We start from the raw sequence: 120,499 nt of genomic DNA on the forward strand, positions 1-120,499 counted from the left end.
GTCTATATTAACAGAAATGCAAGATATAATGGTAGTATTGAAGTTTTAGCATTTCTAAACTGTAAGCAAACTTTATCCTTTAAGAACACCTTATATAAATGGTTTACTGGCTTTGACAGATTACAATAGAACCAAAGCAAGCTTCATGCGGTTAAGTTGAAGGTACAAGAATGTCGTCAATTATAACAGTTATAAATTGTCATCAACTGTTCTAGCAAAACAAACAGAAATACTATATAACAATAAAGATATGTAGTATGATTTTTGATTAAGACAACTTTTTACCAATGACAAAAGTATAGGAATAAACGACCCTGGTTTACATTTTGGCCTTCATTATATTGATTGTCAAATTAGCCAGGTTGTTGGCAACACACAAAGTGGTGTCTGTGTTTTATAATTTGATTTTGCCATTGATGAGGGACTTCCCGATTTGAATTTTCCTCGGAGTTCAGTTTTTTTGTGATTTGAGTTTTTACTTTATTGACATGCATAAAATGAAAATAATATACTTTTAGGATTTGCTTTGACGACTCTTTTTGCCATAAAATGCATTGGGTGGTTGGATGAAGGACTAGAAGAGGAAAGAGACCATGATCGAGATTCCAGGAACAATAACCCACTGATGTACGAATATTGGATGATACAGCCATACACGGACAGTTATGGAGACAAGCAGTATTTCAAGACTTCCTTACTGAAAGCAGGTTTGTACTTTCCTCTTCATTGGCGCATATTTCTCACACTTGTGAATTTGGTCTACACTTTTGATACATTAAATGAAAAAAAAAAATAGGAATACTATATGTTGCACAATACAAAATGTCTTGTTATTGCAAACTCTCGTTTTCTTCAACAAGAGTTGTATAAAATTAATGTACTTTTGGTTTTTATTTGTTTCTCAATCTCATCATTATTTCCTTATCATTATATTATTAAATCTTGATACTGTTATGTCCAAGTTCAAACTTCACCTTGACTTGTAATCAATTTGAGGAACACATAATTCAAATTATCGTGTTTTAGATAAAACAAAGTTTTTGATTGAAAAAAATAAAATTATAAACACTTTTACAACCAAGGTGAAATGACAGCAACAGAACTAAGACTTCCAGCAGGCAGCCCAGAATACAATTACTTTACAGAGCTTTCTGTCAGAGTTTGTGACAGATTTGGTGATTGCATGGAATACAAGATGAATGTAACTGTATGTATATCTTATTAAAATTCCCTTTATAGATATAAGAAATTTCAGCATTTTTAGTAAGTCTTAAAGCGAAATCCAGAGCCACCATCTTCTATATCTAGTTTCCCTGGATGGGATGTTACTACGTACAAGGGAGCTATTAAGCAAGAGTTAAAACTGGTCGTATCGTCGAAGAAAAAAATTGCGGACGACACCATGAGTTGGTAAACAGTCATTGGATAGGTGTTTCACAGACGACGATAATTATATTCCAATTGTCTTAAGCGCTATCCCGTTCTTTATTCTTTGAATGTGAACACTGGGTTTAGATTTATCATATATATACTAAATTAGTTAGTCTTTTGTGGTAAGGAGAAGTTTATAACAGTTTACTGTATATGTGTCATTATAGTCACTGTTGATTTACAGGACATCGTGTTCAAAGTAGAACGTCAAATTAAAAACAATGCTAGCGTCTTTTTGTCCTTTTATGGTATGCTCCTGTGTGTTAATAAAAAAAAAAGAAGAAGTGGTATGATTAACAATAAGACAACTCTTCACAAAAGACCAAATGACACAGAAACTAACAACTATAGTTCATCGTACAATATTCAACAATAAGCGAATCCCTTACCGCATAGTCACCTATAAAACGCCCCTAATAATAAATGTAAAACAATATTCAAATGAGAAACCTAACGACCCAATCCATGAGAAAAATAATGAACGAAAATAAGAAATGTAACACACACAGCTACGACATACAAACGCTGAATGACAGGCTCCGGACTTGGGACAGACACATACAGAATGCAGTGCTAAACATGTTAGCGGGCGTCCAACCTTCCTCCTAACCTGGGACAGTGTAGTAACAGTAAAACATAGTCCGGCTTACACTGAGCAAGAAATGAGTAGGAAAAGCACAGTGTTATTATATTAGAAAACCCATGTTCACTGACAGTAGTAAGTACGTTTTAAGATTTAAATATATGCAAGCATCTTGATGATACTAATTTCAATAAATGGTTAAAATCAGAAATGGTTTATTTCAAATGTGGTTCTTTTTTTTTTTTTGATTTTGTGGTTAATGGTAACTGGTCATCCTTTTTCAGATTCTTTAATTATTCTATTTATATATTGAAGATTAAACCAGACACAGATTTGGAACCAATGAACACTGATGACACTGAGAAAATTACACGACTACTTGACACGTCAAATCGTACTTTTAGCATAACTGATGCCGGTGGAAACAACATGGGACTTATGCGTGTAGTGTCCTCTACTGTTAGCTCGTATGCTTCCCTCGATATGGTAAAATGATAAAATTATATTCATAATAGTCTTAACGACAGTCAACTGTTTATTACATTCTGACTGTTAAAAACATCAGGATTATGCGTATAGTTTCCTCTACTGTTAGCTCGTATGCTTCCCTCGATATGGTAAAACGTTTATAACTTACTGAAATAAAATTTATAATAATTATTTATAATAGTTTTTTACGACAGTCAACTGTTAATTACATACTGACTGACATAATTTTGACCAATGACGTGCAATACTTATAAATCAATCTCTACAATTATGCAAAACAAACCACAACAAATATATCTATGATATATATCGTAATGAAAGCCCCTTTCTATGTCTATATTGTATTATATATCAAGAAAAGATTCTGCTAATTTCTTTGTAATTTAGATATGAAGTGCAATGTATTAAATTTTAAAAAAATGTAGATTCCTTGTTTGTGACATTTCATGTAAAAATATACTGTAAGAATGAAATGTTCAAAAATACTGTACACTGTGTGGGTGCTTTATTACTGTTTTTGTTTGTTTGTTTTATGGTGGGTTTTTTTTTCTTCTTTTTTTTGGGGGGGGGGAGGGTATGAGGGGTCTTGTGGATATGAATTTATGTGCTGTTCATTTCGCCAATATTTCATTAAATGAAGCTTTATAATGACCCTTTGAATGGTTTTCTTGTTAAAACAGCATACATTTATAGCAATAAGATATTTCTTTAATATTTTTCATCTCATTAGACATTGGAATCCGCTTCTGAAATATCTAGTCCAGACGACATTTTAGAATATGGAAACGAAAACATTTCTGATGTACAGAACATTTTAACAGGGGTATGTATTTCATGGAAATGGCATAATCTTGAAACATGCATATTATATAATAAACAACTAAAGACGTCGGAGAAAAACCAGTGATATTTTATTTTAACATCTTCTTTGTTGAAATAATTATGGTGCAAATCCCTAATTGATATCTCGTGTATGACATTGCTTCACTTACACAAAAATAACTACTTTCAAAAAAAGAAACATTATTGTTCAAATGAATTAAAATGTTCTTTAAAGAATAACTATATGTAATTGTTTACAATATACTTTGCTTCATAAATGTCCGAAATAGTTGATTTAGTTCGGCATTCAGTTTTCGAAAATTAAATTATTCAGCAGTGGAAAAACATATAAACATTAGTCTGCCAACATTTTCTGCATCTGATGTGACATAAATAAGAATAAGAAATTAAACGAACTACAATAGTAGGGAACTCAACAAGGCCAATTCTTTCAATTTATCTTTTAGTTTGAAATGGGCATTACTTTGTGTTAATGGTAGAGAAGTCGAATCTTTTATTTCTATTACAAAAGGATGAGACTTAGTTTGTATGTACTCTAACAGATTTATGATATAATTCTTTAGTGTCCATTTCTGATTCTCACCTTTAAATTGTTATTCGCGATCATATGCATATATGTTGAGAATGGCAATTGTAATTTTATTTTCATTACTTCAGATTCTAGACGTCCGTTGGTTTTTGGTTTTATTTTATTTTTTAACAATTCCCATACAAACAACTTCAAACAAACAAGCAATACAGCTCTATATTCATTTCAGATATCTACTTATTTTTTGTTTTGTAGACAACTGATAACTTTGTCCAGGAAATCTTCAATCGAATCCCTGATGGTGTATCCAATGTTGAACTCCTTCCGGCTGATATCATTTTAGTTGGGAAAAGTTTGGACAAATGTATTCAAAAGACAAGTCTAGTGACAGCAGAAGCCTCGGTACGAGCTTTTCTGTCTTTATCTGATTTTTGAATATTCAATTATAAAACATGTGCATTTTCCCCCTTTCTTCGTATATAGAAACGGAACAGTATTTCATAGAACTTAAATTGCTTGTAATAACATTAATTATGACATTTACATACATTTTTGAATTATTCTCATTTTATTTTTTTAATTAAAAAACAATTCGAATTTTATATAGAAAATAAATTGTGAATGGATTCAATATGCAATACGAAAAAAATAATACACTCTAAGTCTTTGTGAGAAAACCAAACAAATTGATGTCTTTATAAAGAACAGGTTATATTTTAAGACTTTCAGGTTTATCTTTATCTAAGAAAACTGCATAATTATAAAATCTTTAAGTACTGCAAATGTAATCTAAAAAGTACTAATTTAATCTTTTTTATGACGAAATCTGATTGTGTTTACGAAAAGTATGGGACAGTTCCATCTTTTTCAAAAATTGGGATATGAGCTTTAAACAGTCAATTCAATGTGTTTATTTACTTATTTCAAATCTGTAAGTGCATGTTCTTTTTTTATCATTAAATAAATTAATTTATTTAAACAAATGTTCCAGGAGAACGTTTTCTCGGCAAGTAGAGAGCTTTTGAGGAACGTGAGAAAACATACCAGAAAGAAACCTTTTCCCATGATGGAACTGGATGGAATATTGGAAGCTAACGCAGGTAAGACAACTTAACGACTGAGATACCTAGAGAACATTTAATCTTAGTATGATAGAAAAATTATAAAAACATTTAAAATTAAAAACCAATTGTTCAAAGAACAATTGAAGGTCTTTCCATAAGTAAAGATCTATTTTATTATCAAAATATTAAAAATCAATCTAAAATGTCAGTTCCTATGACTTTATAATGTATAAATATGAATTTAAAGCAAAGGTCAAAATCTAGAACGTCCTATTAACCTTTGACCTTGACCTCAATTTCAAGGTCACCAACCAAGGACCTCAAACAAAAAGACCCTAGGTCTGTAATATGTATGGTTAATGAGTTATATCACTATAGGCATGATTTTAAATATAAGATGGGCGAAAACTCTCATTTATTGTTTACGCACCCTTCCAACCAAAATTTATAAGTTACAACATGTCGCAACTCACAATTTAGTAAAAAGAATTTGTCAATATCTTTCACGGTTGTTGAAAATAAGAGAAAATAAGCCAAAATCAATATATAGAATATGACCTTGACCTTTGACCTTGACCTTATTTTCATTTTTTTGGACCAAGGACCTGAAATCTAAAGACCCTTGGCCTATATCACTGATGGTTTACCAGTAAGAAACGCATATCACTTATATCAAATGCATAAGGGGAAATAACTCTCATATGGAGTCTCCGGATAGCTTCGGTCCAAATGAATATTCTAATCCTGAAGACGTAACGAGCAATTTGGTAAAATAAATTTGTCGTAATCTTTTACGGTTGCGAAGGAGTAGTGGCCACAAGTATAACAGTGTTTGGGGAGATAACTCTTACAACGTAAAGTATTTTGTTACGCAGTTGTAAATTTTTAAAGCGTATAAACTATACGACATCATATTTCATATATCTAAGCGACATCTTTTGAAACATCAATACTACGCAAGAAAAAAATTTAGGCGGAAGAAAAAAAAAATAATAATAATTAAAAATCAATTGTTCAAAGAACAATTGAAGGTCTTTCCACAAGTAAAGATCTATTTAATTATCAAAATATTAAAAATCAATCTAAAATGTTAGTTCCTATGACTTTATAATGTATAAATATGAATTTAAAGCAAAGGTCAAAATCTAGAACGTCCTATTAACCTTTGACCTTGACCTCAATTTCAAGGTCAGCAACCAAGGACCTCAAACAAAAAGACCCTAGGTCTGTAATATGTATGGTTAATGAGTTATATCACTATAGGCATGATTTAAAACATAAGATGAGCAAAACTCTCATTTATTGTTTACGCACCCTTCCAACCAAAATTTATAAGTTACAACATGTCACAACTCACAATTTAGTAAAAAGAATTTGTCAATATCTTTCATGGTTGTTGAAATTAAGAGAAAATAAGCCAAAATCAAAATTAAGAATATGACCTTGACCTTTGACCTTGACCTTATTTTCATTTTTTTGGACCAAGGACCTCAAATCTAAAGACCCTAGGCCTATATCACTGATGGTTTACCAGTAAGAAACGCATATCACTTAAATCAAATGCATAAGGGGAAATAACTCTCATATGGAGTCTCCGGATAGCGTCGGTTCAAAGTAATATCCTAATCCTGAAGATGTAACGAGCAATTTGGTAAAAAAAAATTGTCATAATCTTTTACGGTTGCGAAGGAGTAGTGGCCACAAGAAAAACAGTGTTTGGGGAGATAACTCTTACAACGTAAAGTATTTTGTTACGCAGTTGTAAACTTTTAAAGCGTATAAACTATACGACATCATATTCCAAATATCTGAGCGACATCTTTTGAAACATCAATACTACGCAAGACAAAAATTTAGGCGGAAGAAAAAAAAAAATTAATAATCAGAACAAATTCAATAGGTCTTTCCACGGAAAAGTGGAAAGACCTAATAATCAGAACAAATTCAATAGGTCTTTCCACGGAAAGGTGGAAAGACCTAATGAAAGTTGTTACTTCAATTTTCAACAGGATAAAACCAGTATACGGTCTCCCATTTAGTATTCGATGCTTACATTTTACATTTGTAAGTGTTACCATCTATATTTTCAGTCACTTTTATTAACTGGTTTTAAATTTACTGTTAACCATGAAGAGAGAAGGGCGGGAAGTACAATCGAATCTTTAAATACTTTTTATGGAAAAATATTTGCATTTTTATCTTTCACAGAAGTTATTGGCGTTATGTCAAAAAATCTTGATCTGTACCAATCAGCAGGCAATGAAGACATTAATAATACGCTTACAAAAGAAATGGTGGAGCAGGAATTACAGAGATACTATGATTATCATCCAGACAAATATGATGAGTTTGTTAAGAAGTATAAAACGTTTGATCGCATTGTTGACAAGCTATATATCAAACGTACGGGAATAAGGAAACGCAAGAAGAGATTAGCTAGCATAGTAAGTAGTCAGTTATTCTTTTGGCTTAAACAAACATAAATTTCTTTTATGAATGCAACAATTAAGAGAAGGGGAAAAAAACAGAAAAAAATAAAGACCGTAAAAAATCGTCCGTCAACTTTGTCAATATGCATCATTATGCTAACTTCAGTAAATGCTACTAATATGAAAGTAAGTACAATTTTATCTCCGGAGATGGTCAACTGTTAATGAGAAAAGACCCTTCCGGAGCACCTGATATCACCCCAAGTATTTGGTGGGGTTTGTGTTGCTTATTCGTTAGTTTTCTATGTTGTTTCATGTATTATACTAGTATTTGTCTGTTTGTCCTTTTTTATATTTAACCATGGCGTTGTCAGTTTATTTTCGATTTATGACTTTGACTGTCCCTCTGGTATCTTTCGATCTCTTTTTTTAATGAGAAGGGCAGCTGCTTGGGTAGTATAAATAAAGGAGATGTGGTATGATTGCCAATGAGGCAATAAACAACCAAAGTTCAAATGAAGAGGATATAAGGAATTTAATGCAACAAGCAATTTAAAGCAACATTATGGTCGTTAATACTAAGAAAAATATGAGCCAATTCAAATGAGAAAACTAGGCCACGTTGAAATTTCAAACATTATGTCCGCCTTTTATTTCTTAGGCAGTAATATATTGAATTTCATAGAAATAATATTTCCATTACTTAAAAATACAACAAAGATTAAAATATTACCAAAGTTATATATGCTTTTGTCTCAAATGTAGAGGTATATTGAGGGCGCAGAGATACTTTACTTTGCTATTGGATTTTTAATTTTAATCACAGGCCAAGAGAATTTATAAGAACATTTTCAATGCATTGGATGAAGCTTTCAACATCACATCATCAACGGTAGCATTTGCAGAGCCTGAAAAAGTCATCAGAAAAGAAAACCTTAATGTCAGTCTGGAAAAGAACCACCTTGAGCACTTCAAGAACAAAACAGTAATTAAAAGAGATGGATTCTTGTTTGATTTCAATAATGAAACACTAGAAAATGTCACAGCTACTGATATCCAACTAAAGGTATGAAACCCTTCAAATGAAATAGCAAAATACCTAGTATGTCTCTCAGTGCAAGTTACCCTTACTGTTTTGTTTCTTTTTTGTTGGGGATGTATTCTTGGTTTTTTTTATTGACGAATCAATCTTTTTGGCCTGAAAAAAAATATACATTTTCATTGATTTAAAAAGCAATTTTGCATACAGATATACTCGGTATGAATCAGATATATGAATGTGTGTTCTTTTTATTGCGAAACTCACCATGTCGCATTATTCGCATTTACAAAAACCTCGCAGTAATTTCTGAATATACAGTATCCATGTAAAAGAAGGACGAAAGATACCAAAGGGACAGTCAAACTCGTAAATCTAAAACAAACTGACAACGCCATGGCTAAACATGAAAAAGACAAACAGAAAAACAATAGTACACATGACACAACATAGAAAACTAAAGGATAAACAACACGACCCCCACCAAAAACTAGGGGTGATCTCAGGTGCTCCGGAAGTGTAAGCAGATCCTGCTCCACATGCGGCACCCGTCGTGTTGCTTATGTGATTACAAATCCGGTAAATTGTCTAATTCGGTAGGTCAAATTCATGAACGGGAAGGGGATTGTAGTTACGACGTAAGGAACATATCCGATATTATTTGTGAAAGGGTTATTCCATAACGGTCAACCAACTCGTGATGGCGTCCGTAAAATTTACGAAGGGATGATTTCAACTTCACCATTTGGAACTCTTGGTTTAATAGCTTCCTTGTGAGCAGTAACCCTCTATCCATAAAATCATGATAGGAAACGCAAGCACAGGAATATCGTATCAATTGGGAGATATATACCCCGTATGCAGGTGCTGCTGGAATGTTGCTACTTAGAAATGGAAAGTTTCACAATTGGAAAGCTGAAATCATCTCTTTTGTCGTAAAGTTTTGTCTTCAACCGACCCTCATTGTCAATTTCTAGATGTAAGTCAAGATATGAAGCCGACTTAACTGTATCTGTAGTATCCTTTATCTCCAATTCGATGGGATAGATGCGATCCACATAGTCACCAAATTTTGAATTGTTTAGTGAAAGAACGTCATCTATATAGCGGAAAGTAGAGTTAAAGGATATTGCTAACTTCTTATATTTCTTCCTAAGAAGTTCCTGCATGAAGTCAGCCTCATAATAATAACTATGTATCAGAATTGTGAGTCAATGGCAAATTATTCATCAAAACTATGTGAATGAAATTAATCTCAGAATGTACCTTGAAGCATAGTACATTTACTGTTCACCTTCTTTCTTACTGAAATGCTTGGTTACATGTATTTCAAAATTAAGGAAAGAGACACAAGCTAAACGTCAACGAGCTACATTTCGTCCCTTCTCTACGTTCATTTTCTTTCATATTTTCAGGTTGCTGTATTTAAGAAATCTCCTTTCTTACATGCAAATGGTGCGACGGGAGTAAACGGTCAAATAATGAAGATTGAAGTTTTAGATGAAGAAGAACAACAGATAGATTTCCCGCTCTCTATAACGATCAGTAATGAAGGAATATCTTACTACAAGGAATATGAACCACTAGTTGTTGAAGGTGGATCATCATACATGATGTATTTCCGCTGTCAAATGGCTGATCCGAATGATGCATTCATCACCTATATAAAACCTGTGGGTGTCAACTTTGCCAATATAGAAGTGGATGAATTATTTACCTTGTATGCTCGTTCCGAAATTATCCCTTCGGAAATTGAATTTGATTTTTTATCCGTGGTTAAGGCTTCTGATTGGGAGTCTAATGGCTTCAAAGTATTTATACCTAGTTGTCAACTACAGCGTGGAGATGTATACATAGCATTGAAACCAATTACAGGTGACTATTATACATACAAGATCATTCGTCAAACAAATATATATGTTTAATCATCATTTCGACCAAAAAGCGCCCCCCTTTCTCCTTTAAAACTAGGACACATATAAACTTCAAATTGTAACTCAAAATTACATTTGAACTTATCGTATCGCTCCGTATCAATGTATTTAATATTAAAGTTTAAGACCATTTCTGCTTAAACGCCTCTTTGAATTTAAACACCTCTTTAAATAATAGTCATTGTAAGATTTATAGATTTTCTTTTGCTACATGTCAAAATTAAGACTTTAAAAAAGGTAAACAATAATTATACACAGAACTATTATCAAAATTAACCGAAATCAATTGCGACGACAACAACATGGTAACAACTATGAATCGAATAATTGTGAAAAAGTACATTGGCAAATATTTCATGTAAACGTTGTTCAACTAGAACTTAAAACGCGATTACTAACTACTTATTTAAAATGGATCTTTATTTCGACTTTCGATACTTTCTTGTGTTGATGAGCAGCAATATTCAATCATCTGCTAGATATCTAAGGTTGTTCCAGTAGTAACGAGCAATATTCAATCATCTGCTAGATATCTAATGTTGTTCCAGTAGTAACGAGTACATTTCTACCCTTTTATCAAAATCATATATTTTTCAACCGAGAATCGGTGGTTATCTCCGTGCACTCCGGCTTCCTCCTCCAATAAATCTGACCAGTACAATATATCCAAATGTGCTGAAAGAAGGGGTTTACCCTATCAATTAACCAATCAAAATTATAAAGAGTCTTTTATTTCATTTTTTGTTAAAGTTACTGGTCATACCAATGGTAGCTCAAACAATATTACGAAATGACATTGCATTATTTACTCTGTCGTATACTTTTACGTCAAACCGTCGTTGATAAACATGCATGTCTAATAAGGCATAAAGGGGTGTGCGCACGTCTATTTGGTTATATACAACCTAATGTAGTGATGGTGTGTACGACAGAAGATTTTCTGAACCAAAGATTTTCGTTGTTGTTTGTATATTTTGTCACCTTATCTCTATGGTTACCAATCTTACAGTAAATACCAAACATGTTTATCACCAAAACATTACTCTATTGCGTACATTTGCAGTCTTTTATACAAGAATTTTTACAGTAAACTGACAATTGTTATTATCATTGCACTTTTTCTTTCTATATTAAGAAGAAATGTTTTCGTGCAAACGTTAGTATATATATATATTAATCGGCGACGTACCAATATAAGTCAGTTTCATTTAAATATATTGTATACAATGAAAATTTAAAAGAATTTTTTTTCAGAGGATGAACAGTCTGAAAACGCGACACTTTTGTCAAGAAAACGACGTAGTACAGATAATACCACTGATGCTCCACCCGACCATACCACAGCTAACATAAGTGTTGTTATAGTAACAACCGGATGTAGAGTTTATGATGAACAAACGGAATCATGGGATCCAAGTGGATGTTCTGTATGAATTATTTCTTCAAAGTTACATAAACATCATCTTACTCTCATACCATACTGTTCTTCATTCAAGAATTCGTCCAAAACGGTCTGTTGTTCAAACCTACTGACTTACAAAACAAAAACTTCTTTATCCTATTACTACTGATTTATAATAATCGATGTACAAACAAGTTAGTGAACCATATAATAGTTTCGTAAATGAAAATCTAATTGCAATACATTAGGAAAAGACTGACATAAAATATTTAGAAACCATGAATGGATAAGTTTGTATAAACGTTAACAGCTACATGAACATGAGGGACCTTAAATAAAGGCAACAGTAGTATACCGCTGTTCAAAACTCATAAATCCATGGACAAAAACAAAATCGGGGTAACAAACTAAAACCGAGGGAAACGCATTAAATATAAGAGGAGAACAAAGACATAACACCGAAACGGACCAAGCATCAGACAAAACACCACGAGAATAACAAATATAACATGAAAACCAAATACATGAATTTGGGATAGACAAGTACCGTGCCACGTCTTATCTCAATATCTCAAAAATAAGAGAAAACACAAACGACTCAACGTTAAAATGCAACACACACATAAACGAACAATGGCCATCTTCCTGACTTGGTACAGGACACTTTTAAAGGGGAATAAAAGTGGTGGGTTGAACCTGGTTTTGTGGCATGCCAAACCTCGCACTTTAATGGCAAAGTTAAATATAACATTGAGATGACAACATAATATTACAGGACTACAATACAAATAAATAGGAGAACATATTATACAAAGAAAAACATGATTAATAGATAACAAAAAGCATCAGGTTTAAAATTCAATACGCCAAAAACGCGCCTTGTCCACACAAAAATCAACAGTGACGCCCAGATATAAAAGATCGAAAGGGAAAAAAGTACAAAGTTGTACAGCACTGAAGATCAAAAGTTGAAAAGGTTTCGCCAAATGCGGCATTGTTTTTATGCCCGGGATAAGAACATTCTTATTATATAGAACAATTCATGCTATTGCAAACAGTAAATTTTATCAAATAAATATGAAAGAGTTAACATAAAGAAACTGAAGTATTAACTAATTACAGAAAACTAAACCCGAATACATAACGCCAAGATATAAAAGATCGAAAGTGAAAAAGGTACAAAGTTGTACAGCACTGAAGATCAAAAGTTGAAAAGGTTTTGCCAAATACGGCATTGTTTTTATGCCCGGGATAAGAACATCCTTATTATATAGAACAATTCATGCTATTGCAAACAGTAAATTTTAACAAATGAATATGAAAGAGATATACATAATGAAACTGAAGTATTAACTAATTACAGAAAACTGAACCCGAATACATAATGCTATGTAAGTTTAACACAGAATAGACACATCCGAATCAGTCCAGACGTCAACGTAATTAAAAAATGTGACGTCACATACGATGGCGAAACGCCACATTTGAATTTATGAAATTTAGAAACAGCATGACGTCACATATGAAAAACTATCAAAGTGAGATAGAATTAGGATTGATTTAAGATTATATTAGAACTAAATACTGATAATTCATTTAAACAAAATGCATATTGCAATACTTATTAATAGCAATTAACTGTAATATATATATGTCCAGTTTGTTATGAATCCAACTTCAAACCAAAATTTAATATAATTAATTAAGGCGGTGATTAATTAAGTGTGAATGGTAATTGTTTAATTTATACAAGTATATTTGACAGTGTTATAATCACCGAGTATACGTATTGGCTGCACCCTTTCCAGATGTTGCTTGAACTATTTTTCATTGAAATACAAACATATTTAATTCTTGTTTCAGGTATTGCCCTTTTCATCTTTAAATGAAACAGTCTGCAGGTGTTCACCTGGTGCTGGTACGCTGTTTGCCTCAACCTTTGCTATTCCAAATATGATAGATTTTCATTCAGTATGGTCTAAATTTGATATAACGAACGCTGCGGTATATGGTACTCTGATCGCCGTCATTGTGATGTATTGTATTATCTTCTGTGTCCTTAGGAGACTTGATAACCGTGATACTGGTCAGGTAAGTGATAGGAAAGAACAGGAAATTTCAAATATTATTTAAGAAGTTTAAACTAAAAATATGTTTTGTTACTTCCTTTTGAAGAATGAATAGGCAATGAGAACTGGAAAAGTCTTTTATAGCTTGCTGTTTGGTGTGAGCCACGGCTCCGTGTTGAAGACTGTACTTTGACTTATATTGATTTACTTAATGTGTTGTTGTAAAAATGGCACTCGTACCACATCTTCCAAAATGTGAATAAGTCAACATCATCTGCACGTACAAAATTCGTTTATTATAGAGAAAAATTGTTAGTTTGCTAATTGTATTTTCCTTTTAATAACTTTCGTATTTGAAATCAATACCGAAAATTTTCAAGTCTACTGAATATTTCAAACATTTTGTTACTTTTTCTATGGCTACCACTTGATTTGTTCTTACATAATATGAAACCTTCTTAATTTTAGTGTTTACCTACATTTTTATTGGACAATGACTTCTTTGATACCCACTTCTACATGATATCTGTACAAACAGGGCTGCGAGTAGGGTCAGCTACCTCATCAAATGTCAGTTTTATACTAGGTGGTACAGATGCTGATTCTGGTGTCCGATCTCTTAGTGACGGTATTACTAGGGTAATATTATAATCATTATAAACAATGAAAACGGAGTTATTGTACATATCGGACGTTACCGGTTTCTGTGCTGTTACTGTTTTCTGTTTTTACATTCAAATAATTTCAAAATTCATAGTCTCAAATTCTTTTTCCGACATATATTATCATTTGAACATATATTAAAAAAAACGTTGATCTTCCTTGTTTATTTATTAAAATGATAAGCTTAACGAATATAATTTCTTATGGAATTTGAATCTCAAAAAGTGGAACTATCAGTTTTCATGTAATTTAAAGTATTATCTGTCTAAAACAAACAAAAAAAGAATATTTTTTAGTTAAAATACATCTTTATAGATTTCAGTAAAATCACTTTGTAGTGCAATGTTATTTTTTTTTTGTGTACAGAAACTTATAACAAACAGCACAAACAACTTCATTCTTGCAACTCCCGACCCTTTGGGAGATCTCGTATATCTGCGTATATGGCATGATAATAGTGGTGAGGGGAAACTTCAGTCCTGGTACTTACACAGAGTAGTAATTACAGATCTACATACAAATGACAAGTAAGTCGCCAGATGCTCATTACGACAACTAATGCCATTTCATGTATACTCGGGGCATAATTATTCTAATATAAAACACCTTGGACATATTTTGAAACGCTGATATGACCAAACGTATTGCCACATCCAGACATGTCGTCTTTTACTTCATGTTAGAAGACAAACTATCTGAAAATCAAAACCTTATACAATCTTCGAACAAGGAATCCGAGCTTGAGTGAATACTTTTAAGAATTATTAAGTGTTATTGCAGCAAATTTCAATAAAACTATATACTTATTTTAATCTGAATTTTTGTTCTGATTGTAAAAATCACATGATCAATCATTTTGTACTACATTTTCAATGACGCCTCTGTATACATGTCAAATCATTGCATTCGAATGCATCTCATATTTTACTTCGATTTCTATAAGAAAAACTCGTATAATTGAAATCAAATAACAGATGTCCGAAAAAGTACGTGTATCTTATATTGATTTGACTTTGAACCAATTTACCATTTTGGATTTCAGATATATATTTCAGTGTGATCGATGGTTTGCAACTGATATTGATGATGGAATGATTGAACGTATCATTCCTGTTTTAAATGACATCAATTCGGGATTTGAATCTGCTTTTTCACATACAACAAGAATTAATGTAACGGAAAACCATCTTTGGTTATCTTTGATACTGAGGCCGCCATACAGTGCGTTTAGTCGTGCTCAGCGTCTGTCGTGTCTGTTGACATTGCTGTTACTTGCTATGATATCAAATGCTATGTTCTTTCAAACGGAAGCAGAGACGGTAGTGGTGGCCGATACTGTACGTCTTGGAAGTCTGTCGTTTTCTTTTAAGACTTTATATATATCTATAATAGGTGCTGTAATTACTGTACCACCTATATTCTTGTTCACATATTTATTCCGTAATACGCGCCGACATCAGCGACAAGTAAAGAAAGAACCAACTATTAAAAAAATAACTCCAAAGCTGGCGGCCATCAATCAGGAAGAAAATCAGTCTCATATATCGTATGTCGATAAACTGAAAACGATGCAAAAGTTACGTCGACGTTCCGATAAGGGGAGAAAAGGCAGTATTATCTGTCGACAGCAGGCTAAATTTCCACCTTGGATGAGTAATGTTGCATGGTTGTTGATATTTATTGTCTGTGCAGCATCGTCATTCTTCTTGATTCTGTACAGCATGGAATGGGGTAAATCGAAGTCTGAAGAATGGTTGACAACTTTCATTTTATCGTTTGTAGAATCAATCTTAATCGTCGATCCAGTTAAGGTTTGTTTATAGATCTGTGTGTTTGTCCTTGTCCAAAATGTCTAAGATTTTAGACATCCAATGATCATAAATTGAATAATCAAACAGTATATCTAAATTTGAGAATTGACTTAATATTGTTAAGAAACAAGCAGAATTCACAGCCTTGTCGATCATTTCCCTCCTGTGTTGTATTGTCAAATTGGAATTTACATGTATATCTGAGACAACGATATTTTTGTCTATTTAAACTAAACGCTTTTACTTTTTAAAAAAAGAGAAGATAAACCCCAGTGTAAAGATATTTCTTATATTTATGTACAAACCCTGAAAATTAATATCAATTGCAATGCTATAGATAAAATTTTGTAAAATTGCAATGTTATACGAGCATATATTGTATTAAATAAATGTTAAAAATTATTCCTGTTTCAATTGTATAGAAATTTATTCTTATTTTGCTAGGTCTTGATATAGTTTACCATATCATCTACAGATATGTCGTGGTTTCAATGTTTTTGTCGTTCATTATATTTAAGGTTTTTTTGTTGGCTTTTCTATTGGCACTTATACTGAGGAATCAGAAAGATGACCAGGAACTTCATGTAGACCTTGAATCGGTTAGACAGTACTCGCATGACAATGCTGGACTTAGAACAGAAACGCTGAAAGGTTAGTCACGCTTGCTTTTAATAATCTAAATACGTTTGAATGTTTAATCTAACAGGTTACCATTACAACAATAAAACAAAGGAGGAACGACCAAACCAATGCCTGAATGGTTCAGATCCAAAGTATCTTATAGTAAAATTAGGTGATCAATCTATTATGAGTGCATTGACGATTTAGTCCAGTCAGAGGTTAAAGTTCATAGCAGGTATCAGAAAAACTAAAAAACAATGTTTTCCTTTGTTCCATTTTAGCCATGTCGTCAATGTGGATTGGTGAACAAAAGTAATTTTTTCTCGACACCTTAAAAAGTTCTGAATAAACGGCGCTTTGTAAAATGATCATATGGTATCTCTTGGTGCTGTTCAATCATTATGATTGAATCCACATCAATTAACATAAGTATTATCAGAAGTCCATTATAAGTAAAGGAATTCCGGTATCATCCCTAACTAAACTATGAAATCGTCTATTTCTGTTCGGCTGTCAGATATGTTATAGGTAAAAAAAATCATAATCACCTAGAATAAATGTTGTAATTTTCAAACTTTACTTTTATACTCAACTTAATATTTCAAATTAAAAGAATTACATTGATTTCGTGTATTAGATACAAACTTTCGACTTGTAGGTCCAAAGGAAAAAGATGAACTAACATGACGCTTATAAAATATCAGGGACATCTTTCTTTAAAGAAATTAATCAACAATATGCCACTTCTGTTCTATCGACCGAAATCCTAACAGCCATTCAAAATAACATTTTTTTATTTTAGATTTCAAAATGGCAATTTTATCTAACTCCGTCTCTGAGCAAAGAATGGAAGAAAGAAAGCAGCAACTGAAAAAAGAAAAAACCGCAAAAGACGCTTTTTTGAAATTTGTTATTCATATAATATTTGCCGCTATATTGTTCAGTATAAGTTATGTAAACAGAGACCAAAGAGCATTTAATGTGAAGACACACATTTCCAATCAACTGTATACATCCGACAAAGCTAAATGTGGGTTTTCAAAGGCAAGTCGGTTAATAATGTTCTCATCTCAGCATTTCTAAATAGTAACATCACAAAGAAGCCTTATACGTTTATCAAAGTTAGAGCAAAGTTTAACGGCTTGTTAAGCAGAGATTTTTTTCGGACACATTTGGAAACGCAAATGTAGTTTGTTTATATGAATAACAAAAGTAGAAAATGGCATGGTGGGAAAATTCAATCGGAAAGTCCTCAATCACATGACAAAACCAAATGACAAAACACATCAAAAACGAATAGACAACAACTGTCATATTCCTGACTTGGTACAGGCATTTTCAAATGTAGAAAATTGTGGATTGGACTTGGTTTCTCAAATAGGAACCACATAGAATTTCACTGGATGCCAAGATAGATGAGTATATCTATTAGGATAAGAGTCAGTGTATATTAAGAGGAGTTTGTCTATTATGACGAAGGTTGTCTATAAGGACAAAAGTTGAGTTAAGGACAAAGTTTTTGTCTATTAAGGCATTCATTTCCACCTGCTGAATGATTTGTAAATATCTTGAAACACTTGAGGGAAACTATTTCAATCTGTAAAGCTATTTGATAATCGAGTTAAAATTCATCAGCTTATATTGTTGTGAATACCTAGTTTTGTTAAACTCATGTTAAGAAAATATTTCTTTTACTAAATCAAGCAAGCGTTTCCTTGAAAAACTAAATGTGCAATTATTTTTTTCTAGGTAACATCAGCCAGACAGTTTTTGTCATGGACTAGAGAAGTGTTTGTCCCAGTGCTCTTTCCAACAGCAGATTATAATGGACAATCCATCAGTATTCGAGATAAATTTCTAATGAATGACTTAACAAATGCTAAAATTGGTCTTGTTAGAATGCGCCAAGTGAGAGTAAAGAAGGGTATGTAAAAAGGCCTACTTTATCGTTTTTTCATTCAACAGAATAGTTTTTTCTCTGAAAAGAATATTTACTTCTACAATACCATTGTAGGACAATCATATATATATATATATATATTTCCCAGTATGTAAAACAGGTCATTCAGAATAATATTATAGTAAGACCAAATTGTCTGAAATCAAAATTTTATGTAAACAATACCATGATACTGATGTTGATATTGGTTGGATTCGCTTTCTCGTTGAAGCATTCGCCACCTTTTTTAATTCATATAAATTTCCCCACATAAAAAAAGACATGTATTCAGGTATGTCTTTTTTTAAAGGAAAGACAAACATAGGAAAAGATATCAAAGTATTCACTAACTAAATTATTTCACATCAAGATATCTTTCAAAAATGTTAATAGAATAATAGAAAAAAAGAAAAGTCTTCGGTTTTATAGGAAGCTCAAATACAAGTGCGTGTTTTTATGAAGTGGTGTATGTAAAACTATCAAAACACCAAAAAATGTGGACAATATAGTGAGTAGAAATTATACATATCTTTACATATACTAGTTAATGTATATATAGAGGGGATTGTTATTATATTAGTCCCAGTATATATGGTTTAAATCGAAAATTTCTTCGTAATTTACAACTAGTTCATGTTCCTAATTTTCAGAAAAGTGTGACATTCCTGTTGACATTGTAGCCGGACATTTTTGTGGTGCTAAATTTGATACCAGCAAAGAAGACAAATCTGAATATTGTGTCGATTGTTCAAAATCACTGACAGCAAATGCCTGGACGTACACAGAAGCTAAGGATATCTGGGGCATTCCAATTGTTGGTCATTACAATACCTACAGCGGGGGTGGTTACATTCAAAACCTTCACAACACAAAAGCTACTACTTTGGCTATTGTTGATGAATTAGTTGAACATTTTTGGATCGATAGACTGACAAGAGCAGTTTTTGTAGAGTTTACACTTTACAATTCTAACGTAAACCTTTTGTGCTATTCCATATTTTTGGCAGAGTTTTTAGAAACAGGACATGGGACAAACTGGGTAGATACACAATGTTTCAGACCATCATTTCTGACTGACGCAGCTGGTCTTTTTTCTGTTTTATTTTATTTGCTGTTCATTGTAATACTACTTTATCGAACAAAACTTCTTATAACTAATATGAAAAACCAAAAATGTTCATTTTGGAAAGGGTTCTGGAATGTTATAGATGCATTTATTTGTATTTTTGGATACTCTGGAATAGTTGTATGGGTTGGAAAGTTCATTTACACAAAGAAGGCGTTGAATCTATATTATAATGATAAAGATGTATTTATCAACTTTCAACATATTGTTATCTGGGATTATGTCTTTAGTATAATACTGGGATTTCTAGTTTTCATTTCAACATTAAGAGTAATGAGTGCGCTAGAATACAACAAACGAATGACGGCACTTGCCGATACTTTACGTCATGGTGGACGTGCAATCTTTCAGTTTTCTGTCTTAGTTTTCATTGGTCTTGGTGCATTTGCTGTTTTGGGGTATTTGCTATTTGGTCCTGCTGTTTATGAATATAGAAATATTTTTGTTACTTTTGGAAGTTTAACAAATACTCTTATTGGACGGAATAGTCTCGACTCCATGATAAGGGCGGCTCCAACCTTTGCAGAAGTCTATTTCTTTGTGTATGCCTTCTTTGTTATCTTCACTTTGTTGACGATATTTGCTGCAGTTCTGAATGACAGTATATCACATGTCCGACAGTTACAGCTACAGCAACCAGAACCTATAGGAATACTGAATGTGATGAAGAACAGTATCAAAGATATGTTTGGTTTAGTTGGAATCCACATTAAACGTACAGACAGCAAGAATGGAAGAAAAGAAGGTACGAATATTTCATTAACAATTCATAAAATTAAAAGTAGGAAAGGATTTTGTTTAAAACATTTTGAGACTAATCAAGAAAGTTATTGCTGTCTAATAACATATTTTGTTTTCTAATTTAACCTTCTTTTATACAAACCGACTAACAATGATTCTTTTTCACATATTGTCTTGTTTTATTATATTCTACTGCTTATAACAGAGAGGCGGAGGGTACCTAAGGATAGTAAACTCATAAATCAAAATAGTATTGACAATGCTATTACACAGAAATTACTTCTAAAAGATAATCAACAATCAACAAAACACTTCATAGAAAACTAAAGACTGAGCAATACTTGTCCACAAAACACCATAAAGTATCTAAGGAGCTCCGAACATATAAAACATATCCTGTGCCACATTTGGCACCCTTCGTGTTGCTGATGCAAGTTCATCGATCACAGTCGAGAAAAAGAGGACAGGGTTGTGATAAAACAGTTGGAACATAATCGTCGTCATCAGTGAAACAGATATAACTTGGTAAATTAAGAGTTTCGTTTGCCGATTGACTATTACATTTGAATTAATAATCCGGTCAACCAAAACACATTAGATCTTCTTTAAGATATTTTTATTTTACATCTTATATGAGTGAAAATTATTGAAATAAACTATAAAATGTTGTGTGGTTTGTCTTTTTTGTCTAGTTTAATACATGGTTGTTTGTTTTTTTCTTTTCAGAATCCATTCATGAAAACACTGTTGATACTCAAAATGTATTGAAACTGATGAGAGATGTGATAACATTAAATCTTCAAGAAGAGGTACATAAGTAATGAATAACAGAATGAAGTCAATTGTAAAGCACAATTATGAAATTTAAGAACGGATTTTTTGGCCAAGGCTTAACTCTGACCTTTATAAGTTTATTATGGGTTTTATTTTGAAATTGTGGTTCAATTATATGTCTCGGATTCTAGTGAATTATTCTGCATTTTTAAGGGACCAGCTAAATGCCTCCGCTAGGTTTTGGAATTTTCTACTTGTGTTGAAGACACATAAGTGGACTTTTTTCTGCTCGTTTGTCAAGTTATTTCTTCTTTGACACATTTCCCGTTTCCATTCTTAATTTTATTGTTATGTTTTTAATATCGATGGAATTTAACGCTATGTATTGTATAGACGATTGCCTTTTCCACTAGAAGTAAAACAAATTAAACTTAGAAGTCGATATCTACTGCACGATGATCGAGGCGTGTAGAAGTACTAAAACGTATTGATGTAGGGCGATCGGCTTGGTTCAGAGACGCATCTATGTTAAATCTGATTTTTAAAATTTGAATCCTGTGCTTGCACATAAATTTGTCAAAATCATATGTATCTATATGACATAGATATATGATCGTCTGTAATCTTTTGTGTAGTGAAGTCATCAACTACTAGTAGTTAGAATGCCGTTTACAAGTAGAAATCAGTATAGTACGTTTATTTTGCTTTTCAAGCAATAAAAATGCTTGCTATTATAATCATCATTGTCTTTTTCAGAGCAAAAACAATATGTCTTCAAAAGTCGCATGTGGCAAGAGTTCAATGGCTTTATCCAGACAGAATATATTTTTACCATATGATACTAGCCGAAGAACATCGCAAGATAAAGGCATTAATGCTATGACTTATCTTTCTGACTATGATGAAACTGATTTTGAAAAGGAAGGAATACAAACTACTCCTAGTCGTGATTACATGGGTTTCGGCAACAGGGATTCACTAACACCAGATGCATCTTTGAGAGAGAATACAGCAACACCGCGCGATATAGGAATTAACTTTTAACTTGTGCTATTTTAAAGTTTAAAAGTGTCTTTATATGTTGTAGGTCACAGAATAGTATATGACAGTTGCTGTTTATCTCTTATTTTTTTACCATTTCCAAAATTGCTTGAGTATTTCAAAACAGTTGCTATCAAAAGGAAAAAAAAGGTTTATTCATAAAATGACAATACAGTGATGATAGCTTGTCTGAAAAGTGCAAAAACCTTTAAATAAACGGGAGATAATTTAATTTGAATAAAATGTTTGTAACGTCCATAAATCCAGATTTGTTTTTCGAAAAGATCTAAAAAAAAAAATAACACCCTAGTACAATTCGACGCTCAGAACTTTACATATCACACATATTTTTTGAAAATTTTTATCTTGTATTTTTACCGATAGTTTTTCTTACCTTTTCCAAAAATCTTTTTAAAAAGTGCCTATTAATTAAAATGAATTTGCAAAAGTCTTTCATGAGATTTGTAGTCCTATAAAGCTTTACCTTTAAACATTAATAATTTCAGTTTGTCGGTGCCTTTGATTGTATAATTTATGAATGTCGTTCAGTATTTTTCATCTTTACTAAATAAATCTGTTTTTCTTTCTTTATTTATTTTACTTTGAGATATTCATGCATGATATACACGCGCGTCTGGCGTATTAAATTATAATCCTGGTACCTTTGATAACTATTTACACCACTGGGTCGATGCCACTGATGGTGGACGTTTCGTCCCCGAAGGTATCACCAGCCCAGTAGTCGGCACTTCGGTGTTGACATGAATATCAATAGACCACTTTCGGGTTCATCCGTCAACTGGAAAAACTCGACAATTATGCAAGCCTTCATGACGTCTTTTATCAGATAGATGGGGTCGCCAGTATCCCTGCACTATTACAGTTCATCAAGCGTCTTAGTGATCGTCATTGTGCAGGATAAACTAGAAATAAAGTTTTTTGTAAGTACTTAATCACAATCCCTTAATGACAGGAGTGCTGATTGTCAATTTTATGAATTTAATTTTCTGACTAATCTGTGCAGTATTGCAATATAGTTTTCCAACCATGCGCTCAACATTGGAACAGAAGTAACGATGCCCCCAAACACACGAGTGGTGTTCACTAAAACCAGAGTTTTTGCCGGAAATGCATCTAAAGTTGTCTATTGTTTGGTTATTTTTATGTAATTTCCTGTCACTAAATTTTGATTTTTCGAAAAACTAAAGGTTTTCTTATCCTGAGAATAGATTACCTTAGTCGTTTTTGGCACAACTTTGGGGAAATTTGGGTCCTTAATGCTCATTAACTTTGTACTTGTTTGGCTTTAAAACTATTTACACCACTGGGTCGATGCCACTGCTGGTGCACATTTTTCTCCTAGGGTATCACCAACCCAATAGTCGACACTTTGGTGTTGACTTAGATATCAATTATATGGTCATTTTTATAAATTTCCTGTCACAAATCTTTGAATTTTTCGAAAAACTATGGATTTTCTTATCCTAGGAATAGATTGCCGTATTTGGCACAACCTTTTGGAATATTGGGTCATCAATGCTCTTTAACTTTTTACTTGTTTGGCTTTACAACTATTTTGATCTGAGCGTCACTGATGAGTCTTATGTAGACGAAGCTCGCGTCTGGCGTATTAAATTATAATCCTGGTACCTTTGATAACTATTAAAATAGACAAAATGATGAAAGACTGAAATAGACGCTACACTAAACGAATTGGTTGACCGATACGACGTACCTTAGTCTAGACTGACAGGGAATACTCTCCTGATCTTAGGTCTTGAAATACAGTCGTGATAAACCGATTGTTTCCTCTTCAGCATGTAAACTGACTTTTGATTCGCATTTAAGGCAGTTCATATATATAACAGGAGATGATTACTCTGTCGACGTATCCGGTCTCACTCATTATAGGATGCGTGCGATTCCCTTCGAATTCTTTTATGTGATCTTTATATTCAAAACGCGCACCAAGAGATTAATAAGTGTACTCAACAGCTAAACCAGGTATATATTAAACCCTAAAAAAATGTCAGATATAAAAAGTTGCCATGAGTCTTTAAAAGTATTAAATTAAGAAACTGACAATTATGATCACAAAAATAAGTTCGGTTTACTTTTTAGTAGTGCTTCCTCAATTGATTTTATATCCTCCTTAAATATAGCCACCACTAAAACGAAACCATAAGAGGGCATTGTTATGATATTAGTATATTCGAACCGGAAAACAAAATCAAATCGAATTATCTTAGCAAAATTTTAGTTGGAAAATATGATTATGACTAATGAAATGGACACACCTAACAAAATGTAATGAAAAGGATATTTTCATTAAAAATATAAAGATGTGATGTTACAAAGATATTTTTTATAAAATATTTTACAAATTTTAAATCAGAAATCTTATTTGTGCATTTGTCATTTCATTCGTGTGTTCAGAAATATGTTCGAATGTATGCGTATTGTTGTGATGGATGCAGCATAATGATATATTTCTTTACAAACTGGTAGTTGAATTCAACTACCAGATATATATTTCTTAAAGTCATTATGACAGCACATGCCATAAATGTTTAGAATCACTAATCCGGGTCAGGCCAGAAAGAACATTAAAAAATGTTGAAAGTACCTATTTTTAAACACAATGGTTCCTATGGATAGCTGTAAATTTGTCAATTAGTACAATATTTGCGTTATTTTTATATCAATTGAAAGATCAAGGATTGTGATCAATGTAGAACACTCGTTTTATTGTTATTTTTGAAAACTGAAAAACATATATGTAATTAGAATAGGATGGCATATTTGCCCTCTTGTACAGATTGGAAGGACTTGTTTTTGTGACTCCAGAAACCCGTAAGCTCTAATATGTAATTAAAGGTACTAGTATGTGATTTTTTTCGGATAAGATATAGTTTTAACATACAATGACTGTCACTTTATTTGAATTCGAGACGAAATAGATATAAATGCTTGAAGTTGCAGAAAATTTAATATAGACAGCAACATAGCTATAGATTAGTGTTATTCCTTAACAGGTGTGTTAAGATATAATTATGTGCTCATGATAAGATGATAATCATTCTACGTGTAGTAATCATAATGGCGATATTACTTTTCCTTATTTCAATCCTTGTTAATGGATCATCGGCGAAAAAATCCAAGCGTATTCTTCTAACTGATTCAGACTGTTTAACACTTTGAGTCCTGCACAGTGTTATTTGTGTCATAGTTGTGAAAAGATGTAGAACAAGCAATTTATTGAAGGAATGTTTTAAGTATATCCCGGTTTGCGACCACTATTTTATAAATTGCATACACTATTTTGTTAATGATATTTTAAATAACTTTCTAAATATTTTTTGAATAGAACGGCAAGTGATTAATTAGAATACATTGTCGTCGTAAACAAAAATGAATTGACAAAAATCACAGATGCCACTTAAGTTGATAACTTGAGGTGTAGATGTGACTACTAGTAAATTTGAAATTACTGTTATATACTTTTGGGTGACTGTCGAGAATAAACGTAATGCTATGTTTTCCTGTGATCTATAAACACACTACATCTTAGGAATACAGAAAAGACTACATTTGCAACCCCTATATCCTTATCTATTAGTGAGCACATCAGCTTCGACGCATATTCAATATCCTTGAAGACTTGAACCAATAGGAGTTATTATTCCAAAAATATATTAGAAATATCGGATAGATTTATCCAAGAAACATTTTGCATGATATAAGTGAATGCTTGCCTTAAGGACGCCATATTCAGAAATACAATTCTGTATTCTGTATAATATGTTTTAATATTTTTCAAATATTAAATCAGAAATCTTATTTGTGCATTTGTCATTTCATTCGTGTGTTCAGAAATATGTTCGAATGTATGCGTGTTGTTGTGATAGAGGCAGCATAATGATATATTTCTTTACAAACTGGTAGTTGAATTCAACTACCAGATATATATTTCTTAAAGTCATTATGACATCACATGCCATAAATGTTTAGAATCACTAATCCGGGTCCGGCCAGAAAGAACATTCAAAAATGTTGAAAGTACCTATTTTTAAACACAATGGTTCCTATGGATAGCTGTAAATTTGTCAATTAGTACAATATTTGCGTTATTTTGATATCAATTTAAAGATCAAGGATTGTGATCAATGTAGAACACTCGTTTTATTGTTATTTTTGAAAACTGAAAAACATATATGTAATTAGAATAGGATGGCATATTTGCCCTCTTGTACAGATTGGAAGGACTTGTTTTTGTGACTCCAGAAACCCGTACCCTCTAATATGTAATTAAAGGTACTAGTATGTGATTTTTTCGGATAAGATATAGTTTTAACATACAATGACTGTCACTTTATTTGAATTCGAGACGAAATAGATATAAATGCTTGAAGTTGCAGAAAATTTAATATAGACAGCAACATAGCTATAGATTAGTGTTATTCCTTAACAGGTGTGTTAAGATATAATTATGTGCTCATGATAAGATGATAATCATTCTACGTGTAGTAATCATAATGGCGATATTACTTTTCCTTATTTCAATCCTTGTTAATGGATCATCGGCGAAAAAATCCAAGCGTATTCTTCTAACTGATTCAGACTGTTTAACACTTTGAGTCCTGCACAGTGTTATTTGTGTCATAGTTGTGAAAAGATGTAGAACAAGCAATTTATTGAAGGAATGTTTTAAGTATATCCCGGTTTGCGACCACTATTTAATAAATTGCATCAGTATTTTATCATACATGTTGACGATATTTAAAATACCTTATTAAATATTTTTTAAATAGAACGACAAGTGATTTATAGAATAAATAGGTATCAAATGTACCAGGATTATAATTTTGTACGCCAGACGCGTTCGTCGTTCACAATATTTTTTTGACAAAAATCACGGGTGCCACTTAAATTGATAACTTCAGATGTAAATGTGACTACTAGTAAATTTTAAATTACTGTCAGACTGTCGAGAATAAACGTTATGCTATGCTTTCCTGTGTTCTCTTTCAAACATAAACACACTACATCTTAGTAATACAGAAAAGACTACATTTCTCTGACTTGTTGCTACCCATATATCCTTATCTATTAGTGAGCACATCAGCTTCGACGCATATTCAATATCCTTGAGGACTTCAATCAATAGGAGTTATTATTCCAAAAATAAATTAGAAATATCGGATAGATTTATCCAAGAAACATTTTGCATGATATAAGTGAATGCTTGCCTTAAGGACGCCATATGTTCAGAAATACAAATCTGTATTCTGTATCATATGTTTATATATAATGTACATTTTTCTTCTAGCACCTATATGTCGTTGTTCTCCTCTTATATTTAATGCGTTTTACTCGGTTTTAGTTTGTAACCCCGATTTTGGTTTTTTTCCATGGATTTATGAGTTTTGAACAGCGGTATACTACTGTTGCCTTTCTTTATCTATACTAGATGGGGAAGAAAGGACTGTGCTGGAAAGAATACAAATAAAGTAAAGCTACATTAATTTAGTTTTACATTTAGTCAAAACGCGACTATGTACAATCGTTAGAAGGCAATAAACGCCTTTCATCATGAAAGGAGAATGAATGACACACCCTTTGTACGTAAATAAACCTTGCAACATCTTTTTCATGTTTTTTATTCCATTTTATTCTGTTTGTCATTTAGATAAAGACCAAAAGCGGAAATGTTAAACTGAAAGTTCTAATTCAATGAAAATTGAACAAAGTAGCGTTTTTGTTGTACACTGTTCTGTAGACACTGATAGATTATTTGGCATTGCAAGTTTTTTTCCGTTCCTTGATGCACAAGTAAGAACAGTCTGGTTTTCTGGCTTTGAGTAAATCACAAGCACTTGTGAAATCACGACTAGCTGATTTGGTTCATTGGCTTTTACGTAGATTTATTAAACACTTATATATCTTCAAAATAAATTTAAGGTATTTCTGGACATGGACACTACACAGACACAGGACGAGCAACAGACCCAGTGTGTCTTCCACAAGACCCATCTATCGGAGGTCCTATTAACAGCGATTATGCTGCAACTGTTTATGGTATGGAATATGCTGACAACTTTGGTAGTTTATATTATAAAGATGTGCCTTGTGTCGTATGTAGGGCGAATCATGTTACCTCCAAAGTAATGATTCCAGGAAAATTTACATGTCACGTTGGATGGCGAAAAGAATATAGTGGTATGTTGGTAGCAGGATATCACAGACAAGAAGGTGCATCTTCATACTTCTGCATGGAGACAACTTTGGTAGTTTATATGATAAAGATGTGCCTTGTGCCGTATGTAAGGCGAATCATGTTACCTCCAAAGTAATGATTCCAGGAAAATTTACATGTCACGTTGGATGGCGAAAAGAATATAGTGGAATGTTGGTAGCAGGATATCACAGACATGAAGGTGCATCTTCATACGTCTTCATTGATCAGAATTCGGACGTACTTGAAGCTGGTCTTTCCAATGACAATGGTAATGTTATATATCTTACAATGTTTTTCAAGTATAAAACATAATATAACCCTGCCATAAGAATTAAATGTTTTGAAACTCACACCAACCTATCCATGCAATCTGTATCGGGTTAATCAATTTAAGAGGGGATTATCTATTCGTGTATAGACGATATCGCCAGCGGATACAATTTTGCTTTAAAGATATTATCAAGGAAATTGAAATCTGTATCAAATGTGTTATCTGCCAAACTCTCTAATGAGTAGGCACAGTAAGACCTCTTTTTTATCTCAAAATACAGCCGTTTTACAAAATTGTTAAAATGTAAAATTTCAACGTTTTATTGGAATGTAAAATACTCGGTTACATAAATATGGGCCATTTTTTCACAATACAATGCTCTGAGAAAAATTCCTATATACCTTGAAATAACATTAAGGTATATAGGGAAAATTCTGAGACCAGTGCCTGTGGTATTGCTGTCTGCCTAACAGAAAATGACTTTTCGATGACACGTTTATGAAATAAATTGAAGTTAAAACAGTTTACTAGCTATATTTCTACCATGGTTTTAGAAGCATCACGTGTCTTCTCAAGAAGTGAATTAAGATCATAAATATATTACATTTATTAACATGTGGCCATGATAAGATAAGAATCATTCCATATTTTAAAGTCATAATGGCAAGGCTACTTGTCCTTTTTTCAATTCTTGTTTATGGATCATCAGCAAAAAATTCAAAACGTATTCTTCTGACTGATCCTGACTTTGCAGACAACCTACAATTACATAAGGATGTGCAAAATTTAAAAGCTCTTGTACAGCAAATGCAAGGAACCATTCAAAACCAAGCACGAATGATCGAAAAATTCGCAGTCACAGGTACTGTTAACTTATTGAATTTAGTGCTGCATAATGCTAACAATTTGTGTAAAACTTAAGCATATACAGAAATCTTTTGCTGTCTTGATTTACGATTTACGAATGACCAAGCAATTTGTAATCATACGGACTGATTAATGAATTTCATAGCGCGCTATTTTGTACTTTATATGTAAACGACATTCGATTATCTTTCTATTGTAGAACAAGCGCTGAATGGCATAACCCAAACATTTTCATAAAAGAAAATAAAGGGGTTACACGTACGTCGACATTTTTGGATTAATGTTGATGCAATTCGTTAAGTGATTTGACATTTTGAACTTATGAACGACTGTCAAGAACAAGAACAGTGGCATGTTATAATGTGTTTCAATACACAATAAAATAGCTTGGGATATATTAAAGACTAGACCCTACTACCTTTGTGACCAAAATGTATTTTTTTATTACAATTTCTTATATTTCATTGAACCAAATTCGCCCGAACCAATGGCTAACATTACTGCGCCACCTGCTAGTATCATTATAAAAAATAATAATTTTAGAAACTGTCGGACAGATTATTAGTGTATGTGTGCTATAAGCAAATGATATCATATAAAGATAACTTATCAAATTTTAACACTATATATGCATATACTTTTCTTTTCTGTAGCACCAGCTGGTGTAGTGTATACTAGATGGGGAAGGAAGGACTGCGCAGGGAACAATACAGATATTGTTTACTCAGGTTCTTATACGGGTTTTTTTTTTATCTATTGTTACATTTTTGCAAAAAGTTAAAATGCTACTTCTGAAAAACAAAAGTTTTAACAAACTAAAAATTGTGTTTTCTGGTGTTTGAAATTTATTTACAAACTTCAAGAGGAAAACCGTGTGCTGTTGTCATTTTTTGTATTCTTGTCTTTCACTATTGTATATGCGCTTTGCAAATATGCAACTTTTGTTTTTCTTTGTTGTCATATTCTTTTTGTTTGTTTTTATAGTGATTAAAACTACAACACATTTTTTACCGTTGTACCCATATTTTTGACTTTTTTTTTACTCTGTTTGTTTTATTCGCACTTTGTTATCAATATAATGGAATGTTATGCGACTGTCATAAAAGTGAGAGATAGTTTAAAACCAGCTTTAGTCCACAATTTAATCACAAGGAAATGTCTTTACCAAATTAAGAATATAACAGTTGCTTTATTTGTTTGAAGTGTTTATTCTTTTGGTTTTGCAATTTTGATTAAGGACTTTCCGTTTTGGATGTTCCTTGGAGTTTGGTATTTGTGTTATTTTACCTCTTTTTTTAACAATCCAAATTGTTCATGCAGTCTTTTCAGCTACAAATTCACACGTTTTCGTCATTAAATGGGAAATCAACTTTGGTATTATTTTTGTAAATTGTTATTTTATCAATTATGTTGCTCGTTTGAGCTGGCTAGTTTTGTCAATTGAATTGTATCACATGTTTTATGTCGGTGCATTTAAAGCCAACCCTACGGTTCGAGTGTTTCTCATTGTTAATGGTCGTTCAGTTTAATATAATAACTTGCATTCACTTTAGGATTGCTGTCTCTTCGAAAATCATACGCATCTCCTTATTTTTATTTTGAAATAAAATGGTAGTGAGAAACATTAACTTTCGATTTAAAAGTCACTTTCGGCATTAGGATATTGACGATAGATAGCTTCTCTTTCACTGCTTAAAAAAGCGTGCAAGTTATGAAAAATATGAGCTTCATCACATTTGATCAAATGATAGATTGCTTACAATGATTCCCAAATATGTTTTCTTTAAAAAAAAAATTACTGAAAAAAATATTATTGGACGTGTACTTCAGCGAGTTCTGCCGGCAGTCCTCTGTACGTTTAAACAAAATGCATCAACTCTTTAAAAAAAAACTCTCCTTTCCTTTCAATTTCTTCCGCTCTGTCGACCCATTGTGTGCTATCTACCAATCGAATTCCTTTATTGTTCATTTGTTCTCGCCCCAAACCAATTGCATTAGTCATCACTGTATTGTTCTGACCATAACCTGACAAGCACTTGTTATGTTCAGATGTACTCTTTCGTTTGGAACGCTGTGTCACTGACGAAAGAAATGCCAGTCTTTATATTAATAAAAATGAAACCTGAACTCAGACTTAGAACAACGCTATACTACTGTTGCTTTTATTAATCTAGGTAATATGATGACGTAATCTACGCATACTAGTTACAAGATATTTGTAAGTCTGAAATCATTTGATAAAGGCATAAAATTTAATACATCAATTGAAAATATCTACCAAAGAGTCAATTATTTCACACTGTCCTTTCAGCTTTCCGTAAGTTTAAATGCTAACGTTTTGTATTCCAATGCATTTCATGATGCTTCGAAAATATATTTTAGGACTTTCTGGGGGTGGACACTATACAGAAAGGGGACGAGCTGCAGAACCAGTGTGCCTTCCACACGATCCACACATTGGAAGCACTATTAACAATAACGACTATACTTCTGTATACGGCATGGAATATCAACAGAACTTAGGTAGTAGTGTGTATGATAAAGATGTGCCTTGTGCCGTGTGTAGGGCGAATCATGTTACTTCCAAAGTGATAATTCCTGGCAAAATAACTTGCCTGGCTGGATGGCGAAAAGAATATAGTGGCATGTTGGTAGCAGGGTATCACGGGCACGATGGTGCATCTTCTTTCATCTGTATTGACCAGAATCCAGACGTTCTTGAAGCTGGTGCTGGAAATGAAGATGGTTATTTAATTTATCCAGCAATCGCTAAATGTGGATCTTTAAAATGTCCACCGTATGTTCAGAATACAAGGATTAGCTGTGTTGTTTGCACCAAGTAATGAATATATTATAAATATATTATTAAATCACTTTTTGTGTTACTCACGCCATGAAAATGCATGCATATTTACAAGCAGATGGTGTTACGCCAACAACAATGTCGATGTTTATACCGATATCGATATTGACTGGTCACTCTTTGGAATTTCTGGATAAGTAAGTTACGATCCTTTGAAGGATAGTTGTGATTTATGTGTCCTTTGTGCTACAATATTTTAAAATGTTATTATTTATAAATGCCTCTGCGGTCAAAGGAAAGAGTCAAACTATCTTATTTCTTGCTTTAATTTTGGAGATATAAAATATCAAAAATATATTGGTATTCCAGATAACTTTTTGAACTTTGTTGTTTTGAATCAAAATTCATGACGCAGCTTCATTACTCAAGAAAATACACGTCTTTACAAATATCTTAACTATACTATCGAATATTTAAATTTTATATTTCTGTAAACCAACCAGAATTTTCTTTAAATACAAATGACATGAAATTTACCTCTCTTAGCACATATTTACATGATGAAACATTCAGTTTCATATATACAATGAGGGAATGTCAAATCCAACGGACTCTAAATAATATTGATCTAAGCAATTATAGATCACCGTACTTTCAACAATTAGCCCAACCAATGCCGTATTGTCAGCTACGAATCCCAAACATGTCAAAATGAAAATTGAAATTATAACAAAACAAAAACAAAACAGGAGTGTTTCCACATTACACGAATGCACCACTATTATTTTCTCCGTTCAGTTTACCGTGAAGTTTTGGTAAAAACTCCAATTTGGAAGGATCATATCATAGAGAACGTGAGTACTAAGTTTTAATTTGATCTGATTTCAACTTCATCAAACACTACCTTACCAGAAAACCTTAACCAAAAACTATAACATGCAGCGGGACAGATCGCCGGACGAACGAACGGACGCACAGACCTAAAATCTTCGTCGGTGCTATGATTTGCCATTTATTTAGCTACGGCTATTAGACAGACATTATTCTGGTCTAAATTTTTCATAAAAATAAATGTACACAAGATCTTGTAAGACATTTAAAGTCAACCGTTACCACTTTAAACATGTGATTTTGGCTGAAATATTTAAAAGTTGTGTTGAAACAGAGAAGAATCCAATGGACAATCTAATATGATAATATCGTATGTTCAGAAAAAGACAGACAACACTAGGATTGAAGGTAGAACATTATCATTTTCATTATTATCTATCTAACTGAAAAATAAACCAGTGTCAATTTTCTTTTCTTTTTTAAATCACATCTTTCAATTCGTGAAATTCTCAGTAAAGAGATGCTAAGTTCTTCTATGGCACCTATGACAATAAAAGTGATTTTCGATAAATATTAAATGATACTGAAGTTTCCAAAATTGTTTATATAAATGCCAAAAGATTGAGAATTTCTCATTATTGGTACATTGCAAGTTCATTCGATATTCGATTTGTAGAAAAGGAACACAAGAGTGCACACACTGAAATGTCTCGCCTTCTTTACTAATCATTGATATTATGTTGATAGTCCTAAGTATATATAAAGCTTAATTACAACTGTCACATAGACGTTACATTAACCAAGATAACTAAACAAAGACCAATGAACTATGAAAATGAGGTCAAGGTCAGATGAACCATGCCAGGCTGACATGTACAGCTAACAATGCTTCCATAAAACAAATAAAGTTGACCTAATACTTATAGTTAAAGATAAATAGACCAAAACACAAAAACTCAACACTGAGCAATGAACCGTGAAAATGAGGTGAAGGTCAAATAAAACCTGTGCGACTAATATATAGATCATAAAACATTTTCATGCACTTAATATAGTTGACCTATGGTGTATAGTATCAGAAAAAAAGACCAAAACTGAAAAACTTAACTTTGACCACTGAACCATGAAAATGAGGTCAAGGTCAAATGACATCTGTTTGCTAGACATATTCACCTTATAATCGTTCCATACAACAAATATAGTAGACCTATTGCATAAAGTATGAGAAAAACAGACCAAAACACAAAACCTTAACTATAACCACTGAACCATGAAAATGAGGTCAAGGTCAGATGACACCTGCCAGCTGTTGGACATGTACTCCTTACAGTCCTTCCATACACCAAATATACTAGCCCTATTGCTTATAGTATCTGAGATATGGACTTGACCATCAAAACTTAACCTTGTTCACTGAGTCATGAAATGAGGTCGAGGTCAAGTGAAAACTGTCTGACGGGCATGAGGACCTTGCAAGGTACGCACATACCAAATATAGTAATCCTATTACTTATAATAAGAGAGAATTCAACATTACAAAAAATATTAACTTTTTTTCAAGTGGTCACTGAACCATGAAAATGAGGTCAAGGACATTGAACATGTGACTGACAGAAACTTCGTAACATGAGGCATCTATATAAAAAGTATGAAGCATCCAGTTCTTCCACCTTCTAAAACATAAAGCTTTTAAGAAGTGAGCTAACACCGCCGCCGCCGCCGGATCACTATCCCTATGTCGAGCTTTCTGCAACAAAAGTTGCAGGCTCAACAAAAATTACGCGTATCTTCCTTTTTTTAAAATAGATATATTTAGAATGATTGAAAATGGAAATCTTCAAAGGAAGTTGTAGTATATTTTTTTTTGAAGTTTTTCTTACTTATTTCATAAAGGAAGCATATAAAATGCACTTTAAACAATAAATATCAAATAACTATTTTTTGGTTTAAAGTGGTGTTAATTTTTCATTGAATAAAGGTTATTGCCTGTAATCAAATATATATACAATACCTTACACTGCTAAACAGCAATGTAATAGGGACTAAGTAAACAAACAAGAGGCTCTCAAGAGCCTGAATCGCTCATCTTAATTCTTTTGGTTAAATCTCTCATCAATGATTATTTTGGCTTTTCATTTATTTAAATGTTTTTTGGATCGTCCTATTTTCTTCAAAAGCCAAAAAAAACAATCATGTTCTCCTATGTTCTATTTTAGCCATAGGAGCTATGTTTCTTGACATACAAGGAAATAAAAAATAAAATTTATACTAGATACTCTGAAACTCATTTAGCCTAAGTTTGGCTGAAATTGATACAGCAGTTTCAAAGGAGAAGATTTTTTAAAGTAAGTCAACATGATGAACAAATTGTGAAAAAAGTCTTTAAAGGGCAATAACTCCTTAAGGGGTCAATTGACAATTTTGGTCAAATTGACTCAATTGAAGATCTTACTTTGCTGAACATTATTGCTGTTTACAGTTTATTTCTATCTATAATTATATTCAAGATAATAAACAAAAACAGCAAAATTTCCTTAAAATTATCAATTCAGGGGCAGCAACCCAACAACAGGTTGTCTGATTCATCTGAAAATTTCAGGGCAGATAGATCCAGACCTGATTAACAATATTACCCAACGTCAGATTTGCTCTAAATGATTTGGTTTTTGAGTTATAAGCCAAAAACTGCATTTGACCCCTATGTTCTATTTTTAGCAATGGCGACCATGTTTGTTGCTAGATCAAAACTTTAGATACAATTTACTAACTAAATACCCTAAGGAACATTCAGTTAAAGTTTGGAAGTATTTGGCCCAGTAGTTTCAGAGGAGAAGATTTTTGTAAAAGATTACTAAGATTTATGAAAAATGGTTAAACATTGACTATAATGGGCTATAACTCCTAAAGGGGTCAACTGATCACTTCTGTCATGTTGACTTATTTGTAAATCTTACTTTGCTGAACATTATTGCTGTTTACAGTTTATCTCTATCTATAATAATATTCAAGATAATAACCAAAAACAGCAAAATTTCTTTAAAATTACCAATTCAGGGGCAGTAACCCAACAACAGGTTGTCTGATTCATCTGAAAATTTCAGGGCAGATAGATCTTGACCTGATAAACGATATAATCCCATGTCAGATTTGCTCTAAATGCTTTGGTTTTTGAGTTATAAGCCAAAAACTGTATTTGACCCCTATGTTCTATTTTTAGCAATGGTGACCATGTTTGTTGATAGATCACAACTTCGGATACAATTTACAAACTAGATACCCTAAGGAACATTCAGTTAAAGTTTGGAAGTATTTGGCCCAGTAGTTTCAGAGGAGAAGATTTTTGTAAACGATTACTAAGATTTACGAAAAATGGTTGAAAATTGACTATAAAGGGCAATAACTCCTAAAGGGGTCAACTGACCATTTCTGTCATGTTGACTTATTTGTAAATCTTACTTTGCTGAACATTATTCCTGTTTACAGTTTATCTTTATCTATAATAATATTCAAGATAATAACCAAAAACAGCAAAATTTCCTTAAAATTACCAATTCAGGGGCAGCAACCCAACAACAGGTTGTCTGATTCATCTGAAAATTTCAGGGCAGATAGATCTTGACCTGATAAACGATATAATCCCATGTCAGATTTGCTCTAAATGCTTTGGTTTTTGAGTTATAAGCCAAAAACTGCATTTGACTCCTATGTTCTATTTTTAGCAATGGTGACCATGTTTGTTGATAGATCACAACTTCGGATACAATTTACAAACTAGATACCCTAAGGAACATTCAGTTAAAGTTTGGAAGTATTTGGCCCAGTAGTTTCAGAGGAGAAGATTTTTGTAAACGATTACTAAGATTTACGAAAAATGGTTAAAAATTGACTATAAAGGGCAATAACTCCTAAAGGGGTCAACTGACCATTTCTGTCATGTTGACTTATTTGTAAATCTTACTTTGCTGAACATTATTCCTGTTTACAGTTTATCTTTATCTATAATAATATTCAAGATAATAACCAAAAACAGCAAAATTTCCTTAAAATTACCAATTCAGGGGCAGCAACCCAACAACAGGTTGTCTGATTCATCTGAAAATTTCAGGGCAGATAGATCTTGACCTGATAAACAATATAAACCCATGTCAGATTTGCTCTAAATGCTTTGGTTTTTGAGTTATAAGCCAAAAACTGCATTTGACCCCTATGTTCTATTTTTAGCAATGGTGACCATGTTTGTTGATAGATCACAACTTCGGATACAATTTACAAACTAGATACCCTAAGGAACATTCAGTTAAAGTTTGGAAGTATTTGGCCCAGTAGTTTCAGAGGAGAAGATTTTTGTAAAAGATTACTAAGATTTACGAAAAATGATTAAAAATTGACTATAAAGGGCAATAACTCCTAAAGGGGTCAACTAACCATTTCCGTTATGTTGACTTATTTGTAAATCTTACTTTGCTGAACATTATTCCTGTTTACAGTTTATCTCTATCTATAATAATATTCAAGATAATAACCAAAAACAGCAAAATTTCCTTAAAATTACCAATTCAGGGGCAGCAACCATCAACGGGTTGTCTGATTCATCTGAAAATTTCAGGGCAGATAGATCTTGAACTGATAAACAATATTACCCTATGTCAGATTTGCTCTAAATGCTTTGGTTTTTGAGTTATAAGCCAAAAACTGCATTTGACCCCTATGTTCTATTTTTAGCAATGGTGACCATGTTTGTTGATAGATCACAACTTCGGATACAATTTACAAACTAGATACCCTAAGGAACATTCAGTTAAAGTTTGGAAGTATTTGGCCCAGTAGTTTCAGAGGAGAAGATTTTTGTAAACGATTACTAAGATTTACGAAAAATGGTTGAAAATTGACTATAAAGGGCAATAACTCCTAAAGGGGTCAACTGACCATTTCTGTCATGTTGACTTATTTGTAAATCTTACTTTGCTGAACATTATTCCTGTTTACAGTTTATCTTTATCTATAATAATATTCAAGATAATAACCAAAAACAGCAAAATTTCCTTAAAATTACCAATTCAGGGGCAGCAACCCAACAACAGGTTGTCTGATTCATCTGAAAATTTCAGGGCAGATAGATCTTGACCTGATAAACGATATAATCCCATGTCAGATTTGCTCTAAATGCTTTGGTTTTTGAGTTATAAGCCAAAAACTGCATTTGACTCCTATGTTCTATTTTTAGCAATGGTGACCATGTTTGTTGATAGATCACAACTTCGGATACAATTTACAAACTAGATACCCTAAGGAACATTCAGTTAAAGTTTGGAAGTATTTGGCCCAGTAGTTTCAGAGGAGAAGATTTTTGTAAACGATTACTAAGATTTACGAAAAATGGTTAAAAATTGACTATAAAGGGCAATAACTCCTAAAGGGGTCAACTGACCATTTCTGTCATGTTGACTTATTTGTAAATCTTACTTTGCTGAACATTATTCCTGTTTACAGTTTATCTTTATCTATAATAATATTCAAGATAATAACCAAAAACAGCAAAATTTCCTTAAAATTACCAATTCAGGGGCAGCAACCCAACAACAGGTTGTCTGATTCATCTGAAAATTTCAGGGCAGATAGATCTTGACCTGATAAACAATATAAACCCATGTCAGATTTGCTCTAAATGCTTTGGTTTTTGAGTTATAAGCCAAAAACTGCATTTGACCCCTATGTTCTATTTTTAGCAATGGTGACCATGTTTGTTGATAGATCACAACTTCGGATACAATTTACAAATTAGATACCCTAAGGAACATTCAGTTAAAGTTTGGAAGTATTTGGCCCAGTAGTTTCAGAGGAGAAGATTTTTGTAAAAGATTACTAAGATTTACGAAAAATGATTAAAAATTGACTATAAAGGGCAATAACTCCTAAAGGGGTCAACTAACCATTTCCGTTATGTTGACTTATTTGTAAATCTTACTTTGCTGAACATTATTCCTGTTTACAGTTTATCTCTATCTATAATAATATTCAAGATAATAACCAAAAACAGCAAAATTTCCTTAAAATTACCAATTCAGGGGCAGCAACCATCAACGGGTTGTCTGATTCATCTGAAAATTTCAGGGCAGATAGATCTTGAACTGATAAACAATATTACCCTATGTCAGATTTGCTCTAAATGCTTTGGTTTTTGAGTTATAAGCCAAAAACTGCATTTGACCCCTATGTTCTATTTTTAGCAATGGCGACCATGTTTGTTGATAGATCAAAACTTCGGATACAATTTACAAACTAGATACCCTAAGGAACATTCAGTTAAAGTTTGAAAGTATTTGGCCCAGTAGTTTCAGAGGAGACGATTCTTGAAATAGTTTACGACGACAGACGACGACAGACGACAGACGACAGACGACAGACGACGGACGCCATCGGGACAGGTGAGCTAAAAAAGAGTGCACACGCTGAAATGTCTCCCCTTCTTTTCTAACCAGTGATTTTATGTTGATAGTCCTAAATATGAAGCTTTACTACAAGTATCACATAAACTTAAAATGATCCAAGAAAATGAGATCAAGGTCAAAGGAACCAAACCAGAAATAAATGTACACCTTACAATGAGCCCATACACCAATAATGCTATAAATAAGTTGACCTATTGCACATCTAAGAAACAAATTAAAGTTAACAAGGAACCAGATGCTCCGCAGGGCACAGCTTTATACGATCACAGAGGTCGAACCCTGAACAGTTGGGGCAAGTATGGACACAACATTTAAGCTTTATACAGCTCTGAATTTGGATTGTGATTATTAGTTGACACAACAAGGGTTTCTGACACAGTGTTATATAAAGGTATATAGGGGGGAATCTGAGACGAGTGCCTGTGACTTGGCCACGAAAACTTAACCATGTTCACTGATTCATGAAACGGGGTCAAGGTCAAGTAAATACTCTATGAAGGGCAGGAGGACCTTGCAAGGGACGTTCTTTTACAAATTGTGACTTGGATAGAGAACTTGTCTCATTGGCACTCATACCACATCTTCATATATCTATATCTCAAAACATAGTCAAGAAATCAATATGTGTATTTTACTTTTCAAATGGTATTTTCAAGCTAAAAAAAAATATTTTCAGACAAAATGTCTGGGAATGAAAGTTTTTCCAAATTTCAATCTGTCAATATCTGCTGTGATCTTGATCTTTGACCCAGTAACCACAAATCAAAACGGAAATACTGATATTAATTTTACGTTTTTGGAATCAAACCTTTTTTTGGTAAACAGCTTTTCAAGAGCATGCAAGTTAGATCAAGGCCAATATTTTTTTTCTCCAATTAGGTCAACTATCACAGGCACTCCTCTCAGAAAAAAATCCTATATAAAGTAAAATAAACTCTGAGACAAGTGACTGTGTCAATTATCTATATAAAAAGCAGGATCAAAATCTTCTTGAACCACTCTTTATATTATTTCGCCCTTACTAGATTGTTTAAAATATTACTGACCAATATAACTCTTTGTTAATTTAAAATGTCTGTTGATCAATTTATATGTTATATAGTTACACTTTATTCTGTGTTATTTTCAAGGTATATCTTTAAAAACATTATAAAACATGAATACTAATATCAGTATTCAGGACAATAACTCCAATAAATTGAAATTCACAGTTTAATTTTCATCTGAATTTTATTTTTAATATCATTGATCATGAACTTTTATAACAATATATATTTCAACATTTAAAAACATAATTTTTAATGTAATAAAATAAAGTTAACAAATGAGATTTCTATTCAGCAATGCCAAAAGGACAAGAATGTAACTACATATATATTACATACATGTAACCAAGTTCAAATTCCAAATTGTTATTAACGTTTACATATTATCATGAATATGTTTCTATATATATATAAAAATCCCTTGTCCAAGGATTTACAGAGGACAAAAAATTCACAAGAGCATTTTGCATTGCATTAATTTTGGTTTTATTATTCTGGACCTAAACCTAGGCTCAAAGACAAAGGCTAGCTTCAAAATTACTAATTGGTGGACGGACAGATGGACAAGAGATTGGTGAAAACACATAATTAATAATTTGGGGGTTTTCTCTGACAAATCATCTGAACAACTTGGAATCCAAACGAATTTCCCTTTTCAACTTAATTATGGCAAACTGTCCCTTTTTGCATATCTCTAGTTCTTCTCTCTTAATATTATCTTAAATGTCTAATCCCCAAGGGTGACTATGGAATAGAAGTATGGTCACTTGGTCTTCTACTGACCAGCAGTAAAACACTTGCCAAAGTTTGCTGTGCTTGATGTACAAGTTTGAAGCCACATCAAGTTTGAAATCACGTCCAGTCAAATGGGGACTTTGAATCTGATGCCTCATGAAATGGAAGTGCCACACTCTCTGCACATTAAGAACCCTTGCAACAGCTCTTTGAGGGGTCCATAAGGGGCCTGTTGCAATGCAAAATTTCTGTCCAGTGTTCTCCCCAGGGCCTTTTAGCATCATGGTAATGTGATGCTATAATCTTAAATGTGATGTTATCTGATTTGGTTTTCCTATAGGTTATTGTACGTTTGTGATCATATGCTATAATTTTAAGAAACAAGATGGTATTTCAATTTCCACTGTTTACCAGATATATGCTATATGAAATATCTGGTGAAAACACTGCTGTCCCTATCCAATATACCATAATTTTCCAGTGGCAGTCCAAATTACCCAACTGTCTTCCGGGATGGCTTCTATAACAAGACCTTCTTATCATATTTAATGTTAACTTGTTTTTGTCATGAACATGCATGAAATATTTGCCCCTGGATGTTAAGCAACCAACGACCAATCAATCAATCTAAATTTTCTAATAAATTATGCAAACACACAAGGGCAAGATGTTTATCAATATAGACATAGGAAGATGTGGTGTGAGTGCCAATGAGACAAATCTCCATCCAAATAACAATTTAAAAAAGTAAACCATTATACGTCAATGTATGGCCTTCAACACGGAGCCTTGGCTCACACCGAACAACAAGCTATAAAGGGCCCCAAAATTACTAGTGTAAAACAATTCAAACAGGAAAACCAACAGTCTAATTTATATTAAACTAGATGTGCCAAAGTGACACAAATGGCCCTGTCCAAAAAAGTTGTAAAAACTGCAATTTCAATAACACATGTGGACAAAAACATGATGGTAGTCTGGCATTGACAAAAATTAATGGAGAGGAACAAAACTTAAACTTGATCTGCAACTCATCATGAGTAACTCACATACCAAAAATCAGCCAATATCTGAAAGTGTTTAGAAAAAGATAAATTAAAATTTTAGAAAAAAGTCTGTATAACTGTTATTTTCAACAATTTATAAAAGTCCAAAGCCCGTAATTTCTGCAAAAATTAGCAAAGCGGAACAAAACTTATACTTGACCTGTATCTCATAATGGTAACTACACATACCAAAAAATCAGCCAAATGTCTGAAAGCAATTAGAAAAAAAAGTCCATATTACTGTGATTTTCAACAAATTATCAAAGTCCAAAGCCTGTAATTTCAGCAAAAATTAGCGGAGCGAAACGAAACTTACACTAGTACTTGATCTGTAACTCATCATGGTGAACTTACAAACCAAAAATCAGCCCAAGAGGCGTTTAGAAAAAAACTTTGTATAATGGTTTGTTTCGGAATGACAGAATTTCAGAATTTCAGACAAGGGTAAAACTGTATGGCACCGACAACTTAATTGCTGGGCCAGAAAAAGTCTGTATAACTGTGATTTTCAACAATTTATCAAAGCCTGCAATTTCAGTAAAAATTAGCGGAGCCAAACAAAACTTGAACTTGATCAGTAACTCATCTTGGTTACCTCACATGCCAAAAATCATCCCAATATCTGAAAGCATTTAGAAAAAAAGTCTCTATAACTGTGATTTTCAACAATTTTTCAAAATCCAAAGCATGTCATTTCGGTAAAAATTAGCAGAACAAAACTTAAACTTGATCTGTAACTCATCATGATAAACTCACATACCAAAACCAGCCCAATATCTGAAGGCATTTAGAAAAAAAACTCTGTTTAATGGTTTGTTGCAGAATGACGGAATTTCAGAATTTCAGACAAGTGTAAAACTATATGGCACAAACAACTTTGTTGCGGGGCCATAAAAACGAGAAACAAGAAACACATATAAATTACATAAACAAACGACAACTACTGTACAGGCACCATATAGTTTCATTGGAAGGTTTATGTTTTTATGTGCTCTGGAAAATACTGGAATGTTCACATGGTTATCAGACCAATCACACTTTCAACAACATGATATCATTTCATATTTGATAGTTCCTGAATTTCCTCAACATTTCTGATGGTTCATCTCTATTCCAGTCTTGATGAGTACTTATTGTAACGTGGTCAAAATCTGAAATGAAATACATATACTTTAAATATTAAGTTTGTGATCGTTAGTTATTGAACAATCATTTTCAAGTTTACAAAACAAGGTTCAACCCACCAATTTTTCTTAAAATGTCCCCTACCAAGTCAAGAAAATGGCAGTTGTTATCTTATAGTTTGTTTCTGTGTGTTACATTGTTGTTTGTTTTTTGTTGTAATTTAGTGTTTCTGTTGTTTCATTGTTTTCCATTTATAGGTGATGTGTTTCCCCTCAGTTTTAGATTATAGCCTAGATTTGTTTTCTCTCAATCTAATTATGACTTTATTTAAAATTGAAATCTTTTCATTTTTAAAATACAGCAGAAAATAAGTGTATTTTTTTCTAAATCATTTACAAGAATACTTAAGAAAGATGTTATCACGTATGAAAAATGAACTAGGAAGATAAAATGACTTTTGGTACATATTTCCTAAAGTTATAAACAGAAATATGAATGATATAAACCAAATAAGTATGTAAATGAACACAGTTATATTATATAATTACAATGAATTGTTTGCTTAGTTTTGTTTGACCTATCCCATTGTTGTTTTTTAGATTCAATATTTATCTAAAGCTAAGATGTATTTACCAGATTTTTTAAAGTTGTGTTGTGTTGTCTCTGGTTTATCATTCTCTATCATTGGTTTTGTTTTCACAGAACCCCAGTGCATGGACTGAAAATAATCATAACACTACTTAGAATTCACCAAATGCTCAATTCACTGACAACTAAATTTTAATGTAACATATTACAAAAATTTCTTACAGAAGATAAGAAACAAACCCCAAATTGTGGTTGAAAAAATTATGTTCAGAGGTCCCTGTTTTAGATACCAACAGCTAAAATAAAATATTTGGGATCTTTTTTCTATAATATTCTATCATATATGGCCCATAAGATGGCTGAACATGCAATATATTGAAGTTTCCTTTACAATGCAGCAACAACAAAAAATAAGAAATACAATAATTTCAAGATAAATTTTGATGTAACAAATTACATACATACATTTCTAACAGAAGATAAGAAACAAAACCAAAATTGTGTCTTGAATAACAACTTCTTTAGGCAGCAACCATTTGATTTTCTGGGGGGGCTATGGATTTTTTTTGGAAAAAAAGTTGTTTCCAGTTTTTGGAGAAAGAAAATATTTGTTTTTGACTCTGTTTCACCCTCAGCTGCCACTATATGTAATGCTAATAGCCCCCCCCCCCCCCCCCCCCCCCCACCTTCCCCCCCGCCCCGAAACTCAAAATCAAATGGTTGCTGCCTTAGGGGTCCTTGTATTAGATACCAAAAGCCAAATATCACCAATAAAAATATATTTTGGATCTCTTTTCTGTAATATTCCGTCATCTAATTGGGTCCATAAGATGGCACAACATGCAAGACATTCAAGTCACAATCTACTGTAGACAGGACATTAAACTTACAGTCTGTACAGAATCTCGTAATGAACACCACTGACTAAACGACATTGAGATCCCAGCATTTTTCCATTGGTCATAACGTTTTCTTTTCTCCTCATCACATAACACATCCTTTGCTCGTTGTAATAGTCTAAACTGTTTATCTAAAATCAGTACCATGTGTATCATTATTGCAGTGTAAAGCATTTATCAGAAAATGAGCTTTATCCTGTTTTATAAGTTAAAAAGGTTTATATTTTGAAAATCAAACTGACCTAAAGTTTTTAGGTTTCTAGTTTCCCTAGTTATATTAGGTCAAAAGATGTATCTTTGAAAATAAATATGACTCTTATCAAAGTTCAGCTTATTCAATTCCAAAGAACAATGTAAATAGGCACAACATTAAAAGTCATCATTATCTATTATTCAGTTTTCTACACACCATTTTCATGAAAATAATGTCAATCAAGAAAAAAGGTATGAATCACTTCAAAACAAATGAGTTGGTATAGTTCATCTAGGCAAATAATGAGATAATAATTGCTTGTGTTATCAAAGATGAGGGGGGATAGGACCTTTATCAGGACTCCGGGATCAGGTGTTTTTTTAGCTCAGGATTTCGGGATTGACCCTTTCGGGATCAAGGAATCCATTTCTTGAATTTGGGGACCTCAGGATTTCGTGTTTTTAAGCTCAGGATTTTGGGATCAGGACCCCTTCTACCCTTCCTCAAAGATTCCTAATCAATGGTAAAAAATGCATTAAGCTAGGGAGTTTATATATTTTATTTTAATGATTGTTACCTTTAGATTCATCTCCAGGATGTTTATCAGGGTGACAACTCAGAACCCTGGCTTTATATTCTGTTGTTATCTGTACAGTCTACAAGGGAGAACACATATTGTATAAGAATATTAGATAATAATAACAATAATAATTACATTAAAGGAGTATGTTCGATAAAGCATGAAAGCCCTAAAATGACCCCCTTTTTTACCTAAAATTTCATATTAGGATTTATTGACCAATATCACAATGAATCATAGCCAATACATTGATTAGGTAGGAAATGAGCCTTTTTGTTGGAAATTTACGTCCCTGAGTTCTACTGATGTTGTCACAAACAGTACTCATTTTTATTTTTCACAAAATTGATTATTGGACAGGAAACATAGAGCCCATACATCGACAAAAAAAGATATTTGAACACAATGTTTTTAATGACATTTTGCACGTTTAATTTAAATATTTAGTTTGTCCACGCTTGCACTCTATGTTTCCTGGTCCAAAATTTGGTTGAAATCTGGCCAATTTTGTCAAAATCTCTTATTTTGACAACTTAAAACATATTTTACCTTGTACCATTCATTAATTTTTTCATCAGGATCAAATAAGGCCCTTACTAAACTTCCTCCTTTAATAAATAACTTGAAGGAACTTTTCGATATATGCATTTTTAGGCATTTCAATGTGTCTAAATTGGATTGGGTGGTAGATCAATTTGTGTATTTATAATCATTATTTTGCCTATTTAAAACCATTTACCTATTTAATCCGAGGAACAGTATATCTAACCAGGAACATATACATGTATACTAACATTATAGAGTGGGGGTAGGAGGGGTCCTGATCCTGAAATCCCTGGCTTAACAATACGCAATTCCAAAGTCCCAAAATTCCAAATAAAGAATTCCCAGATCCTGAAAGGGTCAATCCGGAAAGGGTCAATCCCTAAAGGATCAATCCCAAAAGGGTCAATCCTGAAAGGGTCAATCCCGAAATCCCGATCTTAAAAACACCCGATCCCAGAGTCCTCCTATCCCCACTCATTATATATATGTTCCTGTTTAATCAAACCATATTTTTATATTTGCAAAAGATATTGGAACTAAAAGAAGGCACATATTCTCTTGAGTGAATTTATTATGCAAATTGCACAATAGTACAAGGACTTCAATACAAATACTTGATATTATTATAAAGGACTGTTACAAACTAAAGTGAAAGTAGATATTGGAAAATAAATTGCATCAGTTTCTAACTTGTAAGTCAATAAATTACGTTAGAATGCTCGTTACAGCCAAGAATTTTATAGAAATCCTCTTCTTCGTCAGGTTCATAGTTAAATATGTCCTCCATTTAAAGTTTAACTTAAAACTGAGTAGGAAAACTCTCCTTCACAAAATGAACATGATGATTATTTATAATTAGAAACAGGAAGTTGCGTCGAATGACTGCGCACAGCTATCGAGGAAAATGGCGGACCAACCCCTAAAAAATGAACCACCTTTCAAACGTCAAAAACTCAATGAAGAGAGTACTGATGATTCAGGTATACATGTAATAAAACAAAGCAGTAATTGATGTTTTGAAAATGTGTTATATATAAGCGAGATGTTACTTATTTATTATTGAAATCTACGAAATCCCGAAACTTACCTCCCTTATTTTGATGATTCATTCCTATTATTAGATTTTTTACTTTTTTCAGACAAAGAAAACATTATTTATCCATGGAAGTTGTTAAGCCACCTATGTAACTTCACATTGAAATATTTCTTGAAGCTGTTTGTTATACCTGTCAGAAAATAAAAACAAAGTTGTAAATTATTTATAAATAGATCAAAGGGCTGTAATCCAGTCTGTTTTTATAGTATAAGGGGAATAACTCTATAACAGTTTGCTACTTTCACTTTGAGTTTATTAACACCAAAGCTCTAATAAAAACTGTATTGGTATGTGGACTGTATTTGTGATCTTTTATATAAAGATGAAGAATTGTTGCCCATGCTATAAAAAAAAAGAATATAAACAACCAACAATGAACATCACCTGATCACATGGTTCTGGAAGACCTTTTGACCCTTTTATATGTTCATTATTTTTGCATGGGTTCACTGGGCAAAACAATGTGTTGGGTTTAATCAGTTGTACATGTGTTCAACTTCACCAACCCCTTTCTTGCCTACATGTACATTGTATCTATTCAGATATGGGTATCACAAAATAAGTACAATGTACATGCATTGCAAAAAAAACAATATATATTGACAGGAGTCTGTCCACTAACATGAACAAGGAAATAAAGAACTGCACATAATTTGGAACAATTTCAACTATCAAGATGTTTTGCTTATTCAAATTAAAAAATAGGGCTAAAGTGGATATTAAAAAATATTTCATCCTTATAACATTATAGAAGGACTATTCATAAGTCAGTACTAACGTTATGACATTTGATTATAAATAATGAAATTAACAGTTTGAAAAATTCAAATGTGTATAGACTTAAATTCATTGCTTTAAAGCCTTTAATAAACTCCAGGCTTTGATTCATCAGGGAGATTGCATGAAGTTCCATGTACTGGTCTATATATAATTCAATCTGTGTCATATACCTAAATGTTACAGACCCAGTTAGCTATGTAATTAACCTTGTTAGTATTATCTTGTTGTTTAGTTGTGTCATAACATTGTTCATATGGTCTTCATGTGCTTGTTTACATTTCTAGTAATCAAAATTTTGAGTTGTATTTAAATATTTTCAGAACAACAAGGATGTTCTAATATTAATATACCAAAAGATAATGAAGCTGGGAATACTGAGGTAAGCTAATACATGATGTTTGAAAATGACATATAAATGAGGTGTTGTGGTACATGTTATTTTTGTACATGCAGCAGCACAATTTACAATGAGACAACTTAGTTGCTAATTTTGAAAGCACTGCAACTATCCACCATCAGACCAGGGTTAAAATGTAATGGTAGTAATCAATCATAGGGCAGTGTACAGCCTTCAACAATGAGACAAACCCATACTGTTTAGTCAGCTCAGGAAAAGCCCAACATGAAAATTTATATGAAACGAATTCATTTCAAACAAGAACATGAAACCAACAACAACATTTTACTACAGGTTTCTGTAAGGGCACAACAAGAATGTTTTGGGGTTTAATATGTTTGCAACCCTTACCCTAACCTGGAACAGAAGTGTTGCAGCACAAAATAAGAACAAATTGTAAGATCAGTTGCAATAGACCACTTTCGAGTTCATCCGTCACTGGAAAAAACTCGTCAATTATACGCGCCTTTATCATCGTCATTTGTGCGTTTAGGGGCGTCGTCACTTCCTTCCAATGTTGAGCGAGTGGTTGGAAAACTATAATTCTATATTGTACGAATTATTCGGCAAATTGAATTCTCAAAATTGACAATCAACACTGCTGTCATTAGGGAAATGTCAGTAAGTACCTACAGAGCAACCATTATTTCTAGTTTATCCTGCACAAAGACGATCACTAAGACGCTTGAAGAACGTAAATAGTGCAGGGATACAGGCGAGCCCCTCTATCTGGTAAATGACGTCATAAAGGCGTGTATAATTGACGAGTTTTTGCCGGTGACGGATGAACTCGAAAGTGGTCTATTGGCTTAACAATGTTAACTCAAAAGATAGATACAAGGTACACAAACCGCCAACATGAAAATATGGACACAATACACCAAAGTTACAGTTATTGAAAGCCAATTACAAGTGATAAATCAATTATTTTCTCTAAGGACCAAAGAATAAACCATTACACATGCAACAAATTTAGTTTAAAAGGACAAACAGTTTTGGAAACCTATGTCCTTATGCAATATCAAAATCTCAGTTGACAGTACTGACAGGATGCAGTATCATGAGCTTACATAACTGTACATGTCAAGCAATATATATTTAGTCATGATTTAATTTTCAATAACAAAATCTAAAAACAATATTTAAAGATTTTACTATTGTTTAATTGATCATCTTAAAAAATAAGTTAATTCAAGAAGTAATTTATATGGATCGTATGTAAGTTGGTTAGCTAAAAAAAATATATAAACAACATTACAGTAAAATTTAGGATTTGATATATTCTGTTTTAGAATTTTTCAATAACAGTCAAATTTCTAACCAAACCTTTGTATCTATGAATTTATTTGGTAAAGCTTCTGATTCTGTGGTTTAAGAAATCCCTGACTTAATTTACCAGTTAAAAATGTATGCATGATTGTCATTCATTGAAATTAAAATGATACCACAGACAAAGAAATGGTGAATGTATTGTGAATACATGTTTGCAAACTCTTGAGCAGTAAAATTAAATAGTTGGTTTTTTTTTATTTAAAGCAAAAATATCATCAAGGTAAAGGTAATGATACCTTTTCTAAGTGTAAATCCAGCCAACTACTTACATGCATGTCAGATGCCTGAAAACTGAGATACAATGCACATGCTTTTGTATAAATATAATAAAATGATATATAAATCAAAGTTCCTTATCATGTATTGTACTTGTATGTTTACAGCAAAGTCATGAGACACAAACAGACAACTCTGACAATTGTAGCGAGATCAGTAATCTGTCAGGACTATCTGAAGAAGCATGGAAACCTACATCAGGTTGGTATAGGCTTTTACATTTATTTACCTTTAATCTCAGTTAATTGACTCTTTGTATCTTCAGAGAGTTACTGTAAGTCTTCCAATCTTCCTCCAAGAGCCATTTGATCAAATTCAGAGTTGATGGGGCTACATATTCAAACATTCTGCATAGTTTAACAGATTCTCCTTTGATATATTAATTCATTCGTCTAAATGTTATACTGCAACAAATTCTTGAACAACTGAATGTTGTGTTAGCATTTATTTATAAATCTGTTTAAACTGTAATGAGAAACCAAAAAACTTTAGTCTGATTTGACAATTCTTATGGGAGCTACAATGTATATCTATGGTAACTTAATGTCAGAGAATCAGATTGTCACTTTCTTTATCATTCCTTATGCATTTTAAAATAACATCAGAGAATCAATTCTTTAATCCTATTTTGTCATTTGTGTAAGTGCCATGTTTTGTTTGTGTTTATAACTTTATATTGAGAATATGATCGTTTGTGTTTATATTGAGAATATGATCGTTTGTGTTTATATTGAGAATATGATCATTTGTGTTTATATTGAGAATATGATTGTTTGTGATTACATTGAGAATATGATCATTTGTGTTTACATTGAGAATATGATAGTTTGTGTTTATATTAAGAATATGATCGTTTGTGTTTATATTAAGAATATGATAGTTTGTGTTTATATTAAGAATATGATAGTTTGTGTTTATATTAAGAATATGATCGTTTGTGTTTATATTAAGAATATGATCGTTTGTGTTTATATTAAGAATATGATCGTTTGTGTTTATATTGAGAATATGATGTGTTTATTTTGAGACTTTGATAAGTACTTTAATGGGACAGACTACAAGGATTTTTTGTTATTTCATCACATGGCATATTTTCATTCTTTGATAAGCTACAATTATATATGTATTGATTTTTAATTGAAAAACAGGTGCTATGACATGGATTCACAAACAGATAATGAATGGAGTAAACCCTCGCCCAATACTAAACGGTTTGATACCTGATGATACATTAATCCCGAATGACATTGATGATTTTACTTTATGGAAGATAGTCATTAACATAATGTCAGAGCCACCTCCAAGAAAGAAACTCAGCCATATCAACACACTGCAAGATGTCATACAACTTCTTCAGAACTGTAAAAATATAATGGTTCTTACTGGAGCTGGGGTAAGTCTCAAAACATCAACTTTTTTAGAACGTCTAAATATAATAGTTTTAACTAGAGTTTTAAAAAGCCTCCTAAATCTGAATGAAGCTTTGGTGTTCTCTTAAAAGATATAGTTTATCAATTTATAATACTTGGAAAGTCAACATTTTGTTTTCCAATACCCAAGTACATGTGCTAAAAAATGATCTTTAAGTCAAAGATAAAATATGTGTAAATTTAAATAGAAATGAAGCTTATAATGGACACCTTTTAAATTCATCTGAACCAGAAACAATTGCTCAGGGTAGTTACAGTAGAAGGATTGAGTATGTAGTTAAAGGCAATTTCTTTGGTTTGTTTGCTTGCTTGCTGAACTTTGAAGTCATTATTATGTTTGGTAAACTACCCTCCCTTAAGAGAAGACTAGTACGACAGATAACTAATCTATCTGTCATTAGGACCTAACTACTCTAAAAGGAGGGTAGTGTATATAACCTACTAATGACTTCATGGTTCAGCTTACAAGCAAGCTAACCAAAGATTTTACATTAACCTACACAACCAATGCATTCTGCTGTATATATATTGTGATTTTCTTTTTCACAGGTATGTTTAAAACTTACATTTAAGATGTCCCATATAATTGTAACACAATAGTGTGTGAACAGTTATTTTCTTCTCCTAGGTTCATTAATATTTTGGTTGCACTGTACTCGATACTTTGTTTGTCAAGTTAAAATTGTTATAAAGGGTAACATTTTATTCATTTATAGGTATCTGTATCCTGTGGTATTCCTGATTTCCGATCCAGAGATGGAATCTATGCTCGCCTGGCTGTAGACTTCCCAGATTTACCTGATCCACAAGCCATGTTTGATATCAACTACTTCAGTAATGACCCTAGACCTTTCTTCAAATTTGCAAAGGTAAAGTTTTTATCAAAATGTAATATCACAAAAATACTGGACTCCGTGAATAATTCAAAAGGGAAAGTCTGTCATCAAATGGCAAAATGGAATGGATAACAACTGTCATATTCCTGACTTGGCACAGGCATAAGATAATTCAATCAACTTTACATAAAAATCATGTGAGGTGTAATTTATGATAAAGCGTTGTATAGTTGTGCATTGAAGGTGGTGAACTCCCATGACCAACAATTTTTCTTAAACCATTAATACTGAATACACTTAAGTAGTTCAAATGAGATGAAAGTTACATTAAAACCCTTTAAACAAAAACAACCTTGTTCAATCATTGATTTTGATATAATTGTTATACGACCGCAAAATTTGAAAAAAAATTCGTCGTATTTTGCTATCACGTTGGCGTCGTCGTTGTCGTCCGAATACTTTTAGTTTTCGCACTCTAACTTTAGTAAAAGTGAATAGAAATCTATGAAATTTTAACAAAAGGTTTATGACCACAAAAGGAAGGTTGGGATTGATTTTGGTAGTTTTGGTCCCAACGTTTTAGGAATTGGGGGCCAAAAAGGGCCCAATTAAGCATTTTCTTGGTTTTCGCACTATAACTTTAGTTTAAGTTAATAGAAATCTATGAAATTTTGACATATGGTTTATGAGCACTAAAGAAAGGTTGGGATTGATTTTGGGAGTTTTGGTTCCAACAGTTTAGGAACTAGGGGCCAAAAAAGGGCCCAAATAAGCATTATTCTTGGTTTTCGCACCATCACTTTAGTTTAAGTTAGTAGAAATCAATGAAATTTAAACACAATGTTTATGACCACAAAATGAAGGTTGGTATTGATTTTGGGAGTTTAGGTCCCAACAGTTTAGGAAAATGGGACCCAAATAAGCATTTTTCTTGGTTTTCGCACCATAACTTTAGTATAAGTAAATAGAAATCTATGAAATTTAAACACAAGGTTTATGACCATAAAAGGAAGGTTGGTATTGATTTTGGGAGTTTTGGTCCCAACAGTTTAGGAATAAGGGGCCCAAAGGGTCCAAAATTAAACTTTGTTTGATTTCATCAAAAATTGAATAATTGGGGTTCTTTGATATGCCGAATCTAACTGTATGTAGATTCTTAATTTTTGGTCCCCTTTTCAAATTGGTCTACATTAAGGTCCAAAGGGTCCAAAATTAAACTTAGTTTGATTTTGACAAAAATTGAATCGGTTGGGTTCTTTGATATGCTGAATCTAAAAATGTACTTAGATTTTTGATTATTGGCCCAGTTTTCAAGTTGGTCCAAATCTGGGTCCAAAATTAAACTTTGTTTGATTTCATCAAAAATTAAATAAATGGGGTTCTTTGATATGCCAAATCTAACTGTGTATGTAGATTCTTCATTTTTGGTCCCATTTTCAAATTGGTCTACATTAAGGTCCAAAGGGTCCAAAATTAAACTTAGTTTGATTTTAACAAAAATTGAATTCTTGGGGTTCTTTGATATGCTGAATACAAACATGTACTTAGATTTTTGATTATGGGCCCAGTTTTCAAGTTGGTCCAAATCAGGATCTAAAATTATTATATTAAGGTGGTACCCAACACTTTCACTAATATTAATTTGGCTCGTTTAATTTTCCTAAAATTTGGAAAAAGTATAAACTTCGACCCTTTGACAAAAATATAAAAATTTCAAAAAATTTGAACCAACCATTTTATCAGAAAAATTACACTGGTTATATAGCAGTTTGACAAACACTAATTTTGATCATTGAGAAGCTTAATATTCTCTTTACAACAGAACGTTATTAAAACGTTTAGCTGATTTTACAGAGTTATCTCCCTGTAGTGTTAGGTACCACCTTAAGTATTGTGCAATAGCAAGAAATTTTCAATTGCAAAGTACTTAGCAATAACAAGAAATCTTCAATTGCACATTATTGTGCAATAGCAAGAAATTTTCAATTGCACAGTATTGTGCAATAGCAAGAAATCTTCAATTGCACAGTATTGTGCAATAGCAAGTATTTTAAATTGCACAGTATTGCGCAATAGCAAGAAATATCTAAGGCCACTTTTTTTTTATTAGTTGGTTTACGGGATTCTTCTTAAAAAAGGAAGGGTAGGAGGTCGAAAAATAAATAAAAATAAAAACAATGAAAAAATGTAGGGTAGGAGGTCGAAAAATAAATAAAAATAAAAATTGGAATTAATACTGTTATTTTTTAACCAAAAATGGAGAGAAACAAACAATGACATTACTCTATATAATAGTAATATAATCGCTGGAGTATATACACTCAAAAATGAGTCCACTCCTTGACGGGAAGATAGATAGATATGATAGTATTATGCATTTTGTACTTAACATGTATGCAGATCGTTTCATAATTTGGTATTGATTCTTGCTGTTTCAATTTAAATTTAATGTGTTACAAGGAGTCCAATGTCAATGTAGATTGATGAAACCATGTCCCTGATGAAAGGGAAGTGTCTTTACCAATTGCCTTTCTCTTTGTTCTGTGTATTTATTTATCAAATTTAGATCAGGGAGTGACAAAATTCCTCATAACAAAAAACAATCTTATTGAGGAAATACCATATGCGCTCTGCATGTCATATACCTTCATATGTGGTACATGAAAACATGTCCTTCTTAGGCTTTTTATGCTATTTTACACTGCTATTAATAAAGTATAAGCTTATATCTCGAAGTGTTCTGGGATTGTCCCTTTTTATAAATGTTGAAGTGATTTTAATTGTCAGGCATTCTATTACAGTAATACATGTTCTGATTTTGTGTTGGGATCTTGTCCACCATATCCCATCTCTGTTCCATTAAATCTTAATGGGTACGGTGGGATGGTATTTAGGTATATATATAATAAGGCCAATTAATCAGACACCCATCCCTGGCAGCAAGTTAAAAGATTCTTCCCTTAAGTGACATCTGGCAAGGCTATTTAAAACAAATCTTGGATGCCAGAAAGCCTTGCCAGACGTCATAATTATTTGTACCTCATATATGTAATGACAAATGCAGCTCAATCCTCAAGAAACTAAAACAACCCCTTTCAACGGGTTTCAGACTTTCTGATCAACACTTAAACCAAAGTTGACCCACCGTCAACCTCACTGACTGTCTAAAACAGGGTTTCAAATTAGCGGTTGTTCGACCTTTTAGACCAAACTTCCCAAACCATCTCAAAAATAATTTTCATTTTTATTATTCATGACTGCGATGTTTATTTTGTTCAACCGTTACGATTTACCGTTACCGAAAATCTCCAAGGCAACAATATTAAAATCGTATCTGGTCCTCCATTTCAACTTCTGAAGCAAGGTTGTGGGCTCTCCGAACTTTCCCGAAGTCCTGCGTGTAACATTGATTGCCGAGTTTATGAGCTTCGGTCCTTGCTTGGAAGTTGCCTCCATTTTCAACTGGTTCCTTTTCACCGCATTAAATCATGATGAAACATTGACTGAACAGGGAACCGCCTTTATTTCACCACATTAGATCATCATGAAACGTTCACTGAACAGGGAACCGCACGGGATTTCCGAATCCACTGCGAGGGTATTCCGACTGGAAGAAGAAAGACCGATCTTTTTTAATCATGTTTTTATTTTTATTTGTACTTCTTCAAACAGAAAAAGGTCGGCGGAATTAAAAAAAATCTTCAAAATCGTTTTTATTTTTATTTCAATATTGTGAAAAACAGGGTCGGCGGATCCGTAAACCAACTAATAAAAAAAAAGTGGCCTAATTGCACAATATTGTGCAATAGCAAGAAATTTCAATTGGACTTATCTTTCTTTGTCCAGATTAGTAGTTGAATCAACTTAAATCAATGTTTTATACAATATACAATATTCACTTTCACTACCAACTGATAAATTAAAACAATCTTTACCATTCAGTGATAACAAGCAATTTTTTTACATTTTGATTGATTGAGTGATTATTGTTGCAAACTCCATTAGAAATTTGAATTGAGATCGGTTTTGGAATAAAGGATAGGGGGATGTGAAAAAAAATTTGAGAGGGGGAGGGGGGAGGTCAATTTTTCTCATTTGAAATTTCATAAATATTAAGAAAAATTTTCAAACATTTTTTTGAGAGGATTAATATTTAACAGCATAGTGAATTGCTCAAAGACAAAACAAACATTTTAAGTTCATTAGACTACATTCATTCTGTGTCAGAAACCTATGCTGTGTCAACTATTTAATCACAATCCAAATTTAGAGCTGAATGAAGCTTGAATGTTGTGTCCATACTTGCCCCAACCGTTCAGGGTTCAACCTCTGCGGTCGTATTAAGCTGCGCCCTGTAGAGCATCTGGTTTTACTAATGTTTTCATTTTTTATTGCAGGAAATATATCCAGGTCAATTTGAACCATCCCGCTCACACAAGTTTATAAATACAATTGAGAAACATGGTAAATTGTTAAGGAACTACACACAGAATATAGACACACTGGAACAAGTTGCTGGTATTACTAAAGTTATTCAATGTCATGGTATGTTATATTATGTAATTATTTTTATTATGCCCCTGCTTTCATGGAGGGGGCATACAGTTTTACCCTTGTCTGTCTGTAAGTCCCTAGACACATGATTCCCCATTTGATTTTATAAATAATAAATATTGGGTGTTGAAGAACAAATGATTCTTTCATCAGTAAAGGAAGGCTATATTGTGGAATGAGTATTGTTTGTTGGAATTCAAGAACTATAGAATTTCTTCCTTTTTGTCAATTTTCTATTGATCAGTCAAACATGAACAGTTCTTTCATCACTCTAGAAAGTTATTTTTGAGATATGAAAACTGTTTATTGGAAATCAGATACTAAAAAAAGTTGTTCCTCTTTGTTAAGTTTTACTTTCAACAGCAATTTTTGAAATGTATGAATTCTGACATTTGTTACTTGACTTTGACTTAAATTTAATGCTTCAGTGGTTAGATTATGTGCAATCATAGAGAAATGACATTTGCTTATCATAATTACACATTTGTATAAAAGTTGCATACAACAGCAGTCCTGAATACTAGCTGAGAAATAGGAGCTTGTTTATATCATCATTAAAACAAAGTTTTATACATTCCAGGTTCTTTTGCTACAGCCACTTGTATGTCATGTAAACACAAAGTTAGTGCAGAAATTGTAAGAGAAGATATATTTAATCAGGTGGGTAGATATTAAAGATATTACTAAAAATGTCAATTACAATTTGACGCGTTCCCCTTTTCCATTCTCAATTTTATCAATTAGTTTCTTTAATCAAGGTTGAATGCCATTAACTGGTTATCTTTGCTAACTGTAGATAGTACAGTTAGTATTTTAGTTTAAAACCTATAGAAAATTTGTCATTCATTGAACATTTGATTTTGTTGTTCACCTATACACCAAAATTTGGTATCCAATGAATAATAATGAATCCACAGGACCTCAAATTCAGGTGAGAAAACTAGTTTTGAGAAAGATAGATTTGAAAGCCAAAATCTTCTAATGTCAACTTTGCATAAAGAATTTACTGTATTTATTGTATTATTTCTATTGTTTAGGTTATACCCAAATGTTCAGTGTGCCCTCCAGACAGTCCAACATCAATAATGAAACCAGACATAGTATTTTTTGGTGAAAGTTTGTCTGATGAGTTCCACAAACAAATGACAGAAGACAAAGACAAGTGTGATCTACTTATTGTGATTGGATCATCTCTCAAAGTGAGACCAGTGGCACTTATACCAAGTAAGTTATTGAATCATCTCTCAAAGTGAGACCAGTGGCTCTTATACCAAGTAAGTTGTTTTGTCATCTCTCAATGTGAGACCAGTGGCACTTATACCAAGTAAGTTGTTGTGTCAACTCTCAATGTGAGACCAGCGGCACTTATACCAAGTTAGATGTTGTGTCATCTCTCAAGATGAGACCAGTGGCACTTATACCAAGTAAGTAGTCATGACATCTCTGAAAGTGAGACCAGTGGCACTTATACCAAGTAAGTTGTTGTGTCATCTCTCAAAGTGAGACCAGTGGCACTTATACCAAGTAAGTTGTTGTGTCATCTCTCAAAGTGAGACCAGTGGCACTTATACCAAGTAAGTTATTTGACAATAAGAGTACACATTTTCAAAATGTGTATGGACGAAAACAGGAATGACGGAGTTATGTTTCAGTATGAAGATAAACTTTTATATATGAAAAAAAGGTCTAAACGTTAACTCTCTTGCTCTTCTAATTTATAAGAAGTAGACTTATTTAAAAATGCATAACAATACATACAACAAATAAAATGCTTCCCTCAAAGCAGCCTGATACGACTGCAGAGGTTGAACCCTGAACCGTTGGGGCAAATTTAGACGCATATTCAAGATTGATACTTTCTGAATTTGGATTGTGATAAAAATTTTGACATAACATAGGTTTCTGACACAAAAACAAATGTCAAGATCTTACAAATCTATCGTGCAATAAAATACTGTGCAATTAAAGATTTCTTCTTGAAACATTTTAAAAAATTGAACCCCCTTAAAAAAATTGTTTTTGGTCCTCTGTTAGCCCCTAATTCCTGCATGATTACGGCAATAACTCTAAACTCAATCCCTGCCTTTCTTTTGTGATATGGAACTTTGTGGTACAATGTCAGAGAGATCCATACACTTACACACAATAACTTATTATCAATAAACTACAAAAATGCATGTTTTTGGCCCCTAATTCTTATTCTGTTGGCACCATAACCCCTTAAATGTCTCCAAACCTTCCACTTTAAACATTGTGGTACAATTTCAGAGCAACAGAAATACTAATACACAAGTTATTTTCCTGAAAGTAGAAAAATGCTTATTTTGGGCCCCTAATTTCTAATTGGGACCATCATCCCCAAAATTAATCCAAACCTTCCTTTAGTGGTATTGATCCTTCTGGTATAAATTTATACAGATCTATTCATTTGAACTAAAGTTATTGTCAGAAACTAAATGTGTCTTCAGATGACGACGCAGAGGAATTGATAGCATTATACAACACAAATTTTTTTTGTGGTCATTTAAAAAAGTACACAAGAAATACACTTAATAGTTCTATACAAACAGTACAATAAATGACAAACCCAAGCAAATACTATAAAAAAAAAAAGGCTCAGTGTTTCTAAAACTTAGTTCTGAGAGTGTTACATGTCAATATGAAAATTTTTAATATTTACTGTATGAACTTATACAGTTGTTGTTAAGAAGTTTTATATGTATTATTCTAGGTGCATATATTTGCAATATGTTTATATAAGTAATTCTATGTATTTCAGATTCATTGCCTGAAGATGTACCTCAGATTCTCATCAATAGAGAACCTCTTAAACATTTAAACTTCGATGTTGAATTACTTGGTGATTGTGACGCTATTGTGGAGGAACTATGTAAACATTTGAATTGGGACAACAAATCACGGTCGCCTTTACTTCATGAGATATCAAAATGTGAACTAAAAACACCAACATCGTCTGACCTTGATGAGAGTGGCAGTGACAATGATGTTAAAAGTCTGGGGTCACCTGAAATTAAAAGTGCAGAAAGTAAATCAGATGACAGTAGCTGTGATCAAAAGACAGACAAAGAAGTGTCCAACTTACAGCATGTCAAAGTTTGTGATGAGAAAGATGAAAATAACAGTGTTAAAAATGACAAAAAGCCACACACTCCAGTCAGTGTTGTGATGGACAATAGTAAAAGCTTTACTGTCATGAATAAATCAGATTCTAGTCCAGCTATTACTTCACAAAAGACTGATGAAACAGATGGTGTAATGATTAATGGAAATACTCCTGTGGAGACCAGTTCTAAATTAAATGAAACAGTTAGTAAAGACAGACTTTCAGCTGATGAATGTAACAGTAAGACCACTGGCACTTCCGAAAATTCTAAACTAGATAGCAAAGACAGTTGTTTGTCTGGTGAATCAAAGAATAATTCAGCATTAGCAGTTGATAACAACAAGAATGATTTGCTGGCGTCTGATGATCCCAAAGATGAGGAGGATGATGATGATGACGATGAAGACTTTGAGATAAGAAATATGTGGAAACCAGGTCATCATGGCAGTCTTGCTAAAAGATTAGAAGGTATTAATGTAAAATGACAGAAATGATGGAATTATGCATCCTTAAAACAAATACTCAATTGAGATAAGATAGATTTTTTTCACTTTACATACTAATGCATTGGGAATTGTCAACTAGCATACATACTGGATATATGTACACATGCTGTATTTTATTTTTTTTAATTTAAAAAAAAATTGAAATAATTTGGGTTTTTTTCACTATAAAAATAAATAATATAAGCAACCTAGTCAAGAAGGTTTGAGTGTAAGATGCAAAATCAAACTCAGCAGATATCCTGTTTTGTAGACTGTTCTCAGATTCAATGACATTATTGTAATTCTCAATAAAATCTGCTTATTTTTCAGGCAAGCAGTACTTATTTCTTCCTCCTAGTAGATATGTATTTTCTGGAGCAGAGGTGTATTCTGATATGGAAGACGATTCGGACTCTGATATATCATCAATGTCTTCTGACTCAGATGAGGAATCACAGAACAGTATTAATGATGATGAAAAGAACGATTCCAACACTCTCCCTTCTGTAAATGATGAAAAGGGAGATTCTGAATCACACCTTGTCAATGGTGAGGAAAGGAATGATTCCAAAATTCTCCCTTCTGTAAATGGTGAAAAGGAAGATTCAAAATCACATCTAGTCAATGGTGATGGCTCAATAAACAATGAAACAAAAGACATCAACAACCCGGTGAATGGTGTTTTCCGTGATCAGACAAACTTATCTTGTAAAGCAGATCTTAACACCTCAAATGGAATGTTTAAACATGACTCTCAACAAAAGACAAAACCATTGCAAAAATCATGTAATGGGATGCATCAAAGCTATGATGAATTAGAGGAATCTGAAAAAGTTCGTCCAGTTGACAAACACAGTGATTTATTACCTCAGTCTGACAATATATAACATGGTGTAGGATCATTTCACAGAATAATGGCATTGTACTTTAATCATTGTTTTCAAGAGTTTTTTGTTAAAAAAATATTTTTCATTTCCTGCTCTTGTTGTGTTATCTTTGTCATATTAACAAAACTGCAACAATGGCAATCACTGTGTGATAATAATCATTTTCCATTTATAATTATAATTCATCTGGATTTAGTAATATTTGTGGGTACATGTTTTCATGGGTACTTGATTTCATTGTTTAACAAACTATAAATTATAGGTTTGTTTTTGTTGAATTGGTTCACCTATACATAAACATCCATGAAAATCTGTAGCACTCAACTACTGTGAATTCATTTATTTTCATAGGTATTATTTTTTGGTGGTTTGAGGAAAACTTGCATTTTCGTAGATATATTTGATTTCATGGTTTTGCCAAAGTGACGTAGTCTACATATAACCTTATAGACAAATTTTAATAAGTTGAACACTTAATTTCATGTTTCAGATGTATGATAAAATGCCACGAAAATTTGTATCCAATGAGTAATAATGAGTCCACAGTAATAATAATGAATCCAAATTATATGAGGTTCAAGCTGCAATTCTTATTTCAGCAATTTGCAGGAATTCTTTGAAAGTAAGATTATGAAAAAATCTAAAAAATGTCTTTTGAACTATCCAAAAAGTTACTGTCTAGTTTTTGAAGTACACAGGTACTTATATTGCATGAACAAAAAATGTGTTAGAAAAATATATGTTAAAAACCATATTTAAAAAAAAGAAATTCAGATGATTCATTGAAACATCTGTTTTTGTCATTATGTAATGTCTAACAGAAAACTTCTTGTTTTAGACTAATCACTAGTTACTAGATTGATAAACTTCTAAAATTCTAGACAAGACAACTTTTTAGGGGAGATAATTCATGTTAAATATTTGATGACTTGAAAAATTTCATTACTATGTAATTGACTTAAAAGTGAGGTTAATTATTTTAAAAAGTATTCTGCATCCAAATGTGGATTGTACTTTTATTTTGGCACATTACTTTGTAAGTATGTGAAGGTTCGAACATCTTTTAAGAAAACTGCACTTTCTTTTTTTATAACACAAGCAATCTTAAAGACTTGAAACACCTCAAGGGGAGATAATTTAACTGTCAATAGTATAAAAAAAAATTCCTACAGTTTTCTATAATAAAAAAATCTTTTTCCTGAAATTTACCTGACAAGTTTTTCTCTTATATAAATTTTCCTTTTATAAATATCACTAAATAAAAGTAAGGTATAAAGTAGCAGGATTTCAATGTTTTATTCAGAAATCTTTTAATATATTTTAAAAACTTAAATATTGCCAATGAAACTTTTCCTTGTTTCTACTTCAGTAAATACTAAAATGTATGTATCCTAAATATGATTTGCTTGGAATACTGATCCTGTCTCCACATTACATTAACAATGATCTGACAGCATTCTGTTTTCTTAAAAAAGTTTCAAAATTTTCAGGACTTGCTATAATGTTAAATATAAAAAAAATGTGATGCTGTATTTTCATTGGTTAATGCAATGATAACTAATGCATCAAGGGATACAGAGCATTGTCTGGTCCTAGTAAATGAGTCATTGACAAGGGATCTGTATTATAATCAAATTGTCTTATTTCAAATTTGAAATATTAAAGATGTATTGTTCATAACAATTTATAGATTTATAAATATTTTTTGTTTTCTTTATTGAGGCCAACTTGTTTCTTTTCACTAGAAAATTACTGGTTCTTTTATAAAGGGTTAGTCTTACTTACAATTGAATTTTGTTGGTTCTTTTATGTAAATAGAGCTTAAGGGGTGATTATCCCCCAAAAAAAAGTACCTCCTCTAGTCTTGTGGTAGTGTGTTTGTCTCAAGTTCGGGAGTTTGAGGGTTTGACCATTGCCATGTCAAAGCAGACTTGAAAATTGTTATTGGCTGCGTCTCTGTAAAGTGTTTAGGAGATAAAGTAAAGACTTGTAAGCTCATTGTCATAATGTGTACAGTTATGGTGACATAGATATAGGAAGATGTGGTATGAGTGCCAATGAGCCAAGTAACAATTTATAGAAGTTAACCATTATAGGTCAAGGTAGGGCCTTCAACATGGAGCTTTGACTTACACCGAACAGCAAGCTATAAAGGGCCCCAAAAATTACTAGTGTAAAACCAACAGTCTAATCTTTATAAAAAAAAGAAACAAGAAACATGTATGAATTACATAACAAGATGACAACAACTGTACATCAGATTCCTGTCTTAGGTGCAAACATGTATTCCTGCTGACTTACCTTGTGATCTTTGATGTTAAAAATCCCCCTTCTCTTATCAGTCTAGTACAATGCAGGGTTTTTACATAGATCAAATAATCATGTCCTTGTCCTATTAAATATGCATTTAATTTGTAACTGGACATCAATCAGCCGTCCATCAACAAGCTTGGATATTTGTAAAGATAAAAAAAAAACATTAGGACCACCAAAGGGCAGAAAAAAAAAAGATTTTTTTTTGCCTTAACAAGTTGTGAAGGCAAAACTTTGGCATGATGTTTTCAGTAGCTGCAACAGCATCCTATGGACAATTGTGATGAGGACAGTTTAATGGGAACTACTAGGGATACATCAATGATAATTGGTATACAGGTGAATTCTCATTTGAATTTCTTATTTCCATAGACTCTATGGATAGAGACTGTTTGTCCTTACTCTATCAGTTATTGTATATGGACTATAAACTTTTGCTTAATTATTAGTCTTCATTTATAGTTTGTGGTTAGGTCACATTTAGAGTTGTCAAAAATAGTAAGTCAGTGATATTCGATATGCAGTTTTAAAAGCATTTGTACATATACCTATGAAAATTATTCTGTCACTCTCCTTCACTCTTAATCTATTGACTTAGAAAATTTGGCATAGTTTACATGTTGAATTTGTGTTGGTTTGTTTTTAGAGAACCGCTAATGATAAGACACTGAAATGTTGGTACGCATTTGTACTAGCATTGGCATTTTTCATTTCCACATATCATTTGGCCGTGCCCAAACCCTCAGTCATGTTTCCTTGACTGAATGTTTGGCATAGTTTACATGTTAAAAGTATTGCCATTTAATTTCAACATTTGCATTATACTATCCAACAAGGAATTGTATATTTAAATATTCAATTCCTTGTATCCAATAACCAAATTGGTTAGACAAGTCACCAAACATATATCTGTGTCCTCAGTGTATTTGTCATCAATAAGCCACTATGCTTTGTTACTTTCTTTAAATCACAAAAGTTGAAATCTTGAAATCCACCATTGTCATCATTATCTCTTTCTTAAAAAAATATTCCTACAATAACAATATAACCACTATTTAAGGAAAGGTGTTTAAAAACTTGTCAAGGACTTTATAGTCCAGACACATGTTTGTCTTCATTATCACTGAACTAGTATATATTTGTTATGGGGCCAGCTGAAGGACGCCTCCAGGTGCGGGAATTTCTTGCTACATTGAAGACCTGTTGGTGACCTTCTGCTGATGTTTTTTTTATTTGGTCGGGTTGTTGTCTCTTTGACACATTCCCCATTTCCATTCTCAATTTTATTCATACGACTCCCAGTGGCGCTGGGAGGTCTGTTGAGTATATAAAGTTACAAACAGTAAGAAATGATTCATTAATCTTCTTCTGTAAATATAATGGTTTAACTTTGTTGGCCCTCACTGCCATCAAGCAAGCTATTGCTGTAGATAGCAAATTAGAAATATATTGTTAATAAAAAAAAAAATGAAATTGTGATCAATTGCTGTCAAGTTTGGCCAAATATAAAGTACAATTTGTTCCTGGTTGATGATCCTAACCTGTCCATATTATATTTATTGCTACAATGATTAATTACACAAGGTATGAAAACCATTTTTCTACAGGGGCAATCTGCTATCAAACATTTGAAAATTGCTTTCAAACATATTGATTGATTACTGTTCTATCATAGAATGTATTGAAAATGGATTTTTGATACAGTTATTTGATAAAAGAAAATACATTAAAAAAAATGTGTTCATATCAACTAATCAAAATCGCAAATCCTTATGTGTGGTGTTATTGATTAATATATTTGGAAGACTTTTTTCAGATGGCCATAAAATTATAAAATAATGTAAATTGCACATTATTGACAAATTTGCAACAATAGGATTTGATCTTAAAAAAATGTAAGAATTTGTGTCTGAAAGAAAATTAGTTTTAGATAAGAGTTTTGCTCTAGGTTGAAAATTTCCAATAAAAAAAACCATTTGGTTGATTAATGAAAATATATAACCTACTGTTATTGTAATATCATATGCATTACAACCAGAACACATTTAAAAATAAGTTGAAATATTAAATAAAATTGAGAATGGAAATGTGTCAAAAAGTTAAAATATTAAATGAAATTGAGAATGGGTATGTGTCAAAAAGACAACTATCCGACCAAAAGGCAGAAAACACCAGAAGGCTACCAATGTGCCAACTGAAAAGACAACTATCCGACCAAAAGGCAGAAAACACCAGAAGGCTACCTATGTGCCAACTGAAAAGACAAATATCCGACCAAAAGGCAGAAAACACCAGAAGGCTACCAATATGTCTTCAACACAGCGAGAATATACCACATCAGAGGCGGGCCTCAGTTGACCACTAAACAAAATAGTATTTACTTAACGAGTTAGAACACAAACACATTTATTGTCCATTTAATGAAAAAAGGGGTCGAGTTTTGAATCTTGTTTTTGGAACATCGATGTATATGTTGTGTACAAGTTATCATTTTGTACAAAATGATAACTTGTACACAACATATACATTATGTAATGATGTTATATAATACAAGTAGTAAATTCATTTTATCTATTGATGGGACTATTGCTAAATCAGTAGTATTCAAGATAATGTAGTGTTGTCGCAGTGCCTCGTTAAATCGGCCTCTCAGGGATTACAAATTATCATAGGCTGATCCAACAATCAATCCAATAAAAACTATCATCACAGTATGAGTATTTATGATTGTATAACAATCCATTTTTTAAGTAACAAATTAATGTAGACTGAATATTTATATTCTTCTCTGGAAATAAATACATGCAAATTGACGAACATTCCATTCTTTCAGTTTTTATTTCAGTCATAAATACCCGCCCAGTCTTTAACAATCATTTTCAAACCCTGGATGTAATTACAATGTGAAAAGAAAAAGTCTTAATAATAATAAGACAGGAAACCAAACAAATATAGAAAAATGTAAATTCCGCCGCCGGTTAGTAAAATAAATGAAATATTAAAAGTAAGACAGCATCTTAATATCGACAATACTCATAAATACCATGTACAAAAATGGATATATCTAAGAAAAACGAAGATTAAAAGTTTATACACCAAGTTTTAAAAAGTTCTACTATAAAACACCTTGAGTCAATAGCAAAGTTGCCATTGAGCAAAAGATTTCTATGGTGCATCTTTAGTATGCAAGAACATTGGCAAAAAAGAAGGACAAGTTCCCTGAAATAAGGTCATTAAACTTGCTTTATTAATATAAAAATAAGAAGATGTGGTATGATTGCTATTGAGAAAACATATGTCACAGAAATTAACAATTATTGGTCACCGTACAGCCTTCAACAAAGAGGAAAACCATTACTATACAGCCGCACTGTTACGGCCGTTTCCTATAATATTTTTGTCTCCTCTCACTGAATTGCGCTGATTTCCAGATGCATCTGTATCGTTCGTGTCAGTATTTATGGTTACAACAGTATGTCGTGCATATTTCTAAACATGAAACCAAATTAAAGATGCTTGTAAAATGTCTTCAAAGTTTAAGTATAGAGTTCTAAGTTATATTTTCCAAAAAGTAAATGATCCTCTGTAAAAATGGTTTAAATGTGATTAATAAAATTGAGAATGGAAATGGGGAATGCATCAAAGAGACAACAACACGACCATAGAAAAAACAACAGCAGAAGGTCACAATCAGGTCTTCAATCCGGTAACGAGAAATTCCCGCACCCGGAGGCGTCCTTCAGCTGGCCCCTAAACAAATATATACTAGTTCAGTGATAATGAACGCCATACTAATTTCCAAATTGTACACAAGAAACTAAAATTATAATAATACAAGACTAACAAAGACCAGAGGCTCCTGACTTGGGACAGGCGCAAAAATGCATGTTCCCGTTTGATTTTTTTTTAAAGTGTACGAATACATTGGACACATCATATCCCATCGTATTCACGGACGTTCTAAGATGTGTCAATGTTACCAGAAGGTACTCCACTCTTCTAACATAACACACAAAATTCTATAAATATTTTTCTATTATTCGACATACGATCTATGGATTAATATGTTTAGTATTACAAGTTTTATTTGTTGTATAAAACGTCAATGAGGAATCAATGTGGGGAATAAATGGAAGTTCTGATCAAACCCGAAATCAAACAGAAAAACATTAATTAATCATTTCAGTTGTTGATACATTTAATACATTCCAATGCAAATCTGGAGAAATGAAAGGAAATTTGAAATTGTCTTCCTTTTGCTATATATATATAAACAGATGTCGCATGATTGCCAATGATACAACTCTCAATAAGTCACAATTTGTAAAAGAAAACCCATTATTGGTCAAAGTGTTTTTTTTTTCCTTTTTGCAAAACCTAATAGTATAAAAAAAGAAGATGTGGTATGATTGCCAATGAGACAACTATCCACAAAAGACCAAAATGACACAAACATTAACAACTATAGGTTACCGTACGGCCTTCAACAACGAGCAAAGCCCATACCGCATAGTCAGCTATAAAAGGCCCCGATAAGACAATGTAAAACAACTCAAATGAGAAAACTAACGGCCTTATTTATGTAAATTTTTTTTAACAAAAACAAATATGTTACACATAAACAAACCACAACCACTGTATTACAGGCTCATATTTTAACTTAAACCTGGTATATATAGTATTCAATAAACGGACAAACTGACGGACGGACATGTGAATCGCTATAACATCTTTTTTGTTTGTTATTCTAATGAGTGAAATAAAAAAAGTATGTTTGAACTTATCGTTTTGTAATACAACAACTCGATTGAGCTTGTGTGTTTTAAAAGGGGATAGAGATATGCATATCAGCGAAAAACTCAGTGAAAACTAACTAGCTCAAGTAAATTATAGAGCTGCCTTTCTTTTATTCATTGATTCTTTGATTTTAACATTTGTGTGCGGAATTGGCGGCGTGTTGTAGATCTAGACCGAAAATCAGCACAACTTTACAAGCGAGCCTAACGTGAAAACCAACGTGTAACTCTAAACGTCCCGTCACTTCATGCATGGTGAATTAATGTATTGTCCTTCTTTATTCGGATTTGAAAACAGCCTAGATCATTTTTAAATATAGAACTAAATAATACATGAACATTCTGTAAATAAATCCAGTGTGCAATGATCAACTCTCTTAATTTTACATAGCAAGTACACTTTTGTTCTGGCGTTGGCAGAACTTTTTCTGAGGCACCGCTGCTTGATTATGACGTCGGATGGAATGAACAAATAACGTAACAATAAACAATAATGCAAGGTTGGAAACCGAGAATACAAGAGGCTGTGTTTGAGTAGTAGGTGAGTTTTTTAGTCGCGATATCCTTGGTTATGACTTGAAAATGGACCACTGCAACATTTATATTGTAAATTAAAGTTAATTTGCCTGTTATTTACGCAACTTCCATTCCCGGATATTTATTTTCTCTTTATTGTCTGTATTTATATAGTGTTTCAATTCCCCGCCTTCTGTTTTTGACAAGTTGACAATATATCTCTACCAATTATCTTCATGTTTCGAATTACTGTCATTTGTATTGCTCCACAGAGAAACTAGTCAATAACAGTAAAATGAACAATTATCAAAATGACGGGCATATATGTGAAGCTGTATATTTTAATAAAAGAGAGTGCTCTGGTCATGTATATTTTTTTACACATTTGATCCTTTTGATAGATAGCAAAATCAGCATAATATAAACTTTTGCAAATAGCATTTATATTTATAAATATCTAAATTTTAGAAATGATCCAAAGAAAATGACACACAATCATGTTTATTATTACGGTGGATGTTATTCTGTTCAAACCAGACTTGTTTCACCGAAGCAAGCATCGACATCGACAGATCTGCGGGACGAATCGAGTGATGGATCTAGTATGGATATGAGAAATCAAAATGATTCGGAAACATACAAAATGGCAAGTTATCATCAGAATAGACTACAAAACTGTAATGAATTTCAAGAAGAGCCAGCACCCATTAATCCGAGTTCCTGTATAGATAACAACAAGCGTGTGAAGTTAACCCACATGCCACGTGATTCTAATGGTTCATACGAAACATCAACTCAAAGTAGTTTTTCTAGATCAGACGATAGTGATATGGAATTTGAAATTTACCACACTTCTCTGGTGCAAAACGCATTTGCACCATGTCCACTCCAGGTTCCTCTAGAAGACAACTGTTTTTGTCCGCGTGCAACATCAACGCCTACGATGTCGCCCGAAAATCCCAAAAGTCTTTCAAACCAACCAATCAGAACAACAACGCAGAGAAAACCTGCTAAACGTAAATTACAATTCTCTTCCGAAGATGACGAAGCTGTGTATTACTTACAAGCAAAATATTTCAACAACCATGAAAACTGATAGTATTTTTTAGGTGAACAATTTATTCAAACTTTTTTAAACGACAAATCATGTAGAAAATTTAAAATAATTTGGAAAAAATAATGGTTGAAATTATATTTTGTATTCATATTCCATAGTATTTATACATTTTTAATGCTCTAATGAAGTGTAATTTTCATGTATACTGATATATATTATATTTGATATATATTATAATTTATATTCTTAATAGTTTCGTTCTGTTTATCGCCTTGTCGAAGCCACAAATTGTCACATAGTAATTATTTGACATCAAAGTGACAAATTAACAACTCCGCTGACAGACTAATGCAAATTCACAATTAAGATTCTTGATAAAGTCCTTAAAGTAAAAATATAAAACAGATCATTAAAGACCATTGACACTTCGAAGCTGTTGATTTCCGTGCAACATACCAAGTATATTCGTTCCTTTCATCACAATTCTGTACCGGTTTTAAATTATAATAGTTTATATTTCACTATAGGCGTCGTCGGTATATTCCCAATATGACGAGTCAGTAGAGGAGGTATACGATGACCAATCAGAATCCTCAAAACTACTTGGTTCTTCGTCAATTTCTGAGAAAAAGCGCGGAGTTTCAGAATAATTAGATTCGTCGATTGGAGAATTTGAGTTGCTGTTTAAAGCAAACTGAGACGTTTTATCTCTTATACTTTCCAAATCTGCTGCAGCTGAAGTTTTTGTAAAAGCTGATATTACATCCATCTCATTTTCTCGTATTTCGTTTACCGCATTCTCTGATTTTAACCTATTTGTAACAGATTTTGCACTGCCATTCCTTGAAAGTGTACTGTGTGGTTTTATTGCACTGAGCCTTCGTTTATTCAAATCCTTTATTCCTTTAACAACGCTTTCGTTCCATATAGGCATACTTTCTTTTCTGAGACTGACAAGAAAGCTTTTCCTTAGTTTCCTGCTTTTTTTAGTACCATCCATATCCGGTGCTGGTTGAGACGAAAGAGCTATCGCGCTTTTGATTATTTCTAGCCTATCATTATTGAGAGAAGGCGAGCTTTCCTCTTGGCGGGAAACAACAGACGGACACGAACGTTCAAAATCTTCTTTCCATTTTCCGATAAAGTTATGTCTTTCCTCTTTTGGCAGTTTTAGAATTAATGACAAAGGTACAAATGTTTGATCCTTCTGTTTGATTTTCTCATATTTGTCTTTTTTACTGTATTGGTCGTGAATAGATGGAAGAGGGAGAACATGCGAGAGTCTTGAAAATGCAGTCCGTGTAGAAAACGAGTCGTTTGTGCACGTGCTTCTACTAATGTCGGGAAATACGCATTTCTGTTTCACACGACCATCTCCCACTAAATCAAATCGCTTTGTGCCTCTTCTTGCAGCCATCGTTTCTAGTCCATTATGATTTATAGTCATTTTAGATTCCCTCAATGGTAGAAACTCGCTATAATATACGTTATAAATCTCTTGTTGTACTCTGTTCATATTCCGTTTGCAAATGTTGTCCAAATCGTTTAAATTGTTCTGCAAATATCTAGCATGTACCATGTTTCTGTGATGGACTCGCAAAATTTTCTCACTCCCTGCCATTAGATCAACACTTTTGTTTTTACCTAAAGACTTCATATTAACTAAAATGGTACCAAAATAATCGTATTATTGATAATGTACATTTTACTGCTCTGCATACGTTAATAATGTACACATTTTTCAAACGATTGTTAATAAGAATAACTGTGAATAATTTATCAAGTTATACCACTTTTGTTTGTAAAGAACGGAAACTTATTAGATTAATTTTTCACAATAATGTTGTTCACACATTTAGCAATACACAAACCAGACATCAATCATGATCTTAGTTAAATCACACCATATAGGAGAATTAAAAAATCTTCATATAAGTTGGAGGGAAAAAAACTTCTTTTAATGGAAGATAAGCACATAATCTAAGATATCTTTGGTGTAAGAAGAAACATCATAACTTCAACTGCTTTACTGTCGAATTGTTTATCAATAAATACAGGAATCTTTCCAAACCATAGATCTTCTTTATATATCTTCCCTGGTGTTACCCATAGCAAAACAATATCTCTCTTAATGGCCTTGAGATGCATGCATATAAGTAAATGGCCGATATGGTAAAGGACATATTGTAATATTAAAAATAAAAGGATGTTGTATAATTCGTAACACCAAACGCGTTATAACGCGCAATTTAAAGCATGCAGAGGAAAGCGTTTTTATTGCTGTTCTTCATCTGAACGCTACAGTGAGGCATTCAATTTAGAGCCAAAGCTCTATCTCACCACATTACATGTCCAACACGGTCCCTTGAAGCGATCATCTTAACTGAACTGTTTGCATGATGTTAATCATGTTACTTAGCTGTGGGGTATTGTTGAAAAATCGCAAATCATATCTGACAAAGAAATCTAACAAAAATCATAAATTGTCTGACAATCTCATTGTAACATAAAGAAACAATACAAACGTTCAGATAACAAAATGACACATCAATATGTACTGTGGATTCACTTATTTTCGTGGGTACCAATTTTCGTGGTTTGAGGGAAACGTGCATATTCGTGGATATTTGATATCGTGGTTTTTTGGTAAGTCTGTATACAATCCTTGTAATCCTTACAAATAGAAAATTTGCAATTCGTTTCACATTTAAATTCGTGGTTCCCCTGTACCCACGAAATTGGTATCCAACGAATATAAATGAATCCACAGCATGTTAGATAACTTGCCTGAGTAGCTATGAATATGAGGACTACAAGAGTTACAACAAATTGGCAGAAAGCAGACGAATAAAAGACGCTTAGTTATCAAAAGTATGAATACGCCATTACCGTGTAAAAATAAAAGAGCAAACATCTACGAACTCCACAAAGAACGGGAGACAATAAAAGACGCTTAGTTATCAAAAGTATGAATACGCCATTACCGTGTAAAAATAAAAGAGCAAACTTCTACGGACTCCACAAAGAACGAGAGACAAAATTTGTTCATATAAAGGAAAATGAAGGATGATATATATCGATACTTGACACAAAATCATTACACAGCGACGCAAATAACATTCACTCAAGGCAAAGAAACATCACTTTTCTTAATGCTGTTCTAAGTATCAATGTCAACCTTAGATACAGCATTTTCTCATCATTCGGGTCTAAATACTTTTCATTTTTATCACAATATGGTTATACTGCGAATAGTAATTTTGTATGAAGCTATTTACTTATTTGAGTGTGATATATATATGTTTCATTTGTTTGCTAGTAGCTTTTCCGTGAGCATGTATGAACTATTTGCCACTGTACGTTAAGCAAACAACAATCGATCATTTGTGTACTAAAGCGTTTCACAAACTCTTGCATATTGAATTCTCGGTCAAGGTTTGTCACCGAACAAAATTCATCAATGGAACATATCGTAGGAAGCACGACAGAAGCCATTTGTTATCGATTGCTTGCCCTTCAGAATCACATATGTTCTGTTTTGTATTTTGTAGACTGTATCTTTTCTTCATAATTTTGTCTCTACATTTTCAACTTAATATGATTTTACTGAAAGTTTAATCGGGCAATTGAAAATGTCAAAACTGTTAAACTTATTTGTAAATTTATTAGTCGTGTGCATATTTCACTGGCGGATCCAGCAATATTCATAAGAGAGGCCCATTGACTGCCTAAGAGGGGGTCCGCTCCAGTCATGCCTCATTGATTCCCTATAAAATCAATAAAAAAAAATTGTCACACAAAAAGGGGGAGGGCACATCGTATGCCCCACTAAATCCGCCTCGGTTTTTCGTATTTGGGATTTAATTTCTAAAAACTAAAAAACAAATGCACGCAAATATTCAGTCAATTTTGTATTAACGTAAATAGTATTAAATCGTTTGTGTTAAAACTGTTCCTGTATAGAAAATATGAGAAATTTGAATTAACACTTAAATAGCAATAAGGGAATATCAAAACTAACCGATTATTCCGCTGCAAAATGGATGATTAGCGTGAGAATCCATTAGTTCGTTTATTAACTTTAAAATGAATATTGCTGTCATTTTCATTTTACTAATGCGGTTTTATTTCTCTGAACAAAGAAAACCAATTACCAACGGCAGATCGTTAAATTAGTTCCTGTTGAAGGTAAACAGAACTTTTTACGATTTTTGTTACAGGTAGTCTTTTGAATAAATATACAACAGACAGAGCACTGTTAATAATAAAACAAAAATAATCCAAAACACTATTCCGTTATCCTGAATTGATTCAGTTGATACATCGATTTTTGTTTTCTCCTCTATTTCTAAAGGCATTTGTCGAACTGGCCGGCGTCTCTGTCCTCTCATTTGTTTCAATGATGCTTTTATTCTTACGTAATCGTTGAATGTGATGCTACTCCGGCGTCGGTCTCGGCGGAAATATTGTACTGACGAATCTGTTTCATTCCCGTTCATGGTGTAATGTCTCTTCTGAAAAAGATAAAATATAGATGATATGTGAGAACCTATTTTAAGACCGAAATGGCTGTGTTTGGAAATTATAGTCTAATAACTTCCTTTTCTCTATGGAAGAAATTAAATGTTTCGTGTCATACTTTCATATGTTATTTTGTATTTTGCTTTCATAGATGAATCGATTAATTGCTGTTTGATTGATATCCAGTGGCAAATATCTTATAAAATTGAGAAAGGAAATGGTGAATATGTCAAAGCGACAACAACCCGACCATAGAGCAAACAACAGCAGAAGGCAACCAATGGGTCTTCAATGTAGCAAAAATTCCCGCACCCGTAGGTGTCCTTCAGCTGGCCCCTAAAATATGCATAAAAGTACAGTGATAATGGCCCATGCATTTTCAGAACGAAAAAACAAACACAGACCTGTCCCCATTTGAGATACGCAAACTATTAAGACTAAATACTTTTAAAAAAACCCAGAGGAGATAAACACATTTAAACACATGTATACTCATGTATTTTTTCAGGCTAGTTAATATAAAAAAGATGTGGTGTGATTGTCAATGAGACAACTCTCCACAAAAGAACAAATGACAGACATTAACAGCTATTTGTCACCGTACAGCCTTTAACAATTAGAAAAGCCCATACCGCATAGTCAGCTATATTAGACCCCGAAAGTACACTAACGACATATATATATAGGAGATTTAAAAAAAAATGGCAGGTATGTAACTAAAAATTTGATATTAATAATAATAAAAAAAACAATAATGGGTTTTGTAAACAGGGTCTTATTTCATACTTTCATTAAAAGAAAGATGGACCTTCTATCAGCATACTTGTTTAAGCGCTTCTGTTTTCCATATACCGTAAACCACTGTGGTCAGCGCGTAAAAAACACTACTATCGTATCATCGTATAGATAAGAGCCAGAACACATGGAATAGTAGGAAAATATGTCAAAGAAATCAAGAATTTGTATAGTAAAAAAATCATAACAAAAAGATAATACAAAAACAATTAACACTAAAAAAAAAGGGGTGGTACATGACCCTAGCGTTTGTTGAAATGAGTTGAAATGTAAACTACCTTCTGTGCCTTCTGAAACAATGTCGACGTATAATTTTATATCGGTAAAAGGCTGTTTAAAGCTATAATATGGTATCTTTTTTATTGACTCTAACCTTAAACATAAATAAACTATTTATCCATTATATTTCATGTTTTGTTATAAAACATTTTTTTTTCCTTCACTAATTTTTTGTTACCATTACAACTAAATCTCTTAACAATATTAGTAATTTTTCATTAAAAAAAAGCCGATGTTAGCATAAAATTCCTGATAATTAAAAAACATCAAACTTTCTTACCAGTGTTACATTCCAATATACTTAAGGCTTCCAAAAATAAATTCCATTGTGTCGAGAATATTTAACAAACAAAGAATTTGGTAAGTATGGCGACAAGAATTTAATTAATCTCGGTTCCATCTCTCTCTTTCTGACCTTCCTGGTGTAAACAAAAAGCACTTACGGACACTCGACTGGCAGTTAAAGGAATTCTCTTGAATAAACACACAGAAAACAGATGAACACTATTAATAAAACAAATATTATCCAAAACAAAATTCTATAGCAATCTTCTTTGCTTCGTTCATTTGGAAATATTCTCCAGTTCGATTCAAAAGAGAGGTACCGTGAAGGTCCTGTGCGTCGCTGATCCTTCATTTGTTTTAGAGAAGCTTTGATCCTGACATAATCATTCCATGTGATACTGCTTCGCCGTCGCTCGCGACGAAAATACTGGACAGATGCCTCCGTTTCATTTCCATTCATATTGTGCACCTAGAACCAAACAAAAACAAATACATTAATGAATAATTAATTTTCAAACAGTTCCAGTCAGTGTAAACTGAAAATTTAGAATGAGGTAATTAAATGTAAGTGTAGACTTGAACAAACTAAGTCTTGTTGCCCTTTTAGGTCCTCTGTTCAATGAATGCACTTGTTAATAGTTAGGATCAAATATAGCATCTAAAGTACCTGCAAAAAGTGACAAAAAAAATTCATGTAATGTTACTTTATTTTGTTTAACAATCTCAAAAGCCTTATATCAAACTGTTTCTAACAAAGTTTCATAAGTGTCTAACATGGTGTGCTTGTAATATTACGATGGAAATGTACACTATTCGTTCTCTATTTACAACATAACTGGATTTCAAAGCGTTTATGACTCAGAAGAAAAACAAGAAAATAGAATTAACAGTAGATCTATTACAAAAAGTGTGATAAATTATTTTTTTATTTGTATTGTTCCATGTTTACCAATGAAAACTCCTTTTAAATGAAAATCCACGAATCAGCTTCGTGTTGGTCGTTGTTAACTAGCATTTAAATGCTAAACTAATATAAACCGGATCTGTCTCTGGAATAGATCCTGTTTCCAGACAAAGACAAAAGCCTGTTTGCAGTAATACCAAACTACATAATCTGAGCATTCCGAGTATGTATAAGGTATGATAAACATAATTAAGAGAATCATGAATTGTTCTGATAACAGTAATTTCAAATGTCTACAATCAGTTTGTCAATAATTGTTACCTATTCAAAGACCTGAACTATTGGATAAATCTTAAAATGATTACAAGAGTTGGTTGACCGATATGGAATATCCGTAACACAGATGATAGCAGATATGTTAATGGTTCTCGTTTGTTGCTATCACATTTGTTTTTCGTTTGTTTTAAGCATAGTTATCTTGCTTAAGGTTCATCATAACAAACGGACAAATATGGCTGTATTTACATGCCAAAAACTACTCTGAGTACAGACTTACCTTTGAGTTTGGAAAAGTTTTAATGCCTAGCATCCACTAGACATAGAATTATATTCAAAACAGTGTGGTCCTGGCCATTGATTGTCGATCTAAATTATCCCATTGACTGGGACAGATTAGGTGAACGTTTGTCTGTAACGACCATTGCTCACTTCTTACTTATTATAGAATTTGAACTGTGGGGTCACCAAAGGTTCTTTACGCCTCTAATAATAAAAGAATTCGAAAAATTATTCAGGAAAAACCTTTATGTTTTGATTTATATTTATGATATAAATCAACACATTGTATTATTCCGGATTCGTTTTTCGAATTGCTTTATTTAGGTGTTGAGAACCTTTGGTGACCCCACAGATTCAGTGTCTTTAACAAGTTCATAGTGAGCAGTGGTTGTTACCGACAAATGTTCACCTAATCTGTCCCAGTCAATGGGATAATTTAGGTCGTCAATCAATGGCCAGGACCACACTGTTTTGAATATGATTCTATTAAAGTTAAACGCATTTTATGATTCAAAAAGATACAATCTCTTTTGAATTTTGTTCGGCGTTTTTCCCCTTCATGCAAAAGGTGTGAAAAATAACTAGTAAGTTGTGGTACAACTTTGAGATGCTGCCTCAGGTAAAACCCAGTTTGTTTTGTTTTGATTATTCTTAATTGACATGGACAAGAGGTATCTTTACAACTATAGGTGAGTTAAAGAGTTTATCTGAGTCAGTGAGTGGACAGTATCAAAGTAATTCAGGTGTTTGTTTATTTTTACACCTTCTACAGAAAGGGAAAAAATGCCCATCAAAAACCAAGATAGATTTTATCTTACTGAAACACAAAATGCTTTTAACTTATATATGTTGTGGATGCTAGGCATTAAAATTTTGCTAACTTCACAGGTAAGTCTGTACACAGAGTAGTTTTTGAGGTAAAAGTACGGCCATACTTGTCCATATGTTATGATGAACCTTAAAGTATTTGAAATTTTGTCTGACCTTAACCTTTTAAAGCTTGGTTTGTTCATTTGATATTGAAGGACTTCAACTTCTATTAGAATGTATCATTGGCAATCATAAAAAAAATCCTTATTTTTTATATTAAAGGAAAGGCAACACCAGTCTTTTTAAGATTTTTGCTGTGTCCCCGTCGCCCCCCTTTTTATGTAGTTTTATATTAGAATACAGGCCTCTTTCTTTTTATATCAGCATACAGGCCAATCAGATGAATTTTCTCATTTATCACAATTTATTTACTTCGTTCAATCAATTTTAAATGGTATAAGAAATTGAAGATTGAAACTTTTAAGAATACAAAATAAATCACTTACCTTAAACGTAAATTAAAATAATTCTCTGAAAAATATCTGCCTTTCCAAGTGTAATATAACTAACTGTTCCTTTAATATTTCCTACGCCCACGCTTAGACAAAGCTAATTATTGTAAATTATATTTCACCTCCGTTGTTTCATATCAAACTATGTAAATTTGTAAATTGAAACTGCTGTTTGATTTAATTATTATAGAATGGCGATGCCATATCTGTTTCCAAAATATTAACACCAATGGGAAATTAAATTAATTGATTATTGATTGATAAAGTCATAAAAGTAGTAGAATTGTATCTTGATCTCTGCACATTTTGTGAAAGAAATTGGTTTCCATATTATTTTAAAACAATCGACTTTTAGTTTTGCAACACACTGAGGAAGTTGTGTCTCATATTTTTCATCTCCGCGATGATACTTAAGAAGAAAAAGAAATATTTAAATATTTTTTTGCTTTGTTTTGTCTTTTAATTTTGTTTTTGTTTTTATCTTTGTTTTTTGTTTTGTTTTGGGCAAGGTAAGTTTACTGTACTGTTAATTTATTTTAGGTAAGACACAGTAAGTTTTGTAAGTTGGGTTCCACCAGGTAAGATTTTAGTTGAGTTGAGTTAACGTTCAGTTTAGTATAAGTTTAGTTTAGTTTAGTTTAGTTTAGTTTTAGTTTAGTTGAGTTGAGTGAGGTTTTTAGTTAAGTTAAGTTAAGTAAATGAAGTTTAATTTTGATTAATGTTATTTCAGTTTAGTTTTATCTAAAATTAGTTTTAATGAAGTTTTGTTTTGTTTAATGTTCAGGTTATGTTTAGTTTAGTTGAATTGACGTTTGTGAAGTTTTAGTTAAGTTTAGTTTTAATGAAATTTAGTTTTGATTAATTGTGCAATGTTTGCAAGTCAGAAAGTTTTCAATTGACCTCGGACTCATATCATAGATCAGTGAACATGTTACGTTTTCGTAGTCAATTCCCTATCTCAGTACTATTGGCAACAGGTCTACCATATTTGCTGTATAGAATGACTGTAAAGGTTTTCATGTTCAACTGCCAGGTGTCATCTTACCCTGACCTCATTTTCATGGTTCAGTGGTTAAAGGTAAGTTTTTGTGTTCTCGCCTGTTTTTCTTATATTATTTGCAATAGGTCAGCAATATTTGAAAATATTCTGCAATGAACATGTCAGTCTGGTTAGATTTATTTGACCTTGACTTTATTGTTACGGTTCCTTGCTTAATGTAAGTTTTTGTGTATTGATTTGTCTTTCTTAAACTATAATTAGGCAATATATCAACTGTGTGTGGTGTATGAAATGATTATGAGGTGTATATGTCTGTTTTGCAGGTATAATTTGACTTTGATTTCATGGTCAATGTTTCATGGTTAAGTCTTTTTTAATTTTTTTTTTTTATAACATATGCAATATATCAAATATATGTAACGTATGTAATGCATTGATTGATGTTAAGGTGTCCATGTCTGTGTGGTAGGGTTCATTTGACTTTGAACTCATTTTGTGGTGCAGTGGTCCATATACTAGTATTAAGGTGTTCATGGGTTGGTCTGTTTCTTGTGTCTATTAAAGCAATATTGGTCAACTATACTCGATGTATGGAAGAATTGGAAGGTGTAATATTTTTCTGGCTTGGTTTATCTGACTTTGAACTAATTTTCTTGGATTGTGTAAAGTTAATGACCTACTTGTTGTAAACTATATATTTTTGGCTCTCAAAATAAAATCAATGTTCAGTAAAGCAGTCGAGACATTCTTGTGTTTATGATTACGGAGAAAATCGTATTGCTGTATTACAATCGTCCTATTATGTGGCATATTAGTTCCAAATATTTGAACATATGATCTACGTTGCACACACATTGATTGTCACGATATACGGGAATATATTCCCGACAAAATAGGATAAATGTCCAAGAATTTAGTACAATATCTATTATGTGAGCAATCAGTTTAAAGAATAATCATTCATAAGATTGGAATTTTTTGCACTGCAGACAATCCTTATGTCTGAACACTTTCTTTAAAATATTTGAAATAGGCCATACATTTTCCGAATTGGAAGGAAATACCCATGACCGATACTGTTGTCGCGACAGGTCTGAATCATTTAGGTAGTTTATGCATTAGCGTTGAGCTATTGGTTGAAACTACATTGTGATAAAATCAAATTTGTAACGAAACTTTTCACATGGTCCAAAAATGTTTGTCTGATGAAAAATGTCATAAATTGTTGGAAGGTGGTATTAAATTTTATGATTTGTATGATGAACATTGATGAATAGCTTGAAACACGTGCGCTTAAAAGTGTGACAGAATGAAAATAAATTTTGATAGTGGTTTAAGTAGTTTCAAAGCTCTTATATGCATTCAGTTCTGAAATTACATATTTTGTAAACTACTTCTAGTATGTAAACTAGAAGGTCAAACATGCCGTGGAAAACAAACAAAAAATATAATTATAAATAAAGGCGATGATGGATATTTATTTCTATGAAAAAATCCTACAAAATGCAAAGCAAACGACTCCTTGAGAATATCATACTGTTTACATCAATAGAAAAGAACAAGTGTGTCGCAAACTGTCAATTACAATGATTGTAGAAATTTGTGAATAAGATTAATAGAATCTGTCAATGTTCTGTCATCTGTTCTGTTCATCATTTCCGTTTTATTGCTGAAGGACAAACCATATTTAGATACCTCTTAAAGATACTGTCAAGGTTCCATATTCAAAACACCCAAATGCTTCAGCGTTAAATTATTTATTTAACACAAAAATCTAAATTTCCAAGGGACATTTGACCAGCCCAGTAGCCAGTACTTCGTTACTGGCATTAAAAAACGGATGTGTTGTGTTATACAAATTTGCTTTTACAAAATGTTAGAAATTATTATAAATTAAGTAATGTATCTCCCTCATGCAAAGCTCTGATTCCTTTCATGGATTTGGCTATATACTTTTTGGACCTTTTGGATTCTAGCTCTTCATCTTTTAAATAAGCTTTGTATTTCAAATAATTTGGCCACGATCATCACTGAAGAGACATGTATTGTCGAAATGCTCATCTTGTGCAGAAAAATTGGTACCGTTAATGTTATTGGTTGTTTTTTTGTAAAATAAGCTACTTTGTAACGACACCAACATAATCGTATACAGAATCAAGCAATTGATACGGAATGTAACTGGCTTATACACGTTAAATGAAGAAAAAAACACCATTTGATTGTTATAAATTATTATCGTGGCCAAACACAAAGCAATTAAGCAATATACGTACATTTATAGAATGAATTTGCATGATCAAATCAATTCCTTAAAGACTTCCAGGAAATACGTTTCATATTTCACCATAGTGTCACTACAGAATAATGCTTTCTGCCCATTGATTGAGCAGAGTAGATATTAAGTAAAACGTCTGATTGTTAATTTTACTCACCTGTCTATTTACCATCAGCGTACTTTAGCTCAGTATCTTTATATCGAACATCAATATATACATTCTTGCATATTATATAGTATCTAAGTTTGATTAAACAATTAAACTACATTGGAAAATCTTTATCCTACCAATCGTTGGGACACTTCAATGTTTATTCCATACATCTAATTCAATAGGTTATGTCAGTTTAAAGTTCATTAGAGCTTTTGTTATACTAATGCTTGTTTGTATACTATGTCGACCCTTAGTAAAGCTTATTTAATAGGGAGATCTGTTTGAGATCATGGAGATATGAGATTCACATGAGAAAAAGTGAAGTAATCATTGTCTAGCATTGTATCATTGACTTGTTAACCAATCAAGAACAATCGCATGTTCAAACTGAATTACTCTTCCTATTGCGACAGCTGTCATCGTTACTATATCTGAAGATGTATAACTTTGTTGATTTAGAAAGAAGAGTTTTAACATTGTGAAATCTTGCATTCGATGTGAAGAGCTTTCGTGTTATTTGCAGAAATAAATTACCGGTATACCAAACTGGTGACAACAATATTGTGTTGCAGTTGCAGGTGATCTGTAGTTGTTTTATAGGAGCTAATAATCAAATTCCATTTTAAATGTATAAATGATGTTCAGTAGGTTTTGATGTTTAACATTTTTGTTAGGCGAATGTTGTTCTTTGTTTAAATAATAGGTATTATTACATTTTATTTGCATTCCGATGAAGCTATAGATGTTTGTTTTGAAATTGCCAACTTTTTCTTTTTCTGTATTGTACTTTTCCCGAGGAAGTGTTGTTATCGTCTTTCTTCGACTAATAATTCTTAATTACTTCCTAGGGAATTATTTACTGTTTATTAATATCGTTTGTCCAATAACCACATTCGCTTTCTTATAAAGATTGATGGACTTTAGATCTCCAACTTTGAAATTTTGCATTTGCGCCAGAAACGTTTCGTCTAGAAATGACTCATCAGTGACGCTCGAATATTTTTTTTTAAGAAGACTGAATAAAGTGCGAAGTTGTAGAGCATTCAGACCCCAAATTCCTAAAGGTATGTCAAATTCATCAAGTAAGACAGTGTTGTTACAATTTTGTATATGGTATATGTAAAACCTCGGTATTGGTTAACTTTTATGTCATATTGCTTTTGTTATTTGTGGACTTTTGTGTAATAGCAGATCGTTCGTCAACTCTGATAATTGTATGCACAATAGACACGGGCGAGTAAGATAATGAGTAGAAACCTATCTGTTAATAAAGAACATGTGTTGACCTCTAGATTACTTTTACTTTTTGTGGTGACTGTTATGTTGCCGTCTAACTGAAGAAAGCCTCAAACAAAATACTTTTGATCTAATATTTTTATAGATAGATATTAGCTGTAAACAGCAATAATGTACAACAGAGTAAGATCTACAAATAAGTTTGCATGATCAAAATGGTCAATTGAGGAGTTCTTGCCCTAACTTTAGGTTGTGTATGAAATGTCTTTGTTTTTCTATCTATTTTTTTAAATCCTTAAACATTTCTTTAAGCCGTATTTAAAGATATGTAATTTGGTTAAAAGTTCATGAATACCACTTAACAAGGATGTTACAATCTCGAAGATGTGAAATTAATACTAGCTGTAAGTTTAAGATTAAAGATTGAAGGATTTTTCTGTCTAAATGGCTATGGTTTGAAATCAATTCTGGTAAATTATATCTTTTGGATTTGGACAGGACTTGTCAAGAATGATCATTTGCTTCAAACTTTATCATTATGCATATAGGCCAGATAAATGGTACAGACTTGAAAGTTCTTCAAACTTTGTATAACTGTGTTTTTTCTCTAAACAGTTATCTTTACAACTTAATTAGTCTTTGTCCTTCTGTTATTATGTTTTATTCTACTCATGATTTTGCTAACACATCAAGCACTAATATGTTCATCAAAATGTACAAAGGTCAACACTTTTACACAAGCACACATGCACGAAAAACCCATCTAAAGCATTCTGTTCTTAAATCAACTGCTTTTCTAATTAGGTTTTCATAGTTTTTATTCATAACTGGAAAACATCCTGAGAACTGTATTGAAATTTGAACATATTTATGATCTTTGCTCTTCCACTTATTGTGATTTTTAGTGTGTGTGTGTGTATGTTCTAAGTATGATATATTAGCAGTGGGCTTGACATATATTGTGGGCACTTGTCAACCTATTTGGGTTGCTTCCTTGTTGCAATATACCCTAAAGTTTCGTACTTTGTCATAATTCTAACTTTCCCTCCTGTTTTGAAATAATTATCTATCTTTTCTAAAGTTTTTTTCTGTAAATTTAGTTATGTATAAAGTTATATTAATTTCTTTTTCTTGTCCCCGCTCTGTTTACTGATACATTCTCTTTTAAAGTTGACCTTGGTTCCTTTTAACCATTTTTATAAAAAAAAAATATATAATACGTAGCTCTATCTTTGTTGTTATGATTTAGGAGTTCTTGGATTTCAAAGAAAATAAGACAATAACAATCAAAACCAAGGAGCAAACAAAGACTCACAAAATCTAAGGACATTAACATCAACAGTTATGAATAATAAATATGTAACAACACGAATTCCACTAAAAATTGGGAGTGAAATCAGGTGCTCCGGATGGGTAAGCATTTCCTGCACCATTTATGGCACCCGTCGTGTTATTTTTTTGGTTCAGTTCGGTAAGGATGGAAGGCTAGTATGACTGAGGAAACTAGAGCCTCTAAAGAGCCTGTATTGCTCACCTTGGTCTATTTGCATCTTAAACAAAGGACACAGATGGATTCATGACAAAATTGTGTTTTGATGATGGTAATGTGTTTGCAGATCTTACTTAACTGAACATTCTTGCTGCTTACAGTTATCTCTATCTATAATGAAAATGACCCAGCAGTAACAATGGAAAATATTTTGTAAAAATTCACAAAAATTTACAAAATTTATGAAAATTATTAAAAATTGACTATAAAGGGCAATTACTCCTTAAGGGGTCAATTGACCATTTTGATCATGTTAAATTATTTGTAGGTCTAACTTAGTTGTACATTATTGCTGTTTACAGTTAATCTCTATCTATAATAATATTCAAGATAATAACCAAAAGCTGCAAATTTTTCTTAAAATTTCCAATTCAGGGGCAGCGAGCAAAAAACTGGCTGTCTGATTGGTCTGACAAATTCAGGGCAGATAGATCTTGCCCCAATCAATAAGTTAATCCTCGTCAGATATGATCTGAATGCTTTGGTTTTAGAGATATGAGCCAAAAACTGCATTTTACCCTATGTACTATTTTAGCCATGTTGGCCATCTTGGTTCTTGTGTTGGGTCATCGGACACATTTTTTTAACTGCATACCCTAATGATGATTGTGGACAAGTTTGGTTAAATTTACTATAGTAGTTTTAGAGGAAAAGATTTTTGCAAAAGATTACCAAAATTAACGAAAAATTGTGAAAACATTACTTTGAAGGGCAATAACTTCTTAACATTTTTGCTGTTTACAGTTTATCTCTATCTATATTAATAGTCAAGATAATTACCAAAAAACAGCAAAATTTCATTAAAATTACCAATTCAGGGGCAGCAACCCAATAACGGGCTGCCAGATTCATCTGAATTATTTTTTTTTAGAGCAGATAGATCTTTACCTGAAAAATAATTTGACCTTAAGTCAGATTTGCTCTTAATGCTTTGGTTTCAGAGATATGAGCCAAAATCTACATTTTACCCCTATGTTCTATTTTTAGCCATGGTGGTCATTTTGGTTGGTTGGCTGGGTTTAACTAGATACCCCAATGATGATTGTGGCTAAGTTTAGGTAAATTTGGCCCAGTAGTTTTAGAGAAGAAAATTGTTGTAAAAGTTAACGACAACGGACGACGACGACGGACGACGGACGCCAAGGGATGAGAAAATCTCACTGGGCACTTCCGGCCAGGTGAGCTAAAAAAGTACAAGAATACTTCACCTTTTTATACATATAACAAATGTCATGTTTAATGATCACATTACTTTAACGTAAATTCACATAAAATGATAAAAAAAAATGCAACAATGAATTTAAATCATAAAATAATCAAATCTAAGGCAATAGCTTGTTTCATTTTTACAATAATAAATAAAATTCTAAAAGACTGTTAAAGTAAGAATTTTGTGTGCTGATGAACAATAAATGTATCCCCAAGTACAGTTATTACATTTCCCGCTAAATCTGTTCATTTCATTGACACTACATTAGATGAAAAAGACCAACTTAATTTCCAGTCAGCATTGTAATCTTTCCCCCTATTTGAGACCAAACACGTGACTATGGTCTAAAGTTAAAATAAGGTTACAAATTTCAAACTTATCCTTGTTGGTTGGTTGGTCTCTGACGAGAGAGCTGTTTTAGGAATAGAACACATAACTTGGTTTTTGACATTTGAGAAATAAAAAAAAAAAATATACTTTGAGGATCTAAACCTGTCTTGAATACTTTTTGTTGAATATATTTCTCAAGGGAATGTTTTATGACAATATAGATGTAGAATAATATCATGACTCTTCATTTATTATATGTAAATACTCATGGTTTCTATAAATTGTATCATCATTCATTATTTATTTACTTTATATGTTAAATCCCTCATTAGAGCCCATTAATTGCCTGATTTTTATCCATGTACAAGATCGTAATGTATGACATTAGATTTAATTTTATACTACATAGTTTATACTACATAGAAATCACAATCTATTACTAGAAGTACATGCACATAAGGATAAAAAAAACTACAATTACAAGAGAATTAAGATTCCTCACGTGTAACAATCTTCATTGACAATTTTCCCAACTTAAATCGAAATTTAGAAAAAAAAAAAGTAATTAGAAAACTTTGCAAAATAACATGTGAACAAAAATCAGATATTTCCATGAAAGAAAAATAATACAACAAAACTTAAGATAAAGAGGAAGTATTGAATTTCACTGCAGATCTATTATAACTATGTTATAATTATTTGTCTTGCAGCTAATCAGTATTCTGTATAACAATGTCTGACAACTAATACACTTAATATTTGTGAATAATTGATAACTTCTTCTTACATCTTATATAGATCTTTTAACAGGTTACAATGAACTCAAAAATCAATGCTGAAGCTTCAGTGTAAAACAATCCTACCTGCTTCCTTGATTGATATTTTTTATATGTACATTTTCTTTTCTTAACACAGAGTAAAAGATAGTTCCTGTCCTTTAAAATCAACATGATTGTTAATTTATTTGTTATATATTTTTTTTGTCGTATAAGAATTATTTGAGGCAGGTGCTCTTTCATGTTATTAGGTTTGTGGAAACTATTTTTCCAATGTCCTAATGTGTGCCGTCATATGTTTTGCAGAAAAACAGAAAGATAGTTTATCTCCACAATGTTGTTAAATTTTTCAGGGCCATATTATAGACTGAAATTTAACTTCATTTGGGAGCATATTTAAAAAAAGTAAAAGAAATACTAGATATACATATGGGTATTAAATTATTCATGAAGATTGTGTATATATTTATTTGGAATATAGCAAAGTGCTCTCGTCCAATGAAATTGTAGGATTTGGTGTTTCTTAATTGTGAAGAATGAATGAAATTATATTTTAAGTAAAGGATCATCCTTTTGTTTAGGTTTTCCTGTTCAAATAAAAAAAAATGTATGAACGGGTTACAAATGAAGCATATTTTTCAGCCAAAATAATTTGTGACGAATATTGACTAAATGGTTAAATTTTACAAACAACTAAATCAAATTAACATGAAGTTTACTGATGCAGTAACATTAGTACCGTTTACATTATATGAGAAAATTAACTTCAAATTTGTACTATTTTAAACAATTTTAAAGCAATGCAAGACAAAAAAAGAAAAAAAGAAGATTGAATGATAAATTAATCTTTTCAGCTAAATATACATTTTTAAAATATCAGCTCTTTTGGAAACTGGATTTTAGTTAAACTTTTGAATTAAAAGCATTGTATTTTAATATTTCCGATCCCGAAATTTTGATAAAGGGAGGGGGTTGCACTGACTACTATTTAAATAATGGTGGCCTTCTCCATCTATGAAGTAGTTAATCCCTAAATTATCAAACAAATTTTTCCAATAAAAGAGAGAACAGCGTCTTGCTTCCCTAAATCGTTTGTAACAGTAAAGGATTGTACTAACAGCAACTGTAAAATAGAATAATAGTCTGCAAGCTGATTTGATGTTAATGTACCTTATCAATTGAAAAAGGTCAAGGCATGATAAGTAGCCTTCATTTTATTACAAAATCAACATAATTTTGAACTGACTTACGATTTTCTCAGTCATTTATAATTGACTAAATTCCAACCTGTATATACCTTTTTGTTTACAATGATGCATACAAAGCAAACCTGGAAACATACACGAAAGCTTCATTAATTTTCCCTTTTTTCTGCAAATTATAAATATTTTACACTTTCTATTCAATATAAAGTATATATATAAATAGAAAATAAAATATATGATTGTGCTGTCTCCTTGAGTATGGCTTTTGTCGAGATAGTAGCACCAATATATTAACACTACATTGTAAGGTAGGTTACATGAAAATGATTCTAAATGTTATTTTTAAAACAGCCTATTAGACCGTTGGTTTTCCCGTTTTAATGGTTTTACATTAGTAATTTTGGGGCCCTTTATAGCTTGTTGTTCGGTGTGAGCCAAGGCTCCGTGTTGAAGGCCGTACTTTAACCTATAATGGTTTACTTTTTAAATTGTTATTTGGATGGAGAGTTGTCTCACTGACACTCACACCACATCTTCCTATATCTAGTTATCCAAAAATGTTAGTTCGATTTTGTTTGTAAAGATACATATAGGACAAAAACATAGGGTTTCTAAATGTTTGTACAGTTCCTTACGTCGTAACTGCAATCCCCTTCCCTTTTACGAATGTGACCTACCGATAAAGACTATTTACCGGATTTGGTTTCACATAAGGTAGCAATAAACACTTATAAAAAAAAACTAAAATTTGCCCTTATGAATTTTATCATCCCCTATTCATTACTTTCTTGCAATATCAAGCTTACTGTTTGTGTCATATATGGGAATATGTATGTAATCAGAACCTTCCATAGATATTTCCAGTATATAAAATGGCAAAATATAATTTCTTTTTGGTGTATCCATGGCAACAATCTGCATTTATTTGTTATAAAATATTGCAAAAAGGGGGGGAAAGATGTCACATATTTCCCCAAAATTTGGCTAAAAGTAGAATTTTAATCGCTTGAAGTAATACCTTTTCTGAAACTCTGTACATATATCATTCAGCAAATCCAATGAAAATCATATGTCTTTCGTCTCATTCTTTTGTAAAATTGCGTCAAAACCTTCGTGTAGAAAAAGAGTGTTTGTAAACAGTACATTAATTTCTGGACCGATGGCCGGTCTAGCTATGAAAATACGGACTGTCAAATAGAAAACAGCCCATAAAACATGTAAAAAATAATCTTGATGCTCTTATAAACCATCTTTAAAGGCTAAATTAGAACTCATCTGTCTAAAAATTAATTTTATTACACAATAATTTTCCTATTTGAAAAATTCATAGAGGCCATAATTCGAAACTAAACTCCTAACTGTGTATTGCTACCTAAGCAACTCAACGGGCGCCGCATGTGAAGCAGGATCTGCTTACACTCCGGAGCAGCTGAGATCACCCCTAATGTTTGGTGGGGTTCATGTTCCTTATTCTTTAGTTTTCTATGCTGTGTCATATTTACTATTGTTTGTCTGTTTGTCTTTTTCATTTTTAGCCATGGCGTTGTCAGTTTATTTTCGATTTATGAGTTTGACTGTCCTTGTGGTATCTTTCGTCCCTCTTTCATATGTAGTTTAGTTTAGTTTAGTTTAGTTTAGTTTAGTTTAGTTTAGTTTAGTTTAGTTTAGCTTTTAGCACATCTTAGACGGTAAAAAAACATTTTCAAGGACAGCAAATCTTAGACAGTGACGAGATGACATTTAACATAATACGTGCATCGGCTAGCAATTATGAAGGGATATATATAGGCAAAGTATATATCGATCTTTATGCCATTCAATAGAATGCGTCAGGTGTTCATTGCGGCACGATTTCGTCAATGGTATTGGAATTGTATACTGAATCTTTTGCCAAAAGGGAGAGGCTATGGGAAGTGAATCTTAATTTTGAACACACAATTGCAAGTTGCAAGTCTTTCCATATCCATATCTCAGTATCTGCATTAGGCATGACACTCCACAGATACATTCTGGTTAGCAAAATTCAGACTACATCCAGAAATATATTCGGACATTTTATACATCAGTACCATACATCTGTGATCATTTCTGATTTTGAAAGAAAATGATACATCATGAAGGTCCCCCTTTTCCCCCTTGTTGGCTGTCTCGCATGAGGAAGAACTTCAAATATTTATGCAAAATGACACATCAGTCAAATGTATCTATTCAGTTGACTTGTAATTATAGAAGACCTCCAAACACCTAGTACAATTACTATAAGTCATTTTTTTTTTTTCGAGTACCCCAGCATTTCATACCTAGGATACAAAACTGCAAAGACAACATTCTCTCCAAAGCAGAGAATATATGGCATATTTCATAGATTTTGACGAAATTTTTGAACAACCAGTAATCCGATTCGATTATAATAGTATATGTATCTAATAGGTACAATAGAAAAGCACTACCAAGGAGCTTATGATTTTAGAACAGTCCATACAACGTGTTGAGAAAAGGGTAGTTTCTTTCTATTTCGAGAATAAGAAAGGTTTCAAAGGTTTAGACGATATTTGTCGTTTTGGCAATTTTTTTTTACAGTAATCCGATAAAATTATCTAATAGTAATAAATCAAAAACATTACCCAATATCTAATACATGCATGTGTGTTATGGTTTTCGAAATTATAATTTGTATTTTCTGTTTTATATTGCTTGAAGTTTTATATATTTGTTTTAATTGCTGGATATCTTGATACAAGTACGTTTTAAAAGTGCCACCGATTAAAAATAATTGATGAATGCGGTTTTATTAGTTTAAAAACATGTGTATGCATTCAGTTCTGCAATTACATATTTTGTAAAAGAGGGACGAAAGATACCAAAGGGACAGTCAAACTCTAAAATCTAAAACATACTGACAACGCCATGGCTAAAAATGAAAAAGACAAACAGAAAAAACAATAGCACACATGACACAACATAGAAAACTAAAGAATAAACAACACGAACTCCACCAAAAACTAGGGGTGATTTCAGGTGCTCCGGAAGGGTAAGCAGATCCTGCTCCACATGCGGCACCCGTGTCTTACGATATAGCATGTACATTGTAAACTACTATGTGAAAAGCAAACGACATCTCAAGAATATCATATAGTTTTTAATAATAGACAAGTCCAAAAACAGAGGCTAAAGATACGAGAGGGACAGTCAAACTCATAGATTAAAAATAAACTGACAATGTCATGGCTAAAAACTAAAAAGACAAACAGACAAATAATAGTACAGCAAGTATCGATACAGTGTGTGTCGCAAACTGTCAAATTGCCAGGATTCTAGAAATGTTGTGAATAAGTTTAAAAGAATATGTCAATGTTCTTTCATCATCATCATTTCTGATTTATTGCTGAAGGACAAAACACTTTCATACATAATTTAGGGACACTGTCAATGTTCCCTATTTAAAACATGAACATTGGTTCAAATGCCTTTTTGTGTAAATAAACTTTCTTGTATCTAGCAAAACAGCACTAACATAATCGAGCAACGGACACGGAATGTAAATGGATTATACACGATAAATGAAATAAATCGTTTGATTGTCATAAACTATTATCGTGGCCAAACACAAAGCAATAAACTTACATTTATAGAATAAATTTGGTATGCTTTGTTATCAAATCAATTCCTTTAAAGTCTTCATGGAAATACTTCTCATATTTCACCATAGTGTCACTACAGAATAATGCTTTCTGCCCATTAATTGAGCAGAGTAGATATTAAGTAAAACGTCTGATTGTAATAATTATTACTCACCTGTCTATTTGACATCAGAGCTGCGTACTTTAGATTAGTATCTTTATATCGAACATCAATATATACATTCTTACATTTTATATAGTATCTAAGTATGATTAAACAATTTAAAAAACTCTAAAAAAAACACTTATTTAATAGGTGGAGGTCTGTTTGAGATCATGGAGATATGAAATTCACATGAGAAAAAGTGAAGTATTCATTGTCTAGCATTGTATCATTGACTATAGCAACAATATAGCATGTACAAACAGAATTAACCAACCTAAGCAACACAATAGCATGTTCAAACTCTTATTATTGCGACGGTTGTCATCGTTACGTTATCTGAAGATGAATAATATTGTTGATTTAGAAAACAGTATTTTAAAATTGTGAAATCTTACCTTTTATGTGAAGAGGTTTCGTGTAACATACAGTAATGAAATATAACACACTGGTGACAAAAAGTGTCTGTTTTAGTTGCAGATCTGTATTTTTTTTATAGGTGCTATTACACTAGTACTAGTTGGAACGTAGAAAATAAAATCATGGTTTTTCTTAAAGGAACACTTCCAAAGAACTTTAATTTTAACTTGAACGGAATAGTATATTAGAAATAGTGAAAAGTTTTAATTATCTAGAGATATATTTGGAAAGGAGTAGGAATTTTAAGAGAGCGAAGCAGTCCAAAGCCTATAAAGCTACTAAGGGTTTCTATAATGTTCTAAAATTAGGCAGAAACCACGGCCTTGCAATTAAACACAACTCGGATTATTTGATTAAAGGATAACGTATATTTTACTCACAGGATTAGGCTTCAGCAATAACAAAATAATAGAAAAAATCCACCTTAAATTTTACAAATTGCTTCTGCATTTGAAATCTTCTGCACCATTGTATATGATATATGGCGACCTTGAAAGAAATCCTCTAGAAACATTTAAAATCAATATATTCATATTAGAAGAATCACCAAAAGCTGTAAATTACAAAGTCTTTAAAGAAGGTTTTAGTTCGGAAGTTTATTTAGATATTTCAGATAAAAAAAAATTTTTTTGTAGATTTAGAAAGAAAAATCATAGGTTACATATTGAAGCTAGTAGATGGTATAATATCAGAAGACAAAAAAGAAACTGTACTAATCGTGGATAACTTTGTTTTGCAATGTCAATTTCTATTATCTGGAGAGGAAAAATTTCATACAAAATTATAGTTACACCAAACCAAATATTATAAGTATAAATCATTATTGTTATCAAAATTATAAATAAATCTGTGTGTACTCCAGGCTTAATCTAGTGAGAAGCCACTCGTGATATTTTTTGTAAAATGACTTGTACTAAATGTATTTATTTAAGGTTGTAAATATTGTAAATATCGTACATGTATTTCTCTACACCTTGTCGACTTGATGGTTTACTGAGAATAAAGATATAATGTATGAACATTGCCTGGTAGGTTTGTATTCATTAGCACCTGTTCATGCAAATGTTGTTCTTTGTTTAAGGTTTATGTACCCTTCTGTAGCCATTTTTGTACGAACTTTTCAAGCTTCAATTATAACAAAACTACAGATATAATTAATGATAGAGACAGACCATTTTGTACATATTCCAAGGGGAAACTTGATGCAAAGCATTATTTTTTACTGTTCCATTGCATTTAACAGAAAAAGAGGATTTTGTGGCAAATAAATCAAGATTTTTATAGAAAATCCACAGCCTTTATCCTTGTACTCTCCTATTTGGCAATTTGATGACTGATAGATATAGGATTATTGCATGCAGTGCTAGCATTGATTTCCTTGAAACCAGTTTATAAATGTAGTTATTGGTTAAGACAAGTATAAATATGGCCAAAATCAAGTACACCTTTTAGGGTGCGCTCGACTTTAGTGACTCAGCACAAGGTGTTTGGGAATTTACAGGTTACTCAGAACTTTTGGTAAAAAATAAACACTAGCACATCATAGAAAATCAAGTGAGTAATTTATGTTTCAAATTTTGTAACAAAAATCTCTGTATTAAAGGCTGTGGATTTTCTATAAAAATCTTGATTTATTTGCCACAAAGTCCTCTTTTTCTTACAAATGCAATGAAACAGTAAAAAATAATGCTTTGCATCAAGTTTCCCCTTGGAATATGTACTAAATGGCCTATCTCTATTATTCATTATATCTTTAGTTTTGATACAATTGAGGTTTGAAAAATTCGTACAAAAATGGCTACAGAAGGGTACATAAACCTTAAATACTATGTATTATAACATTTTACTTACACTGTGGTAAAGCTACAAATGTTTGTTTTATGTTGGCGACTTTTTTCTTTTTTCTGCAAATTTTTGTGTACCTTTCCCAAGGATGTTGTTATCGTCAATTTTTTTTAGCCATGGCATTTTACGCCGTTCTTCGACGAATGATTCTTACGTCATCCCTATGGAATCTTTTAGTATGTATTAATATCGTTTGCCCATTAACCACATTCACTTTTTTTATAAAGATTGGTTGCCTTTAGATCTGCCATTTGTATTCAAGTAGAAGCTTTTCTGAATAAAAACACATTTTGCATTAATATGTTTCACCTTAATAAGGGTCAATATACAAACGTTGATGAGCCGACAAGTTTGAGAAATATGAAAACCTATATAACATTAGCTACAAGACTTTTTTATACCTAGTTTATGTATATCTGTAGCATATAACCGATAGTCAGTGCTTTGAGACAGTGTTGTTACAATTTTGTATAATTTTGCCTTGAAAGAGACATGTACTGCCAAAATGAAATGTGCTGGTCCTGAAACACAATGTCTTGGTTTTTTTTCCAAGGGAAAGGGTTGAGGTTTCAAAGAAACAATTGAGTTGTCTCGCACCTGTTCAACAATGGGAACCTCGGTATTGGTTAACTTATATGTTTTATTGTTTTTGTTATGTGTGGACTTTTGTGTTGGAAACAGATAATTCTCTGATGAAGTATGCACAATAGATACAGGCGATAAATATAATGACTAGAAACTAGTCTGTTAATGAAGAAACTGTTTTGACCTCTAAATTACTATCAATATTTTTGTTTCTGGAACTGTGTTATTGGTAGGAATATGGTTGTTTGAGCAGTGGCTGAGCTCAATCAACATTTAGTGGGGTTTTGTTTTAATGGACAGTTGTCTTTTCAACTACATATTTCTTTGCACTTCTGTAATCATTTTTTATTCTACTCATGATTTTGTATTGTCCCTTGCAATGATCTTCCTTTTGTTATCATGTACACATAGAGCACAATCATGCTCATCCAAATGTGCAAAGGTCAACACTTTTACACACACACACACAAAACCCACCAAAGCATTCTATTCTTAAAGCAACTGCTTTTCTAAGAAATAGAAATTACAGGTATGTACTGCAATTTAAACAGATTTACGATCTTTGCTCACCCACTTATTGTGATGATTTGGGATGTCAGAGAACTACTGCATGTGTGTTCATGTCCAAAGTCTGATACATTAGCAGTTGGATTAACAAATATTAGGGGCACTTGTCAAACTATGAAGAGTGTTTGGAAAATCCTGACATTATACATTTTACCGAAAAGTAACCAGCAAACAATTAAGCTTTTTCTGTTGAATTTGTATGTCATTTCTTTAACATTTATGGGTTGCTACCTTGTTACAGTATACCCCAGCATCTCATTCTTTGTTATGAGCAGACAAGTTTTATGACTGACTTTCTCTCATGATTTAAAATAAGTATCTATCTATTCTACTGATGGTTTTTTTCTGTAAATTTTATTGTGTATAAATTTGTATTTATTTCAATTTCCGTTACTTTCCTGATTACTGAGGAATTGATCTTCTCTTTAAGTTCACTATGGTTCTTTTTCTCAATTTTTACAAACAAGAATAAACAAGCTGAAATGTATCGCTTTTTTTACTAACATTGTTTCTATGTTGATAGTCCTTGATATAAAGATTAAGCTTTACTACAAGTATAACATAAACTTAAAAGAGGGACGAAAGATACCAGAGGGACAGTTAAACTCATAAATCGAAAATAAACTGACAACGCCTGGCTAAAAATGAAAGAAGACAAACAATAGAACACATGACACAGCATAGAAAACTAAAGAGTACCCCACAGCCCGAACCCCACAAAAAACTTGGGTTGATCTTCAGTGCTCCGAAAAGGTAAGCAGATCCTGTTCCATATGCGTCACCCGTCATGTTGCTTATGTTATAATAAATCCGGTAAATCATCTAATTCGGAAGGTCACATTCATGATCCAAGAAAATGAGAACAAACTCAAATAAATCAAACGAGAAATACAACTTACAATCATTCAATACAACAAATATAGCTGACCTGTTGCTTATTTTATCTAAGAAACAAACTCAACCATGAAAACTTAACATTGACCACCGAACCATGAAAATGGACTCAATGGCAAATGATACCTGCCAGAAAGACATATACACCTTACAATCCTTCCATATAACAAATATAGTTGACCTATTGGTTATAGTTGAGGAAAAACAAACTAAACAAAAATTTTACACTGAGCAATAAACCGTGAAAATGAGGTCAAGGTCAAATAAAACCTGCGAGACTGACATGTATATCACAGTAATTTAGCATGACTTAATGATGCTAGTACCCGATATATGTGTATTGTATTGTCAATAACAGCCCATATTTATGTAGCAGAAGCATTCTACTTTCCAGTAAATAGCTAAAAGATTACATTTTCATATTTTTGTAAAACTGCTATATTTTGGGGCCAAAAAGGGGTCTTACTAAACCTACTCCTTTGTATCTTGTTGAACGTTAAAATTTGTGGTTGACTTGTACCCTTGAAACCCACAAAAATTGGTATCCATTTAAATATAATGAATCCACAGTAATAAGAAAGAAATTTACAAAATGCTTAATTTTTTCAAGTAGTCACTGAACCATGAAAATGAGGTCAAGGACAATTGACATATGACAGACCTAAACACTGTATCATAAGGCTACTATACACAAAGTATAAAGCATCCAGGTCTTCCATCTGCTAAAATGTAAAGCTTTAAAGAAGTAAGCTAGCACCACGGCCAGACGACTATGCCTATGTATATTTCTGTGACAAATATTATGTGTTTAAATACGGTATTACCCTTGCTTTATTGTTAAGATTGTAGGGTTCCTTGATTTTCAAAAATAATAAAAAAGTACAAGATTACTTCTTTTTTTTATTACATATAACAAATGTCATGTTTAATGATTACATTACTTTAACGTAAATTTATACATAAAATGATAAAAATGCAACAATGAATTTAATTCATAAAATAACAAAATCTAAGGAAATAGAAAGGTTTAATCTTTACAACAATAAATAAAATGCTAAAAGACTGTAAAAGTAAGAATATTTTTTACTGATTAACAGTACATATATCTTCAAGTAGGGTTATCATATTTGCCATTTAATCTGTTCATTTAATTGACTTTGCATTAAATGAACCGACCAACAAAATTACCATTCAGCATTGTATTATAATATTTTTCTGTTTTTTTTTGACAAAACAAACTACTGAGGTCTAAATTTAAAATCAGGTTATAAATTTCTTGCTTATCCTAGTCAGTTGGTTAAACTCTAATGACAGAGCCGTATTAAGAAGAGTGTACATAACTTGGTTTCTGCCATAAAGTATATACTAGTCCCAGATTTTAAATATTAAAGCTGAAGTCTTCTTATGTACATCAGAAAAGCCCTTCTTATTTGCCTATCAATCATCAATTTTACAAAAAATAGAAAAAATCAAAGTATACTTTGTGAATCTGAAGCCTCTTCGAAACTTGTTGATTATATTTCTCAAGGGGAGAATGAACATAATTTAGTAATGCTTTATGACAATATTTCAACATTATACATGTATCATAATATCATGATTATTACCATCGGTAAATACTAATGGTTTCCATAAATTGTATCATCATTCATGTGTATATCTGTTAAATCCCTTATTGTAGTCCATTAATTGTCTGATTTTTATTCATTTGCAAGATCCTAATGTATGACATTAGTTTTATACTACATAGTAGTCACAATCTCATAGTATATATACATACGGATAAAAAAAAAAACTCTGAATTACATAAGAAAGCAGAGTATTAAGATCACTGAATATGCAATCTTGATTGACAATTTTCCTAACTTAAATCAAAATTTTAAAAAAAATAATTAGAAAAATTTGCAAATAAAATGTGAAAAAAAATCAGATATTTCCGTGAAAGAAAATAATAAAACAACACTTCAGATAAAGAGGAAGTATTGAATTTCACTGAAGATCTATTATAATTATGTTATAATTATTTGTCTTGCAGCTAATCAGTATTCTGTATAACAATGTCTGACAAGAAATACAGTTAATATTTGTGAATAATTGATAATCTCATCTTACATCATCTATAGATCTTTTAATCTGATGTACTTTACTCAAAAAATCAATGCTTGTGCTTCAGTGTAAAACAATCCTACTATTAAGTACATCAACCTCTGATTCTTTTATTATAATTTTTTATATGCAAATTTTCATTAACATGGAGTGAAAAATTGTTCATGTCCTTTAATATCAACGTGATTGATAATTTATCTACTGTATATTTTGGTCTTATAAGAATATTATGGGGCAGGTGCTTAATGTTTTAATGTGCATCATTATACTTTTTGCAAATTAGATAAAACAAATTTGTAGAAATAAAAAAAAAAACAGAAGATATTTCATCTTAGCAATGTTTTTAAATTTTTCAGGGCCATAGTATAGACAAAAATCTAACCACAAGCCATGGTAAGTGGCCTTTATCTTACTACAAAATCAACGTAATTTTGAACTGACTTAAAATATTCTGACATTGATTATTGACCAAGTTTCAACCTGCATCAAACCTATTTGTTCACAAAGATAAATATAAAGAAAGCTTGACAGCTTCCATAATTTTCTTTTTCTCTGCAAATCAGAGATATATAACTCACTTTCTATTCTACAGAAAACAAACTATATGAATTTGGTGACCTTGAGAATGGTTTTCGTCTAAGATAATAGCACCAATATATTAAAACTACACTGGTAGGTGGGTTACATGTATATGATTTTAAATATCAATAAATAGCCTGATTATACTTAAATGTAATTCTTTTTTTGAGAAAATGAACACATTTGCATAACATTAGGGTAAATAATTCTGAGGCTATCAATGACATCCTGATTACAGACTTGCCTAACAAAACAACATTTCCTAATATGAACTATGCAGATTTGTATTAACAAAAAAATAATGGTGGTTTTTAAACAAATACAGAATTATTTGGTTGCTTCAAATTGCAGTTCAGGAGAGATTGCCAAAAATTTTTAAGTATAAAAGAATATACTGTATATTCTTATATTTTGAAATGTAGGAAGAAAAGAATGACGGTGACATTTTTTAAAACAATTTCCTTTTGATTAAGTTACATAGCAGTGTTTTCTTTGCCCCCCCCCCCCCTAAAAAAGAGAAAATTTTGCACATCATGTAACTTTAAAAGATCATCAAATGATTACCGTATTTAAAAAAAAAACATAACATGAATTTTGGCTAAGTACAAAAAAAATGTATTTTGTTAATACTCTCATACTACTTAAACATCATAAAAAGTTAACTACACACAGAAACAAGTGTCATACTTTTAAAACATTGCTATTGCTATGTCATACTTCAGTGAACAATAACTGCGTCCCCATTAGTACTATTTGTCTAAAAAGTACATTTATATTGGCATTATAAAGGATACTGTTAATCTTAATAATGTATTATGCAATTGAACTATAACTCAAGTTTCAAAACCCTTTTGAAAAATAAAAAAAAAGAAATAATGAGTTTTATCAGCTTTTAGCCGTCTCTTTGGTAATTGAAATGCTAAATAAAATACCAAATTAAACAAAATTTGGTGGAAATAGTTATCTCCCTTTAGCAATGAAACACCCTCTTTTCCCAATTACTGTGATTTCAAATGAAAATAAATTGCCCTCCAAAAAAAGAGAAAATTTTGCACATCCTGTATCTTTAAAAGATCATCAAATGATTACAGAATTTTCAAAGAAAAATCATAACATAAAGTTTGGCCTAGTACAAAAAAACTTATGTTTTTTGTTAACACTCCCATACTACTTTAACATCTTAAAAGTGTTTACTACACACAGAAACAAGTGTCATACCTTTAAAACATTGCTATTGCTATGTCATACTTCAGTGAACAATAATGTTGTCCCCATTAGAACTATCTGTCTAACAAGTACATTTGTATTGGCATTATAAAGGATACAAAAATTGATTAAAACTGTTCATCTTAATAATTTACTATGCAACTGAAATATATCTCAAGTTTCAAAACACTTTGGAAAAATGAAAAATAAGAAATAATGAGTTTAATCAGCTTTTAGCCGTCTCTTTGATAATTGAAATGCTGATAAAATACTGACAAAATTTGGAGGATATAGTCATCTCTTTGTAGCAATGAAAAAAAATACTTCATTTAAATTATGGATTGAACACCAATTAAAGAGTGTACTGCAAATCCTTTTTTTCACCCCTGGAAACAACACAGATAATTACAAAGTACATTTTGTAAAAAGGTTGCATGTTAATTATATACATATAATAGCACTTCTCATAGTGTTAAACTTTTTTTGCAAAAATTAACAAAACATGTTCATATAACATGTTTAACATGTGCATTTACTATGCCATGTCCCCCTTACATTAAATTAAATTAAATGAACAATTTACAACATGTTCAAAAGATTATCATCGGAACTGGTAGACTGGTATACTGTGGTCTGGAACATGAGTTAAGTTCAGGGACTGAAACCTAAAAAAAACAAAAAAAATATATATATAATATTGTTCATATTTTCCTAACTAAATGTAAAAGATTTAGATACACTGATTAAATAAGGGCTACAAACAGAATTATACTTCATTGTGTATAACACATGGTGATGTATCAAACTAATAAACTGAATATATGGACATTAAAGCACTTTCAATTGAAGGAAAACTCCAGTGAATTCATCTATCATTGTTTATGTTGAGTCAACATTGTTGACTAATTTCTAGATCTTGTCTAGCCGATTATTTTTCATGTTCAAATTTTCTCTCTTTCTATTCAATTGTTCTAAATAATAGAAAAAACATAAAGTTTGGTTAAAAAAACAGAAACAGTTGATCTACAATTTCAATCTTATTGACTTTCACATAGATCTTTTATTGCTGATCCTCTTTGATGTCTATACTTTCTTGCTTTCTATCATAGTTTTCAAAATAAACATGAAATGGCTAAAATTTGTAAAAAAAATCATCAAGAACTCTAACAAGAAGAAAGCTGGCAATTCTTGTCAAATGTATGGTAGATAGATTTTTACAGTCTAACCACCTTTTATATCTATAAACATTTTTAAAATATTTTTATACAAGCTTAAATTTTCACCAGATTTCAGATAGCTTTCATCTTCTCACTATTCAGAATTTCTACTTAAGTACTTGAACTAAACATAAAAAAAATTAAATCATTACCAACAGAAACAAGGACGTATGGATATTATTGATTCAAATAATTTCCAACAAAATGCTTCTTTTTGTAATTCTTATAAAAGAATACTTACCATTCAGAACTTCTGTGATAATAGTATCCTTCAATGGATGCCAGAGATTTTTGGAAACAAATATAATAAAAGCCAGCAAATGATGCACCAGTTATGTCTTTTACTGTATGGTCTGGAACCAAAAAATGTTCCTAAAATGGTAAGACAAAAATCATGGATAAAATCCTGCTTTTTTTGGTATCAAGTCAGATATAAAATATATCTAAAAACAAGAATGTGTCCAAAGTACATGGATGCCCCACTTGCACTATCCTTTTCCATGTTCCATGGACCATGAAATTGGGTAATAATCTAATTTGGCATCAAAATTAGAAAGATCAAACTATAGGGAACATATGTACTAAGTTTCAAGTTTATTGGACTTCAGCTTCATCAAAAACTACCTTGACCAAAAACTTTAACCTGAAACTCCCACTTTCATTTTCTATTTTCAGTGTACCATGAAATTGGAGTCAAAAGTCCAATTTGGCTTTAAAATTAGAAAGATCATATCATAAGCAACAGGTGTACTATGTTTCAAGTTGATTGGACTTCAGCTTCATCAAAAACTACCTTGACCAAAAACTTTCACCTGAACGGACGGAGGCACAGACGAACGGAGCCACAGACCAGAAAATATAATGCCCCTCTACTATTGTAGGTGGGGCATAAAAAGTTCACACCTATCACCAATGCTATTTTACTTTATCTAAGTAAAATATTTGAAATTTGTGGGGTTTTTTTTTCAATTTTTTTTAAAGTCTTCTGACTTAGAACCAAACATATGTTATGCATTCGAATTCTATCCAAAATTAGAAACAAAGCCCAATGAAAGAACATGTAAATGGTCCCCCATAATTAATTACACAAACAATAAATCATCAATATAAAATTAAGCTATTTTGCAGGATTTGTACATTAATCAAATTATGTCTGAATCATGAAAAAATGTAAACGATAACAGGTGTTAATGGCAGATTTGTTTATGTTAAAATTAATTGCAACTCAATTCAATTCAATTCTTTATTACTTTAAGCACATTATGCTTATCAGTGCAATAAATACAAATACATTTCTATAACACAACATGACATAATACATCAGAGAAGCAAATAAATATCAAGTATTGACCAATAACAGATTGGTCCTATGATTAAGTGCATTAAACAAAAATTTACACAAATTATGCAAATCTTTTACATTTTCAGTGCTGAGAAGTTGCACTCATATATCTGATTATTCAGACATAATATACAATGATTATAATAATCATTGTATATAGTGTGATTATAATAATCATTGTATATTGTGTGATTATAATAACCATTGTATATTGTGTGATTATAAGAATCATTGTATATTGTGTGATTATAATAATCATTGTATATTGTGTGATTATAATAACCATTGTATATTGTGTGATTATAAGAATCATTGTATATTGTGTGATTATAAGAATCATTGTATATTGTGTGATTATAAGAATCATTGTATATTGTGTGATTATAATAACCATTGTATATTGTGTGATTATAATAACCATTGTATATTGTGTGATTATAATAATCATTGTATATTGTGTGATTATAATAATCATTGTACATTGTGTGATTATAATAATCATTGTACATTGTGTGATTATAATAATCATTGTATATTGTGTGATTATAAGAATCATTGTATATTGTGTGATTATAATAACCATTGTATATGGTGTGATTATAATAAACATTGTATATTGTGTGATTATAAGAATCATTGTATATTGTGTGATTATAAGAATCATTGTATATTGTGTGATTATAAGAATCATTGTATATTGTGTGATTATAATAACCATTGTATATTGTGTGATTATAATAATCATTGTACATTGTGTGATTATAATAACCATTGTACATTGTGTGATTATAATAATCATTGTACATTGTGTGACTATAATAACCATTGTATATTGTGTGATTATAATAATCATTGTATATTGTGTGATTATAATAATCATTGTATATTGTGTGATTATAATAACCATTGTATATTGTGTGATTATAATAACCATTGTATATTGTGTGATTATAATAATCATTGTACATTGTGTGATTATAATAACCATTGTATATTGTGTGATTATAATAATCATTGTATATTGTGTGATTATAAGAATCATTGTATATTGTGTGATTATAAGAATCATTGTATATTGTGTGATTATAAGAATCATTGTATATTGTGTGATTATAATAATCATTGTATATTGTGTGATTATAATAATCATTGTATATTGTGTGATTATAATAATCATTGTACATTGTGTGATTATAATAACCATTGTGCATTGTGTGATTATAAGAATCATTGTATATTGTGTGATTATAAGAATCATTGTATATTGTGTGATTATAATAACCATTGTATATTGTGTGATTATAATAACCATTGTATATTGTGTGATTATAATAACCATTGTACATTGTGTGATTATAAGAATCATTGTATATTGTGCGATTATAATAATCATTGTACATTGTGTGATTATAATAATCATTGTACATTGTGTGATTATAATAACCATTGTATATTGTGTGATTATAATAATCATTGTACATTGTGTGATTATAATAACCATTGTACATTGTGTGATTATAATAATCATTGTACATTGTGCGATTATAATAACCATTGTATATTGTGTGATTATAATAATCATTGTATATTCTGTGATTATAATAATCATTGTACATTGTGTGATTATAAGAATCATTGTACATTGTGCGATTATAATAATCATTGTATATTGTGTGATTATAAGAATCATTGTATATTGTGTGATTATAAGAATCATTGTATATTGTGTGATTATAATAATCATTGTACATTGTGTGATTATAATAACCATTGTATATCGTGTGATTATAATAATCATTGTACATTGTGTGATTATAATAACCATTGTACATTGTGTGATTATAATAATCATTGTACATTGTGCGATTATAATAATCATTGTACATTGTGTGATTATAAGAATCATTGTATATTGTGTGATTATAATAATCATTGTACATTGTGTGATTATAATAATCATTGTACATTGTGTGATTATAATAGTCATTGTATATTGTGTGATTATAATAGTCATTGTATATTGTGTGATTATAAGAATCATTGTATATTGTGTGATTATAATAACCATTGGATATTGTGTGATTATAATAACCATTGGATATTGTGTGATTATAATAACCATTGGATATTGTGTGATTATAATAACCATTGTATATTGTGTGATTATAATAATCATTGTACATTGTGTGATTATAATAATCATTGTACATTGTGCGATTATAATAATCATTGTACATTGTGCGATTATAATAATCATTGTACATTGTGTGATTATAATAATCATTGTATATTGTGTGATTATAATAATCATTGTACATTGTGTGATTATAATAATCATTGTACATTGTGTGATTATAATAATCATTGTATATTGTGTGATTATAATAATCATTGTATATTGTGTGATTATAATAATCATTGTACATTGTGTGATTATAATAATCATTGTATATTGTGTGATTATAATAATCATTGTACATTGTGTGATTATAATAATCATTGTATATTGTGTGATTATAAGAATCATTGTATATTGTGTGATTATAATAATCATTGTACATTGTGTGATTATAATAATCATTGTATATTGTGTCTGAATAATTGTAAATTCTTGAAATATATCAAAATTATAAATATTTTGATGAGTTGCACCATGACATACCATGTTATTTAGTGGTTGTCATTCTTTATTGTATATCATATTTGATTTTTTTTGTTTTTTTTTTTCATAAATCAGGCTATTGGTTTTCTCAGTTTGCAATTTGTTGTGTGAGGGTCTTCTACAGCCTGCAATGCAGTATTAGTTATGCTCATAGTTGAAACCAGTGGCCTATATTTGCTTAGATCCACTTCATTTATTCTCTGGTGGATAGTAGTCACTTTGGCAATCAAACCACTTCTCCTTATTTTATGTTAACTGCAAAGACGTTTATATTATAAACTCAACATAATGACTTAATGTAAGTAGCTTACCTTCCATCTCATAAACACAAAATCTGTGTTGTTTAATTCTTCATAATCAAAAGAATCAGAGTTAAAATTCTTGGCAAATGGATAAAAAGATAAAAACTTCCCCTGAAAGTATTAAGAAAATTACATGATTACGATATAAGAAGAAAAAATATGAAAAGACATAATTAGGTGCTGTAATTATATCAACACCTATTTCAAACAAGTACTGATCGAAAAGAAGTTTGAAAATGTTTTTAAACATTACGAAATTCGTAAAATTTAGATTTTTATAGCTATAAATATGTTACCATCATAAATTCTGAGTGTAACCCCAATTGTGTCATAGGTCAGATGGAAAATCCTGACTAAAAATAAACGTACTCTCACTGGTCCGGACATATACCCCTGTTTGCCCATATTCTTCCATTCAATTTCCATCTGCGACATCGGTCACACGTGCACATCAAGTTTTACAGATTCAACAGAGAAGTGTTTAGTTTTTTGAATAGCTTAATTGCTTTTCATATATTGTGTATTTTATTGGAAATATATTCCCTTGTTTTATTTAAATTTCTAAACAAATTATTTGTGTTTTTTTGACTAAAGTAAATTTTATTATGGACTTTAATTTGAATAGTCCATACGTAAATATTCCTGGTTCGGACTATCTCTTAGAGGGGTCACTACCTTTAGGTCCCCCCCAAACTACCAGTACATTGACCGGAGTTTCGACAACGGTGTCTGGTAATGCTACCTATCCGACCCTTTCACAAGGTTCGGCCATGCATTTTGGGGGGTACCTACGTCAACTTCGGTGACTCATACTTTATCTAGGCCTGTTAATTCAGCGGGTACTATTAGTTCTGTCCCAGGTACAGCTATGGGCTTGAACTTGCCAGGTTCTAGACCCCCATTATCCTATTGTGGGTATATGCTTCCCAACACGGGCACACAACCTTTACCCTCATGGTCTCAGCCACCTTGGCCACAGTCTTACCCTTATGGTGGGTTTATGCCAAACCAACCTGGTTTTTGGCCTTATAGGGACAATTTCTATGGTCCCCCTTCTGGGGTAGCTACTGCACCGCCTTTAGCTACTGCTCTACCCATAGCAGTATCTTTGACTCCTGCAGTAGCTCCTTCTACCACCGTACCTGACTCTCAAGCTCAATCTTCTAGTTCTTCTCATGGTACTCAGGTTTCTGATCATGCATCACCTTTGGATGGTTTACAGAAGTTACTTTTGGACTTTGGTGAGTCTTTCAAGGCTGAATTTAGTACTCTATCCAGTCGTATGACTCTACTGGAGAATAGAGTTTCTTCTCATCAACCTTCTCCAGCTAAGTCTGTAGAATGTGATGAGAGGGAGGATGACGAGCTTTCTGTTTCCCCTGGGAGTCATGAAAGGGCTTTCCTCACTGATGAGGATGTTGAAAGTTCTTCTTCTCCCAAGGTATCGAAGACGGCCCCTGAGCCTTCTTCTAAGTCAGCTCAACAACCTCCCACCAAGGAGACTGAGGATCCTCCTTCCTTGAAGGATCTTAGGGATAAGGTGTATATCTTGATGAGGGATGAAGCACATATCCCTTTTGCCTCTCCTTCCAAGCCGAAGAAACCTTCTTCAACTTTTGAAGCTTACTGTGGTATTTCTCAGGATACTGTGACTTCTCACAATTCTTTTCCTGAATCTGGCCATATGGCTTTTGCTTTACAATTTATTAATGAATGTATCGCTAATTCTGCTAGTGAAAAGGTTGCTAATAACAATATCTCTGGATTTGGAATGTCATCCTTTTCTGATCAGGTTAAGAACAAGGATTTTGATATCTTTGATTCTTCACTGGGTAGACTTGTTCCCAGTTGTGACAAATCTATGTCATCTTTATTGGGAAAAAAGCCAGTAGATGGTCTTCGTCTCACTCAACCTGTTTGGTCAAAGACTGAGAATCTCCTTCGTAGTGCTTCCTAAGTTCTTGGCACAGCCGAACATTTTCTAGCTGCAACCGGACATTTGCTTAACAGCGAAGATTCGGTCGTTTCAGCAGAAGTACGATCTCCGGAAGGAGTGAAATCCATGCCTTCTCTATTTCTGATGCTTGCCTTCGATTTAACAGGGATAAATCTTCTGTTACTCTTTTAATGGATCCTGCTTTTTTGGCAAAGAATCAGATTCCAGATAAGGGTGCAGAACCAGTTGTGATTCCTGCACTCCCTAGCGATTCTATTTCTGTACTTTTATGTCCAGTAAGAATCCTTTCTATTTATCTGGAAAGAACGTGTAGTTTACGTTCTGTTTCTAACTCAAGACTCTTTATTCCTATTAAAAAAGGAATCTCAGATCTTTCTGTTAAAACTATTTCTACTTGGATATGCAAATGCATATCTTTAGCTTATGGTTCTTCTAAGGCAGAACTTTTAAATAGTTTTAATGTTAAAGCTCATGATGTTAGGGGTATCTCTACATCCTGGGCTCTGTTTAACAGTGCATCTTTAGAAGAGGTACTGTCTGCAGGTTTCTGGAGAAATGAGAACTCTTTTATATCTCACTATCTCCAATCTATGGCTACTTTTGCCGAGAGTTTATACTCTCTTGGACCTATAGTTTCAGCACAAAGATTGAACTTTCCTCCTGTTTCTTCTGTTACAGGGGATTCAGCTTTACGTTAGATTCTGTTACTCAGAATTTATGATGGTAACGTATTTATAGCTATAAAATATTCAAATTTTAAAGTAAATTTGGATTTTATTAGATAAATACTTACCATCATAAATTATAGGTCCCACCCACCTCCCCTTCATCCCCTTTCCTTATGTTTCTGTCTTGAGGAAATTGAATGGAAGAATATGGGCAAACAGGGGTATATGTCCGGACCAGTGAGAGTACGTTTATTTTTAGTCGGGATTTTCCATCTGACCTATGACGCAATTGGGGTTACACTCAGAATTTATGATGGTAAGTATTTATCTAATAAAATCCAAATTTACTTTAAAATTTGAATATTTTCAATTCATTTTTAAAATGTTTGCATAAATGTGATTCAATTACAAGATAACAAAGCTAAATTTGTGAAAAGGCATAAGAATATTGCACATTGATGCATGCAAACCTTTTTGTTCGTTAAAATTCATTATAATTACAATAATTACCCAATGTTTTCTGTCGACTTCTTCATCAGCTTCCCATTTCCTGGTCAGAAATGGATGTTTCTTACTGATTATCTCCCCTTCAAAGAATGTTGTCAATGTTGGGTATTCCTCTGTTAGGCCGTTTATCTTCAAATAACCACAAAGGTAAGAATTGTCCATATCAACATACTGAAAAGAAAAATAAGGTTAAATTTAAGGCTACATTAAATTCATGTAGTATTTTTGGTTGCTTAATCTAAAAGCTCTTAAAATGTTTTGTTTCGAAAAGTAGACTACAGGTTTTTCAGAATCTTTTGGCAAATATTGCTGTGTATGTACCTAAAAGTGTAAAGTACAGGCAGACCTGCAATGCTGTGGAAATATAGGCCATGGACTCACTATGGGTTAAAAAGAAAATAAAAAATTTGATTTTAATGTGAATTTTTGAAGTTCAGACTCCTACCATGCCTACAAAAGATGCAATTAACTACAATAAATTGAGAATTTTTTTACAGATTTTGAAATTGATTCACATATAAAAGTAGCTGCGGTATCGTAGCTCTTTAGGTCCTTTTGTTATTTTTTGACTTTTTGCGGACTAATATAAAAGTTGAATTTGGGTAAATGAAAATTATATCCCTTTGGAAAATTTGTATGAAATTTTATTTCTCACAAGTCATAATTTGGTAGTGAAATTCTATACTAATATGCAGACAAGGCAAATGAAATAACTTAATATTTTTGTGTAAACATTTTTCTGATAAGTTTTCAATTCTAAATCAAAACTTTCAAAAGGAAAACATCTTTACAGCCTATTGCCCTTTAATATATTTAAGCTCAAACTTTGACAAACAATGTAGGTGTACAAAACCAAAGACTTGTCTATATACCCTATAATCGAGTCTTTATCAGGTTTGCAAATGAAAAATTCTAGTTAAAAATAAACAGAATGTGTTAAATAAGCTCAATCAGGCTTTAAAAGTCATCTCCCTAAAGAATTGCATTTCCAGACAACAGCTGTGAAGCACAAATTTAATTAAGAATATTACCATGGGAGACAACTTTGCATTGTTTAAGTTTAAGTTGTATTATTGAGTTTATATGCCATAGTCAGATCAGGAAATATTAATAATGTTTCTCATATTAAAAGATTATTTTTTTTTTTAAATATTGATATTTGTTTTCTTTTAACTGGAATATTCACAATGGCCCGAATGGAATAATTAATACTGGTAATTATCGGCAATAAGAACATTTTCCCTTTGATCTTACTGGTATAACTGCCTAATATTTTCAATATCATGGACAGGACTTGATACTCGAAAAATATTAGGCAATGACGTCATGTATCAGTACAGTAACGTCACATGTTCTTGTTCATTCGCTTCAATTTATCAATGAAATGCATGCAACTTCATTCATACAACCGAACAACGCACCCAACGTTTTGTACGCGTAAAAGTAGTTTTACTTATTATTTCAATTAACTTCATATTCTTTACAACAAAAACAGAGTTACGACAGATTGCCGATAAAAAGAATAATGGCATTTTATTTTTGATACTGACTCCATCAGCTTGAATATCAGCTCTCCAGAGCAGGCTTGCTTGATATTCTGCTGATAAAGTCAGTATCAAAAACAAAAATGCCATTATTCTATATGTATATATGAGGGGGGATAGGACCTTTATAGGGACTCCGGGATCAGGTGTTTTTATGCTCTGGATTTCAGGATTGACCCTTTCAGGATCCAGGAATTCTTTATTCAAGACCTCAGGATTCAGTGTGTTCAAACCTGGGATTGCGGGATCTGATGATATTAACCCCAGGATTTTGGGGTAAGGACCCCTCTTACCACTCCTCATATATGTATCTGAAACAAAATTGTCCTAACAATTATGACGTCTTGTCTTGACTTTAACTTTGAAGTGTTTAGTGTTTGTTTTTAACTATAATTTTTTTTTATTGTGATATCCAATGTCTATTCAAATTTCTTGCTAGATGTCTTCAAAGCTCCCTGTTGAAGGCCATACCTTGACCTTTAATCGTTAACATTTTACTTATACACCTTATCGCTATTCCTGCTTGACCTGAGAATCCGGCCTGCTTTTACTATTGACCTCATACAACAATCACTTTTCCATTGTGACGTCCGATATTTTGCATTATGTCTTTATCTGTTTATGACATCAATATTGTATGGGCACCTGTGCAACGTCCAGTAATGGCAGACAAATAGGGATGAAGTGTATTATGATTTGGAGTGAGAGTTGTTTCATTGGCACTCATACTGCAGCTTCTAAGTTCTTGCATGTCTATCTATAAACTTAAGAAAAGATTTACAGCAGAATTTACTATCATTTTCGATACCTGTAAAATAACTTCTACATCATAGCAATTGCCTTTGCTTTTTTGGTGTCCCTGAAACCTTGATCCATTGTACAATAGACTGGTAGTTATTCCAGGGAGGTTGCTGTTCGCAGGAGGTGGTGGGTCAAGCTTTACCGGCATTGTTTTGGCATTCCTGTAAATTGTCCAAATGGACATTTCTTTTAATACCGGTGATTGGTCGGATTATTGTTTCCGGGTATCTCTAGCCAATCGCAGAAAGTTTTACATTTTCGTTTAAAAAATGGCTGCGCCCATGAGAATTTATCATTCAGCTGTCAAAAGTTTCTTAAATGTATCAAATTCACATTGCACTTGTTCTGTGAGAAGATTCAACCCAAGAGGCATGTACATTTCAATGTCAAACAACACTGAATCCGGGTCCGTACGCCCTAATTCACGTTCGCCTTAGTACCTGTTCGCCCTGATACCTGTTCGCCCAGGGTCCATTCGCCCTGATTTTTATTTTTTACTAATTGTTGTCTAGTCACTCTAGTGGCATAATTTTAAGTATTTGAATAAAATATGTTGAAGTTTGTTGAAAAAAATCACCGAATATTTATATTGCCGCAATCAATTTCATCATTTTCCCTTTGATTGCAGTAGAATACTGGAATACAATGTATTTATCTTTGTTGATATTTGTTAACAAAATAATTGTATTCTGTCATTCACTAATGTATGCAGTATCTGAGTGCAGTATAACTTAGACTAGTCTCAGAGTATTTTAATGAATGAACTTGTAAATCCGTTTAACAGTTCGTACATTTTTTTAAAATTAATTTCAAAAGCTGAATATATATTATCAAAACAAATTTGTTTTTTTATATTATAAATCCATCAAAAGACAGGTATCACAATAAGCAGTGATCCGAATTATTTTGTCATAAAACAATAAATTAATGATCCTTAACAAGCCATAAACTTTTAGATATTTCCATGTTTCCATAAATTTCAAGAATATATACCATCATGACCATAGAATATATCTGATTAAGTTTATTCAACTTCAATGCCCTGAATATTAATATTTTTTAGTAGGGCCAACGGACTCTAAGGGCGAACGAATTCAGGGCAAAGGGACCCAGGGCGAACATGTTACTAGGGCGAACGGTCCCGATACCAACAACACTGACCATATGAAATCACAAGACACAATTAAAAAAAGAAAATTAGCTACCCCCTTTTTAGAATATCAGTGTTTAAAACTGATAGTGTTATTAATATCTGTTTCTTTTTATTCATTATAATTACATTTGTTCTAACAAGCATCAGTTGTCTGAATTACGTTACCCTAGAGTACATTTTTATTTACAAACACTTAACCGTTAGCATTCCAATGGGAACCAAATGAGTTCCTTTTGTTGTTGATTTCATTGTTTCAAATAAATCGCTTGCCTATACCCAACCAGGTTGTATGGTCTCTTTCTATAAATACTATAGGGTGAAGTTTTAAGGAAAAAATTCCATGTAAATGTTTAACATGTTTAATTGAAGGTCATTGGAAATCTTAACATTTAATTTATTAATACTAAATTACTAAGAAGACATTTTAGGCCTCTGTGGCAGTCTTTCTGTTTCACAAGCTTGTTAATACTGTGAGTTTAATTCTAGAATATGACAGGTGAACTTGACTCCAATCTTAATTGACTAGGATTTTCTGCTTTCTTATCCAAGGTCATAGTTTTCACCAGACACTCTAACTTCCTCCAACAATAAAAACTGACCGCCATGACGTAAAACATTAGTGATGTAAGTGGTGTTAAAAACAAAACAATCAATGAATCCATAATAGACAAATTTGGACAACATGGAATTTGCTGATTATCCTTGTTTTATAATAATCAATAATAGTACGTACTGTTTTTACAAAACAAACAAAAATCAAGATCAATTGGTGGTCAGCTGTGGTTTGCTCTATGGTTGGGTTGTTGTCGCTTTGACACATTCCCCATTTCCTTTCTCAATGTTATGTCATGAATGTGACAGGAAATTTTTTATTTAAAATACTTTCTTTCTTTTATTCAAATTTTGATAAAATATCATATAAAAAATAATGTATTTGGCCTTGATCGGTTGATATGATATGTATATTGTATTTTTGGTCTAGCTATAAGATTCATTAATTTCTATGTACAGTATCTAGTTATATGTATTTTTTTTTTGGATTCAGAAGAAAATGTGCATTGATTGATAATTGATTTAAAGAATTTGCCAGAGTCTGTATTCGTATCACTAGAAAATTCACACTCCGTTTAAAACAAATTTAGATTAATGGTTTTCTTTTTACCTTTTACTACAACATCCACAAAAAATTTGTATTGTGCCATTGATTGATTGAAATTATATTGATACAGTATGTGTAGCATTAACAACATTTTTCTTTTTTCTTTTTAGAGTTAAAGAAATTTTACAAGAATGCAACTATAAGTCAGACAAATGGTATTAATAATATTTGACAGTGGAAATAGCTTCATGTTATTGTACTGAAAACATTATAAAAAATATATGTTACTATTAACTAAACCAAATTGTCTTGTAATGTTAGAATAGAATTGTCAAAACTTTAAACTTAAAAGAATAAGCTTTAATTTTGTTTATTTTCAGAACAATACAATATGTTTAAAATAATAAGATGATGTGGTAATATTCAAATGAGACAAATCTCCACCAGAGACCAAATGACATAGAAGTTTACAACTATAGACTACTGGATAGCCTTAAGCATCAAGCAAAACCCATACTGCATATAGTCCACATTAAAAGGTCTTACAATGTCAAATGTTAAACAATTCCAAAGAAAACTAACTACCTGATGTACAAAATAATGAACAAAAAACAAATATGATATACAGCAACAAAAGTGACCACTAAAATACTGGATCTTCTATTGGGACAGGTACATACAGAATGCATGTAAGAAAAACAACAAAGCTGGTTTTTTAGTTCAATGTGCTAGTGATTTCTTGTTATTACTATCAGCATTTCATTTTAGAGTTTCAAATTATCGGTCCATTTTCTTGGACACTGCAGGCATTTTTGGTAATAGAAGACATTTTACAAAATATTTTGGACATGAAGTTTTTTTATATTTACAATTACATGTACCAACTACTATCTCTTAAAAAATTTGGAAGTTTATCTGCTATAAAAAATATAATAAAATGTTCTGGAACATTTTTGTATCTCAGTAATCTTAAAGAGATCGTCTTTATATTCATTAAAAGTGCTTACATATTTACAAGACCAGATGTGACTGTTTTAATAGGTCACATTTCAATAAACTACATTGTACATGTATGTAAGTTCATACAATCAAAATCTACAAAATGTTATGACTTATGGTGTAAGTTTGCAAAGATAATTTTCCTTTGTCAATTGAAAGGTAACAGATTTGATGGCCTAGCAGTGTAAGGAATGCACTGTCTGGAAAAAATAAACGGCATAGTTGAACACTCATTATATTTGCCATCTTTATGTATTGCAGGGATAATTATTTGGCAGATCTTTGATACTAATCTATTAAAAAGCAACTCAGAAATATTTTGCAGATAGATGGCTGTAGAAAAAGTGATGTTGGACTATTTAATGTATTTAAATGTTAATGCTGTACAACATTATTCATTTTTAATGTGACCACTTAGCAAGTGGGAAATATGAAGATTTTGTGATTTATTTTTAAAAAACTATTAGTCCTTACATAGTCATTCCACTGTACTAAATTATTAAGTTTTATCTTCATACTAATGATTATTTTTGGTTACTTGTTTTCTAGGCTGGTTTGAAATAAATTTAGACAAGAAAAAATTGAAGACGCCGAATGGAAAGGTTTTCCAAGTTCCAAATGAGGCACTGGCTTTAGCTGTAGCAACAGAATGGAATATGCAAGACAAAATAGTCAAGAGACATTACATGCATTTGGTAAGAGTACAGAAATAAGTATTGATGACATAGATAAATTTTTCACAATTAAAATGTAAGTACTGACTGGTGTTTAGATTGCTACATATCAATATTTTTCTCAAACCTTTATGGATTTTTATAAAAAATTTGCAAAAGGTGGTTTTTTTTATGATTAAAAAATAATGTCCCAAGAAAAATTATAATAATATATTTTTACGAATTTTCAGTGTTGATCACTACTTTTTATGGATGTGATATACAGTGCTTTGTAACTCTAGATTATCTGATTTTTCATTTTTACATATGGTGCACTTCAGATTGGGCATTATTTTTCAAAACTGATCAAGAATTGAAACTTTGTTCTATATATTTCAGACATCACTTTGTAATATGGCATTGGATAACCCTACATATAAATCAAGAGAAGACTTAGTTCGGAGTGCATTACATTATGCAGAGACAGACACACTGTGGCATGTTATAAACTTAATTATAAAGACCATTATGAAAATCTTTAGAATTGATGTCTATGTAATTCTATAAATACATGTACATTGTATATAAATTTTAAATTGTTTGTCTTGGATATGATATAAGTATGTGTACCTTCTGTCTGTACTGATTGAGTTGGTGCATACATTTTGGGTATTCTGTATGGATTTTTCAAATTGATAGTTTATCCTGTAATAAAATTGAGAATGGAAATGGGGAATTTGTCAAAGAGACAACAACCTGACCATAGAAAAACCAACAGCAGAAGGTCACAAACAGGTCTTCAATGTAGCGAGAAATTCCCACACCCGGAGAATATATTTATATGATAAATTTTCAGTTTGTTTTTTTTGGCACAAATTATCTCCCTTGACTAAAATATGAACTTGAGGCACTTGTATTTCCAAGAAAATGATTTGGATTTAAAAAAAAATGAAACTAGCTTATCTTTTAAAACAAAATATAATCTTAAGTTAGTAATAAAGGTACAGATATATGCTCAGTTAACAGTGAATAACATAAAACTGACTATCTACTGAATGCAGATACTTCATTTTTTTTTAATTTTGTGAAAATTTTTTGTAGTTACAGATTGGATGAACCAGAAGATCTTGCAAAACTTGAGAAAGTCTGTTGGGATCCTATTCTTGAATGGGCAAGGAAAAGGTAGGCTGTATTATAACCCAAAAAATATTCTACAAGAATACTAACAAAAGTCTCTGTTCTATGGTATTTCTTTTTTATACCTATTTAAATCAATATTTGTTGAAATATTTGCTCAAAAAGATATTACTCAAATTTTCATACCATCTCTAAAATATTGTTGTCATATAATGGCACTGCGATGTCATCATTTGGATTCCAGGCAATAACATGAGTATAAGTGTATGGTTATCTAACTGTATCACAAGGTTCCATACCTAGAAAGTTGTGGTGAATTTGGGGGGAGATGGCCTTCAACATTTAAGGATCAGGTGCCAAAAAAAAAGATTTATTTTCAGGTTTCCATACCTTGTACAAGTTCATACTGGTCCATAGAGTAATATTCAAGTTATTGCCTGGAAACCAGAAAATAAATCTTTTTTTTGGCAACTGATCCCTAAATGTTTTAGGCCATATCCCCCAAAATTCACCACAACCTTCTAGGTAAAGGACGGTGAGAGTGACCCCAAATGTTTAAGAAGTTGGGCCCGAAAATGCCAAACACAATACTTTTCTATTCTTATACTTTGCTCATTTCTTTACCAATTTCATTGGGGTTTATTAAAAGTTTTGAATTCTCTGAGTTCTTTAATATATTGAATGTAACTGTGTATTTAGATTTTGGATTTTTGGGCTCTGTTTTTAAATTGGTTCACTATATGTCCAAAATTAAACTAAGTTTGAAACTAGGATGAAGTGTTTTAATGATAGATGGTATGATGAAAGAATTATATATGTTTTTGTTAATAATTTGTAGATATGATATTGAAATAGAATCCACCACTGGTTTATTACCACCCGAAGTGCCATCCAGTACATACAACAAATTAAGGAGACATTTATTATCTTATGGTGACTGGGCATTATTTGGTAAGTTATTTGTCTCAGTGGTCTGAAAACTATTGATTTTCACATATTGAAACTGAAAAAGTTATTAGTTATTATGAATATGCTAATTTATAAATCTATATTTCCGGCATCTTTTGTTTTAAGGTCGCCAATTAATTTTTTTTTAAAAACTCAAAATGGAAACTTAAAAGTGTAAAAGATTTTTTTACAATCATGCTAATTGTAATAATATATGAATAAAAAGTGAAGTAGGTACAATGAGACAGCAACCCAACTAAAGTTAAACCATAAAAACATCTTGAAGTCACCATAGGGAATTGAACAAGACAGTTGTCTATATAATGTCAAGTAACTTTGTCTGTATAATATCAAGTGACCTAGTCTATATAATATCAAGTGACTTTGTCTATATAATATCAAGTGACTTAGTCTATATAATATCAAGTGACTTAGTCTATATAATATCAAGTGACTTAGTCTATATAATATCAAGTGAATTATTCTATATAATATCAAGTGACTTAGTCTATATAATATCAAGTGACTTAGTCTATTTAATATCAAGTGACTTAGTCTATATAATATCAAGTGACTTAGTATATATAATATCAAGTGACTTAGTCTTTTTAATATCAAGTGACTTAGTCTATATAATATCAAGTGACTTAGTCTATATAAATTGTTAATTTACTTGGTTTTACTGTATGTTTTATCAGATTTCTGTGAGGCCATTAATTTATTCGCTAGATGGCACAAATTATTATTACTTTTATCAGTTTCATAAGAATGTACATCTCTTTAACACATACTGGATTCAAACTCAAAATTTAAGCATTGACAAGCTAGTGATACAGTAGTTCAACTACTTAAATCACTCATTCCCTGAGGCCTCTGATACTGAATTAAAGACATATGTTTATATATATATACAGGACACAAAGGACTGAAAGATTTTCTTTCTTGCAGGTTTTTTATATGGAACGGAAAACCTGAAATCATTAATTTTAATGTTAGCTGTGGTAGATAAACACATAGATGTTAAAACAGCTGTAACTTTATCAAGGTTGGAACAAAATTATCAGGTTAGTATTACTGGAAGGCAAAGTATAGGCTGGGTTGGGTATTTAGATTTTCTTTTGTATTACTCTGCTTCTAACTGAACTGAAAACCTGATCTTGTCTACCTAATATTACCTTTTTCTACATTTGAAAATGTCTGTACCAAGTCAGGAATATGACAGTTCTTGTCAATTCGTTTTTGATGCGTTTTGCCATTTGATTCTGGACTTTCAGAATTGATTTTCCTCAAGTTCAGTATTTTTGTGATTTTACTTTTTACATGCAATCTTTGTGCTTATTTTTATTTGTTTATTTTGTTTATTATTGATTTACCTGTAGCATTTTCTTTCTCAACACTGAAAGAATGATATACATCAGAGAAAACAGTTTTTCTTCACTTGTTGAAAGCCCATCAAGTTTCAATTTCTAAAAAGAGAATGTTGTCTCTTTGATACATTCCCCATTTCAATTCTCAATTTTATTTGATTGGAAACAAGAGCTTTATTCCTTTATCAAAAAAGGGTTGAATGTTAATAAATGGTTCTAGAACAATTAACAAGTTTTAAGACAGGCTAGAATCACCCAAAACACAAAGAGAAAAGTTATTTTTTGGTGTTGACAAGAATCACAATAGTATGTAGTGTGTAGGAAATCTAGTAAACAAAATCAAGGAATTGACATTTTCTCTCATTTCTTGCTTGTATTACTGCATTATCAATATCCCTGAATGATATTTTTTTTTTTTAAAGTTATGCATCCTAAATTTTAGAATCTTTGTCTAGATGAATATTTTATAAAAGTATAAGCATCAAATCAATGTCATGTTACAAAATCTATAAACCTGATTGCCTTAATAAAATTTTCTTCTATTTTCAGACAACAAAATGGGGTAATGTAGAGTGGTATCATGACCTTGACATTGAAGAGTTACACACCAGAGTAGCAGCAGCTGCATTGTTTATATATTGGTCTAGTGAATCATCATCAATTATACAGAAAACCGCTATTGAATTTTGAATCAATAAAATCAAAATCAAAATGATAAAATAATCTTGTAATTGCAAAAGTTGTCAAAAAACTGTTTCAATCAATAGTTCTTAGGGAGCTACCATTTGATTTTTATGGGGAGGCTAGGATAAAATTTGAAAAAAATAGGCAGGACAGGAGTTTTGAGTAAAAAAAAGGCAGGATGAGACACTTGCAAAAAAAAGTCAGGACAACAATTTAGGTAAAAAAGAGTCAGGATAAACTAAAAAAAAAAAAAAGCAGGACCGAACAGAGTGAAAAATAAAAAGGCAGGACAGAGATTACAGCTAAAAAAAAATGCAGGACAAAAATTTTCATCCTAGCCCCCCCATAAAAATCAAATGGTAGCTCCCTTATAAAGTTGATTTAAATTAAGGTTTTTCAAATCTGAACAAGCTGTTGGTACTCTCAGAATTTACTTAGGTGTCTTTTTTTG

General features: G+C 31.9%; 8 protein-coding genes and 1 long non-coding RNA gene across 10 annotated transcripts; 6 read left to right on the forward strand and 3 right to left on the reverse strand.

Annotated features, from left to right (window-relative positions):
* Positions 1-556: 556 nt before the first annotated feature.
* LOC134726555 (polycystin-1-like protein 2) lies at positions 557-23,036 on the forward strand. Its single transcript, XM_063590961.1, has 21 exons — positions 557-707; positions 1,083-1,207; positions 2,330-2,500; positions 3,234-3,326; positions 4,131-4,277; positions 4,867-4,975; positions 7,148-7,383; positions 8,195-8,434; positions 9,823-10,282; positions 11,596-11,768; positions 13,607-13,834; positions 14,281-14,451; positions 14,842-15,002; positions 15,518-15,941; positions 15,999-16,286; positions 16,805-16,937; positions 17,710-17,951; positions 18,657-18,831; positions 19,497-20,717; positions 21,440-21,522; positions 22,244-23,036. Exons 1-21 carry the CDS (start codon positions 626-628, stop codon positions 22,529-22,531), a joined length of 5,250 nt encoding a protein of 1,749 aa, XP_063447031.1. The 5' UTR covers positions 557-625; the 3' UTR covers positions 22,532-23,036.
* Positions 23,037-26,606: 3,570 nt separating this feature from the next.
* Positions 26,607-28,881, forward strand: LOC134726556 (uncharacterized). The gene is made up of 2 exons (XM_063590962.1): positions 26,607-26,625; positions 28,490-28,881. Exons 1-2 carry the CDS (start codon positions 26,607-26,609, stop codon positions 28,879-28,881), a joined length of 411 nt encoding a protein of 136 aa, XP_063447032.1.
* Positions 28,882-29,670: 789 nt separating this feature from the next.
* LOC134725422 (short-chain collagen C4-like) lies at positions 29,671-32,747 on the forward strand. Its single transcript, XM_063589227.1, has 3 exons — positions 29,671-29,899; positions 30,558-30,632; positions 32,287-32,747. Exons 1-3 carry the CDS (start codon positions 29,698-29,700, stop codon positions 32,745-32,747), a joined length of 738 nt encoding a protein of 245 aa, XP_063445297.1. The 5' UTR covers positions 29,671-29,697.
* Positions 32,748-43,725: 10,978 nt separating this feature from the next.
* Positions 43,726-47,623, reverse strand: LOC134725424 (dnaJ homolog subfamily C member 12-like). The gene is made up of 5 exons (XM_063589229.1): positions 47,455-47,623; positions 46,197-46,275; positions 45,418-45,557; positions 44,573-44,657; positions 43,726-43,965 (listed from the first exon to the last, which is right to left on the reverse strand). The coding sequence occupies exons 1-5, from the start codon at positions 47,530-47,532 to the stop codon at positions 43,874-43,876; spliced, it is 474 nt and encodes a 157-aa protein (XP_063445299.1). The 5' UTR covers positions 47,533-47,623; the 3' UTR covers positions 43,726-43,873.
* On the forward strand, positions 47,611-63,641 carry LOC134725423 (NAD-dependent protein deacetylase sirtuin-1-like). The gene is made up of 10 exons (XM_063589228.1): positions 47,611-47,725; positions 48,942-49,000; positions 50,734-50,827; positions 51,775-52,019; positions 52,773-52,925; positions 57,290-57,437; positions 58,027-58,106; positions 58,484-58,670; positions 60,226-61,038; positions 61,386-63,641. The coding sequence occupies exons 1-10, from the start codon at positions 47,650-47,652 to the stop codon at positions 61,940-61,942; spliced, it is 2,412 nt and encodes an 803-aa protein (XP_063445298.1). The 5' UTR covers positions 47,611-47,649; the 3' UTR covers positions 61,943-63,641.
* A 5,825-nt stretch (positions 63,642-69,466) lies between these two features.
* LOC134725425 (uncharacterized) lies at positions 69,467-70,874 on the forward strand. Its single transcript, XM_063589230.1, has 2 exons — positions 69,467-69,592; positions 70,036-70,874. The coding sequence occupies exon 2, from the start codon at positions 70,052-70,054 to the stop codon at positions 70,661-70,663; it is 612 nt and encodes a 203-aa protein (XP_063445300.1). The 5' UTR covers positions 69,467-69,592; positions 70,036-70,051; the 3' UTR covers positions 70,664-70,874.
* Positions 70,875-74,617: 3,743 nt separating this feature from the next.
* Positions 74,618-82,808, reverse strand: LOC134727180 (uncharacterized). Of its 2 annotated transcripts, none has more exons than XR_010108732.1 (3): positions 82,721-82,808; positions 76,500-76,973; positions 74,618-75,138 (listed from the first exon to the last, which is right to left on the reverse strand). It is a non-coding gene; the product is annotated as an uncharacterized LOC134727180 (long non-coding RNA). The 2 variants fall into 2 exon arrangements; XR_010108731.1 differs by lacking the exon at positions 82,721-82,808 and adding an exon at positions 82,562-82,665.
* An 18,625-nt stretch (positions 82,809-101,433) lies between these two features.
* On the reverse strand, positions 101,434-112,228 carry LOC134725427 (glucose-induced degradation protein 4 homolog). The gene is made up of 5 exons (XM_063589232.1): positions 112,016-112,228; positions 109,667-109,834; positions 106,541-106,642; positions 102,467-102,597; positions 101,434-101,673 (listed from the first exon to the last, which is right to left on the reverse strand). The coding sequence occupies exons 1-5, from the start codon at positions 112,190-112,192 to the stop codon at positions 101,610-101,612; spliced, it is 642 nt and encodes a 213-aa protein (XP_063445302.1). The 5' UTR covers positions 112,193-112,228; the 3' UTR covers positions 101,434-101,609.
* A 9-nt stretch (positions 112,229-112,237) lies between these two features.
* LOC134725426 (ATP synthase mitochondrial F1 complex assembly factor 2-like) lies at positions 112,238-120,078 on the forward strand. Its single transcript, XM_063589231.1, has 8 exons — positions 112,238-112,377; positions 114,431-114,475; positions 115,809-115,954; positions 116,312-116,409; positions 117,014-117,094; positions 117,888-118,000; positions 118,946-119,061; positions 119,914-120,078. The coding sequence occupies exons 1-8, from the start codon at positions 112,278-112,280 to the stop codon at positions 120,052-120,054; spliced, it is 840 nt and encodes a 279-aa protein (XP_063445301.1). The 5' UTR covers positions 112,238-112,277; the 3' UTR covers positions 120,055-120,078.
* Positions 120,079-120,499: the final 421 nt, after the last annotated feature.

The sequence above is a fragment of the Mytilus trossulus genome, chromosome 7 (assembly GCF_036588685.1).
Source record: "Mytilus trossulus isolate FHL-02 chromosome 7, PNRI_Mtr1.1.1.hap1, whole genome shotgun sequence".
Classification (NCBI taxonomy): Eukaryota; Metazoa; Mollusca; class Bivalvia; order Mytilida; family Mytilidae; genus Mytilus; species Mytilus trossulus.

Bases quoted from the DNA above. Each gene is read 5' to 3' on its own strand.
- LOC134726555 (XM_063590961.1), top strand. From the start codon at position 626: ATGTACGAATATTGGATGATACAGCCATACACGGACAGTTATGGAGAC. The intron at 16,938-17,709 runs GTTAGTCACGCT...TTTTTATTTTAG, and splicing joins TAGAACAGAAACGCTGAAAG to ATTTCAAAATGGCAATTTTA. The intron at 18,832-19,496 runs GTATGTAAAAAG...CCTAATTTTCAG, and splicing joins CCAAGTGAGAGTAAAGAAGG to AAAAGTGTGACATTCCTGTT.
- LOC134725425 (XM_063589230.1), top strand. From the start codon at position 70,052: ATGACACACAATCATGTTTATTATTACGGTGGATGTTATTCTGTTCAA.
- LOC134725422 (XM_063589227.1), top strand. From the start codon at position 29,698: ATGGCAAGGCTACTTGTCCTTTTTTCAATTCTTGTTTATGGATCATCA. The intron at 29,900-30,557 runs GTACTGTTAACT...TCTTTTCTGTAG, and splicing joins CGAAAAATTCGCAGTCACAG to CACCAGCTGGTGTAGTGTAT. The intron at 30,633-32,286 runs GTTCTTATACGG...AATATATTTTAG, and splicing joins TACAGATATTGTTTACTCAG to GACTTTCTGGGGGTGGACAC.
- LOC134725426 (XM_063589231.1), top strand. From the start codon at position 112,278: ATGGCTGCGCCCATGAGAATTTATCATTCAGCTGTCAAAAGTTTCTTA. The intron at 116,410-117,013 runs GCATGTTATAAA...AATTTTTTGTAG, and splicing joins GCAGAGACAGACACACTGTG to TTACAGATTGGATGAACCAG. The intron at 118,001-118,945 runs GTAAGTTATTTG...TCTTTCTTGCAG, and splicing joins TGGTGACTGGGCATTATTTG to GTTTTTTATATGGAACGGAA.
- LOC134725427 (XM_063589232.1), bottom strand. From the start codon at position 112,192: ATGTCCATTTGGACAATTTACAGGAATGCCAAAACAATGCCGGTAAAG. The intron at 109,835-112,015 runs GTATCGAAAATG...TTTTCTTTTCAG, and splicing joins ATGTAGAAGTTATTTTACAG to TATGTTGATATGGACAATTC. The intron at 102,598-106,540 runs GTAAGCTACTTA...TTACCATTTTAG, and splicing joins TTGTGTTTATGAGATGGAAG to GAACATTTTTTGGTTCCAGA.
- LOC134725424 (XM_063589229.1), bottom strand. From the start codon at position 47,532: ATGGAGGACATATTTAACTATGAACCTGACGAAGAAGAGGATTTCTAT. The intron at 45,558-46,196 runs GTAACAATCATT...TACTGATTTTAG, and splicing joins TCCTGGAGATGAATCTAAAG to ATAAACAGTTTAGACTATTA. The intron at 43,966-44,572 runs GTAAATACATCT...ATTTCATTTCAG, and splicing joins ACACAACTTTAAAAAATCTG to ATTTTGACCACGTTACAATA.
- LOC134725423 (XM_063589228.1), top strand. From the start codon at position 47,650: ATGGCGGACCAACCCCTAAAAAATGAACCACCTTTCAAACGTCAAAAA. The intron at 57,438-58,026 runs GTATGTTATATT...TATACATTCCAG, and splicing joins TAAAGTTATTCAATGTCATG to GTTCTTTTGCTACAGCCACT. The intron at 58,107-58,483 runs GTGGGTAGATAT...TCTATTGTTTAG, and splicing joins GAGAAGATATATTTAATCAG to GTTATACCCAAATGTTCAGT.